Source organism: Phacochoerus africanus, chromosome 6 (assembly GCF_016906955.1).
Source record: "Phacochoerus africanus isolate WHEZ1 chromosome 6, ROS_Pafr_v1, whole genome shotgun sequence".
Taxonomy (NCBI): domain Eukaryota; kingdom Metazoa; phylum Chordata; class Mammalia; order Artiodactyla; family Suidae; genus Phacochoerus; species Phacochoerus africanus.
Window position 1 is genome coordinate 98919295 of NC_062549.1, and position 144179 is coordinate 99063473.

Genomic DNA, 144179 nt, shown 5'->3' on the forward strand with positions numbered 1-144179 from the left:
TTTTTTTCTTCCCCTTAGTAATGAAGATCTAGGATGGGGCCAAATTTTAACTTCGCTTTAGGATGCCACAAAGGGAAAGTTCAGCCAAATCTTCAGAATAAATCAAGAGGGGAAAACGTCCTACCAGGGGCATGGGGATAAACTGAACTTCGATAACAAAGCCTTTGGGTTACCTAGAAGATGTCCCTTTTCCGAGACATCTGTTGAGTCTGTAGAAGAGAGACAAGGAAACAGCTTCCTCCAACCCTACCTTTTAAATGACCCTGGTTTGTCAGGTCCAGACCAAAGGAAAAATATAAAGTCTCTGAAACACAAGAGCCAGGGCAGGGCAGGGATGTGTCAAATTTGACTGCTGAAGTCCAAAAAAAAAAAAAAAAAAAGCAAATAGCAAAGTACTCTGAAAGCAGTCCTGTATCTAGGACTATAGAAGGCTACATACAGCTATTTTCCACTACTCAATAACCAAGATTTGAGATGAATACCAATCTGTACTGCCCTTCACAATGATCGGCTTCCTAGAAAATATGGGAAGAATACTTTCTTCAATACCCCAAGAAAAATGTAGTAAGTTTCAAGTCTTATCTCCTTCTTTGCACAAATTATGCAGTACAGGACTTAATTCTTAACAAAAAGGGCATACAATGGGGAAGGGAAAGGAAGTAATTTTGCTGGAACTTCTAATTTGCAAGGAACCCCAAGAGATGGACTGGTTTAGCCCACACCTTTTTAAGTCAAACACAAAAAAACTACAGCCTGTATTTGTGTTCTTCCTGTTGAGACTGCTCACTAGCCCCTCCACCAACATCTGTGTTATCAATTTTTGACTCTTGCCACAGGACACGGGGAAAAAAAGGAACCATAAGGCAACTGTGGTTCTCAACGTTACCACCCTCTCCTCAACCTTGTAACCCTTGTAACTAAGCCTTGAAGGTTTCTCCTGTCCTCCTGCCAGCAGTTAACTCAGAAGTAACTTGATATTTAATTTTACATGTGCCTCCCTTTACTTCTACATGAGGGAAGGGAGAACAGGATGTTTACTTAAGAGCTGGTATCTCACTTACAGGTGTCCCTCTTGCAGCCTCAATGATTTAACTACTCAGCAATTGTGAATAGCAGCTGACTGGACCTGTCCACAGTTACTCATAAACAAGTATGAGAAACACCTCAATACCCTAAAACCCACTAAGATAGTGTTTGTTATTCTGTCTACACACATGAGGGACTAACTCGTCCCTCCTATACTAGACTGACTTAAATAAAAACAATTTCAGGGAAGTTAACATATTTTCAACATGCCCAGAAAGGCTGATGAGAAATTCCAAAAGCTATGGCTTCCTTGGGGGTGGAGACAGGTATCAGGTGGGCAAGTCAAGGTCTCAAGAAAGGAAGAAAGGGTGAGCCAGATTCCAGAAGCAGCCAGTACAGTGGTACACCCTACCTACTGGGTGTGTTCCTAGGCTGCTGCTATTTCTGAAGTGTCTGGTGACACGTGTAGCTTCGCATTCAAGGCTGCTATTTAGAGTGTTCTACCCTGCCAGTGACCCGGGCCTGGTCTAGATGCAGTGACTCTCTTTACCCTTTAAGCCAACATTCCATTCACTAAGCCTCACTGGGTCATGAAAAAGGGATGGGGCAAGAGAGGAGGGTTGAGTGTGGCTTCCGTATGATAGACTGTCAACATGCAAGAAGGGTAGATGTGGGCAAAGAATTGGCCAGAAGGATCCCTACCAACACCACCCCAAGTTGCTTCTTTGCTCATAACTATACGACTTTTTGAGGACATACACAAATTATCATCCACCAGTATACTCACTTCATTACCAACCACTCCCTGAACACCTCGATCTCACCCACCCATCGTCTCTTTCCAAAGCTGAATTACATAAAGGATCAAACAGAAAACCCACAAGGCCATGAAGATCTTAAGAGGCTCAGATTGCCTTCAGTGACTTTGAGGGTAGAAGTCAAAGGGGACAGCTGGACAAGATAAGTGAAAGGGGAAAAGTCAACCACACAACAAAGGAAACCATACTTTATTAAACAGGAAAACAAAAACATAATATTGGGGACAAAGAGATTTAAAAAAAAAAAAAAGGAATGGCTGGAAGAGAAGAAAGTGCAAGAGGTCACAAGGAAGGGACGAGATGGGTGGTCTGTTTGCCTCAGAACTGTGCAGGCACACACACCACCCCCTCTACCCCTCACGCACTCTCAGACCAAAAGCCAACACAACTGTTATCTTCAGAGGTATATCCAGGCTTTTCTTTCTGCTTTCTGTAGCTGGTTTCACCTTCAGCCCTGGACAGTCACGTAGGGTCTTTGCTGGAGAAAATTTAAGTTTTTCCAACCACAGGCCTGTTCCACAAAGCAGAAGTTTCAGCTCCTGGAGAAGTTCTCTCCTATTTGCACTCACCAGAGAAGCCAGGGGCCCTTGGTCAAAGCCCCAAATCTCAAAGAAAAATGTCAAACCTTTAGAACTAGTTATTTTATTAAATGATATTAATACACATTTCAAAAAAGATTTCATTGTTGTTGCCTCTAAAGCATGTACTCATTTTGTTTTCCACACTGAACACGTGAGAATATCAATCCAACATATCTAATTTTAATCTTAACAGGCACCCCAGCCCATTCAAAAAAAGGGGGCAGAGAGGAGGAGAAGGAAAAAAAAAGGGGAAAAGCAGTAATTTACAGCGGCTTCAAAACATTAACAGCTGAAGCTTAACTCTGCATGAACCAGTAACTTCAGGATTGATAGTGAATATCCTGCAATTAGGAAGTTTAGCATATTCACATTATCTAGATAGGTCTGCTGTACCATATATATCACAAACATTGTATTCCTGGGATCAGAAAGGATGAAAATTCTAGTCTCTGATCATTTTACCCTCCCCGGAAACAAACCAAATTCTATTTACTCTCAACTTTTGGGAGGGGAGCAGGGAGAGGTCTCATCTAAGCTGACTAAGAAGTAAACTCTTACAAAATACTTAAGTACTCAATTTCTCATACTGTATCACTGAGTTTTAAGTAGTACCCGTGTATTCATGACCCCCACCCACCAATTCTCTGTCTGTGATTTTACAGTGAGCACCAAGGACCTTAGTAACAACTTCACATATTCTGCTTTCATATGAATCACGTCCTTGCCAAAACACACTATGCTATGCTTTCTTTAAAAAAAAAAAATCTTGTTTATTTTTTAAAATTCAGGTTGAAATACAAAAGTCAGAGCATGGGCACGGAATTTTAAATCACAGACACAGAAAGAATAAAACCCCTTTGTTTCATGTTATGAATACCAGAATTGTCTTTTTTGTTTCACTATATCACATATATACATTGTCATCTTCATTTACTGCTGTTGACAGATTTCCTTAAAGTTAACAACTGACAGTCACAAATAAACCCTCACTCCCATCCTCAAAGAAATGCACTGAGGATTTTGTGGCGTTTAAAAAACAAAACACTCCACAGAAAACCACCCTTTAAAAGTCCGTCTTTTAAACTATACAACAAGATCTTCCTTTCATGTATTAGCCATCATGTTTTTGAGGACAACTGCCCTGCCCCAACTTTCAGGAAGCCACTTTCCTGACAACCCCGCATTTTCTGATAAAATCAAATGGTCAGAGAGCCTTTTCAAGTAAACACTACTTTTATCTTAAACGAGAGCAGCAGAAGGAATTCACATTCTTTTATTCTGGAGTGAAAAACATCCCACTTAATTTTTGGAAAAAAACAAAACAAAACAAAACAAAACCTATTTCAGTTCTGAGTCAAATAGAACTCTCCCTTCCCCACCCCACCCTCTCTTATCCTTTTTCTCTAAACAAATGTCTTAGGACTCAATATAACTTTACCGTTTCTTTGCTTTGCTACACTATATATACCCTATCCCACTTACAAGGTTATGTATCATGCAATTTTGTAGGAAGATCTATAGGGCAGAGAGGCTGGAGGTCAAAGAAAGAACAAACAGTTGGCTTAAGACCAGAAAACGCATTAGGAAGATGAATGACTTGCAGTATCCTAACCACAAAACAGACGGCGAACCCAAATAAATAACATGGATTACACAAAAACTCCCAAACTTTGATGCCCACCTGGTTTTAAAACGCTGCTCTTTATCTGGAAAGCAAGTTTATTCTGAGAGGAAGAATCAACTGTCACTACACTGTCTACTCTCTCCCATCTTTAATATTTTACTGGAAGAATCCAAAGCAATCTTTGTAATTCTTATACTTACTCCTATACTAACTTGAAAGAAAATATGAAAATTGCTAGGATTTTCTTTTACTCATATTCTTCCACTTATCTGGCTAGAGATTACCAGTGTGTACCTTGGGGTAAGATACTAAATAATAAAATACTTGTAAAGCAACATTTTCTTTTCAGTGTCCCTGGATACAAAGATAAAAACACTCAAAGTGCAGTGATTGTCTTTTTCCCATTACTAGTTGTAGAAATAGAAATAAGAAGCCTTTCAGTTCAGGGAAAAGAAACGTACTTCCTTCTCCTGTAAAATGACTAAGGGCAGAAACATTCTTCATTTCCTATTGAGAGTGGGAGGTGAGGATAGGGATTGGGCCTTGAAATGTGACAGGCTGCTATCTGTAGAGCAGGGTAATTTTGGACTTAATCAGGTCCTCCTGTTTCTCTGAAAAGATATGTATAATACCCACTTGTCACTAAGACAGGTCTGAAGAGGTAAAATATAAAGAATCATGCTACTGACCCTCTTCCTTTGACATACCAAGAACAGGGGAGAATACAGGACTAGGTCAAGGGGAAAAGAAAAAGACAAATATTTACCTTTCCCTTGTGGTTAACCTCTGTTGAAAACCACCAACAAATGTCACTTATGTTAGGGAGGCACCATGGTAAAAATGTCTACTTATTTAAAAACAAACACAGGGATAATATTTCAGTTGTACCTTTGTATCAATTGTCAACTGTAGTGATTTTCTTTCTGGCTAAAACAGAAGTGAAAACTGAGGGAGAAAGAGTCAAGAAAGAAAAGCAGGAAGCTAGAGCTTGGTGCAAGATGTGTGAAACTACCTCAGAAATGTTTCCTTGTTTATGACAGATAGGCAGGTCACAGCATACCATTAATGGGTTCCTTTCTCTATATTGTAGTTACTTCTTATTTTGACCTTGAAATAAAAAAAATCCTTTTTTACTAGGATATGATTTTTTACTAGGTTACAATCCTTCCTCAAAGTTACTGCCTAATAGCACTTAAGAAGCTGACTTTAAAAATAACAAAAACACTCTAGATTTTAGGAGAAACGTAAAGAACTCAACTTCAAAATGCCTTTAAAAAAAAAAACGAGAAACTTGAAAGGTCCAAGGTCTCCCACATTTCCTCCCCTGCAGCATCTCTTGACTGTCAGCTGGCATATGCTGAGCATAGAGGGAGGAGAGCCACACTGGTTATAGCAGTAACTGAACTGGAAAGAGAAAGGGACGGGGATCCTTCCATTGACTACTTGATAAGCCAAGTCCAAAATAACATCCCAACATTGCACATGTTATTAACTGTACTGATGGAAGTTTTATTTCAAATGTAATAATACTCTTCAATAGGTGGGATAAAGTAAGATTTGTTTTCCTCCCCACCCCTCAACCCCCCAGCCCAATGAAGTAGTTTTGCTTGTATTTCTTTGCCCCCCACCCTTAAAATACAAATAACTTGGAGAAGGTAGGTATAAGAGCAGTGAGAGGGAGAACTGGATGGAATAGTGAAATGTAAAGCATATATGACTTTTTAATTTGGAAGGGAGGCCCTTTGTCATAATAAAAAAAGAAAAAAAAATCAAAGGAGGAAAAACAAACAAGGAACAATAATAAACCAAACTCCTACTTCCAATGCTCTCTAGACTGTTCAAAATGCCTTTCCCTTAGTTTCCATCAGTACCTGGGAGGGAAGAATGGGCGTTTTGGTGCAAAGAACGGAGGGCCCCTAGCGAAAGGTGGCCTGGGTCTCTTTAAGCTGTGGAAAGGGTCTCTGCTGAGAAAAGGTTCCCTAGGCCGAAAGTCTGGCCGGGGACTCCGCAAGATCATCCCACTCCGGCTGATGGCGTCTCTGTGTGAGGGACCCAAGGGAGGCCCACTGCTGCTGTTGCTGCCTCCCCCACCTCCTCCTCCATGGGCTGGGCCCAAGTGCTCCAGAGAATGGGAAGGTAGGCTGAGGCTCTCGCGTACACGGCTAAGGCCAGGGCCGTTGAGGTCCCGCTGGGTAGGGCCCCCATGGTCCCTGGGTCCTGGGAGCACCCCAAAATGATCAGCCAAGGTCCCTTGAAGGAGGGAACTATGGTCCTTGGGAAATACTGCCACAGCCCCTGCCACTCCGTGCTCTGCCAGTGGTGGGGTTGGGAAGGGTACAACCCCAGAATGGTCAACGGTAGGTGGAGGAGGAGGTGGAGTAGAAAAAGGGACACCACTCCCAGCACTGCTGCTATGTTCCCCAGGGGGTGGAGGAGGGGGTGGGGTAGGGAAAGGAACTCCGCTGTGCTCTCCAGGAGGTGGGGCAGCATGGGCCAGTGCTGCCTCCTTTGTGAAGGGGTTCGAAAGATCCACAGAGGGTAGATGAGTGGGTGCATCTCGAGAGAAGATACCACCATGATCCTTAGAAGGGGCAGGTGGGGCAGATGATGGCCCCACTGGCTCTCTCTGGAAGGGTGTCCCATGTTCCAAGGGGGACGGGGGGAGATGATGCTCAAATGTTGAGTTGAAACTGTTGGAACGAAAGCTGCCGACACTTTCCTGAAATTGGGGTGCCCGTTCCTTGTACGGTGCTGTTTTAAAGCCAGTGAGGCCTCCGCTGCCCCCACCCCCAAGGGATGCCAACTCAGAGGCACTTGAGGGACCATTGTCAAACGAGCCGCCTGAGGTGCTCAAATCAAACCAACCCACCCTTGAAGCCTCACGCCCATGTCCTCTATTTCCCTTCCCAGGAACTCGGATGGACTCTACAGTCTGTATTGGCTCCCCTGACATCCTCCTATTGGATGCATTATGATAACCCAAGGTTTCTATAGGGGCCCCCTTCTCTTCGGTACTATCAGGCAAGTCTAAGCAGGAGGAGGAGACTCGGGTTTCTATACGGTAGTGCTCTTCTTGTTGCTGATCAGTGGCTGCCAAGCTGGGCTGGGTGAGGTTTGAGAGACTGACAGCATCACTTGCAGTGCCCTTGCTGGGGGCCTGGCCAAAATGCTTATCATCTGAGGGCTTTCGTGAGGCGTTTTTAAGCATATTCTTAAACTCAATCGTCGATGTGGTGGAAATGGTGGAGGCCAGGACTTTCTCCACACCTGACGTGGGTGGGTGGCCCGTGGGAGCGGCAAGGGTATTCTGCGGAGAGAAAAGGGAACGATGTGGGACTGGGTGAGGAGAGTCTGGGTACTGCTTCTGTGGCAAACTGAGATGCCCAGTGGTAGACTGAGACAAGCTATTGTGGTTGGAGTCGGGGGTGAAAAATGAATCATTCTTACTCGGTGAAGGTGACCGGTCAGACCCAGGTTCATTCCCTCTTATGCTGAAGGCACCAAATAGCCCAGGGGAAGATGACAGACGGTCACAGTTCTCACTAGAGTCCAGAAGGGCCCTTACAGATGGAGGGAAGGCAGATTTGACCCCAAATTCTTGGGCCCTGTGGCTGTAACTGGACAGGATTGGCTGGTACTCGGTGGTATCAGAAAGCTTGCTTGATTTCAGGATAGATTTGGCCGGTTTCTTCTCTAGGTTCATCATGGCAGAGGGTGGAGGCCCTGAATACTCAAAATCTCGGTAATCTTCATCTTCCTGGAAAGAAGTATCTGGATAGAATTTCTCCTGTGAAGAGTCCATCAGGGAAGATGGTCTCTCCATCCCATCAGACGGCTGCTTATAGGGTGATTCACTGCCCAAACCAAAGGGCCGATATGTAGATAGAGAATTGGAGAGCTCTCGAGGGTAGCTTTCCTCTCTCCCAGGGGGTGGTGATCTTGTACTGCTGGGCGTTGAGGAACCAGGGCTAATGATCTTGGAAAGCAGGGACATGGTATCTACACTGCTGGATGTGGGCTTGTCCATCATCTCATCTTGGGTGGGCGTCCCACTCCGTTCATCCCGCACAGGGGTTCCATCAATGTTGTCAATTGACGTGCTAGTAGGGCCACGCTGGAAGTCTGACGGATGGCTTTCAGTTGGGGCACTGGACCCCAAACTGCTCAGGATTGGGATGTTTAAGTTTAAGCCACTGAAACCAGGATTACCTTTTAAGAAGTTGTGAATCTTCATTTCCAGGCTTGGGGAGGTGGACTCGGACTCCAGCTTTGGCTTGGAGATCTCTGAAGATTGGCACATGGCAACTTCAGTAGGTGGGGCAGCAGGGCTAGTATTGTGGGTACTTGTAAACCCCAGAGTGTTGGATGGGAGCTTGAAAGTAGTGCTTGGGAGCCCTGGGCTTTGCCCAATCGAGGCCTTGCTGGCTGAAGTTGAAGAGACTTCAGAAGTTGATGAATTAGGAGAATAGCTGAAGCCTTTGGAAATAAAGGATTGGGTATTGGAGGGTAAATTTCTTCCTTTTATGTTAGAGACTGTGGTGTTGGCGGGGGACGCTGAAGTGCTCTGGGATGCAGCTTCGCTGGATGGAACTGGGTTCCCAGTAACACTCTGAAGTAAAGATGACAGGCCTATAGAAACAAAGATTAGAGGAATTAAAAAGAACAACTCTGTAGCTTACAATGAAAACAATGTAGATTAATTGGATATTCTCATTCATTCCAGTGGGAACCAGATAGACACTAAAATACTAGATCAAAGGGAATCCAGACCAAATAAGCAATGGCTAAATGTAATAGAAAACACTGGATCTATTTATTAATATAACGAGAGCAAATTACTGAAATGTTTCTAGTAGTCATGAAACAGGTCCAACATGACACAATAAAAGGCAACAGGAAGGGGGAGATTTTAGTGTCAGAATCATTCACAGTTGAAACAAGACAAAGCAGGAAAAGAAAGGGGGCAAAATTATTCTTAAAATAACACTTTAAGCCAATATTTCTAAAAGTCTGGTCTGTAGAACTGTTTCTCTAAATACAAATCTATTTATTCTGCCCTACGCTTCCTTTTCATCCTCCATAATTGTCTTTAATAAGTTAATGTATACTGCTATTCTCGGGAGAGAGACAGCAATATGCAAATTGTAGGAATTTATTTGAACAGGGATTTTTTTTTCAAGGAGCATCTCTTGCTAGACTGGTGTTACCTATGGGGAGACAAAGCTTTGGTTGTAAAATTTTTGGATGCAAAATGTAGCAATAATAAATATATAAACATACACCACAAAGACTTAGAAAGCTAGACCATGGGGACACTGATTTTTTCATAAGAAAACATACAATCCCATCATGTAGGTTGAAAACTTCCAAAGACAACTGGTCTACCTGGGTTGCCATTGATGAGATTCAACCCTACTCACTGATAGACAAAACCCTCTCAGAAGGACTGAGAAATACTTCTTTGGAGCAAAGGAAGGCTGAAATCCATTCAAGCAAATTACTCCTGTAGAAAATTTCTTATGAAAATAACTGAAATATTATTTTGTTATGAAAATAACAAAGAAATAACAGATCCTTTAAATCCAATCATATTTTAGAAAATACAATTTCTTTTTCTTTTTTTTGGTGTGTGTGTCTTTTTGCTATTTCTTGGGCCGCTCCCGCGGCATATGGAGGTTCCCAGGCTAGGGGTCGAATCGGAGCTGCAGCCACCAGCCTACGCCAGAACCACAGCAATGCTGGATCCGAGCCACGTCTGCAACCTACACCAGAGCTCACGGCAACGCCGGATCGTCAATCCACTGAGCAAGGGCAGGGACCGAACCCGCAACCTCATGGTTCCTAGTCGGATTTGTTAACCACTGCGCCACGATGGGAACTCCAAGAAAACACAATTTCTGATCACAAATGAAAACTTTTTATGTATATTTCACCTGAGTTTATGGCTTTCAGTCATATACTAAAACTTTCCCTTCATAATGATATGCTGAAAGAAAATATTTCATATACTTCAATAAATGTTTCTTCAAAACTTTAATTTTCATTCATAATCGCTAGGAGATTTAAGGACTAAAGAATTTTAAGGTCACACCATCCCTGAAACATTTTCAAATGCCATCAACTTCTAAATGATGCATGGTTTTTATAATTTCCAAAATTTGATAACATCCAAATAATCAAAATACTGTTGATTTTAGTTATTATCCTCCTGGAAAAAAAAAAAACAACCCATATTTCATTTCCAGAAAGTGCTATGGTTATTTAATCCTCCCCCCAATAGTTTAATTCTTAGTAGTCACTGCTTTTACCAAAACCAGATGTCTTCAAGTACCAAAAAGTGGTATGTGATAATACCATATGATTTTAAAAAAGATATTTTAGCAGCAACTGTGAAGCTGTGAAAAACCAGCCAGGGGACACTGGATCTCATTGTTCTCCCAGCTCTTTGACTCTCCCACAAAGCCCCTCAATAAAATAGACTGATGCCCCCTCCCTCAAAAGACATTTTAACGTATCTTTCAGATGTGAAATAAATTCCTCAAAAGACCATTTTATTATCGTAGATACTACTCAGATTTCTGGCAATAGGTGAAAGAGTCTCCTACCACTAAGAATTACTTTTCTTCAATCTTAAACCACACTATAGCTCTTTGCCCACTGAAGTCATTCTTTTGTGTTGAAAATCCATCAATAAGGGCTATGGGTGACACATGCAGAGCAAAGTTCTAAGTGATTTCCCTTACAGTGTTTGAAGAAAGGTAGCTATGTAAGTTGTTGGACACAACTCTTTTAAAAATCAAAGAGAATTCCACTTTCCATAAGGAACTGAAAGGTGATGAACTGCCCTGTTATTCCACAAAGCTTGCTTCCTGAAATTTCTACTTCTCATTTCATCACAACACACCTAGTTCGGTTCAAATTTTGTCTGATAAGAAGGTCCACTTGATACTGTCATTAACAATCTGCTGAAAGAAAAGCTTCTTCTTTAAAATTAATATTATATCTATATATGAAGGTAAAATACAAATGAGTTTAAGACTTTTACTGTAACTACAGGAAGGTGATAGAAGAGGAACTAAAGGGAGAAATCATAAACATGCCAATCTCTCAAACTAATTATCCCTGAAATAAATGGTAAAAGATGTACTGTAGTATTACCATTAATTCTTTACTGCTGACACCACTATGTAGGGATGTGGATTATTATTTAACAGCATTTAGCTATGTAACAAAATTCTCTTACATTGCAAGACAAAGCTCACTATGATACAGTGCTTGGTGAATCCAGTTACAGAACAGTTTAGGAAGTAAGAAAATTAAGATACCTGTACTGCTGCTCTCTATTCACATAAAGCAGGACTTTTCAACCTCAGCACCACTGACATTTTGGGCTGGATACTTCTTTGTTGTTGAGGCTGTCCTGTGCATCGTAGGATTAAATAGCTTTCCTGGCTTCTACCCATTAGATGTAGTAGCACCCCTAACCCCAGTTGTGACAAACAAAAACGTGTTCAGACAAGGCAAATATCCCCTGGTGGCTCCTAGCTGAGAACTACTGATACAGAGTAAATCACCATTGAAGCAGTTTGTAATTTATTGCATAATTATACCGAGGTTGCTATCTGGAGGGTCTGAGAACAGAGAACAAGGTAAGTCTTACGAAAAAAATGTTAGAAGCAGACAATTTTAGGCTCAAAACAGATAATTAGCAAAGCTGAATGGAGAGGTTCAAAAAAGGTAGAGATAATAGGTAGAAAGAAAACAAAAAAATTACGTTATCTATAGAGGCCTCTACAAAACATCAGGACATAGAAGAGATAACCATGGTTCATAAGAGTTCTGATAGTAGACCGATCTTTCTCACTGCCTTTTGTTTCAGTTAACATTAAAATATGTAAACCTCAATATAAACTAACCTGTACTAAGAGGCGAGGTTGGGGTAAATGGTCTAAGTGAAAGAATACTGGACTCCCGTAGGGAAACCTTTTAGTCTCAGCTCATCATTGAACAGACAGATGTATGACCCTCCCCCTTCCTTTTTTTTTTTTTTTGCTTTTTAGGGCTGCACATGTGGCATGCGGAAGTTCCCAGGTTAAGGGTCGATGGGAGCTGCTGCTGCCGGCCTACACCACAGCCACAGCAACATGGGATCCGAGTCTTGTCTGTGGCCTACACCACAGCTCACAGCAACGCCGGATCACTAACCCACTGAGCAAGGCCAGGGACTGAACCACATCCTCATGGATACTAGTTGAGTTCTTAACCTGAGCCACAATGGGCACTCCTAGATGTGTGACCTTAAGCAGGTCACATCACCTCTCTAAGCCTTAATTTGTTCACCTGAAAAGGAAAGGATAAGACTAGATAATATTCAAAGTCTCTTTCAGCTTTGACATTCCATAATTCTATAAATGCCAGCTCGTACATGGTAAAGAGAATAATGAATTAACTATAATACACATTTCATGGCTTTGGAGAACTCAGAAATGGAATCCAGGATTAAGCCAGAGACAAACATTCACAATTCAAGTCTCTCTGGCACGTGTCAGTTTACCTTGCAGTGCAGGGGCTGACTGTGTCTGGGTTTTGGAAAGAGCAGACAGAATGCTCTCTGGGGTGATCTCCACCTTCGAGAGGATATTTGCCAGAGGGTTGTGAGATGTTGTCGTGGCAGGTACAGGTGTTTTCAGGCCACTGGTGAGGTTGCTGGGACTTGTAGGAGTTCCTGGAGAAGGTCTTGATGCAGGACTGACACCTGGTGGCAGAAAGATTAACTCAAGAAAATGCAATTCAAAATGATCATTCATGACACTTCCCTGTCACTTAATCGGTCTGGTATGTTTGTTTAACAGAAATTTTATGACTGTTCCATCTTGTACAAATAAAAAAATCTGAAAATCAGATTAAGACATGCTCCCATCTAACTGGAACACCCTTAATTAAATATATTAATTTTTTTCATATGTATTCTTTTGTTTTCAGAGCCCCAATAAAGATTAAAGAACCTATTTTTTTCTCTATTAAATGGAAGATACATATCAGAGTTCTGTTGGTGTTCAACAAACACTGATGGCTAATTACGATCAGAGCCACTGTGCTGTATAACTTGGCCAATGTATACTTCTATGTAATAAATAAGTTATTTCCTTTTTTTTTTTTAAATCTTTTTTGTCTCTTTAGGGCCGCACGCATAGCATATGTAGGTTCCCAGGCTAGGGGGTCCAATCAGACCGTTGCTGCCGGCCTACGCCACAGCCACAGCCACATGGGATCCGAGCCATATGACTTCAACCTATACCACACCTTTCACCTACACCACAGCTCACAGCAACACCAGATCCTTAACCCATGGAGCAAGACCAGGAATAGAACCCGCCACCTCATGGTTCCTAGTCGGATTTGTGTCCACTTGCACCACGATGGGAACTCCAATTTATTTCCTTTTTTGGGAGGGGGGGGTTGTTCTGTTTTTTCTTTTTGTGTTTTAAGGCTACAGCCATGGCATATGGAGGTTCCCAGGCTAAGGGTCGAATCAGAGCTGTAGCTGCCGGCCTGTACCACAGCCACAGCCGCACAGGATCCGAGCCGTATCTGCGATCTATACCATAGCTCACAGCAACACTGGATCTTTAACCCACCAAGTGAGGCCAGGGATTGAACCTGCATCCTCCTGTATGCTGGTCAGATTTGTTAACCACTGAGCCACAATGGGAACTCCCAATTTATTTCTTTTTGAAATGGACTTTAAAATGGGGTTATATAGCAACCTTTACATTTTTACATTTTATTTTATTTTATTTTATTTTTTTGGTCTTTTTTTTTTCTAGGGCCGCACCCGCGGCATATGGAGGTTCCCAGGCCAGGGGTCAAATTGGAGCTATAGCCATTGGTCTACGCCAGAACAACAGCAACATGGAGTCCAAGCCATGTCTGTGACCTACACCACAGGTCACAGCAATGACGGATCCTTAACCCACTGAGCAAGGACAGGGGTCAAACCTTCAACCTCATGGTTCCTAGTTGGATTCGTTAACCACTGAGCCACAAGGGGAACTCTACATTTTCACATTTTAAAATACTGGGTAGGTTTTTGGGTTTTTTTGTCTTTTTGTCTTTTTAGGGGCACATCCTCGGCATATGGAGGTTCCTAGGCTAGGGGTCTAATCAGAGCTGTAGATGCCGGGCTATGCCACAGCCATAGCCATGCCAGATCTGAGCCTCATCTGCGACCTACACCACAACTCACGGCAATGCCAGACCCTTAACCCACTGAGCAAGGCCAGGGATCGAACCCGCAACCTTGTGGTTCCTAGTCAGATTCATTTCCATCGCACCATGATGGGAACTCCCAGGTAGGTTTTTAACATAGGAAAAAGGGTATATATCTAAAGATAAAATAATTTTTCATTTTTAATGATCAAAAATATAATCAGAATTTCACAAAGATAAAATAATTGATAAGCAAATAAAATAAATTTAACTGTGTCTTAATCAAAGGAATGCAGGTTAAAACAATTTTTTTAAGATTGAATTTGAAAAAGATTAAAATAAAATAGTGTTGAAGAGGTTGAGGCCCAATGGGAACTTTGGCAAATAAAATAGTACCTTTTTTGGAGATAATTTTAGTTATAATATGAAAAAACGTAAAAACCTACATGCTGCTTTTTTGTCTTCACCTTTTAGAAATAATTATTTATGAAAAAAATTAAATAATTACGATTTTCTTCAAAATAATCAAGATTGGTAAGTCACAGCAGAAACAAGATTGGCCATGTGTTTGTACTATTGAAAATCAGTGATGAGAATGAAAAGGGGCTCTACTTTTGCACACTTTCTTTTCTTTTTAGGTCTGCACCCTCGGCTTACAAAGTTTCCAGGCTAGGGGTCAAATCCAAGCTAAAGGTGCCAGCCTACACCACAGCAACACCAGATCTGAGTCACAGCTATAACCTACACCGCAGCTTGTAACACCAGATCCTTAACCCACTGAGCAAGGCCCAGGATCAAATCTGCATGCTCAGGGATATTAGTCAGGTTTGTTTCTGTTGAGCCACAAAAAGAACTCCAACTTTTATATATTTTCATTAAAATTTCCATTTAAAAACATTTTATACTTAATCCTTTTAAGAAGGGTTGTGCGTAAAATTCTAGCATCAAGGTTTTTCATTACAGTATTCTAACAGTGAAAAACTGGAAACACACTAGATGTTTAATGATAAAAGCTTGGATAAATTATTAAATGCTACATCATTAACTGCTGAATGCTATTAAATGATATAGATGAATATTTTTATTTAATGACTTATAAAAATATTCATGATATGTAGTTAAAAAATTTTAAGTAGCTGATTTCATTTTTTAAATTAATTAATTAATTAGTTTTTTGGCTATGCTCATGGTATGTGGAATCCTGAGCCAGGAACTGAACCCTTGCCACAGCAGTGACAACACTGGATCCTTAACCTGCTAGGCCACCAAGGAACTCCTAAATAGCTGATTTCAAATGTACAGTTGTCCCTCAGTACCCATAGGGGGTTGGTTTCAGGGCAGCCAAATATACCAAAATCTGTAGATGCTCAAGTCCTTTATAAAATGGTGTCATGTTTGCATATAACCTATGCATATTCTTCCATATATTTTAAATCATCTCTAGATTCCCTTGCATTAGGTATTTTAAGTAAAGTTATAAATACAATGTAAATGCTATATAAATAGTCGCCAGGGCATGGCAAATTCCAGTTTTGCTTTCTGGAACTTTCTGAAATTTTTTTTCCCTCAAATATTTTCAATCCATGTTTGGATGAATCCACAGATGTGGAATATGCAGATGCAGAACCTGTGAATATGGAAGACCAATTATATATGCAACATACTTTAATTTTTTTTTTTTTGGTCTTTTCTAGGGTCACACCCGAGGCATATGGAGGTTGCCAGGCTAGAGGTCTATCTGAGCTGTAGCCGCCGGCCTACACCACAGCCACAGCAATGCGGGATTCGAGCCGCGTCTGTGACCTACACAGCAGCTCATGGCAATGCCAGATCCTTAACCCACTAAGCAAGGCCAGGGATCGAACCCACAACCTCATGGTCATGCTTCCTAGTCAGATTCGTTAACCACTGAGCTATGACGGGAACTCCAACGCTTTAACTGTTGAAAGAAAAATTATTACAAACATTTAATCTCCCCAAACACATTAATATATGTATGGAACACAAGGTTAAACAAGAGGTTTCCTTTTGGGTGGCAGAATTATGGGTGTTTTATTCTTTTATTTTCTAACTTGTCTATAATGACCATGTACTAGTTTTATTTTTTAATTTAAAAAATTACTTTTAACTAAAGAACAAAAATAAAAATAAAACCCAGACTGATGGCCCAATTAAAAAGATGGAAATAAGTTTTTATCTTCTTGACTAGGCTTACTCACCAGTATTTTTCATGACTGATGTCAGGCTGCTAAGGATGGAACTGATTTTTGCCAGATCCACATTAGCCAGGTTTGGCAAAGCCAATGCAGGAGTAGGGGAGAGAAGAGAAGTATTCGCAGGCTTTGGAAGAGGTGGGGTTACTGTCATGGTCACAGGCACTGGAGTACATGAAGAGGCCTTTGAGATACTTTCTGTTGGCTTTGTAGGTATGGAAGTAGATACAGCTGACTTCTCCACAGGTTTTTCCTTCCTGTCTTCTACTGTTTAAAAAAAGAAAAGAGATGTTATTGCATCCTAATACTTTCCAGACTCTGCTTCCAATATAAAATAACATATCCCAATATTTCCTAATTTGGGGGTAAAAAAGTACTATGCTTTAGAGAAAAATCATTTACTTCATGATTTTTTAAAAAGCCATAGTCTTTATGATTTACGATTCTTTTTACCTTTATAATATCTGCTTAAAATGAATTTCCCAAATGTTTTTTGTTTTTTCTTTTCTTTTTAGGGCCGCACGGGTGGCATATGGTAGTTTCCAGGCTAGAGGTTACACTGGAGTTGCAGCTGCTGGCCTATTCCATAGCCATAGCAATGCCAGATCTGAGCCACATCCGCGATGTACACCACAGCTTGCGGCAACCAGCTTGCGGCAACGCCAGATCCTTCAACCCACTAAGCGAGGCCAAGGATCAAACCCACATTCTCATGGATACTAGTTGGGTTCTTAACCAGCCGAGCCACAATGAGAACTCCTGAATTTCCCAAATGTATCTTTTATCTTTCTTTTTTTTTCTGTTTAGAGCAACACCTGTGGCATATGGAAGTTCACAGGCTGGGGTCAAATGGGAGCTGCAGCTGCTGACCTACACCACAGCCACAGCAACACAGGATCCGAGCTATATCTTCGACCTACGCTACTGCTTGTGGCAACACTGGATCCTTAAGCCACTGAGCAAGGCCAGGGACCGAACCTGCATCCTCATGGATACAGGTTGGGTTCTTAACCCACTAAGCCACAACGAGAACTCCCGAACTATCTTTGTTTTTTGCCTTTTTAGGGCCACACCCATGGCATAGGGAGGTTCCCAGGTTAGGGGTCAAATCAGAGTTGTAGCAGCTGGTCTATACCACAGCCACAGCAACACAGGATTTGAGCCACATCTGCAATCTCTACTACAGCTCACGGCAACGCCCGACCCTTAGCCCACTAAGCGAGGTCAAGGATCGAACCTGCATCCTCATGGATGCTAGTCAGATTTGTTTCCACTGAACCACGATGGGAACTCCTGAACTATCTTTTAATACATTCCTGTGATAGATTCATTGGTAAGAAAGCAAAACAGATAAGAGCAAGTTGCCTACTAAATACACAGGACATACCAATGATTTTTGACCCATCATCTTCCACATCTGAAAGTTCCATGTCTTCCACATCACGATTATCTGTCGCAGGCTCAGGTGTGGCAGATTTCTCACTCTCCACAGTTGGTGACTGAGATTCCTCACCTCCCATTCCTTGAAAAGGAGACTCAGAACCAGTTGGGGAGGGAGCATCCATGCTTGGAGAAGGGACTGGTGATTCCTCAGGATCAGGAAGGGTTGACTTCAATTGATCCAGCTTTTTCTTTAAATTGTTCACTCGATTAGCAAAAGTTTTATATGCCTAAAGAGAAAAAGAAGAATTTACTCCTCTGAGAAGTATTCAAGAAAATACAATTTTGACTTTGATCGGATTTCCTCGTTATTAATTATATCACTGGTATAAAACAAGAAAATATTATCCATCAGGCATGGAGTAGTTTCCAATCTCTGCTTTTTTGGTCTTTCTGTCTTTTTAGGGCCACACCTGTGGTATAAAGAGGTTCCCAGGCTAGGGGTCCAATTAGAGCTGTAGCTGCCAGTCTATGACAGGGCCACAGCATCGCAGGATCCAAGCCGCATCTGCAGCCTACACCACAGCTCATGGCAACGCCAGATCCTTAACCTACTGAGTGAGGCCAGGGATCGAACATGCATCCTCATGGTTGCCAGTCAGGTCGCTAACTCCTGAGCCATGGACGGGAACTCCCAGTCTCTGCTTTTTATACTCCCTAAGTGAGTATCACCATCCACACAGTTGATAAAGTTAGAAACTTAGAGGTTATCTGTAATTCATCCTCCCTTGCTATCTTTTATCTCTTCAACCAACCAATATTTACCGAAAGCCTAAATGTGCTGGCCACTCTCTAGGTACCAGATACAGAAATGCCTAAGACATAAATCAAATCCATAAATAAAATATAGTTTGAGATCAACTACTATTGATTTTTTAAAAAATAAACTTTGGAGGTTTGTGGCGCACCAGAAATGCCATCCAACTAGGAACCACAAAGTTGTGGGTTCAATCCCTGGCCTCATTCAGTGGTTAAGGATCCTATGCTGCCGTGAGGTGTGGTGTAGGTTGTAGACATGGCTCGGATCTGGCATTGCTGTGGCTGTGGCGTAGGCTGGCAGCTACAGCTCTGATTAGATCTCTAGCCTGGGAACTTCCATATGCCGTGGATACAGCCCTAAAAAAGAAGAGAGAAAAAAAACAGATGAACGATTCAGCAAGGATTTGCCAGTGATAGAACAAAATTAATCCTTTGTGCCAGGGATTGGGGAAAAAAGTTATGTTGCTGTCTGGACAGAACCCATCTTCCTCATTAAGAACTCTGGCAACAGAATGGCTACCAGGACTGAGTTCTGTGATGTCCTCCCAGCTTGACCCCTAGCCTGGGAACTCCTATATGCCACAGGCACAGCCTTAAAACAGAAAAAAACAAAGAGAAAGTTCTGCAAACCCTAAACCAGATGAATATGAGGAAGACCACACCTAAGCAGATTATTGTATAGTTACTGAAAACCAAAGAAAAGAGAATATATTAACAGCAGCCAAAATCAGTGCAATAAAAATAATAAACACTAAATGGATACTGACTTTATAAAACTGTAGGATATGTGTGTGTGTATAATTAAAATATGTAACAATAAAAACATATTAATCCAGATGGTAGATATAGTTCCCCTGATGCTATCTCCAAGGAATCCAAAGTAACAGTAACTGTGAAGCTAAAGATCTGAGCAGAGAAGTTCCTGTCACAGTGCAGCAAAAACAAATCCAACTAGGAACCATGAGATTGTGGGTTGGATCCCTGGCCTCACTCAGTGGGCTGAGGATCCGGTGTTGCCATGGGCTGTGGTGTAGGTCGAAGATGCGGCTTGGATCCCGCATTGCTGTGGCTCTGGCACAGGCCAGCAGCTGAAGCTACAATTAGATCCCTAGCCTGGGAACCTCCATATGCTGCAGGTGTGGCCCTAAAAAGGCAAAAAGATATGAGCAGAGATTTCAGCAACTGCCCAGTACCAGGCAGAGAATTTAGAGTTTCCATACTGCCAAGTTTGAGGGGCTTAGTAGACACTTTCACTTTCTATTAAAACTCTATAAAGTCCATGGATAAGGAGTAAGGAACATGTCCCAGGACTAAGGGCTATGTCCAAACAAATTCACCCTAACAAAGCCTAAAACCAAGCCTTCACACGACAGCAATCCCCTGATAATTTAACTGAAGGCCAGAAAGAAAAACTCAATATTTTTTTTTCCTTTTTCAGTAGCACCCATGGCCTATGGAAGTTTCTGGGCCAGGGATCGTATCTGAGCTACATCTGCAATCTACGCCACAGCTGTGGCAATGCTGGATCCTTAAACCTCAGTCCTGGGACTGGAATCTAACCAGCAATGCCACAGTGACAAGTTAGATCGTTAACCCACTGTAGCACAGTGGGAACAAACTCCTAATACTCAACACTTTTTAAAGGAAAATGATACAATTCTGTTTCCACAGGTATCAGCCAAAATATCTCCTATAAAATAAATTCTTAGATATGCAAAGAGCCAGAATATTTATTTATATATATTTATTTTCTTTTCCTTTTTTTGGGCCAAGTCTGTGGCATGTTGAAATTCCTGGGCTAGGGATTCAACTTGCACCACAGTAGCACCTAAGCTGCTGCAGTGATGCCAGATCCTTAACTCACTGTGCCACAGGGGAACTATGAGGCAGAATATTTAGACATAATTAAAGTATATACATTCACACACAAATCATCAAAAAGACAGAAGTATACCAGAGTTCCCATCGTGGCTCAATGATTAACAAACATGACTAGCATCCATGAGGACTTGGGTTTGATCCCTGGCCTTGCTCAGTGGGTTAAGGATCCAGCATTGCGTGAGCTGTGGTGCAGGTCGCAGATATGGCTCAGATCCCACTTGCTGTGGCTGTGGTGTGTGCTAGTGGCTATAGCTCTGAACCTGGGAACCTCCAAATGCTGAAGGTGCAGCCTTAAAAAAGACAAAAAAAAAAAGAAGCATACCTAGAGATGACCCAAATACTGAAATTAACATATAAGGTCGTTAAAACAGTGATTACAAATGTTAAAGAATTTTCAGGAAATTATAAGAATGGATGAATAGATGGGAAATATCAACAGAAGAGAGGTGCCCTAAGAAAAAATCAAATGAAAATTCTAGGAGTTCCCATCTTGGTACAGTGAAAACGAACTCAACTAGGAACCATGGGGTTGCAAGTTTGATCCCTGACCTCGCTCAGTGGGTCGAGGATCCAGTGTTGCCATGAGCTGTGGTGTAGGTTGCAGACACGGCTTGGATGTGGTGTTGCTGAAGCTCTGGTGTAGGTTGGCAGCAACAGTTCCGATTAGACCCCTAGCCTGGGAACCTCCATGTGCCGTGGGTGAGGCCCTTAAAAAAAGACAAAAAAAAAAAATTCTAGAACTGAAAAATACAGATTGGGCTCACTAGAACAATGAATATTTGAATTTGAAGGCAGATAAATATAAAATAGCCCAAAATTAGGCCAGAGAGGAAAAAAAAAAAAAAAGAACAAAATAGCAGAAATCTAAGAACACATGGGACATACATCTGGAACCCCAGAAGAAAATAAAGAATGAAAGAGAAGAAATATTTTAAAAGATAATAGTTGAAAGAGTTCCAAAATTGATGAACAATATAAAACTGGAGATCCAAAAGGATCAGTGAACCCTAAGTAGGATAACTACAAAGAAGAAATCTAGGCACTGTTGACTTCTCATTACAGAAAGGAAAGACGGGTATAGAAGCATTCTTAGATAATGAAAGAAAAAAAAAATTCAGTTTTTCCACTTAATATCTTTAAAGTTTATTGACTGTTCAAAAATAAATAAAGATTATACTATATAAAATATACATAAGTGAAATAGTTAACAATAGCATAAAGACCTGGGGAAAGGGAATCCTATTACTGTTAAGGTTCTCACATTATATATAAGATAAAATGGAAGCTAAAAATTACTTAACTAATCAAAAGGGCGGGGCAGAAAAGGAGTAACAAAGAAACAAAGGACACAGGACAAACAGAAAACAAGTATCGAGATGGTAGACTTAGAAAGTTCCATGGTGGCCTAGCAATTAAGGACCTGCCGTTGTCACAGCTGTGGCTTGGGTCACTACTATGGCACAGGTTCGATCTGCGGCCTTGGAATTTTTGTATGCAGCAAGTATGGCCAAGAAAAAAAAAGCTAGACTTAAGGCATATCAATAAATGGAATAAACATTCCAATTAAAAGGTAAAGACTGGAGGTCCCAAATCCGACTAGTATCCATGAGCATGCCGGTTCAATCCCTGGCCTCACTCAGTAGATTAAGGATACAGCATTAACATAAGCTGTAGTGTAGGGAGCAGACGTGGCTTAGATCTGGCATTGCTATGGCCATGGCTAGGCCAGCAGCTGCAGCTTTGATTCAACCCCTAGCCTTGGAACTCCCATGGCCGTAGGTGTATCCCTAAAATAAAATAAGTTAATTAACTATGATTTAAAAAAAAGAAATTAGGTAAAAAAAAAATAACACAGAAGAATGAACATCTCCCAGTGTATTGCACGTAAGAGTAAGGTGTGTTTTGAAAATTTTTTGCTCTATGTGCACACACATGTGTATGTAGTTCTCAGTTTCCACATAAAATCTTTCTTTCATGTGGATTGTGGTCAAAATCTTTTTCTTTTGGCCTGGCCTGTGGCATGCAGAAGTTCCTGGGCCAGGGATTGACCCAAGTCACAGCAGTTACTGTGCTGTGACCCAAGCCACAGCATTGACAACACAGAATCCTTACCCTCCGAGCCACCAGGGAACTCCTGTGAACAGAATCTTTTTGAAAATATTGCTTAAAGATTTAAGTGTTTTCACATAAGTCAACCTGGATTATTTCAATAATCTCTTAGCTTACCTCCCTGCCTAATATTCTTCTATTCTCCATTCTGCTACCCCCTTTTATTTGGCCACACCTCTGGCATGTGTAAGTACTGAGGCCAGGGATCAAACCTGAGCCACAGCAGGGACAATGCCGGGTCCTTAACCTGCTGAGCCACCAGGGAACTCCCATTCTGCCATCTTGATTAGAAATGTAAACCTGATCACATCATTAGCAAAATTAAAATCCTACAACTGCTTCCCACTGTTTTCAGGGTAAAATTCAAAGACCTTAAATAAATACAGGCCTTTTAGGACCATATTCCTGACTCCATCACCAGTTTTTCTTGTTTTGTTTTGTTTTTTTGCCATTTCTTGGGCTGTTCCCTCGGCATATGGAGGTTCCCAGGCTAGGGGTCGAATCGGAGCTGTAACCACCAGCCTATGCCAGGGCCACAGCAACGTGGGATCCGAGCCACGTCTGCAACCTACACCACAGCTCACAGCAATGCCAGATCCTTAGCCCACTGAGCAAAGCCAGGGATCGAACCCGCAACCTTATGGTTCCTAGTCGGATTCGTTAACCACTGAGCCACGACGGGAACTCCCATCACCAGTTTTTATTCTTGTTTTTGTTGTCTGTTTTTGGCCACACCCAAGGCAGGCAGAAGTTCCTGGGCCAGGGATCAAACCCGAGCCATGGCTGCAGGCTGCACCACAGCTACAATGACTCCAGATCTTTAACCTGCTGTGCCACAAGGGAACTTCCACTCTCCCGTTTTATTTATTACTTCCTCATACATGCCCAGCTATAAGAAACTACTTTCAGGTCTACCAATTTTGCCATGCTCTCTCATGTCTGAATGCCTTTGAAAATGCTCTTCAAAGAACATGGACTTTCATTTAGCAAATTACTGCAACTTCAGAGTTTAGCTCCTTTGGGAAAAATTTTCTCCGTATTTTCCATCTCCACTCCTAAATTGACTAAAGCACTTATTCGATCTGTTCTCCTAGCACCCTAGAGTTCAGTGCAACTATGTGTCCTCAATAAATGCTTCCTGAACAAACTTCTCCCAGCCATTTGCCAAGCATCCTTCAAAGCAGACTAAATTATTTTACATAATTTCATAAATAATATAAGATGACTGATGGCTCACCACTCAAAAATTATAAAATGGTCTTTTGGGTCAAAATGACAAACTGACTACTCCTGTTCAGTGTCTTTCCCTCCTGAGCCTCCTATAAAATGAACAGTAAAGGAACACAAAGGTATAAACCAATAATAAGCATACTGGAGAAAAAAGTTTTTATAAAATTTTAGATGACAGAACATAGATGTAAGAGTAGAAGTGATGAGGCAAGGCAGAGAAAAACAAGGTTATGAATATGCACCAAGGGAGTTATACTCAGAAAAGGAATTGATCTGTCTTGCAGAATTCCTGAGAAGTTTTTTTTTTTTTTAACTATAATTGATTTACAATGTTGTGCCAATTTCTGCTATAAAGCAAAGTGACTCAGCTATACATGTATATTCCAGGAGACTAGATATAGTTTCCTGTGCTATACAGTAGGGCCTTGTTGTTTATGCATTCTAAACATAATAGTTTGCATCTATTAACCCCCAAATCCCAGTCATCCCACACACCCCCCCCCCGCCCCGGCAACCACAAGTCTGTTCTCTATGCCTGTGAGTCTGTTTCTGTTTTGTAGACAAGTTCATTTTAGACTCCACATATAAGTGACATCATTTGGTATTTGTCTTTCTCTTTCTGACTTACTTCACTTAGTACTGAGAATCTCTAGTTGTATTCATGTTGCTGCAAAACAACACTATTTCATTCTCTTTTATGGCTGAGTAATATTCCACTGCATATAGGTACCACATTTTCTTCATCCATTCATATGTCAATGGGTGCTGAGGTTGTTTCCATGTCTTAGCTATTGTGAATAGTGCTGTAATAGACACAGCGATGCATGTGACTTTTTGAATTGTACTTTTGTCCAGACATATGCCAAGGAGCGGAACTGCTGGATCATATGGTAATTGGTTTTTTTTTGGTCTTTTTAGGGCCCCACCGCAACATATAGAGATTCCTAGGCTAGGGGTCAAATCATAGAGCTGTAGCCGCTGGCCTATGCCACAGCCACAGCAACACCAGATTCGAGCTGAATCTGCGACCTACACCACAGCTCATGGCAACGCCAGATCCTTAACCCACAGAGCAAGGCCAGGGACCGAACCTGTGTCCTCATGGAGATGCTAGTCAGATTCGTTTCCGCTGAGCCACAATGGGAACTCCTGGTAATTCTATTTTTAGTTTTCTGAGGAACTGCCAGACTGTTTTCCACAGTGGTTCTAACAATTTACATTCCCACCAACAGTGTAGGAGGGTTCCCTTTTCTCTACATCCTCTTCAGTATTTGTTAACTTTGTAATGATGGCCATTTTGACAGGTGTGAGGTGGTACCTCATTATTTTTTGTTGTTGTTGTTGTCTTTTTTTTTTTTTTTGGTCTTTTTGTCTTTATAGGGCCACACCAGTGGCCTATAGAGGTTCCCAGGCTAGGGGTCTAATCAGAGCTGTTGCTGCTGGCCTACACCAGAGCCACAGCAACACAGGATCCGAGCCACATCTGCAACCTACACCTCAGCTCACTGCAATTCTGGATCCTCACCCCACTGAGCAAGGCCAGGGATTGAACCTGCAACCTCATGTTCCTAGTTGGATTCATTTCTGCTGCTCCACGACAGGAACACCTGCTGTTGCTTTTTAGGGCTGTACCCACAGCATATGGAAGTTCCCAGGCTATGAGTTGAATTGCAGCCACAGCAACACCAGATCCAAGCCGAGTCTGCAAACTATACCATTGTTCACGGCAATGCCGGATCCTTAACCCACTGAGCAAGGCCAGGAATTGAACCCACAACCTCATGGTCACTAGTCAGATTAGTTTTTGCTGTGCCACAATGGGAAATCCCTCATTGGAGTTTTGATTTGGGTCTAATTACTTAGCCATGCTAAGCATCTTACGTGCCTACTGGCTTTCTATATGTCTTTTCTTGAGGAAATGTCTAGGTCTTCTGCCCATTTTTCAATTGGATTGTTGGGTTTTTTTTTATTGGTGAACTGCACGAGTTGTTTATATATTTTGGAGATTAAGCCCAAATAGGTAATATCTTTTGCTAATATTTTCTATTCTGTAGGTTGTCTATGTTTTTAATGGTTTCCTTTGCTGTGCAAAAGCTTATACGTTTAATTATGTCCCATTTGTTTATTTTTGGTTTTGTTTTTGTTGGATTTCCCTCAGCATGTGGAAGTTCCTGGGCCAGGGATCGAACCTGTGTCAAAGCAGTAACTCAAGCCACTGCAGTGACAACGCTGGATCCTTAATCCACTGTGCCACAAGAGAACTCCCAGTTTATTTTTATTTTCATTTCTATTGCCTTGAGAGAATGACCTAAGAAAACATTTGTATGATTTATGTCAGAGAATGTTTTTGCCTATGTTCTCTTCTAGTTTTACAGTGTCATGTCTTATGTTTAAGTCTTTAAGGCATTTTGAGTTTATTTTTGTGCGTGGTGTGAAGGCGTCTTCTAATTTCACCGATTTACATGGAGCGGTCCAATTTTCCCAGCAGTACTTGCTGAAGAGACTGTTTTTTTCCCATTTTGTATTCTTGACTCCTAAGAAGTTTTGATGTAGGAAATGATAAGTATAAAAAATGAAGTGAGGAGTTCCCATGTGGAAAAGTGGAAATGAATCCGACTAGTATTCATGAGGATATGGGTATGATCCGTGGCCTTGCTCAGTGGGTCGGGGATCCGGCCTTGCTATGAGCTGTGGTGTAGGCTGTAGTCGTGGCTCGGATCTCACATGCTGTGGCTGTGGTGTAGGACGGCAGCTGTAGCTTTGATTTGACTCTTATTCTGGGAACTTCCATATGCCACTAGTGTCTCCCTAAAAAAAAAAGAAAAGAAAAAAGTGAAGTGGGGTTGAAATCAGAAATTAAAAGGGCAATACCAAACACTCAATATCATCTCCTCTGCAATCTTCACACCTGACTATGTCCCAGGCAAAAAAATATGAGTTATTCTCTAAAGAGTTATAACGTCTGGCAAAAAGACCTACAGATGGCCTTCTGACATCTAGGGTTCCTGCAGCCCCAATTTAACAACCAGCTCCTTACCTATATAGATTTTACTATTATCCATTCTTGGGTTAAACTCAAAGGTATATAATCCCTATCTATGTACAGAGAGCCACTTGATCCATTTTTTTCATAGCTCATTCTTAAATACGAACAGACAAAGAAATACTATCTGACTTTTGGTGGTTAAGGATCTGGCGTTGCTGTGAGCTGTGCTGTAGGTCACAGATGCAGCTTGGACCCTGCGTTGCTGTGGCTCTGGCGTAGGCCAGCAGCTGTAGCTCCACTGGACCTCAAGCCTGGGAACCTCCATGTTCGGCAGGTGAGACCCTAAAAAGACAAAAAGACAAAAACAAACAAACAAAAATTATTCCAGAATGAAAGACTATCAATCTTTAGACTGAAAAAGCCCTCCAGGTAAACCCATAATGAATGCAAAACACACGGCATATTCACATGTACCTACATCATTGTAAAAATTTCAGAATATCACATAAAATGTCTCTAAATGTTTCCAGATGGAAAAAAATAGTCACCTACAAAGATCGTGCAAAGACTTCATATTAACCTTACTAATGACAATGGAGTGATGCTTCTAAGCTGTAAGGGAAAATGACTTCCAACCAGCCATATAGCACAAATGTGAAAAAGGAACAAAGACACTTTAAAATATAAGGACTCGGAGCTCCTGTCTTGGCGCAGCGGAAACAAATCCGACTAGGAACCATGAGGTTGTGGATTTGATCCTTGGCCTCTCTCAGTGGGTTAAGGATCTGGCACTGCGTTGCTGTGGCTGTGGTGTAGGCCGGCGGCTACAGCTCCAATTCAACCCCTAGCCTGGGAACCTCCATATGCCACGAGAGCGGCCCTAGAAAAGGCAAAAAGACACACACAAAAAAGAATAGTCTTAGCATGAGATCTAGAAACCTAAAACTAGAGCAGGTAGAGGGGTCTCTGGAGGAAAAAGTGGATTCAGAATATCTGATGTGATAAAGAATCTAGAGATAGAACAAAAACAAAGGCTAGAAGGCTGTTTGCCTTGTTTTGTTGAAGCTGCCAGAAAGAAAACAAACCAAAAAAACCCCTCTAATATAACCACGGTTACGATAAGACCTTGCAGTGAACAACATTCACAAAGTTATAATGTAAGCTTTGCATATTACTTTTCAGCCTTTAGAGCAAGGAAGACAATTGCAGAATGGAATGTAAATATCAATCCTGACAATGTAAAATTATAGTTTACTAAAGTTGGGATATTGAAGAGACAGGTGAAAACTAATGGGAAATGCAAAGAGACTGGATCAAGTTTACATGATTGTGTTATACCCTTTTCACATCAAGGAACAGAGAACTGTTGACACGAAGGCCTCACCTGCCTCTCTCACCTGTCTGTCTGGCTGGCAGGGAAGGAAAAGAACTTTCATGTTGGTGAAGAAAGAAGCTGGATGGGAAGACAGTGAAATCTAGAGAGAAAGCAAGCTGGTCCAAGGTGTCCTGAGGGCTATAAAATGCAGTTTTAATCAGAGTGCCATTTTCTTTTAGTTAAAATGATTTTTTAAGTATGGAATGAACGATTTTTTTTTTATAGGGCCGCACCTGTAGTACAGGCGTCAAATCAAGAGCCACAGCTGCTAGTCTACACCACAGCTACAGCAATGAAAGATGCAAGCTGTGTCTGCGATCAATGCTGCAGCTCACAGCAACGCCAGATCCTTAATCCACTGAGTGGGACCAGGGATTGAACCTGTGTTCTAATGGATAATAGTCAGGTTCATTCCACTGAGCTACAACAGGAAATCCTAGAATGCACAATTTTTTAATATGCAAATGAAAAGTTTTAAAACCTAGAAAGAAAGAAAGAAAGAAAGAGAGAGAAAGAAAACAAAAGGAAAAGAATAAGGATGTTAATATTTTGATTTTACTAAGTAGGGCGTCCAGAGTTAGTGTTCAAAAAACAGTAAATTTACTACTCCAATTTACAAAGGTAATCAACAGATTTTAAAGTTATATATTGAAATTGGGAGAAGGGGAAGGCAGGTAAGCTAAATCCTCATCTGTCACACCAAGAAGTCAACAGATATTTCTTAAATAGAATAAATTTTAAAAGAATGAGAACATTATTCATAAATAAGAAGGCAAATGCCAAAAAAAAAAGCTAAATGAGAAGTGGGACTGACTGGTGGGATCTAAAACACTATATATACTTTTATAATCATATGTAGGAATCTGACTAGTATCCATGAGGATGCAGGTCCGATCCTTGGCCTGGCTCACTGGGTTAAGGATCTGGTGTTGCTGTGAGCTGTGATGTATGTAGGTTGCAGATGGGACTTGGATCCCTTGTTGCTGTGGTTGTAGCGTAGGCCAAGGGCTACAGTTTCAATTTGACCTCTAGCGTGGGAATCTCCATATGCCTCAGGTATGGCCCTAAAAAGACATAAATAAATAAATAAATAATAAAGGACAAAACAGTTTTTTTCAGAGGCCATGAGGCAAATGTCCAATTATCAATCCCTCTTCCACTGAAGGCAGGGAAAATCAGGGTTCTTAATTGAGATGATGAAATTTAGTAACAATGTTTCCATTCTAATTTTCTGGGTTTTTATAAAAAGTATACATATTGACCAATTTTATATCCTGTAGCTGTAACCTGGCACACTCCCTCTGAACTACTAAGACAAAAGGCTTTAGGAAAGCTTAATGGTCAGGGTATTCATGAGCTTTAGCATGAGAAAGCCCTAGGGCTTAATTTAATTTTTTTATTTTTTGGCTGAGCCCAAGGCATGTGGAAGTTTCTAGGTCAGGGATCGAGTTAGTGCCACAGCAGCAATGCAAGCTGCTGCAATGACAATGCTGGATCCTGAACTTGCTACACCACAAAGGAACTCCACCTAGGCCTTAATTTAGACGCCTCCACATGCTACTATATTATTATCTTGCACAAGTAACTTCAAACCTAACTTTTCTATCTGTGAGCCTGATAATAATGCTTATCCTTACAGAGTTAGATAACACAATCACAGATATGCAATAAGCAATTGATGTAAGACAGCTTTAATCACTACTTACATTGGCCACCACTTTTACTTCTTTGTACTGTGCTTCATAGAAAATTCCAGCATTTTCCAGTGCTTCTGTTAGTGAGGGCCCATTTTTAACCTGCTTATCTAGTCCATTCACAAACTCCTCCAGCTTGGCACTTGCCTCTTCAAATTCTTTGGAGAATTTCTTCCCACCTGTCTTATCTAAAATAAGAGGAAGTACTCATTTTAGGATAAAACAGAAAAAGTAAAAATTTAATCTTTTGAAGAAAACCCTTCTCTAGATAATCTTTTATCCCCCCTGCCGCCCCCCCATTTTTGGCCGTCCAGTGGCATATGGGGTTTCTGGGCCAGGAATCAGATCCAAGCCACAGTCTGGACCTAAGCCACAGCTGCCGCAACACTGGATCCTTTAACCCACTGTGCCAGGGAGACTGAACCACATCGCAGTGCTTTCAAGACACCGCCAATCCCATTGTTGCCACAGCGGGAACTCCTTTCTAGATAATCTATGAACCTGTTCTTGCTGCCTTAGTGCATAATATTCTTTTTTTTAAATTTCTTTATGTATGTAATTTTTTCTACTGCACAGCATGGTGACCCAGTTACACATACATGTATACATTCTTTTTTTTTCACATTACGTGTTCCATCATAATTGACTAGACAGAGTTCCCAGTGTACACAGCAGGATCCCATTGCTAATTCATGTGCATAATATTCTTAAGTCTCACAGTTTCACCCTAAAGAAGGTTCTCTTAATCACAAAAATCACAAGACAGATGGTTTAAATGATTCATTTCGTCCTGCAAGAGGGAAGCAAGAATGCATCATGAAGGCACCTGTAATTAAGGTAAAGAAAAGAAAATTCAACTAAATCAATGTTTCCTAATTGCTTTTATTCACAAATTTGATGCCACACTGCTACTTAAGAATAACTGAATGAGGCTCAAGCCTATATACTTATAACATTAACTTTTACACTCTAGAATGTAATAAGATCTATCTCTTAGATGAGAAAACAGAGGTGCAGAAAAAGTAAAGATAGAGTTATCTCTATGTCTATCACACTAAAAATTCTCTTTTCCTATCTGAAGATTTCTGGGAATTTGGTATTAGAAAAGTACCATGCATTATTTTTCAACAATAGTGACATTACAAACTCTTACTCTCCTAAGTACTTTTTTTCCAGTGATGTTGGATATATGGTCCCAGGTGTGAATACAAATTTAGGCTCTGCCTTTTTTTTCCCCTCAGCTGTACGTGCAACAGTATGGAAGTTCTTGGGCCAGGGATAAAATCCAAGCCGCATCTGCAACCAACACTACAGCTGCGGCAATGCTGGATCCTTAACTCACTGTGATGGGCCAGGGATTGTACCAACACCACCACAGACACAAGTCAGCTCATTAACCCACTGTGCCACAGTGGGAACTCCTAGGCTCTGCCTTTTACCAGCTGTATAACTTGGGCAAGTTTCTTATCTCCTTATGAAGCCCCAGATTTCTCATGTACAAAATGGATGTTTTTAATGTGCTTCTAAGTTTTATGAGGATTAGATAACATATGTTAAATTTAAAGCATGGTACAAGAACAAAATAGGTGCCAAAATAAATAGCTGGTAGCCATTTACTCATTATTTCAAAAATATTTATCAAATGCTTATTAAGTACCAGGTATGGTTCTAGGCACTAGGATACAGCAAGAACAAATAAGGATAATTTCTATCTTCATGAGCTTTACATTCTAATAAATTGATGATTATTACTTACAATTTACAATGTAAGAAAAAGAGAGCAAGTAGCTAGATTTTATGAGGCATTACTGTGACCTTATTAAAGAGCACACCCAAACCAGTTAATCGCACATATGAAATATCTCTATTTATAACCCAACATCAAAAACCCTTCATTAAAAAAAGGAATAGAAGCAGGAGAAGGGACAGAATTTACTTATTGAAAATTTTTTTTTTTTCACCAGCTTTCCTGAGGTATAACTGGCATGTAACATTGTTTAAGATGTACAATCTTAAGGACAGGAATTTATTTATGAAACTGACATTCATGAAATCAATAGCTGGGAAACAGAGGTGACACAACTGCTCTCTACAACCTAAGGTTCTCTTTATGGAACAAGTCAGTCTGATCACTTAATGACATATCGAGAAGGAAAATCTGAGTTATTCTATTTAAAAGGATGTAAGTATTACCTTTTAAGCATTTGAGAGTTTCTGTGCTGCACACATCCACCCTCATCGTTGACAGCTGTTTTTCTTTCAATTCTATCTGATCTTCTGAGCGCTTGTACAGCAACAGCTCTTCAATGAGGGCCTGAGACTGAACACAGACCAGGGTCATATTTCATTTACTTATTCCATCTTTTCCCACTAAAGTAAAACATGTCTAAAACTCAATAAAAACCACAAGAGGGAAAAAACCCTTCATATTTCCTCATAATCAGGGCTATAAATAACAAGTCTCATATCAAAACCATATTCAGTTATAGACTTAAAAAGATACTTTTCTTTAGTCATTTAAAGCTAATTTATGGATAGTTATTAAGACTAAAACAAAAGTCCACTTACAACGTCCTTAAATTTTTTTTCTTTTTTTTGGTCTTTTTTTTTTTGCCTTTTCTAGGGCCGCTTCCTGGCATATGGAGGTTCCTGGGCTAGGGGTCTAATCGGAGCTGTAGCCACTGGCCTACACCACAGACACAGCAATGCCAGATCCGAGCTGAGCCGTGTCTGCAACCTACACCACAGGTCACGGCAACACCAGATCCTTAACCCACTGAGCTAGGGCAGGGATCGAACCCGAAACCTCATGGTTCCTAGTCAGATTAGTTAACCACTGAGCCACAACGGGAACTCCCAAATTTTCTTTTTCTTTTAACGGTTGAACCTATGGCATATGGAAGTTCCTGGGCTAGGGGTCAAATCTGAACTGCAGCTTCAGGCTCACCCCACAGCCATGGCAATAGCAAATCTGAACTGCATCTGCAACCTTCACCCCAGGTTGCAGCCATGTCAGCTTCCTAACCCACTAAGTGAGGCCAGGGACGAACCCGCATCCTCATGGACAGTAATGTTGGGTCCTTTACTCCATGAGCCACATTAGGAACTCCTTCTTTCTTTATTTTTTGTTTTTTATTTTTTATTGTCTTTTTTTTCCACTGTACAGCATAGGGACCCAGTTACACATACATGTATACATAATTTTTTCTCCCATTGTCGTGCTGCAAAGTATCTAGACATAGTTCTCAGTGCTATACAGAAGGATCTCATTGTAAATCCATTTCAAGAGCAATAGTTTGCATCCGTTAACTCCAAGCTCCCAATCCCTCTCACTCCCTCCCCCTCCCCCAGAGCAACCACAAGTCTGTTCTCAAAGTCCATGATTTTCTTTTCTGTGGAAAAGTTCATTTGTGCTGTATACTACATACTAGATATGAGTGATATCATATGGTATTTGTCTTTCTCTTTCTGACTTATTTCACTCAGTATGAGTGTCTCTAGTTCCATCCATGTTGCTGCAAATGGCATCATGTCATTCTTTTTTATGGCTGAGTAGTATTAACTCCTTCTTTAAATTTTAATTAGATAAAGTCTTATTACTTTAACTCTAAGCAAATTTTAATAGTTTCATAGAAAGATGAATCCCTTGTTGCAGGGGTTCAATATAGAATTCAGCTGGTAATGGATATTTTATTTATTTATTTACTTGTTTATTTATCTTTCAGCTGCCCTGTGGCACATGAAGTTCCTGGGCCTGGGGTCGGATTCAAGCCACAAGTTGCAACCTGTACTGCAGCTGTGGCAACTCCAAATCCTTTAACCCTACTGTGCCAGGCCGGGGACTAGACCCGTGTCCTGGCACTGCAGAGATGCCACTGATCCCGTTGCACCACAGCAGGAACTCTGGTAATAGATATTTTAGAAGAAGGTTACTTTTTCCTTTGGGGAACAGATAAAACCTTTAAGTAATTTGATCCTAAGGTGGATCCATTTGGAGCATGGATCCATTCAAACATGTTAAAAATACAACTGATGATGGGAGTTCCTGTCGTGGTACAGTGGTTAACGAATCCGACTAGGAACCATGAGGTTGCGGGTTCAATCCCTGCCCTTGCTCAGTGGGTTAACGATCCGGCATTGCAGTGAGCTGTGGTGTAGGTTGCAGACGCAACTCGGATCCCGTGTTGCTGTGGCTCTGGTGCAGGCCGGCAGCTACAGCTCCGATTCGACCCCTAGCCTGGGAACCTCCATATGCCGAGGGAGCGGCCCAAGAAATGGCAAAAAGACAAAAAACAAAACAAAACAAACTGATGTACAATTGTATAAAACTAAATCTAACCAGACTATACAAAAAACTTTAACACAAAGGGGGTGGAAAATACTTTGGCATAAACACATTCTGTAACTTACTCGAAATTCAGCAACTATCTTAGACTTGAGAGCAGCTTTTGGATTTGTGGATGCTGTTGGAATTAAACAAAAGGTCATTTAAGAATATAGACAAAAAATGTTGACTAATATTTAGGAAAATTTCCAGCTTTATAGTTAAGAGTGTACTCTTTGAATATATGTCAAACATGCACATTTACATCATAATGTTCTTAAAATAAACAATGGAATACCAAATTTGAACACTCCCAAGCATGGTCAATATAAAAATATACTACTATTTAAAAAGGTCTAACCTACTTACCTCCAACATACTCCGTAAGTCTAGAGTCCTAGAATTATCGATTTGGAGATACTGAGATACATAAAGTACCTTTTTGCCTGGTCTGATTGAGAGTAAGAGGATCTTAACACCTCAAACTAAAAGTGTTCAGGAGCAGGGCATCCAATTAATCCTGAGCACTGGCTGAAGAATATTTACTTATAAACATCAACTCTATTCCTATGTAATTAGTCTTGGATTTCTTTTTCTGCTGACTCAATTCTCACCAAAAATAGGCAGAGAAAGTTCTAAGTACAATATCACTGTGGTTGAACTTTGGCTGAAATGATGACTCCTGTCGTTCCTAAGCATGCAAGTTATGATCAAATGATGTGAGAGGACTCCCTTAATCATGATGAATATCATATGCTTGCTGGAGCAAAACCATCCCAAGTGTCTTGTTTTACCTCCCAGTTCTCACTGTCTTTTACCTTGTTCCCTCCACACCTTCAAGTCTTTCTCAACATTCCTCAGTTTGGCCCACAGCAGTCTATCACATGCAGTATTCCACTCCCTTGGTCTCATGCTGAATAAATATGATAAACACAGCAGGAGCTCCTGTTAGAGAATGAACTTCTGGCCAGGATTTGAGGCCCATGTCTAATCTGGTAGATTATATCCCCAAATCTGAAGGATTTCATGGCTCCCTCAGAAATGCTTCTTAATGCCTAGTCTCTTCTTCAGCTTTGTTGTTTAATGCCAGCTGCCTCTAACTTCATATATCTTTGAACCTGAGAGTTACCCTATCAAATACCTTTTTCTTCTTTCAATCCCCCAACTACTCTTGAATCTTCACTCATTTAAACCCCTTTCCTTTGTTTAATTTTAATTTTTTTAAAGAAGTAACTCCATGATGGCTTGCTTAGTTTAAGTCACTGGGAACCTCCCAAGCCTAGAAAACACAGGCTTGCCCATGGTTTATGCCAGGTACGATGTCAAATGGTCTACATTTTCTTCTGCTCCAAAAAGAGGAGTTAATTTTATATTAGTTGAGATTTTGATTCCTTACTTTGTGATTTCTTCCACTGCTTATTCGGTTGTTTGTTCAGATTTTCTTTCAGCTGCTTCTGAGTTTTGAAAGTGGTACCTGGAAAACATTTCAGTTTTTGCAATCTGGCGTTATGGGAAGATGTTCTGTCTGTCCACTTCAGTGTCAAAGTTGTAGCATGAAAAAAGGCAATCCGAGACTGGGTGTTGTTTCTTTCTTTCCTTTTCTTTCATTTTTATAAAAAGATAAAAACACTCACCAGATCTAAGAAACTGTCAAACAAACATGTTTTCTACATGAATGAAATTACTAATTTTGAGAAAATCAGGGTAGGAAGCTTAAAAATACCAGATGACACATTCAAACAAATAATTTAACAGCTTCTTAGAAGATGCTGTTTTTATAGCAAATTTCTAGTCAAATTATGGTCATGGTATCGGATATCACCAACATCTACTCAGTGACTTAATTACATGCATATCTAGTACATAAGAAATAAGTAACACAAAAAACAAACAAAAAGTACACAATTAAAAATCTAAACCAAAACAGAAACTGAAGAATACCAACATGCTTAGGATCAATTAGCTTACTGCAAATTGAAACCCTGTCCAAAAATTCTCCCAAAACTAAGAGTACCGGGCAATAATTATTAAGCACAAAAGATGAACCATTTAAAGCACTCTAAGTAAAGCAAATGCAGGAAAATAAGTTAATGACCATCATCACTTAATATGCTTGACTTTCTTTAGTCAAAAAAAAAAAAATTTCAACCTTCCCCAAACTAACTCCACTTAAATTTTAATGCAAACAGATTTTTATAAGTATTTAACTTCAAACAAAGAAGGCCAGAGCCAAAATTTTATTTTTCACTCTTAAGCAAAAGGACCAGATCTATAAAACATATAATTTAAAGACTGAACAATGGACTCAATTTTTCTTTTAGGAAAGAAAAGACACTTACTCAAAGCTTCTCTTAATGCCATAATCATTTCTTCTGGGTATACATTTCTATCTTCCCAGATTTTAAAGATTCGTTCTATAGACTTAGAGACAGAAGGATCCCTGAGAAGAAAGAAAAAGTGAGATAGACATAAAATAATTTTCTAAATTAAATGTCTTCTGATTTTTTTTCTTGGCTGCACCCACAGCATGTGAAAGTTCCCGGGCCAGGGACTGAACCTGTGCCACGGCAGCAATCTGAGCCACTGCAGTAACAATGTGGACTCTTAACAGTCACTGCCAAAAGAGAACTTCTGATGTTTATTTTAAAACATTTTTTCTAGTGTCTACGACTAAAAGCTTAAAAATTCTTATTCAACGCTTTTTACTTTTTTTTTGTCTTTTTGCCTTTTCCTAGGGCCGTTCCCTTGGCACATGGAGTTCCCAGGCTAGGGGTCAAATCAGAGCTGTAGCCACCGGCCCACACCAAAGCCACAGATCCGAGCTCCGAGATCCGAGCAGCGTCTGCGAACCACACCACAGCTCACGGCAACACCGGATCCTTAACCCACTGAGCAAGGCCAGGGATCGAACCCGCAACCTCACAGTTCCTAGTCGGATTCGTTAACCACGTGCCATGACGGGAACTCCCGCTTTTTACTTTTTATCAATGACACAGATGAGGCTGTGGATGACATAACGAACTTTTTAAAAAATTTAGTGAGGTAACATTGGTTTATGATATTATATGTTTTGTGAGTACATTATTTTTCTACTTCTGTATTCATTACAGAATGCTCATGGACAAAATTTTAAGTTTTCATCCATCACCATACAGCTGATTACCTTTACCCACGTCACCCTTCCTCCAACATCCTCCCACTCTGGTAACCACTAGTCTGTTCTCTGTACACATGTATGTGTTTGGTTTGGTTTGTTCATTTTCTTAATCTTTTAAAGAAGTTTAGGGGCCAGGGATCAATACAAGCTACAGCAATGATGATGCTGGACCCTTAACCTCCTGAGCCACCAGGGAACTCCTGTTCAATTAATTTTATTTGTTTACTTATTTGTCTTTTTAGGCTATGGGTCAAATCAGAGCTGTAGCCACTGGCCTACACCACAGCCACAGCAGTACCAGATCCCAGCCACATCTGTGACCTACACCATAGCTCATGGCAACACCAGATCCTTAACCCACTGAGCAAGGCCAGGGGTCAAACCTGCAAACTCATGGATACTAGTCAGATTCGTTTCCACCTAGCCATGACAGGAACTCCCTGTTCATTTAAATTTTTTTTTTCTTTTTCTTGGCTGCATCCATAGCATGTGGAAGTCCCCCTGCCAAGGATCAAATCCGTGCCACAGCAGTGACCCAAGTTGCTGCAGACCAGATCCTTAACCTATTAAACCACAGGAGAACACCAATTTTTAATTTATTTTTATTTATTTGGTTTTTATGGCCACACCTGTGGCACACAGAAATTCCTGGGCTAGGGATTGAATCAGAGCTGCAGCTGCCAGCCTATGCCACAGCCACAGCAACTCGGGATCCAAGCTCATGGAAATGCCAGATGTTTAACTCACTGAGCAAGGCCAGGGATTGAACTGACATCCTCATGGAACCACATCCTCATAGATACTAGTCAGGTTCATAACCTGCTGAGCTACAACAGGAACTCCACAAACACCAACTTTAAATTTTAATTTAAAAAACATATTCCACATGAGTGAAATCATAAGATCTTTTGTTACCTGACTTATTTCACTTAGCATAGTACCCTAAAGGTCCATCCATATTGCTAAAAATAGCAAGATTTCATCTTTTTTTAATGGCTGGGTGGTATTCCATTGTGAGTGAGTGAGTGAGTGAGAGAGAGAGAGAGAGAGAGAGAGAGAGAGAGAGAGAAAACAGATCTTTGTGGAGTTCCTGTCGTGGCACAGCAGAAACGAATCTGACTAGGAACCATGAGGGTGTGGGTTCGATCTCTGGTTAAGGATCCAACACTGCTGTGAGCTGTGGTGTAGGTTGCAGATGTGGCTCAGATCCTGCGTTGCTGTGGCTGTGGTATAGGCTGGCAGCTGTTGCTCCAATTTGACCCTTAGCCTGGGAACCTCCACATGCCATGAGTATGGCTCTAAAAGTACAAAAAGTAAAAAGCAAACAAAAAAACCACCTTATGGGATATATCATTTGGAAATATCTTCGCACATTCCATAGGCTTTTTATTTTACTGACAGTTTTCTTTGCTGTGCAGAAACTTTTTAGTTTGATGTAGTCCCATTTGTTTATTTTTCCTTTGGTTTTCTTTGCCTGAGGAAACATACCCAGAAAGATATTGCTAAGACTGATGTCAAAGAGCATATATATAGAGAGCATATGTTTTCTTCTAGAAGTTTTTTGGTTCCAGGTCTTACATCAATCAAGTCTTGAATTCTTTTTTTTTGTCTTTTTTTGCCTTTTCTAGGGACGCTCCCACGGCATATGGAGGTTCCCAGGCTAGGGGTCAAATCGGAGCTGCAGCCACCGGCCTACGCCAGAGCCACAGCAACTCGGGATCCGAGTTGCGTCTGCAACCTACACCACAGCTCACGGCAACGCCAGATCCTTAACCCACTGAGCAAGGGCAGGGATCAAACCCGCAACCTCATGGTTCCTAGTCAGATTCGTTAACCACTGCACCACGACGGGAACTCCTTGAATTCACTTTGAGTTAATTTTTATGTATGGTATGAGATAGTAATCTAGTTTCTTTCCTTCTTTCTTTTTTTTTTTTCATATGTGGCTGTCTGGTTTTTTCCCACCACCATTTATTGAAGAAACCATTCTTTCTCCAATGCGTGTTCTTTATTCGTTATAATTGTCCATAAATGTGTGGCTTTATATCTGGGCTTTCAATTTTGTTCTACTGACCTATGTATCTTTTTTCTGCCAACATTATGCTGTTTGGATTACTATGGCTTTGTAATATCACTCAAAATCAGGATGTGTGATACCTACTGTTTGTTATTTTTTTCTCATGATTACTTTGGCTATTCAGGGCCTTTTGTGGTTCTATATAAATTTCAGAATTGATGTTCCATTTCTGTGAAGAATGACCTTTGGATTTTGATAGGGCTTGCACTGAATCTGTAGCTGCTTTAGGCAATATAGACATTTTGACAATGTTAATTCTTCCAATCCATGAGCACAGGATATATTTCAATTTATTTGTGTCTTCTTCAATTTCTTTCAACAATATCTTATAGTTTTCGGTGTACAGGTCTTTCATCTCCTTGTATAAATTTATTCCTAGGGTTTTTTTTTAATTGTAAATAGGATTGCGTTCTTAATTTCTCTTTCTGCTAGCTCACTGTTAGTATATGGAAACACAACTGATTTTTTGTATATTTATTTTGTAAAATGAAACTATACCAGAGAACACTGTCTTGTCCCTAGTCTTAAAAGGAATAGCTTTCATTTTTTTCAACACTGAGCATGATGCATGGGTTTATCATACATTGCCTTTATTATGTTGAGGTATGTCCCTTTGATAGCCACCTTATTGAAAGTTTTTATCATTAACTGGGTATTGAACCTTGTCAAATGCTTTTTCTGCATCTATCAAGAGGATCACATGTTGAACCACTCTTGCATCCTTGGAATAAATCACACTGGATCATGGTGTATGATAATCCTTTTATTATTTGGACTGCTATTGTTTTTTGTTTTTTTCAACTGAAGTATAGTTGATTTACAATATTATTTTAGTTTCTGATGAACAGCAAAGCAATTCAGTTATACACATGTATATATATTTTTCTTGATTCTTTTCCATTATAAGTTAGTACAATATTGTTTTCTGTACTGTATAGTAGGACCTTGTTGTTTATCTATTTTTTAAAATATTTAATTAATTAATTTTTTTGCTTTGGAGGGCCACATCCGCAGCATATGGAGGTTCCCAGGCTAGGGGTTGAATCGGAGCTACAGCTGCCAGCCTGTACCACAGCCACAGCAACACAGGATCCAAGCCCTGTCTGCAAACTACACCAAAGCTCACAGCAACGCCGGATCCTTAACCCACTGAACGAGGCCAGGGATCAAACCTGCAACCCCATGGTTTCTAGTTGGATTCGTTTCCACTGCACCATGACAGGAACTTCTGTTTATCTATTTTATATAGTGTGTATCTGTTAATCTCAAGCTCCTAATTTATCCTTCCCCCGTTCCCATAAGTTTGTTTTTTATGGCTGGGAGTCTGTTTTGTAAATAAGCTCATTTGTATCATTTTTTAAGATTCTACATATAAGTGATCTCATGATAATTGTGTTTCTCTTACTTCACTTGGTATGATAATCTCTACGTCTATCCATGTTGCTACAAATGGCATTATTTCATTTGTTTTCATGGCTGAGTAATACTCCACTGCATATACAGACCATAGCCAGATCCTTAACCTAACTGTGCCAGGGATCGAAACTGCATCCTCATGGATACCAGTCAGATTCATTACTGCTGAGCCACAATAGGAATTCCAAAAAGATATATTATTCTCTATTGCAAAGTATGAATGAGTTTATATTCAACACTCCCAAATAGAGTTTATTCATTAAGGTCTCATATATATCCTATTAAGGCTATTCTTAGATAATTTCATGTATTTTATTGCTAGCATGACTCCATCCTATAGATTCATACTAACTTCTCAGAGTAAAAGTGATTCAGAAGTTTGTTGATGGTTAATTATTCTCAGTCCTTGTTTCTCTGGAGCTATCTTTATATAGTGTATCTGTCTCTTGAAAATAGTTTTGTTTTGTATGCAAATTCATGTTGACAGGTATTTTCTATCAATGCCAGAAAAATAATTTTCATATATGCCTTCTGGGTTCCACTAGTGCAGTTGAGAAGTCTGTTGTCAGTCTAAATGCAGTCCTTGGATATGTGATCTGACTTTCTGCCTTTTTTGCTTTGTTGTCTACTTTTTAACTGTGGTAAAATAACATAAATTTGCCATTTTAATCATTTTTTGGAGTTCCCATCATGGCTCAGTGGTTAACAAACCCAACTAGTAACCATGAGGTTGCGGGTTCAATCCCTGGCCTTGCTCAGTGGGTTAAGGATCCAGTGTTGCCATGAGCTGTGGTGTAGGTTGCAGACGCAGCTGGGATCCTGAGTTTTTGTGGCTCTGGTGTAAGCCAGTGGCTGTAGCTCCAATTCGACCCCTAGCCTGGGAACCTCCATATGCCACGGGTGCAGCCCTAAAAGAGACCCCCCCCCCAAAAAAAAAAATTCAAATGTACAACTTAGTGGCACTAATTATATTCACAATGTTATACAACCACCACCTCCTACTATTTCCAAAATTTTTCCTTACCCTAAATTGAAACGCTGTACCCACTGAACAACTCCCTATTACTCCTTCCCCTCAGCTCCTAACAACTTCTAATCTACTTTCTGTCTCTATAGATTTGCCTGTTCTAGGTATTTTACATAAATAAAGTCAAACAATATTTGTCCTTTTGTGTCTAGCTTATGTCAGCATATTTTCAAGGTTCATCCATTTGTAACATGTACCAGAACTTCATTCCTATCTTAAAAATTGTGGTAAAATATATATAAAATTTACCATCTTAACCATTTTTCAGTGAACAGCTTAGTAATGTTATGTATAGTCACACTGTAGTGATATCAATCTCCAGAACTCTTCATTCTGCAACTGAAACTCTATATCCATTAAACAACATCCTATTCCCCCACAATTCCACCTTCTATTTTTACGAGTTTGATTACTGTTGTTATTTCATATAAGTGGAATCACACAACAATTATGCTTTTGTGATGGTTTATTTCACTTAGCATAATGTCTTTAAGGTTCATCGTGTTGTATCATGTGTCAGAATTCTTTTTTAAAGGGGTTGAATGATACTCCATTTTTTATATATGCCACATTGTTTTATCTGTTCATCTGAAAATTGGGCTGGTTCCTTCTTTTGACGATTGTAAATAATGGTGCTCTGAACATAGGTGTACAAACATCCGAGTTCCTGCTTTCATTTTTTTTAACATACATATCCAGGAATAGAACTGCTGGTTCATATATTAATTCTATGTTAAACTTTTTGCTCCCTTTTTTTGTGTGTCTTTTTGCCTTTTCTAGGGCCGCACTCGAAGGATAGGGATCTAATCAGAGCTGTAGCTGCCACCCTACACCACAGTCATAGCAACTCGGGATCCAAGCCGCATCTGCGACCTATACCACAGCTCATGGCAACACCAGATCCTTAACCCACTAGCGAGGCCAGGGATTGAACCCACAACCTCATGGTTCCTAGTCGGATTCATTAACCACTGAGCCATGATGGGAACTCCCTATATTTAACTTTTTGAAGAAGTATCAATCTGTTTTCCTTATCAGCCACATCATTTTATATTCCTATCAGAAATTTAGAAGTTTTTCCCCTTTCTAACCCCTGGTACTTTCCGGTTTTGTTTCTTTTTTTTTTTTTTTTTGTCTTTTTGCTATTTCTTGGGCCGCTCCCGCGGCATATGGAGATTCCCAGGCTAGGGGTCAGATCAGAGCTGTAGCCTCCAGCCTACGCCAGAGCTACAGCAACGTGAGATCCGAGCAATGTCTGCAACCTACACCACAGCTCACTGCAATGCCGGATCATCAACCCACTGAGCAAGGGCAGGGATTGAACCCGCAACCTCATGGTTCCTAGTCGGATTCGTTAACCACTGAGCCATGACGGGAACTCCTGTTTCGTTTTTAAAGTACAGTTATCCTAGTAGGTCTAAACTCTTTGGCTGCTTTTAAAATCTTTTTGTTTTTCATTTTCATTACAAATGACTAGATGTAAATTCCTTTTTCTACTTATCCTGCTTGCTATATTCTGTGCTTATGTTTCAAGATTCATAGTTTTGTTTAGAACACAAAAGCTCTCTCCTCCTGAATTCTAAATTGATGTCAATTAAGTCTCTCATTCTAATCTTCATTTTTCACCTCCTTCTATTGCTGCATTCTAATTTCTTCAGAACTATTTTCTAGCTTAATCTCTTTTTCCTTTCTAGAATTACTAGTGGTTCTTTCTCAAACCTGTCCAAATATATTTTCCATTGTTTATTTTATTCAACATAATCTTTAACTTTTTAAATAATTGTCTTATATACTCTACCTGATAATCTTAATATCTGAAACTCTTTGTGATCTAAATCTGTTGATTCGCCTTTGTGGTGATTTGTTTCCCAATACATTCAGTGACCTCTGATTGTAAGCACATATCCATATGATATGGGATTCCTGGTAGTCTAAGTAGGAAGTGTGTTCCTTGAGAGAAAAATCTATACTGGAAGCCAGGAGGCCTTAAGACTCAAGACCACATTATCCCCTCTCCATAGCCAGATCACATGGTACCACTGATACAGGTATACTGATTAATGTCAGCTATTCTAATACAACCATGGTTCCTGATTCAGTTTATTTTTGTCAAAAATGTAGTTGTTTTACAAAAAAGAAACCTTTGGAACCCATTCAGCCAGAAGGCAAGTCATGATAATGTGTAAATGTCTGTTTTTTTCAACTATACTACAGAGCTTCTTCCACAGCAGATTGTAACTTATTTGTTGTTGTTTCTTTGGCATCTACAAAGTATGCACTACATAGTAAATAAACAAATGAAAGAAAACTGGATTTTGCCATTTTGAAACCCAACTATTCATTATCAGGTCACAATATCTATTCACCAAAGTCCTCAAGTAAAATACGTGGAAAAATAAAATTGCTAAGAAGTCATATAAATAAGACTGGGGTATAATATAGTGAAAATAGCACTAGTTGGGGAAGTAGGGTTCCTCATTTGTAAAATGATTTTTACTAGGTAATTTGTTAGCTCTAAAATTCTTAGCTAGATTTGCTCTCTATTTACATCAACACAGAACTCTCAAACTTCTACAATCCAACCATCTCTTCTGTTTAAAAACCCAAACAAAATCTACAATAGCAGTTTTGCTTACCCTATAATTCTAGATCTCTTTTTTAGTGTACTGATCACAACCTTAATTTCTACAGCACATACAATTAGTACCACACACAACATAAAACAATTAATTATAAACTTTGCTATTTGACTTATAAGTACCAAAATGTTGGCTGACTTGGAGAATTGTTAGGATGTTCAATAGGTATTCTTTATATTAGCGACCGCCGCCCCCAGCCCACTTTTAAAACAGCAAGGTGTTAGCAAATTATTTCAAAGCATAAAGCGATGAAAAGCACAAGAAGAACTAAACAACATAATCCTGTACCTCACTTAAGGGGATATCTTTTCTTCAGCAATATCTTATTTCTGATACATCAGAATAATGTGCTACATCTTGCAAGTTTTTAGTAAATATTTGCCAACTGAATGAATGGAAGACCAAATTATGGGTCAACTCAAAGAGGAGCCAGTCAATACTCGGAGCTCAGAAACTGGATGGAGATAGATTTTTATCTCTAAAAATTTGCTATTCTGTATCTCCTAAAATAACACCCATTTATAAAACACATCTTTTTTACTCACTTAAAACAAATGTCTTTCCTGGTGTGTGCCTTGTCTTTAATTTTATGTCTTCTACAATGTAGAAGTTTAATTTTGAAGCAATAAAATTTATAAATACTTTTACTATCTTTTCTTGGTGTCTTAAGAGCTTTTTAGCCCTTGTAGTCATGAAAATATTCTTATTTTCTTCTAATATTTTAAAGTTTTGTTTTTATACATCAAGGTAATTCATTTGGAATTTATTTTTTGTCTATGGTGTTGGGAAACATTTAACATCTAATTTTATTTTTTCACATGGAAAGCCTATGTCCCAGAATCAAGAGTTCATCTTTTCCCCAGTGATTTCTAATTCAACTTCTATCATTTACAGAGGTCCCATATATGTATTGGTCTACTTGTGGGCTGTTTTGTTACTTAAATTTATTTATCTGTATACTAATATAATACTCTTTTAATTACTATGGCCAAATAATAATTCTTGATATTTCATAGGATAATTCCTACTGAATTTTTTTTTCTTTTTTGCTTTTTAGGGCTGCACCTAGGGCATATGGAGGTTCCCAGCCTAAGGGTCAAACCGAAGCTCTAGCTGCTGGCCTATGCCACAGCCACAGCAATGCAGGCTCCAAGCCACGTCTGTGACCTATACCACAGTTCACAGCAATGCTGGATCCTTAACCCACTGAGCAAGGCCAGGGATTGAACCTGTGTCCTCATGGATGCTAGTCAGATTTGTTAACTCCCCCTGGGCCACGACAGGAACTCCCCTACTTGCTTTTTTTAATAGTTTTGGTTACTCCTAAACACTGACTCTTCTATATGAATTTTAGAATCATGACAATTTTTCTTTTGCCTTTTTTTTTTTTTTTTTTTTTTTTTTTTTTAAGGCCGTACCTGCCACATATGGAGGTTGCCAGGCTAGGGGTCTAATCGGAGCTGTAGCCGCTGGCCCACACGACAGCCATAGCCACGCCAGATCCAAGCTGCATCTGAGACCTACACCACAGCTCACGGCAACACCAGATCCTCAACCCACTGAGCAAAGCCAGGGATCAAACCTGCAACCTCATGGTTCCTAGCGGATTCATTTCCGCTGTGCCACAATGGGAACTCCAATCATAACAAATTTCTTAAAATGTCCTTTTGGGATCTTGATTAAAGTATAATGTATTTATTTACATGCTGATTTTATGTCTTTTTGTTATAGTTTATAATTTTCCCCATAAAGTTTTCAACACACTTTTACTCTAGGTACCTACAGCTTTTGTTGTCACTATTACAGTAGGTTTTTTTTGTTATTGTTGTTACTATTAATAACACTCTTTTTTCTATTGTCTGTCTGTCTGTCTGTCTGTCTGTCTGTCTATCTATCTATCTATCTTTTGGCCGCACCCATGGCATGTGGAAGTTCCCAGGCCAGGGACTGAATCCGAGCCACAGCTTGAACTTATGCTGTAGTTATAGCAACACTAGATCCTTTAACCCACTGTACCAGGCCAGGGATACAACCCACGTCTCAGCAGCAAAGTGAGCTGCTGTAGTCGGATTCTTAACCCTCTGCACAACAGCGGCAACAACTATTATATTTTTAATTAGTTATTTCTGATATACAGAAATGCTACTGATTTCTATATGTTGAGTTGTATCCAGCAACCTTGTTAAACCCATTTTAATCTGTAAATTTTCTTGGATTTCCTATGAAAATGATCACAAAGTCTCTATATATCTTTTTACCCTATATGATTCCACTACTTACATTTTATAGTTCAACAACTATAAATCAGAATTTGTAATTAAAAATGAAGCAAATATCATTCATATTAACATTAAAGTGATAAATGATATTTGTTGAAACCAAGTACAAATTGCAATACAAACATGATCCTGAATATATACACTGAATATACACATTGTTTTTAATATATCAAGCCTATAATACCATTATCATTCAATTATTTCACCATTTTCCTCCATGTGAACTACTATAAACTTTTTTTAGTATATGGTGAAATCACTAGTGCCTTCAACTCATATAATTCTTTTATTTATTTATTTTTTTTGTCTTTTTAGGGCTGCACCCGCGGCATGTGGAGGTTCCCAGGCTAGGGGTCTAATCGGAGCTGTAGCCGCTGGCCTACACCACAGCCACAGCAATGCAGGATCCGAGCCGCGTCTGCAACCTACACCACAGCTCATGGCAACGCCAGATCCTTCACCCACTGAGCGAGGCCAGGGATCAAACCCACAACCTCATGGCTCTTAGTTGGATTTGTTTCCACTGCGCCACTATGGGAACTCCTGATATAATTTCTTATATATTAAAGCTATCTTTAATCTTTCCTCATTAGCCTTTGATAAAATATTGTCTTATCCCAAAATGTAATCACAACCACATAACACAGCCACAGAATGATGTGAAGAACTGTTAGTAAGGTAATCATAGATGATACCGAAATACGCCTGGACAATCCACAGACCCTTTAAACTACATCCATGGACCCACTGAGGAATAACGTGGCCTGTACTTAAGAAACACAGCTTTACAGCACTTCAAGTTATTTTTCCACCCATGCACCAAGGTAATCACCTATGAAGTGACAGGCACTATGCTGGGAGCAGAAGCTCAAAGTCTGGGAGACAGACTGATGACAAAAGCACGTTTATCAGTTACAAGGTAGTGCGTTAGGTGCTGTGACAGAAGAAGAGACAAGTATAATGACAGCAAAGAGTTGTTTAATCCAGACTGGGAAGCAGAAGTCAAGAAGGAAAAAATTTCTTGAGGATACTAAATCTTTAAGGAAGGTGAAAAGATGGTGTGAACAAAACTCTACAGAGCTTATCCTAACTGGGAACAGTGTACTGCTACATGGTTTATTATACAATTTGTTCTACTAGGCAGCCAATTCAATTTTCAAAAGGAACTAACTTCTCATTTAACTTAATACTATAATTTGAAAATTAAGTTTAGTCCAAATAAGTCTTACATGACAGAAAAGTTGCCAATGATATATAATTACATATAATATAAACAAATAATTAAAGAGTGAATACCCATGCAATCACAACCCAGGTCAAGAAATAAAACACTGCTAGCTCCCCAGAGGATCTGAGCAGATCCCTTCAAGATCACAATCCCTTCCATCTCCCTGAGATGGTAGACTTCTGTGAAATCGTTTCCTTATCTTACTTTGTTTTAACATCTAAGTAGGCATAGACAATAGTTTATTTTTTGCCAAATTTAAATGGATTCATACTATACATACATAAATACTACTTTCTACTTTCAATATTTAATGAGATTTATCTATGTTGTCGCATGTAACTGAAATTCATCAATTTTCGGTCAGGTATTCGAATATGCCACAATTCATTCATTTTACTGTAGAGCAATATGTTTCTAAATTTTTATTACCACAAACAACATTGCTATAAAAATTCCCTTCCACTGATCTTGCTGCACACATAGAAAAGTTTCTCAGGAGTAAAACCTTAGGGGTGGAATCATAAGATCATAGGGTATATATAACAAAATTTTAAAACTGAGGTTATTTTATACCAATTAACTGTCTTTTTTTTTTCCTTTTTAGGGCCAAACCTGTGGCATACAGAAGTTCTCAGGCTAGGAGTCTAATCGGAGCTGCAGCTGCCAGTCAACACCACAGCCACACCATATCCAAGCCTTGTCTAAGATCTACACCACAGCTCATGGCAATTCCAGATCCTTTAACCTGGGGATCAAACTGGCATCCTCATGGATACTAGTCAGATTCTCAACTCGCTAAGCCACGATGGGAACTTCCCAATCAACTTTTAAACCAACAGTATATGAGAGCTTCCACTGTGCCATTATCTTGCTAATGTTGGTATGGTGGACTTTAAGATCTATGACTTATCTGGTAGGTATGTGTGCCAATTTTTAATTTACTGTCTCTTAGATCTAAATATGTCCTTTCCTATACGGGAGCCAGACTCTGCAAACTCCATTTCTCCTTGGCTCACTGTTAAACTCGGCTAATAGAGGGCCCTACAGTGACACTGAGAGTCTGGAAAAGGTAGTTAGGATTCTTTTTTTTAGGGCACCTGCAGCATATTGAAGTTCCCAGGCTAGGGGATGAATCGGAGCTACAGCTGCCAGCCCACACCACAGCCACAGCAACGCTGGATCCTTAACGCACTGAGAGGGGCCAGGGATCGAACCAGCACCCTCATGGATACTAGTCTGGTTCCTTACCACTGAGCCACAACGGGAACTTCTTTCGGTGTCTGTTTTCAAGTGTAGCAGCATAGGAACATCCTGGTAGGGTCTTAGCATAGCTCTAGCAGTTCAGTGGTAAGTGCTCTCCAGGCTGTTTCTTAGCTGCCACAACGACAGGTAGCATGTTTGGTAGCAATCCACTCAGGTCTGAATTTCGGCTGAATCTCAGCCGGTGGGAAGTGGGGGAGGCAGGGGTTCTTACTTTTCACTCAGGTTTCATAGATACTATCACCTCTCAAGAGTTATTTCACTATTTCTAGCAGTTAGCTACCTTTTACCTACTTAACGATTCTTTATATTAATTTTCTGTTTAAATTACTGGCACGTGGTTTCTCTTTCCTGACTGGAACTTAACTTATAAGATATGTAATGAATGATGTATCTCAACAGTTCCAGGGCTATATGACATGTGATATCACTACAGACTAAATGCAAAAATGGGTAAGAAAATTTAGCTGTCTGCTATTAAGCCAGATATTAAAGAGATTTGTGAAACTGCAAATCACCACTCTTCTCACTAAAATTTAAATAGTTTCTTTCTTTTTTTTTCTGGCCACACCTGTGACATGTGTAAGTTCCCAGGCCAGGGATCAAACGTGCACCACAGTAGCAACCAGAGCTGCTGCAGTTGACAATGCCAGATCCTTTTAACGCACTGCACTACAAGGTAACTCCTATCTTTTTCTTATTATTTGGCAAATCTTTGTATGTTTGGGGTATAAACCCTTCATTGACTACATTGAAAATACTTTTTCTCTCACTCTGTGGCTTGTGTTTTCACACTTTACGGTGTTTTTTAATTAAATGGAAGGTCTTGGAGTTCCCGTCTTGGTGCAGTGGTTAACGAATCCGACTAGGAACCATGAGGTTGTGGGTTCGGTCCCTGCCCTTGCTCAGTGGGTTAACGATCTGGCGTTGCCGTGAGCTGTGGTATAGGTTGCAGACACGGCTCGGGTCCTGAGTTGCTGTGGCTCTGGCATAGGCTGGCAGCTACAGCTCCGATTCAACCCCTAGCCTGGGAACCTCCATATGCCGCGGGAGTGGCCCAAGAAATAGCAAAAAGACCAAAAAAAAAAAAAAAAAAGGAAGGTCTTCATTTTAATGCAGCTGAATTTATCAATCTTATGAGGTAAGGTCATGAGATAGTCTCCCACACTGTCTTCAAAAGATCTGCAGTTCTTTCATTTTAGGTCTTTAATGTGCAATTAAGTTTTGTATATGATGTGAGTAGGACCTAATTTTTTCTGTATTAAGTAGCCAATTGTCCCGGCAATATTTATGAGAAATTCTTCTTTTACCCTTACCTAAGAGTTTCATACAGAGACCAAGTATACATATACTTGTTTCTAGACTCTGTATCATGTTCTACTGGTTTCTTTGGCTATCTCTGGGCAAATTTCATACTGCTTTATTTACCATAGCTTTATAATAAGTCTTGAAACCAGTAGAGCCAGTCTTCCCATCTTTTTTTTTTTTTTTTATTTTACTTTTTAGGACCTCAGGTGTGGCATATGGAAGTTCCCAAGATAGGGGTCAAATCGAAGCTACAGCTGCTGGCCTATGCCACAGCCACAGCAATGTGGGATCTGAGCCATGTGTGCGACCTACATACACCACAGCTCATGGCAATGCCAGATCCCCCACACACTGAGCAAGGCCAGGGATCAAACCCTCGTCCTCATGGATACCAGTCAGATTCATTTCTACTGCGCCACAAAGGGAACTCCCTTCCCACCTTATTATTCTTCAAGAGTTTCTTGGCTTTCTCTTTCTGGGGGAAGGGGAGGAGGGAACTCGGCACTTTCACATAAAATTCAGAATCAGTTTGTAAAATTGAGGGGGAAACACTACTGAGATCTTAAGATTGCACTGGATTTATAAATCAATTTGGGAAGAACTGAAATCATTAAATAATGAGTTTTCCCTACCCACAAATTATTTATTTACATTTTCTTTACTGTTTCTCAATTATGTTTTATAAGGTCCACAGAGACCTTACACATCTTTTATTAATTTTTTTTTTTTTTTTTGGCTGCAGCCATAGCATATGCAAGTTCCCAGGCCAGGGATCAAACCCACACCAAAGCAATAACCAGAGCCACAGCAGCGACTATGCCAGACCCTTAACCCATTGAGCAACAAGGGAATTCCAAGACTTATTTTTATATACAGTTGATCCTCACTCACTGCAAATTCAGGATTTGCAAATTCACCCTCTTGCTAAAATTTATTTTTTAGCTCCAAAATTTAGTCATCAGATGTGCTCTGTTTGGCTAGCAACAAATTTTTTAGAATGTGAGTTAGGGAGTTTCCTGAAGGTCCAGTGGTTAGGACTTGGAGCTTACGTGTATGCATCCCAGGTTTAGTCCCTAGTCTGGGAACTGAGATTCTCACATCAAGCCACTGCATTCCATGAACAGAAGGAAAAAAAAAAAAAAAAAAAAGAGTGATCTAGCCTCATTTAAAAATTGGGAGACTTCACCTAAGAATCCAGTTTTTGACCTAACTTAAGAAACGAGAAAGTCTTTGGAAGGTCTGACAGCATATGTTATCACCGAACTCCGTATTTCCTTATGGCCATCGGCCAGGGCTAAGTGGCTGCTGCCCCTCTTAGACCGGTTTTCCTTACATTAAGCCCACTTTACTCACCTATGTTACCTGTCTGGAACTTCTAGACATTTGCCACTCCTGAATTAAAGGGATTAAAATAATAGCCTTAAATTAGGAGAAATGAATTCACAAAAGGGTACAAATGAGTCTACAGTATATACAGAAATTTATAAGGTGGAAGTGTTGGTTGGGATGGGGCTAATTATGGAATACTAAAGTTTGTATCTTAATATTCTCTCATTTATCATATACTTTATTATTAATTTCTTCATAAGCAAGAATAATTCTGTTTCAATGACAGAGTCTTCTACTTCTGATTCTATTATTGTTTTAAGTTAAAATATAGATAGACAGACAGACAGATGGATCACTGACAGGGGAACTCTAACCTAAATGTCCTTTTGTTTTTATTTCTTTTTTGGTCATGCCTCCAGCATGTGAAAGTTCCCAGGCCAGGGATTAAATCCTGTGCCACAGTAGTGACCCAAGCTGCTGCAGTGACAACAATGGATCTTTAACCCGCTATGCCACAAGAGAACTCCCCCAAAGTAATTGTTTTTATCTTTTTTTTTTCTTCTTTTTCTTTTTTGACAGCCCCATGGCATATGGAGTCCCCAGCCAAGGATCAGATTCAAGCCACTATTACAACCTAAGCTGCAGCTGCAGTAACCCCAGATCCTTAATCCACTGTGTGAGGGCAGGGTTCAAATCCACATCCCAGCACTCCCAAGACACTGCCAATCCCACTAAAGTAGTTGTTTTTGAAAATATCTTTACAGGAGTTCCCGTCATGGCGCAGTGGTTAACAGGTCTGACTAGGAACCATGAGATTGTGGGTGTGATCCCTGCCCTTGCTCAGTGGGTTGAGGACCCGGCGTTGCCGTGAGCTGTGGTATAGGTTGCAGACACGGCTCGGATCCTGCATTGCTGTGGCTCTGGCATAGGCTGGCAGCTACAGCTCCGATTTGACCCGTAGCCTGGGAACCTCCATATGCCGCGGGAGCGGCCCAAGAAATGGCAAAAAGAGAGAAAAAAAAAAAAGAAAGAAAATATCTTTACATAGAAGTTCCCTTGTGGCTCAAGTTCCCTTGTGCTGTGGTTCTGGTTACAGTAGGGCCACACGTTCGATTTCTGGCCCAGGAACTTCAGCATAACACAGACACAGTGTGAAAAAATCTTTACACAGTAAAATAAAAGTTGGCAATCCTATATTAAACCATGAATTAAGTCATGAAATCGAAGACCAGGAAACACTAGGTTAAGTTTTTAAGATGATAATGACATTGACACTAGAAACTCTGGAGACCATCCAGCACACTGCTTTTCTTGCTGAAAATTATGCTGGATTTATATATGCAAAGAGGCAGCATAGACTAGTGTGTAGGTGGCAAAGAACATAAGCTTTGGGGCTCTAGACAAGCTTGGGTAGGAATTCTGCCAAATGCTATCACCTCCCCCTCCCTACCAGCCCCCATATCTGTGAGAGTTTAGGCAAACTACTTAGTCTATCTAAACCAGTTTCCTCCTCCTTAAAATAAGGACAATAGTAGTAGCCACTTTAAGTATTGTTCTCAGGATTAAATGACCTGAAGCACACAAAGCACTTTGTATAACATCTGGTCAATTACAAGTGTTCAATAAATGTAGGTGCTATTATTGCTATTATTTTATATGCTTCTGACATGTATGTAAATCATTACTTAGTACATGCAAGTAGGACATTTTAATCTTTTGTAGTACCAAAGCAGACATCTCAAGTTAACAATCCAAAGGAAGAAACTAAGATCATTCTGTTCTAACTGGGTTGATACTAACAAGTGGGTCAATAATACAGAATAGTTGTACAAATACCTATTACACTAATAAGTACATAGTTTGAGGAAATATTTAGCTATTCTGACCTTTTTTTTTTTTTCACAGCCATACCTGCAGCACACAGAAATTCCTGGGTTAGGGTCGAATTGGAGATGCAGCTGCTGGCCTATACCACAGCCACGGCAACACCTGATACAAGCCTCATCTGCAACCTACACTGCAGCTTGCAGCAATGGTGGATCCTTAACCCACTGAGTGAGGTCAGGGATTGAATCCACATCCCCAAGGACACCATGTCAGGTTCTTAAAACAATGAGCCACAACGGGAACTCCTAGCTATTGATTTTTCCATATAATTGTTTATCTTCTAACTGTGTGTACGTACATGTTTTCTTGCACCAAATAACTTACGAATATGATGAAACATGAGGAAAACACTGTTAATACAGGGCAAAAATAAAATCAAACACAAGTGTTCTAACACTTTGGGAAATGCTGTATACAATTTTGCTAAGAATGGAGTAAATCAATATGGAGTTAAGAATAAGTATTTTCATTTCTCCATAATTACACACATTCCATGGAGGAGGCAAGATTTCAGAAAGATAATGAAAGAGTGGGAAAGTGTAGGAGTTTCTTGGTGGCCTAGTGGTTAGGGATTCAGTGTTGTCATAGCTATGGCTCAGGTTCAATCCCTGGCCCAGGAACTTCTGTATGCCGCAGACACAGCCCCCCAAAAGAATGGAAATGTGTAAAAAAACACAGAAACAGAATGAAACACAGCCAAAGGGTATAACCAGGAGAAATACTCTCCATGCCAACTTAGGAGGGAAGAGGCAGAGTGAAAATAAAAGACAAGTTTTAAAAAAGGGAAGAAAGTTTTTAAAAGAAAAACGTATTACCAGGAAAATTACAATGAACAATTTGGACAAAATATCTTTGGCTATTCAAGCATGTGCAACTGTAACAGTTCTTTCTTTTCTTTCTTTCTTTCTTTTTTTTTTTTTTTTTTTTTTTGGTGCACCTGTGGGGTGTGGAAGTTCCTGGGCCAGGGATCAACCCATGCCACAGCAGCGACAGGAGCCACAGCAGCAATAATGCCAGATCCCTAACCCACCAGGCCACCAAGGAACTCCTACAGTTCTTACTAATAGGTAAAAAGATAAACTAAAATTCCAAATTTCTTAAGCTTAGATCCCAAAGAGCAACAAGAATTTACTTACTTCACTAGAGCAGCTGCTTCAGGAAGTACATCAGCAAATGATTCACGGAATATAATTGCATTTTTTCTTTTACAGTTCTGTATGACATCATTGGCAAGGTAAAAGAGATTCAAACGGTGAGGATAGGCAGCTGGAGACAACAAAAGACAATAAATAAAAACAAATAAGTGAATTTATACTTAGCGCAACTCATTCCAAATACAGTGTTCTCAAACTGTGTAACTGCTATTACATGGATGGATGATGAATAAATAGACAAATGAACTAATGGATCAATTATTGCACCTAATGCCTAAAAACCTTGACTGCTGCAGGTTAAGTTTCTGTTCAAGGTATTCCTTGAGTAGATTTCTACTCACCTTGTATGTGTTTGGCACATTAACTGAAAAGAATGGATGTGTGTACACGTATAACTGAATCACTCTGTGCTAAAGCAGAAGTCATCACAATGCTGTAAATCAACTACACTTCAATAGAACTTCTAAAAATGAAAAGAAACGATGGTAACACCAAATGAAAAAGTGGGGGGGGGACTAACTCTGGAGAAGCAAAAATAAAACTGTTCTCCCAAACACATGGGAAGATAAAAAATTGAGTTGAAGCAGTTCAATTTGCTGCAAAAACACCAGAGTTAGTGAAAGAAATATGGGCTTTAGAATCCAACCAGAATGTGACTTCAGGCAAGCAAATTGCTTAACCTCTTCTACATTACTATAGACAGACTCTACATCAACCGGTCCAGATACCACTCAGACACACCACGTCCTCCCATGTACTGGAAGAGAGGCTCTGCTGCTACTTTCATCACCAGATGAATGTCCTGGGAAATAAGTAATTTGATCCCATAAATCCACCTACCTCATCCTTTTTCAAAGGTTTGGGAAAAGGCCCAATCAATTCACTATCTGGAACCTTGAGCAAAGCCACTCCAATTTTATTATCTTGGGCAACTTTAATGTCCATACGGAAGACTAACACACTTTCTAGTCTCAATTTCTTAACCTCAAATTCAGTGATCTCCAAGAACCACTTCTTTCTGTTTTAAAATCACCCTTCTGACCACAACCTCCCACCCCCACTACTTGTCCTTCAATATCAAGATCTGTTTTTATTTTCTCAAATTCACATAACAGCCTCTTCCAGTACTCAATTCTTTCACTACCAATTCCAGATGCATTATTTAAAACATTATTTAAACCACTCTTGCATCAAAACCATCACTTGCTTTTCATCCTCCCCACCATTCAGCCCTTCTATCACAGGCATAGACAAAATCCTCAAACTGGATCAATCTAACTGAATGCTTTTTTTGCACCTTTACGTCTGCCCCCAGGTTCAGCTGAAGAAAAATCATACCACCAAGTGGACTGAAACAATATTAATCAGGTCTCCTCCTTCAGTGAGCCCTTGTTTACTACAGTTCTTGCACATGTCCTTAATCAGCAGCCTCTTTCATTTGCTTTTAAGAGGTTTTTCAAACTTTAACCACTTTTGTCAAGCTTTCTTACTCTCAGGAGATAAGCTTAATATGGTATTTCACATAGAAAGCAGAAATCATTAGATCAGAATTATGTTCTCTCAAAAAAATGTACTCATATTTAAACCCATCACACTTTTATTTGCTAGGCACTCTTCTAAAGATGATACAAATGTTAACCGATATTCTTGTAACAACCTTATGAGGTTGGTACTGTTATGTTCATTTAAGAGATGAAATGAAGTAAACTATCCAAACTCACAGCTGGTAAGTGGTAAAGCTGGGGTTTAAATACAGACAGCTTGGCTCCAGAGTATATGTTCTTTTTTTTTTTGCCATTTCTTAGACCGCTTCCACCGCATATGGAGGTTTCCAGGCTAGGGGCCAAATCGGAGCTGTAGCCGCCGGCCTACACCAGAGCCACAGCAACGCGGGATCCAAGCCACGTCTGCAACCTATACCACAGCTCACGGCAACACTGGATCCTTAATCCACTGAGCAAGGCCAGGCATCGAACCTGCAACCTCATGGTTCCTAGTCGGATTCGTTAACCACTGAGCCACAACGGGAACTCCCAGAATATATGTTCTTAAATACTACTCACTTCTATTTCTATTTGACCAGGAAGGTTTGAGAGGACGAACAGAGGGAGAAGAGGCAAAGATGACAAATTCTAGTGATACTTATTAAATAATGAGCTAAAAGGAGTTCCCTGGTGGTCTAGTAGTTAAGACTCGACACATTCATTCCTGTAGCCAGGGTTCAATTGCTGGTCTGGGAACTGAGATCCCACATCAAGCGACTGCATGTTATGGCCAAAAAATTAGTGAGGACATAATAATTACAATAAGGAGCTAAAAAGTTTTAGTCTTTATTTTGTGGCTAATAAGAAGCCATGAAAAGCATCTGTGGAGTTCCCATCGTGGCTCAGTAGTTAATGAATCCAACCAGGAACCATGAGGTTGCAGGTTCGATCTCTGGCCTTGCTCAGTGGGTTAAGGATCTGGTGTTGCAGTGAGCTGTGGTGTAGGTCGCAGACATGGATCGGATCCCGCGTTGCTGTGGCTGTGGTACAGGCCGGCGGCTACAGCTCCGATTAGACCCCTAGCCTGGGAACCTCCATATGCTGTGGGAGTGGCTCAAGAAATGACAAAAAAAGACAAAGAAAAGAAAAGCATTTATATAGGAGGTGTTAGAAAAAGCAGCAAATAATTTATTGCTAGAAATAATAAAGAGCTAATAAATTGCAAGGAACAACCAAACAAATCAAGGTAAGGTATTCTGCAGAACAACTGGCCTAAGTCTCATCAACAAATCAATGGCATAGGAGTTCCCATCGTGGTGCAGCGGAAATGAATCCAACTAGGAACCATGGGGTTGCGGGTCTGATCCCTGGCCTCGCTCAGTGGGTTAAGGATCCAGTGTTGCCATGAGCTGTGGTGTAGGCCAGCAGCTGCAACTTCGATTGGACCCCTAGCCTGGGAACCTCCATATGCCGCAAGTGTGGCCCTGAAAAAGACAAAAAAAAAAATCAGTGGCATAAAATGTACTAGAGATTAAGAGAGCCAAGAGACAGAGTAATCTAATTAATCTGTGTTCCTGAAATGGATATGATTGGACTAACCAGCTATAAACGACTTTTTTTTTAATTTTATGGCCACACCCATAGCATATGGAAGTTTCCAGGCCACCCAAGCCTCCACTGTGGCAGCCAGATCCTTTAACCCACTGCCCCAGGCCAGGGATGGAACCCATACCTTTGCAGCAACCTGAGCAACTGCAGTCAGATTCTTTTTAGGGCCACACCACCTGCGGCATATGGAGGCTCTCAGGCTAAGGGTCAAATTAGAGCTGTAGCCGTTGATCTACACCACAGCTCATAGCAATGCCAGATCCTTCACCCACTGAGCGAGTCCAAGGATTGGACCTGCATCCTCGTGGATATTAGTCAGATTCGTTTCCACTGAGCCACAATGGGAACTCCTGCAGTCAGATTCTTAACCTACTGCATCATAGTGGAAACTCCCATAAATGACATTTTTGAATCAACTGAAGAAATGTGAATGTGGTCTGGGATTCGATAAGATGAAAATTTACTGAAATGGAAATAAAGAAATTAGTAACTGGAAAAAAAACTAATTATAGAATGATCTCACGTTAGAAAAAAAAATCTGTTAAAGGAATAAGAAATGATATGGGGGAGTTCCCACTGTGGTTCAGTGGTAATGAACCTGACTGGTATTCCCTGAGGATGCACGTTTGATTTCTGGCTTTGCTTAGTGGGTTAAGGATCCAGTATTGCCATGAGCTGCAGTGTAGGTCAAGGATGCTGCTTGGATCTGGCATTGCTGTGGCTGTGGTGTGGGCCAGCAAGTATAGCTCTAATTTGACCCTAGGCTAGGAACTTCCATATGCTGCAGATGCAGCCCTAAAATGACCTCCCCCAAAAAAGAAGTGATATGGAATTAAGTTTTAACAGTTCTGATCTCCTATTTTTTTCCTTTTGTTTTTCTGTATTCTAATTTTCTGATACGTATTTGCTGCTTCTGTAATAACAGGTTATTAAAGAAATTTAATCATTTTTGTACAAGCAGCTGTCTTGAAGTAATTTGTTTTTCAGCCTGTTCTTTGAACTGCAGACTCAAATACCCAACTGCCTACCCACCATCTCTCTTGGAAGTCTAATACACAGCTCAGATCCAACATATGACATTCAGATCACTTCTCCTTTTTTCTTTTTTTGTCTTTTGTACTTTCTTGGGCAGCACCTGCGGCATATGGTGGTTCCCAGGCTAGGGGTCTAAACGGAGCTGCTGCTGCCAGCCTATGCCACAGCCACAGCAACGCCAGATCCGAGCCACGTCTGCGACCTACACCACAGCTCATCGCAATGCCGGATCCTTAACCCACTGAGCAAAGCCAGGAATCAAACCCGCAACCTCGTGGTACCCAGTTGGATTTGCTTCCACTATGCCATGATGGAAACTCCCAGATCTGTTCTTAATTGACTCCTCCATCTCAATAAATGGCATTCCTTCTGATGGCTTTTTTCAGCCAAATATCTTGAGTCATCCTTGACTATCCTATCTTTCCCACTCTATACCCAAACTCACAATGCAGATCTCATTAATGCTACCTTTGAAATATACAGATATAGGAAGTTACAAATGTGCAAAGGAAGAAGGTTAGAATAAACCCTGTAGTGTTGGACTGTAACTGGAAGTCTTGGTATGAATTCATAGTTACATACAGGAAACATATAGTGAATAAATGTGTGTACATAACATCTCTTTCCTAAATCTCTCCATTGAAAAGGCCTAGAAGTACTAATATCCCAGACATCTAAGACCTTTTTTTTTTTTTTTTTAAAAGGGTCACACCTGTGGCAAACGGAAGTTCCCAGGCTGGGGGTCAGGGGTGAGGGTGGAATCGAAGCTGCAGCTGCTGGCCTGTGCCACAGCAATGTGGGATCCGAGTTGCATTTGTGACCTACACTGCAGCTTGCACCATTCGCTGGATCTTAACCCACTGAAAGAGGCCAGGGATTGAACCTGCATCCTCATGGATAATAGACAGATTTTTAAACCACTGAGCCACAATGGGAACTCCTAGACTTTGTTTCTAAGAGGAACCAGGGCTTCTTGGAGAAACGGCTGATTCCAGACCAGGAAAGAAAGTAGAAGAGCTTAGGAGTTCCTGTCGTGATTCAGTGGTTAACAAATCCCACTAGGAATCATGAGGTTGCGGGTTCGATCCCCGGCCTTGCTCAGTGGGTTAAGGATCCAGCGTTGCCGTGAGCTGTGGTATAGATTGCAAATTTATAGATATTTTTTACAAGTTACTGGTCTACATTCTTCAAAAATTTCAAGGTCATGAATGATAAAGAAAGACTAAAGAACTGTTTCAGACCAAGGAAAAACAAAAGTACATGACAACTAACTAACACATGACCCTGGACCTTTAAAGACCATTATCGAGATAACTGGCAAAATTCAACCAGGATCTGTGAATTTGAGAGCAGTATTGTATCAATGCTCACTTCCTGATTTGGTAGTTGTACAAATGTTACTCAACAACTGTTGCAATGTATAGAATTGTATCTCCCACAAATTCATAAGTTGAAGCCCTAATCTCCAATACGGCTGTTTCTGGAGATAAGGTCTATAAGGAGATAGTTAAGGTTAAAAGAGAAAAAGGTGACAACCTGATAAGATGACATGAATATCCTTATTAAGAGACATGAGAGAACTCACCCTTCCCCTACACCTTCCTCCACCACATGAGGACACAGTAAGATGGTGGCCATCTACAAGCCAGGAGGAGAACTTTCACCAGAAACTAAACCCTATCAGACCTTGATCTTGGTCTTTCCATCCTCCAGAACTGTAAGAAAATAAATTTCTACTGTTTAAGCCACACAGTTGATATTTTGTTATGGAAGCTCAAGCTTATTAATACAACTATATAAAGAAAATAACTATTTTTAGGAAATGGACAGTGAAGTATTAATAGGGCATCATGGGAGTTCCCTTTGTGGCTCAGCAGTAACAAACCCGACTAGTATTCATGAGGATACAGGTTCGATCCCTGGCCTCACTCAGTTGGGTTAAGGATCCAGCATCGCCATGAGCTGCAATGTGTAAGTTACAGATGCAGCTCGGATCTGGCGTCGCTGTGGCTGTGGCATAGGCCGGCAGCTATAGCTCCAATTCAACACCTAGCCTGGGAACTTCTATATGCCACAGGTGCAGCCCTAAAAAGACACAAATTAAATCTTTTTTAAAAAATTTGTGTGTGTGTGACTTTTAGTCTTTTCTAGGGCTGCACTCACGGCATATGGAGGTTCCCAGGCTGAGGTTCTAATCGGAGCTGTAGCCGCTGGCCCACACCACAGCCACAGCAACTTGGGATCTGCTGGATCCTCAACTCACTGAGCGAGGCCAGGGATCGAACCTGCAACCTCATGGTTCCTAGTCGGACTCATTAACCACTGCACCACGACGGGAACTCCAAAAATTTTTTATATTTTTAAAATTTAAAAAGAAAACAGAACATTGTAAATCAACTATAATAGAAAAAATAAAAATCTTAAAAAAAAGAAAGAAAACACCCCTGTGCTACTACATTTTATACTCTTCCTCAATACTGCTGAAACACCTATACTTTTCACTTGGATTTAAAATATCCACTGATAAATATCTCCCCACCAGACATCCCTTGAGCACAGTGGCTTGGAACCTCAATGCCAACCATTATGGCAGGTAAACAAGTAAGATCTTCTACTGGATAAATGAATACTAACCAAAGCCTCCCTTCTAAAATCATCTTCATCCAGGCCTCATCCTCCCCCTGCTCCAAATTATCTGTTTCTCTCTCTCATCAATTATCCCCAAATGTTTTGGGGACCCCTAGATGACACTAAGCAATAATTTAGGATGTGAAGGAGAATAAACCTTTTACTCCTGTCCCTTATTAATCAAATCCATCTTCTATAAACCTGTAATACAGTCTTAAACATTTAACGACCCACCACCATTGCTCTTTCATAACATTTACTCATTCAAGTTAGCCCTAATTTCACTAAAATGAAAATGCTGGTGAAAAAAGGAACATCAGGAGTTCCTGCTGTGGCTCAGTGGGTTAAGGACCCAACACTGTCTCTGTGAGAATGTGGGTTTGATCCTGGCCTTACTCAGCAGGTTAAAGATCTGGTGTTGCCACAGCTGCAGCACAGGTTTCAGCTGCGGATCATATTCAACCCCTGGCCTGAGAACTTCCATGTGCATTGGGTGTGGCCATTAAAAAAAAAAAAAAGAAAGAAAGATTATTCTTTTATACATTCAAAGAGGAAGAGCACAACTACTTTTTTGTCTTTTTGCCATTTCTTGGGCCGCTCCTCGGCATATGGAGGTTCCCAAGCTAGGGGTCGAATTGGAGCTGCAGCCACCGGCCTGCACCACAGCCACAGCAACTCGGGATCCGAGCTGCATCTGTGACCTACACCATAGCTCATGGCAACGCTGGATCCTTAACCCACTGAGCAAGGCCAGGGATTGAATCCGCAACCTCATGGTTCTTAGTCGGATTCCTTATCCACTGAGCCATGACAGGAACTCCCACAACTACTTATTACTTACATTAATGAAAGGAAATACTATTGTGACTGATCCAAACAAATTAATTCCCAAAACATTTCCACTGTGTATTTAGAGTATATCTTATCAATTCTTTTAACAAATTTACCTTGTTAATTATGTACTTAGGTTTATAACACAATAATCTTTCTAACTCTCCACACCTTATAGTTCTCGAACAGGTATGAAAGCGATGCTGCAAAGATTGGGAAAGGGTAACTTGTGAGAAAACAATGTATTAATCAGAATGTCAGTTGATATTTCCACATCAAGGCCACCACCACCAACAAAGCGTATGTAAAACCAGGAATTGTAAAAGTACATATTTACCGAAAATTTAGAAGAACTAATTTCCATTAAACTTTCATAAAATAGGAGTTCCCGTTGTGGCGCAGCAGAAAGGAATCCAACTAGGAACCATAAGGTTGTGGGTTCGATCCCTGGCCTCACTTAGTGGGTTAAGAATCTGGCGTTGCCGTGAGCTGTGGTGTGGGTTGCAGATGTGGCTCGGATCCTGCGTTGCTGTGGCTATGGTGCAGCTGTGGCTCCGATTTGACCCCTAGCCTGGGAATCTCCATGGGCTGTGAGTGCAACCCTAAAAAACAAAAACAAAAAAACTTGTATCCACTGGAAGTGGATATTATTAGCAAACAACAATTTCCTTATTAAAAAGGCATCACATAACCTGATAAAGAAGTCTTAAATGCAAAGAGTGAGGTACCATAGGAGGAAGACTATCGTACACATCAGGTCAGTTCTTTCACACTGATCACTAGGGTTCGATACAATTCCAGTCAAAATCCTAATAAAATATATTAAGGAATTTGACAGGCTGATTTCATTTGATATGGAAGTGCAAAGGCCTAAGAATAAAAATGAAACAATGCAGCCTCCCAGATATCAGGACATCATACAACAGACTATGGAATTCATGCAGGTATAGCCAAATTGGTCATTAGACCCAAACGGAGAGGCCACAAACAGATCTGTGTGTTAACTGACATTTATGACATTGCAGATCACTGGGAAAAAGGAAAAGCTATTCATTAAACTAGACAAGGACAACCGTATTTTTGTATAGGAGAAAAATGAAAATGAACTCTATCATGTCATATATAAAAATCAATTCTGAATGGAATAAAGACAAATACAATAGGCTAATAAAAGGCTTTAGCAAAAAATACAGGAGAACACTTTTATGGCCACAAAGTAGGGAAAGAATTATTAAACCAGATATGGTGTGCTAACCACAATAAAGTGTGTAAACACAATACATATATATATTTATTATTAAAATTAACTTCACCCAAATTACTGTTCCCTCCTACATGTTTCCACAAAACACAGTGGATATATCTCTGAAGCCCTTGAAAGTGAAGTTGTATGTCGCTAAACATTGTGTTTGGAGGATTGGCAGTGACTGCGCAATAAATGTTAAGCTTAAACCTTAAAAAAAAAAATTAAGACCACCCCTTCATCAAAAAAACACCATAAAGAGAGTACAAAGACACATCTCAAAAGTGCCCCTGTGGCGTAGTGGGTTAAGGATCTGAAGTTGTCACTGCAGTAACTTGGCTTGGGTAGCTGCTGAGGCCAGGGTTTGCTCCCTGGCCCAGGAATTTCTACATGCCGCAGAAGCAGCCAGAAAAAAAATTGTAGTAAAATATATAACATATAACATTTCTTTTTACTGTAAAATAGTGTTCCATTTCAGGGATTTCCAGAGTTTATTTGTTGAAAGGTATTTGGGATTTCTTTGGTTTTGGTAATTATGAATAAAGCCATTATAAACATCTTTTAATAGCATCTTTAAAATAGCAAAACATCATAATTTTGATGAAGTCCAGCTTACAAAAAATACTTTAATGTATTGTGATGTTAGGGTCCTATCTAAGAAATCTTTGCCTATCTCAAGGTCATAAAGACTTTCTCATACATAAAAGTGAAAGACTTGGAGTTCCTGTCGTGGCTCAGTGGTTAATGAATCAGACTAGGAACCATGAGGTTGTGGGTTCAATCCCTGGCCTTGCTCACTGGGTTAAGGGTCTGGCGTTGCCGTGAGCGGTGGTGTAGGTCACAGATGCGGCTCAGATCCCGAATTGCTGTGGCTCTGGTGTAGGCCAGCAGCTACAGCTCCAATTAGACCCCTAGCCTGGGAACTTCCATATGCCACAGGTGCGGCCCTGGAGAAAGACAAAAAGACAAAAAAAAAGTGAAAGACTTAAAACTGTCATCCTAAGGACAGGAAGAATAAGGATGTTTTACTCTCACCCTTCTACAACTAGGCATTCTAGCTAGTGCAAAAAGGCAAGAGAAAGAAATAAAAGGCATAAAAATTGGAAAGGAAGCAATTAAACTGTCCTCAGTTGCAGACAACATAATTTGTGAGTGAGTTTAGCAGATTGCAGGATACATAATAGCTAGAAAAAAATTTTTTTAAGCAGTACCACTTATAAGAGCATGAAAAACTTAGGTAGAATTTAGCAAAATACGTGCAAGATCTGCATGCAGGGAAAAAAATATAAAAAATGATAAAAGAATCAAAGAAAACCTAAATAAGTGGGGAAATAGATCATACTTATGGAATGGAAGACTCAATATTGTTAAGATGTTAATTCTCCCCCAAATTAATGTATAGATTCACCATAGTCCTAATCAAAACCCTAGAATGATTTTTGGAAAAACTCAGCAAGCTGATTCTAAAATTTAAATGGAAAGACAAAAGACCTAGAATAGGCAAAACAATGTGAAAATTCTGTTGCAGGATTCACACTACCTGATTTCAAAATAAGATACAGAAATCAAGGCAATGAGGTATTAGCAAAAGGACAGACAATAGGACAAAACAGAGTTGAGATACAGACTCACATGGTTAACTGATTTTTGACAAAAATAGACAATTCAATGAAGAAAAGACAATCGTTTTTTCTTTTTTTTTTTTTTTTCCAGACCATACCCTCAGCAAATGGAAGTTCCCAGGCCAGGGATCTAACCCAAGTCACAGTTGTGGCAACACTGGATCCATAACCCACTGGGCCAGGCTGAGGATTGTGCCACCACAAAGACAATGCTGGATTCTTAACCTGCTGCACCACAGTGAGAACTCCAGAAGCACAATCTTTTCAACATATGGTGCTGAACCAGTTGGACATTCATTAAAAAAAAACAACAAAACAAAACAAAACAAAAAAACTGGATCTCACCTCATACCATTTGTAAGAGTTAGGTCAAGATGCATCATAGGGGTTCCTATTGTGGCGCAGCAGAAATGAACCTGACTAGTGTTCATGAGGATTCAGGTTTGATCCCTGGCCTCACTCAGTGGGTCAAAGATCCAGCATTGCCATGAGCTGCGGTGTAGGTCACAGACGCAGCTCGGATCCCATGTTGCTGTGGCTCTGGCATAGCTCCAATTTGACTGGAGTCTGGGAACTTCCATATGGTGCAGTTGTGGCCCTAAAAGAGAAAAAAGAAAAAGGCATTTTAGACCTAAATGTAAAACCTAACTACAAAACTTCTAGAATTTCAATGTCTACAGGATCTGTATTGCTGTCCTTTTTAATTCCTGCTATTAGTAATTGCATCTGCTTTTTTGTCCCCTTAGTCTGGCTAAAGAGCTGTCAGTTTTATTGATTATAACAAAGTCCTTTTTTTTTTTTTGTCTTTTTAGGGCCGTACCAGCAGCATGTGAAGGTCCCAGGCTAGGGGTCAAATCAGAACTGTAGCTGCCAGCCTACACCACAGCCACAGCAATGCCAGATCCAAGCCGTGTCTTTGATCGACCCCACAGCCCACAGCAACACCAGATCCTTAACCCACTGAGCAAGGCCAGGGATCAAACCCACAAGCTCATGGCTTCCAGTCGGATTCATAACCACTGAGCCACAACGGGAACTCCAAGAACTCCTATTTCAAAGTACTTCTGATGGAGTTTTAAATAGGAAACAAATCAGCAGCACATACTGTGAAGTCATGCAGCTGCATCCCTTCAATCCAGCAATTCCTCTCTTACACATCTGCTGTAGGATATAGGTCCAAAACTATTCAAGGCAACATTATGCATCACAGAAAAATAACTATAATACAGGCTGAATCCTGAATAGTTAGGATCTCTCGAATGTAAATCAGAGATTATTTTTTAATATACTGAGATCTAATGCAGCCTGGCAAAGACACTTGGATATGAAAAACAGCCTTGCCTAAAATTTTAAAGATAAAAAACTATTGAACTAATAATCACAAAACACACGTTAATAAAAGCCAACACACTATTCAAGGCAACATTATGCATCACAGAAAAATAACGATAATACAGGCTGAATCCTGAATAGTTAGGATCTCTCGAATGTAAATCAGAGATTATTTTTTAATATATTGAGATCTAATGCAGCCTGGCAAAGACACTTGGATATGAAAAACAGCCTTGCCTAAAATTTTAAAGATAAAAAACTATTGAACTAATAATCACAAAACACAGGTTAATAAAAGCCAACACACAGAAGTTCCCTGACTGCCAAGCACTTAAGGACTCCCTGAAGGCCTGGAACTTAAGGTATTGCTGTGGCTCAATCCATAGGCTGGGGGAACTTCCACATGCTGCAAGTGTAGCCAAAAAAAAAGGGCAAACACACATACATGGTCACACATGCATGGCTGCTAAACCAGCTTGGGTCTGAGGCCTTTTCGGGTTTCCTAGTTCTTACGCCAATAAGGGTTAATATTTCAATAGATATTTTCTCCATTTCCTTTAGGCTTTAAAACTATTAATGTAAAGTTGAATATGTATTTGTAACTTTTAAAAATCTCTTTATAGTTCGTCCTCTTTTAAGAACAAACTGGGTAAGGAGAATGTGATATACATATACATATAAACTCATACACACAATGGAATATTATTCAGTCTTTAAAAGGACAGAAACTCTTGACACATGCCATAATATACATAAAACTTGAAGAGACATTACGCTAAGTAAAATAAGCCAGTCACAAAAGGACAAATAGTATATAATTTCTCTTATATGAAGTACCTAGAGTAGACAAATTCATAGAAACAGAAAGCAGAATGGTGGTTGCTAGGGGCTGAGGGATGGGGAGTTATTGTTTAATGAGTAGTTTCAGTTTGGGAAAATGAAGTTATGGAAATGGATGGTGGGATGGTTGCACAACAATGTTAATGTATTTAAGAAATAATTAAGGGAATTCCTGTTGTGCCACAGCGGAAATGAATCCAACTAGTATCCATGAGGATGTAGTTTCTATCCCTGGCCTCATTCAGTGGTTCAAGGATCCAGCTTTGCCATGGTACAGGCTGGCAGCTGTAGCTCCAATCTGACCCCTAGCTTAGGAACTTCCACATGCCACACCTGCAGCCCTAAAAAAAAAAAAAAGGAAAGAAAGAAAAAAGAATTTGTTAATAATGGAACTGGACATATAGAGGAATGTAAAGAATGGATAACTCATTTTTCATTTTATAACACATGCATAGTTTGAATTTTATTTACCATGGACTTTTTCTTTTTCTTGGCCAGCTTGAGGTATGTGGAAGTTTCCCGGCCAGGGACTGAACCCAAGCCACAGTTATGGCCTGTGCCACACCTGCAGCAACGCCAGATCCTTCACCAGCTGCACTGCAAAGGAACTTCCTTTACCATGTACTTTTATAATATAGTAGTTTAAAAAACAAACTAGTTGGAATTTCCATCATGGCTCAGTGGTTAATGAACCCAACTAGCATCCATGAGAATAAGGGTTTGATCCCTGGCCTTGCTCAGTGGGTTAAGGATCCAGTGTTGCCGTGAACTGTGGTGTAGGTCGGGGAGACAGCACAGATCGAGCATTGCTGTGGCTGTGGTATAGACTGGCAGCTACAGGTCCAACTTGACCCCTAACCTGGGAACCTCCATGTGTGGCTGGTGCAGCCCCTAAAAAGACCAAAAAACGCAAAAAAAAAAAAAAAACCTAGTTAATGGCTACCTCAATATAGTGAAATGACTCATTTAAAAATACCCTTCCTGGAGTTCCCATCGTGGCTCAGTGGTTAACGAATCCAACCAGGAACCATGAGGTTGAGGGTTCAATCTCTGGCCTCGCTCAGTGGGTTAAGGATCCGGTGTTTTTATGAGCCATGGTGTAGGTCGCAGACGCGGCTTGGACCTGGCGTTGCTGTGGCTGTGGCGTAGGCCGAAGACTACATTTCCAATTAGACCCCTAGCCTGGGAACCTCCGTATACCACGGAAGCGGCCTTAGAAAAGACAAAAAGACAAAAAAATAAAATTAAATAAATAGATTAAAATACTCTTCCCTCAACTGCATAATCCATCATAGCTACTGTCTCACCTTCCTTCCTCATTCAAATATTTGGAACTGTCTACTACAATGGCCAGATGTCTCTCCATGTCCTCAACTATGATTATTTATTTTAAGAAAAGACATGTAAGTTATTTAATATTAAACAAATTTTTTAAAATATACAACTTATTAGCTAACAATCTTCTACAGTTTTTTTATTTTTTGTTTTTATTTACTCCTCCCTTATTCTCACTTTTCTTTCAATGAATATAACTATGGACACAGGGATTTTTTTTTCTTTTTTTGCTTTTTAGCGTTGCACCCACAGCAAATGGAGGTTCCCAGGCTAGGGGTTGAATCAGAATTGTAGCTGCCAGTCTACACTACAGCCAAAGCAACCTGGGATCCGAGCTGCATATGCAACCTACACCACAGCTCTTGGCAATGCCAGATCCTTAATCCACTGAGCAAGGCCAGGGATGGAATCTGTGTCCTCATGGATGCTAGTCAGGTTCATTTCTGCTGAACCACGACGGGAACTCCAGCCTGAGAACTTCTATATGCCCCAAGTGCAGCCCTAAAATGCTTAAAAAAAAAAAAGAAAAAGATGCTTAGCTTATTAATTTTCAACCTCTTGCATTTTAGGTTATAAATTTTCCTTAGTATAGACTACATCCAAGCACAGACCCCCTTCCCTTAACTCAGAATCTGTACACCTACTGGTCTAAAGACATCTCCATTGAAGTATCTAAAAGACACCTTAAATTCAACATGTTCAAAATTAAACTCTTGATTTCTCCCAAATTTTGTTCACTCAAAGCTTTCATCACTTAATAACTCTATCCTTCCATCACTCAGGACACAAACCCTGGAATTTCTTTAATTCCTCTCTTTTCCTCATACTGTCAGCAATTTGTTCTATCTTCAAAACGTATCCAGGAGTTCCCATCTTGGCTGAGTGGTTAACGAATCCGACTAGGAACCATGAAGTTGCGGGTTCGATCCTGGCCTCACTCAGTGGGTTAAGGATCCAGAGTTGCTGTGAGCTGTGGTGTAGGTCGCAGACGCGGCTCAGATCCCAAGTTGCTGTGACTCTGGCGTAGGCCGGCGGTTACAGCTCTAATTTGAGCCCTAGCCTGGGAACCTCCATATGCTGCAGGAGCAGCCATAGAAAAGGCAAAAAGACAAAAAGACACACACACACACACACACACACACACACACACACAAAAGGCATCCAGAAATCATTTACTTCTTTTTTTCTTCTTTTTAGGGCCACCGAAACTGCAGCATATGGAAATTCCTGGCTAGGGGTCAAATCAGAGCCACAGCCACAGCAATGCCAGATCTGAGCTGAGTCTGCGACCTACACCACAGCTCACAGCAACGCCAGATCCTTAACCCACAGAACAGGGCCAGGGATTAAACCTGCATCCTCATGGATACTAGTCAGGTTTATGTCTGCTGAACCCCCATAGGTACTCCAGAAATCATTTACTTCTTATCGTCTTTATCCTTGTCACTGCAGTCTATACCATCATCATCTCTCACCTGGACTATATTACTCTTACAATAGATCTCTCTGCTCTGTCCACTCCTCCTTATAGTCTATTCTTACCATGGCAGTGGAGGATTCTTTTAAAAGATAAGTCAGAGTATGTATTCTTTGCTCAATACCATCCAATGGTTACCCCTTCCACTATGAGTAAAAGCCAAAGACTTTGCCCTTGGTGATCTGCAATCCCCCTTATCTCTGTGACCTTATCTACTTTCACTCAGCCATAGTGTTCTGGAACACTGTTCCTTGAACAAACCAGATATACTCATACTTTAAGGTCTTACTTCTATTCCCTTTACCTGAAATCCTCTTCCTCCAGATATCCACCTGGCTAACTCAGTGTCTTCAGGCCTTTATTCAATTTTCACTCTCTCAAGCCTATTTTAAGTGCTTCCTTTAATACTGCAATCTGTCCCCCAATCTCCAGCATTAATTCCAAAGCCGTTTACCTTGTCCTATTTTTACTTGTTTCCCATAAGACTATCATTTTCTATCATACTAATTTACTTTTTCATATTTTATGCTCTACAAGGTCAGAAATCTTTATTTATTCACCAATGGATTCCAAATAAACACATAGTAAGCACTAAAAATGAGCCAAAGAGTCATTAGTTTTGATGTAAGTTTTTTTTTTTTTCCTGGCTGCTCCTGCAGCAGATGAAAATTCCCAGGCCAGGGATGGAACCCTCACCACAGCAGTGACAACACCAGACCCTCAAACCCAATAGGCTAACAAGGAACTTCTGATGTAGTATTATTACTGTTCGTTGACCTGTATTTTTAAATTTCCACTATGATTTATTCTTTGATCAATGAATTATTCAGAAATGCACTTTTTAATTTCCAAACAAAGGGGAGATTTTTGTTCTGGTTATTAACTTCTATGTTAATAGTACTATATGGCTAAAGAACATGAATCTGTGATAGAGAGCACATGGAATTATATCAACCTTGCATTAGGGGCCAGCACACATCATTAATTGTTTTAAACGTTCCTTATTTGTTCAAAAATAATGCGTTATTTTCTAATTTTAGAGGCCAGGATTCTCTACATGTGAGTCAATAAAATCAGATACAGTGTAGCATCAATTCTCTACATTTTTGCAAATTTTTTGTCTGCTAAAACTACCAATAATTAAATGCTACATTCATTCATTCATTCATTCTTTTTATGGCTGCACCTGCAGCATAGGCAAGTTCCCAGGCTAGGGTTTGACTCAGAGCTGCGGCTGCAGGCTATACCACAACTACAGCAACACCAGATCCAAGCCAAATCAGCGACCTATCACAGCTTGCAGCAATGCCAGGTCCTTAACCCACTGAGTGAGGACAGGGATCCTCATGGTTACTAGCCGGGTTTGTTACCACTGAGCCACAACAGCAACTCCTATGTTTGGTAATTCTTTTTTGTTAAATTTTATCTGTAGGAATTCAGAGGGCCTAATCAGAAAAAGTTTTCTCTCAAAGTGTATTTGCAACTGCTCTGGCAGAATCAGGGGTAGTACTGACCTTGGTCCAATTTTGCATCTTTCTCAGAGGGTTCTTCCACTTTACTGCAGGCCAAAGGCTTAGTTTCTCATTAGTGTTAATATAGGCATTTGCCCTTAGAGCAACCTTGGGTTTTCTGTTTGTTCACAACCCATTGCCCCTGTTTCAGCTGACTCTTCAACTTTTTTTCTTTCTTTTTTTTTTATGGGCACACCTGTGGCATATGAAAGTTCCTGGGCTAGGGACTGAATCCAAACTATAGCTGTGACCTATGCCAAAACTGTGGCAATGCTAGATCCTTTAATCCACTGCACCAAACAAACCAGTGTTCAAACCTGTGCCTTCACAGCAATCTGAGCTGCTGCACCACAGCAGAACTCCTGACTCTTCACTTTTATGAGAACAGACCCTTAGAGAACTTCTTTACTTTTTTTTAACATACCAGTAATGCATTAAAAATTATGCTTATAAGGAGTTCCCTTGTGGTACAGCAAGTTAAGGACCCGGCATTAAGGATCTGCAGCAGCTCAGGTCACTGCTATGGCTCAGGTCTGATCCCTGGCCTGAGAAATTTCGCATGGTGTAGACATGGCCAAAAAAAAAAAAAAAAAAAGTTATGCTTGTAACCTCCCATACAAAAGAATTCCAAGTAATTTACAGAGATACTGCACCCTTAAGCAGGCGGTACATAAATTCTGCATGCCTTAAGTGTGAGTTCTTTCCAAAGCTTAGCTGATGGGGGGAGGGGGCTAACTTTACAATGAAGAAATCTACAAATACTGTCTTAAACTCAATCCCTGGGTGAGAATGTCCATATGGCACAAGTATGGCCATAAAAATCTTAAAAAAAAAAGATGGGAGTTCCCGTCGTGGCGCAGTGGTTAACGAATCCGACTAGGAACCATGAGGTTTCGGGTTTGGTCCCTGCCCTTGCTCAGTGGGTTAACGATCCGGCGTTGCCGTGAGCTGTGGTGTGGGTTGCAGACACGGCTCGGATCCCGTGTTGCTGTGGCTCTGGCGTAGGCCGGTGGCTACAGCTCTGATTCGACCCCTAGCCTGGGAACCTCCATATGCCGCAGGAGTGGCCCAAGAAATAGCAAAAAAGACAAAAAAAAAAAAGAGACATGGTGACTAGATGTAACATACAATTCTGGATGGGATCTTGGGACAGAAAAAGACATTAGGCAAAAATTAAGAAAACCTATCCAGTCACTTATGATGGAACACGATAATGTGAGAAAAAAAGAATGTTTACATGTATGTGTAACTGGGTCACCATGCTGCACAGTTGAAAAAAAAAATAAAAGGTAAAAAAAAAATTAAGAAAACCCGCAAATAAAATACGGACTCTAGTTAATAATTACATATCAATATTGGTGCATTAGCTGTATCAAAAGTAACATATACTAATATAAGATGTTAACAAGAGGAAAACTATACTACCTTTGCAATATTTCTGTAAACCTAAAACTATTCCAGACTAAAGTTTATTTATTCACTTTTTTTTTGGGGGGGGGTCCTTTTTGGGGCCGCACTGGCAGCATATAGAAGTTCTCAGGCTTGGGGTCTAATTGGAGCTACAGCTGCTGGCCTACACCACAGCCACACAGGATCCAAGCTGCATCTGTGACCTACACCACAGCTCAAGAAAAAACCGGATCCTTAACCCACCAAGAGAGGTCAGGGATCAAATCCACAACCTCATGGTTACTAGTCAAATTCATTTCTGCTGCACCACAACATGAACTCCTATTTATTCACTTGTTTTTTGACCTTTCCCACAGCATGGGAAAGTTCCTAGGCTGGGGGTGGAACCCACGCCACAGCTATAACCAGAGCCACAGCAGTGACAATGCCAGATCCTTAACCCACTGAGCCACAAGGGAACTCCTAGACTGTGCTTTATTTTTATATTTTTTTAGGGTCGCACCTGTGGCATATGGAAGATCCCAGGCTAGGGGTCAAATCAGAGTTATAGCTTCCAGCCTATGCCACAGTCACAGCAACGCCAGAACCAAGCCAAGTCTGCAACATAGACCACAGCTCATGGAAACACTGGATCCTTAACCCACTGAGTGAGGCCAGGGATCAAACCCACATCCTCATGGATCCTAGCTGGATTTGTTTTCACTGCACCACAATGGGAATTCCCTAAAGTTTATTTTTAAGTCATGTTTGTGGCAACTTCTGAAGGATTTAGTTATGTTTTTAGTAGAAGCATCCTGTAAAATATCTAGTCTGTCCTATCATTAGGAACAGAAAATGTCCTATTCACCCTTCTCAGAAACTGCTCTGGTAAACTTTCTCTTCCCTAATTTCTGAGAAATTACTTTGCTCTGATCCTTTCCTCTACCTAGGACCCCTTTTCTTCTGCTAACCCCTGAAACTCTGGTGTTTCCCAGGTTCTTTCATTGGTCATATTCTCTTCTCAAAAAGAATGCTGCGTCCCTTGAAGTGCTCATTCATTAACTACTACCAGTATGCTAATAATTCCCAAGTCTACATCTCTATTCCAAAGCTCCCTAATATAGTGGTTATGAACTTATTCCTTAAATCATTCAGCCTTAGTTTCAAAGCCCAGCCCCTATTTTCAACTTCATGAGCCTTTCAAACCGCTTCTGTCATTTATACAATGAGATAAAAATAGTACCTACCTTTTCAAAGGTTTTTCTCAAGATTACATGACATAATACGCTCAAATTCCTAGAAAAGCATCTGGAGTTGCAGCTGTGGAACAGTAGGTTAGGGATCTGGCATTGTCTCTGGGTGGCATGGGTTTGATCTCCGGCCTGGCACAGTGGGATAAGGATCCAGCATTGCTGCAGCTGTGGCTTAAGTCGCAACTGCAGCTCGGATTTGATCCCTGGCTCAGGAACGTCCATATGCCCCAGTGTGGCCAAAAAGGAAAATAATAAAAAATAAAAAATTCCTAGGACAGGAGTTCCTGCTGTGAAGCAACGGGATAGGCGGCATCTTGGGAGTGCTGGGACGCAGGTTCACTCCCTAGCCCAGCACAGTGGGTAAAGGATCTGGTGTAGTTGCAGGTGCAACTTAGGTTGAAACCGTGACTTGGATCTGATCCCTGGCCTGGAAACTCCATGTGCCACTGGGTGGCCAAAAATGGAAAAAAAGAGAAAAACCCTAGGATAGCATCAAGTACATTAACTGTCAATAAATATTAGCCAATATTAGGACTATAAGCACTATCTAAATGGCTAATAATCTATTAAACAACTTTTCTCAGATGGCCTCCAGAGACTCCAACTCCATGTGTTCAAAGCGTAATTCCTCCCAAATTTTCTGTCACCCAAGACAGACTCCACCTTCTAAGCTTTTCCTCTAACTTATTCCCCAACATTCAACTGGTCAGCAAGTTCTGTCAAATTCTACTTTCTAAATACCTCTTAGGTCATATCTGTCCTCTCTACTACCGTTATACTAATTCAAATCTTTGTCATTTGGTTAGATTATTATAATGGCTTCTAAACATTTCCCCAAACACATCATTCATTTTTAGAAACTGTAATTGGTATTTTAGAGACCAAAATACAATATTTCTGTTGGCATAATACAAAAGCAGTTCATTCATCATTCTTGGTTATCTTTAACTCTTTCCCACCTACTCATCCACCCCCATTCTCCTCTCACTTTCATCACAAACCCTATTTACTACTATTTACTATGGAGCTCAGGAAACTCCCTTGACCACCCCCCACTACCCTTGTCACAGCCCACTTATAGGGTGAGTCTGCACCTGAAGGAAAGAACCCTCCTAATAAAGGAGCTCTCCTAGGGAAAAGAAAGAACTTAGATTCCATTAGGGCAATCTTTCCCAAGTTGGCCAAGAAAAATGTCAAAACTTCACCAATTCTGAACTACTGAATACAGACAGAAGGTTCTGAAAGTACTATACAGGACAGTTAAATATGGCAAGAAGATACTTAAGTCCAACCCAACCAGCTATATCACACTGAGCAATTATAAAGGTGCCTCAGCCAAAAGAAAAATGTCAAAGAAAGCAGCAAAGCCAGAAGCAGGTAATGATTTATATTACAATGATAACCTATGTTTAATATTTGTTTTTATAAATTTACATTTTTACTTGACATCTTCAAATATAAAATTTATTATTTATTTTATTTTATTTTGCCTTTTCTGGGCCTGCTCCCTCGGGCACATGGAAGTTCCCAGACCAGGAGTCCAGTTGGAGCTGTAGCTGCCGGCCTATACTACAGCCACAGCAACGCCAGATCTGAGCCAAGTCTTTGACCTACACCACAGCTCATAGCAATGCAAGATCCTTAACCCACTGAGCAAGGCCAGGGATCGAACCCGCAACCCCATGGTTCCTAGTCAGATTCATTAATCACTGAGCCACGACAGCAACTCCAAAATATAAAATTTAAAATATGAAATATACTAAAATTTGGGCTCACTGATTTAACTTCAATTTTTGAATTCTAAAAGTTCTGAATAAATCCCCAAATTTATACTAATACCAGTATTACAAAAAAAATAATTTTGATCCAGAAGTTCCCATTGTGGCTCAACAGGTTAAGAACATGACAGTGTCCTTGAGGATGTGGGTTCAATCCCTGGCCTCACTCAGCAGGTTAAGGATCCAGCACTGCCAAAAGATTCAGTGTAGGTGGCAGATGTAGCTCGTATCTGGCATGGCTGCAGCCGTAACACAGGCCAGCAGCTGCAGCTCCAATGTGACCACTAGCCCAGGAACTTCCACATGCTGCAAGTGCAGGTGAAAAAAAAATAATAATAATAATTTGGGTCCCATGTTACAATCACTATCTACTGCAGCTTTTGTGCATGCACATAGTTACTTTGTTTTCAACATCCGTTCCCTTTGTACCCTCCCACTTACATCTTAAAAATCATGGCTTTTATTGCTTCTCTTTGTCTTTTCCATCCTTACTTGTCTATGTGTACCTCTGGCTGTTACTCCCTGCTTCTGATTCTTTCACACCTTTGTTTATATTTGGGATGTCTTCTTTCAGCTTCACATCTTTTTTTGAACAACTGTTACCTCCATCAAGTCTTTCTTGCTAACACAAATATAAGTTGGTTCTCTCTGCTCTTTAATTGGGTGTTTCCTAGAAAAACTTCCCAAAGTGTGTTCCATGAAACACTAATCACATGAGATGGCTAGAAAAGAAAGGAATTCCATGGTCAAATAAGCTTGGAAAATACTGAATATCCTATCCTCCACCCCTCCTGGAAACTCAAGCATTTTATTAAAGGTACTAAAGTATAACAGCATGAAACACAGTTTAATTTTAATTTCGTAGTTTCTAAGCTTTGACAGTGACATGCACTTGCTAGGAAATGCTGCTGTACAAAGTCGAATTCACCCTATAACTTTTGTTCACTGCTATGTTTTATTTTCTCTGTACCTTATCCACATTTATAAGTTTATACATATGTACTACACATGGCAATCAAGTATAAGAATGAGAGGTTAGAAATGAATTCTTAACCTAGTTTATAATAAACACAGTATATATGTATACAGATGGCCTATAAATGGATTTCAAAAGCTCTTCACTTTTCTATTATCAGGTTTTTAAACTTTTAAAACAAAATGAAATTTACCTTCCAAAGTGTTAAAATGTGTCTTGACAGGAAATTTTCTTTTTTTGTTGTTTTTTACCACTGCACAGGCAGCATATGAAAGTTCATGGGCTAGGGGTCAAATCGGAGCTGCAGCTGCCAGCCTACACCACAGCCACAGCAACATGGATCCATGCCACATCTGCAGCATTCGCCAGAGCTTGCAGCAACGCTGGATCCTTAACCCACTGAGCAAGGCCAGGGATTGAACTTGCATCCTCAAGGAGATGTCAGGTCTTTAATCCACTGGGCTACAAAGAAAACTCCCTGAACTTGTCTTTTTTAAAAGAATCATTAATTTAAGATTTAAAAATTTAGGGAGTTCCCTGCTGGGTCAGTGGGTTAAGGATCCAGTTTTGTCACTGCTGTGATTCTGGATACTGCTGTGGCATGCATTCAATTCCTGGCCTGGGAACTTTTGCATGCTGCTGGTGTGGCCAAAGATATATTTTTAAATAATAATAATAATTTTAATGAAAATACGATCAATATTTGGTCTTTATTATTCCAACTTCTATTTTCAGAAACCCCTTGTTTTCTATAAGTTATTTCTAAATATCAAGCAATGTTAAAGACACATTGCTGTCCCTGTGAAATCCCTTTGATATGCATTTTTATATTAGCACAACAGCTATAAAAGCATATGAATGATTTTTTTTTTTTTTTTTTTTGCTTTTTAGGGCTGAACCTGTGGTATATGGAGGTTCCAGGCTAGGGGTCCAATTGGAGCTACAGCTGCTGGCCTACACCACAGCCACAGCAACACCAGATCCGAGCGGAGTCTGTGACCTACGCCACAGCTCACAGCAACGCCGGATCCTTAACCCACTGAGCAAGGCCAAGGATCAAACCCACAACCTCATGGTTCCTAGTTGGATTCGTTTCCACTGTGCCAAGACAGGAACTCCTGAAAGTTTCTTAAATTCTTGAATTTCTAGAACTGAAAGATGATGTTATATGAATGGGTACTTGAAATACCCAAAACAGGTAAACAGTTTCTTTTTTTTTTTTTTGTCTTTTTGCCTTTACTTGAGCCACTCCCGCGGCATATGGAGGTTCCCAGGCTAGGGGTCCAATTGGAGCTGTAGCTGCCAGCCTACGCCAGAGCCACAGCAACTCTGAATCTGAGCCACGTCTGCAATCTACACCACAGCTCACGGCAACGCCAGATAGTTAACCCGCTGAGCAAGGGCAGGGACCGAACCCGCCACCTCATGGTTCCTAGTCGGATTCGTTAACCACTGCGCCACAACAGGAACTCCAACAGTTTCTAAACAGTGTGTTCTTTGGGCATTCACTAGCATTAATAAAAAGGACTTTAAAAAAAAATCCATGTTCATTCCTTTGGATTATTATTCTTTTTTTTATCTTTTTAAGGCCACACCCACGGCATATGGAGGGTCACAAGCTAGGAGTCGAATCAGAGCTGTAGCCATTGGCCTACGCCACAGCAACTCAGGATCGGAGCCATTTCTGTAATCTACACCACAGCTCACGGCAACGCCAGATCCCCAACCCACTATGTGGGGTCAGGGATTGAACCCACATCCTCACGGATACTAGTTGGGTTCATTAACTGCTGAGCCATGACGGGAACTCCTCCTTTGCATTGTTAACCTTAAATTTTCACCTATGGTATGTAGAATTAACTGGAAGAATTTAAAACTTAAGCAGACAGGTCTGCATGATACATGGTATAATAAAATGTATACATACCACAATTGCATTTAAAAATGACACTAGGAAAAAAAAAAAAAGACACTAGAGGGAGTTCCCATCGTGGTGCAGTGGTTAACGAATCCAACTAGGAACCATGAGGTTGCGGGTTCGGTCCCTGCCCTTGCTCAGTGGGTTAACGATCCGGCATTGCCATGAGCTGTGGTGTAGGTTGCAGACACGGCTCGGATCCCGCGTTGCTGTGGCTCTGGCGTAGGCGGGTGGCTACAGCTCTGATTAGACCCCTAGCCTGGGAACCTCCATATGCCGCGGGAGTGGCTCAAGTAAAGGCAAAAAGACAAAAAAAAAAAAAAACACTAGGTACCAATTGCTGAAATTTTAAATGTCAAGTAGTTTGCAAAGCACTTAATATGTATTACCTTTTTCTTTTGGCTGTGTCCATAGTATCTCAAAGTTCCTGGGCCAGGTATCAAAACCACGCCACAGCAGAGACCTGAGCTAGTGAAGTGACGATGCCAGATCCCTAACCCCCTGTGCTACAGAAGCTCCTGAATTATCTTCTTTAATACCACCATTAATCACATAAGGTGAGTTGTATTATTATTATCCCTATTTTTAGGCTTTAAGAGGTTAAATAACAACTACAATCCCTACTGAAGTCCAAAGCCTGTGTTCCTCACCAATTAACTGCTATACAGTATTGTACATCCCCCTGCATATATAAATCTACGTAAACAAAAGCATGTAAAACCTCTATAGCAACAATTCTCAGTGTGATCTGAGGTCAGATATAAGAAAGTCATTAATTAACAAGCACTTTCTACATTCTACACCCTCTTCAACGTGCTGAGAATATAGTGATGGACAAAACAAATTCCCTGCTGTCATAAGTTTATATTCTAATTAGGGGTGAGAGGGGACATGCATCTCAGTAAACAAGCAAATAAATAAGGTAGTACCTAATAATGAGAAAAGGTATAAAAAAAACTACAGTGATAAAATAAGAAAATGATAGGCAGGAGCAAAAAGGGATAGACTCTGGCTAGGATGACAGGAGTCAACCTCTAAGGAGGTGACATTTGAGCTAAAACCTGAAAGATAGGATATTAAGGCAAATTTTTCACATTAAGTGGTAATTTATAAAATGGTAATGATATACAAATAATAGTGTATTTTATGTCCTTATTTGGCAAAATAAAAAGTTAGCAACTTATAATCTCACAAATTAGGAGTTCTTGCTGTGGCACAGTAGGTTGAGAATCTGGCGTTGGCTCTGGGGCAACGTGGGTTTAATCCACAGCCCAGTGCACTGGGTTAAGGATCCTGTGTTGCCACAGCTGTGGCGTAAATTGCAGCTGTGGCTCAGACTTGATCCCCGGCCTGGAACGTCCATGTGCCAAGCATGCGGCCAAAACAGAAAAAAAAAAAAAAAAAAATTAAATGGTTGATAACATCTGGAAAGCCATGGCAATACACAACATTAAGATGAGTGACAATGGATATGTACGCTGTAAAAACTTGATAAAGGTCATTCTATAAAATAAATCGGTGGATTCGCCAACCTTTTAGTTTCAGGATCCCTTTACATTCAAAAATTATTGAAGACCCCAAAGAGCTTGCGTTTATTTGGGTAATATGCTATTTACTACACTAGAAATTAAAACTAAGAATTTCAAAATAGCTATTAGTTCATCAAAAACAATAATAAAACTAGTCAGTTAATAAATTATATACTTTTATTACAAATCTAATGTTTTGCTTAATATAAAATAGCCATTTCTGCTTTTATATTAAATTTACTGCTATATATGAATTAATGAACTTTTTTTCCAACTTGGCAGCTCAGTGAAATCATCTAAACAGACAGGCACTCATAGAAAAAGAGTAGAATGATGGTTGCCAGAGGCTGGCAAGTGGGAGAGTGGGGAAATGCTGGTCAAAAGATACAAACTCTCAGTTATAAGATGAGTAAGTTCTGGGGATCTAATGTACAACCTAACACACTGACTGTAGTTAACAATGTGGTACCATGTGTTTGAAAGCTGCTAACAGAGTACATCTTAAATGTTCTCAGGACCCAAAAAAAAATTTTTTTTGAAAGAGTGATGGGAGTTCCTGTTGTGGTTCAGTGGAAATAAACTCCACTAGTATGTATGAGGATGCGGGTTCAATCCCTGGCCTCCCTCAAGTGGGTTAAGGATCCAGTGTTGTCACAAGCTGCAGTGTTGGTCGCACATGTGGCTCTGATCTGGGGTTGCTACAGCTGTGATATAGGCTGGCAGCTGCAACCCTGATTCCACCAACAGCCTGAGAACTTCCATATGCTGCAGGTGCAGCCCTAAAGAGAAAATAAATCAGTGGATTACTTATTTATTATCTTATTAAAGAATGAAAAAAAGAAAAAATTAAGCTTATGCTTAGCCACTCTGAAACCAAGAAATTTCTCTTTCCTAGGCTATAAATGTTCTGACAATTTCCTCAAAATAAGTCACTTCCCTGAGCCTCAGTCTGTTTGTTTGTTTGTTTTCCTTTTTTGACCACCTTATGGCATATGGAGTTCCCAGGCCAGGGATCAAATCAGTTTTGACCTACGCTGCAGCTATGGCAACGCCTGATCCTTTAACCCACTGTGCTGGGCTGGGGATTAAACCTGCGTCCCAGCACTGCAGAGATGCCACTGATCCTGTTGCACCACAGTGAAAGCTCCAAGCCTCAGTTTATAAGATTTTTAAGTGGGGGGAGTTCCCGTCATGGCGCAGTGGTTAACGAATCCGACTAGGAACCATGAGGTTGCAGGTTCAATCCCTGCCCTTGCTCAGTGGGTTAACGATCCGGTGTTGCCATGAGCTGTGGTGTAGGTCGCAGACGTGGCTCGGATCCCTTGTTGCTGTGGCTCCGGTGTAGGCCGGTGGCTACAGCTCCGACTGGACCCCCAGCCTGGGAACCTCCATATGCCGTGAGAGCAGCCCAAGAAATAGCAAGGAAAAAAAAAAAAAAAAAACTCATATCATACCTCTCAGAACCAATTACTTTTGTTCAGTTCTTATCTTAGTCACTAAATATAAGTTCCTTATAATCTCATCTCTTTCAGCAACCTAACAAAATTTTACATAGAGTAAGCACCCAGTATTTCTTTCTTTTTTTTTTAGGGCCATAAGTGCGGCATATGGAGGTTCCCTGGTAAGGGGTCAAATTGGAGCTACAGCTGCCAGCCTACACCACAGTGAAACAAGCTGCGTCTGTGACCTACACCATAGGATCCATAACCCGATGAGTGAGGCCAGGGATTGAACCCTCATCCTCACAGATACTAGTTGGGCTCATTACCACTGAGCCACAATGGAACTTTGTATCCAGTATTTTTTTTTTCTTTTTTTCCTTTTTAGGGCTGCTCCTGCAGCATATGGAGGTTCCCAGGCTAGGGGTCAAAACAGAGCTGTAGCCGCAGGCCTATGCCACAGCAACAGCAACTCGGGATCTGAGCAGTATCTTTGACCTACACCACAGCTCGTGGCAATGCCAGATCCTTAACCCACTGAGCAAGGACAGGGATCAAGCCTGCATCCTCATGGATACTAGTCAGATTCATTTCCACTGAGCCACGACAGGAACTCCCCCGCACCCAATATTTCTAAATTCACTTTCTGGTTAAGGATCCAGTATTGCCAAGAGCTGTGGTATAGGTCACAGAGGCAGCTCGGAACCTGCGTTGCTGTGGCTGTGGTGTAGGCTGGCAGCTGTAGCTCTGATTCGACCCCTAGCCTGGGAATCTCCATATGTCGTGGGTGCAGCCCTAAAAAGACAAAAAAAAAAAAGGTAAATTATAATGCCTAACATTAAAACATGTTTTCCCCTCTAACAGTGAAAGTTTTACTAAAAGGTAATAAATAATCAATTTCTCTCCCTCCCTCCCTCCGTCTCTCTCCCTCTCTCCTCCTCCTTCTGATGGGTACCAAAGAACCAGAGGGTGAAAGCAAGTGAAACTAATCACTCGAGTGTGAAGTGAAGGGAGAGAGATGAGGGAAAAATAAAGGATCCAACCAAAATTTACCAGCATACTAAACATTTCTTTAACTGAACAGCCTCTATTTCAATGTTTCTATGAGAATAAGAAAAACAATGAGGTATTTTTTAAAACTATCTTTATCTTAGCCAGGAAGACTTTAATATTCTAAAGCACAGATGGAATTGTTGCCTTTTTCCAAAAAGGAGTAACAAAGTTCTACTTTCTCCACAAAACATGCATTTCTCCAGTGTCCTATAATTAAAATCTGTCAGTGCTGTGGAATCTGAAAGCAACACTAGGCACTAACTCCTTTTTGTTTCCCTGACAAACAGATGAGAAATTCATGTCAAGGTGGCTTGTGCAAGAGTGTTAAATTTTTGAGTAATTTTCACTAGGGTCTCTGAGCTCCTCCTGCACCTTAAAAAACCTCATGTAACCTCAGATAGTTGAAAATTTAAAACAACTAACTCACTGATCTAGCGTTGCTGTGGCTATCGCTGACAGCTCAGTTCTGATTCGACCCCTAGGCTGGGAACCTCCATATGCCACAGGTGCGGCCCTAAAAAGATAAATAGAGAGACAGACGACAGACATACGAAACAACTAATCCAAAATATCTGCTTTGGGGAGTTCTTGTCATGGCTCAGCAGAAACGAATCTGACTAGTATCCAAGAAGACGCAGGTTTAATCCCTGGCCTCGATCAGTGGGTTAAGGATCTGGCGTTGCTGTGGTTGTGGCAGAGGCTGGTGGCTACAGCTATGATTCAACCCATAGCCTGGAAACCTCCATATGCTGCCAGTGCAGCCCTAAAAAGACCAAAAAAAAAAAAAAAATTGCCTTTGGACGTCTTATTATTATTTATTTAGTCTTTTTGTCTTTTCTAGGGCCACATACATGGAGGTTCCCAGGCTACGGGTCAAATCGGAGCTGTAGCTGCTGGCCTACACCAGAGCCACAGCATCTCGGGATCCAAGCTGCATCTTCGACCTACACCACAGATCATGGCAACACCGGATCCTTAACCCACTGAGCAAGGCCAGGGATCAAACCCACAACCTCATGGTTCCCAGTCAGATTCGTTAACCACTGAGCCGCAACGGGAACTCCCGCTTTTGGACTTTTTAAAGTACTATTCTATGAAACTCTAAACACTTGGGAAAGTTAAAAAAAAGAGAGAGAGAGAGAATGACAAAAGCCGAGGAGAAAACAAGTTTAGATGCATCGATTATTTAATAAATAAATAATGAAATTATGAAAGGCAAGAAGCCAAATCACTAAGAAAAAAAAAAATCAGTAAGCCTCCACTCCCTAAGAAATTACACACATACCTACACTCACCCCTTCTCAACCAACAAACCTGTAATTTTGGGTTGGCCTGTTTAAGAAAATTTTAATATCAGTAGTTTTCCATTGTCAATGGAATTTTCCTTTCAAGATATTTCCATACCATAAAATCATCTGAAGTTTTTCAATACTGTTTCACACTTTGAGTTATGGGAATGTTTATTTACTACCTAATTTAACATTTAAGTTACTATGGGATGTATAGCGAAATTATGTTTTACATATTGCTTCAGGAGTTTCCTCGTGGCACAGTGTGTTAAGGATCTGGCATTGTCACTGCAGCGGCTCAGGTCACTGCAGTGGTGTGGGTTGGATCCCTGGCCAGGAACTTCCACATGCTGTGGGCAAGGTCCCAAAAAAGAGAAAAAAATATATTGCTTCAAATCCACCTAGAGCCATGCATACAACACTACCCTTTTGTACTTGAGAGACAAAGCAGCTAAATGAAGAATATAACTGCTTGTAAAAAAGCTGATACATGTAAAAAGGCTCATTTAGTATATACCATTACAATAATCTTGTTCTAGTTAAGACAGTTCATGGTTTGAAACACTGTCCGGAAGTAAGGAAATTAACTACATCTCTATGAACCTAGGGCAATGGAAGAAGAGGTGACCTAGGCATCCAAACCAAATGCCTAACTAATCCAGAGTGCCATTAAACCTAAACCAAGACTAGAGACACGCAAGAGAGCAAAACAGATTTATTACTTCTTTGGGGAGCTGAAATAAAGTTTACCTTAAACCTGGAAAAGTACCTAAACCAGTAACACATTATCAAGTAGAGAGAGGAATCTAAAATACTGAAATGCCCCAGAGCCTTCTCTCTGGACACTCTTCTCTATGTACACTTAATATATCCTACTACACTTACTATTCTACCTACATTTACTTCCTAGTATATTATCTCTTTCAATCTGGTTGCTCTAAATACAATTTACACACTAAATAAGACCCCATTTGGGACTGATGCACAACTCTATGAAGATGCTAAAACAAGTGAACTGTATACTTTACATGAGTGAAGTCTGTATTTCTGAATTATGTTTTTTTAATGTTATGACAACCCAATCCAACCTAACATATTCAAAACTAAATTTCTGATCTTTCTCCCCAAACCTCCTCCATTTCCAGCCTTCCCAATTTCAACAAATGTCAACTCTTTCTAGTCACTCAGGCAAAAAGACATTCCCATTTTTCCTTTTTGTTTTTTCCTCTTCTTTTTTTTTTTTTGTGTGGCTGCCCCAGAACATACGGAGTACCCCTCGACCTATGCCACAGCTGCTGGCAACAGAGGATTCTTTTAACTCGCTGTGTTGAGCCAGGGATGGAACCTGCGTCCCAGTGCTCTAAAGACACGGCTGATACCCTTCCACCACAGTGGGAACTCTCATTCTTAATTACTCTCCTCTCTTAACCTACATTTAATCCATCTAAAATTCCACCTGGGGGAGTTCCCGTTGTGGTGCAGTGGAAATGAATCCAACTAGGAACTATGAAGCTGCAGGTTCAATCCCTGGCCTCCAACTGTGGGTTAAGGATCCGGCGTTGCTGTGGTGTAGGTCACAGATGCGGCTTGGATCCTGTGTTGCTGTGGCTGTGGCATAGGGCAGTAGCTATAGCTCTGATTCTATCCCTAGCATGGGAATCTCCATATGCTGCGGGTTTGGCCCTAAAAAGTACAAAAGAAATAAAATAAAATAAAATTCCATTTGGATCTACCCTCAAAACAGATCCAGAATCAAATTATCATTTCCACAACCTGGTCCTAACTACCAATATTTTATCCTAAGAATACTAACAGCTACCTACTGGCATACCTATTTCTGCAGCAACTAAGAATGATCCTTCGGAGTTCCCCGTCATGGCTCAGTGGTAACAAACCCCACTAGGATTCAAGAGGATGTGGGTTCAATCCCTGGTCTTGCTCAGTGGGTTAAGGATCCTGTGTTGCCATGAGCTGCTGCATAGGTCACAGACGTGGCTCGGATCTGGTGTTGCTGCGGCGAGCAGCTGCAGCTCCAATTCAACCTCTAGCCTGGGAACTTCCATATGCCAAGGGTGCAGCCCTAAAAAGACCAAAAAAAAAAAAAAAAGCTAATAGTTAGCTATAGATTGAAGATTATTGTCTATGGAAATAATAAAAGTAATTTAAAGCAAAAAAAAGTTAGCTATAAAACTATCACCATCTTCATGGTCCACCCAAGGACCCTAAGACCCAAACTGAGAAACCATTGTCATTCATCAAAAATGGTAAATACATTTTGCAAATTCTCTACAACAAATTAATCCTGTATAACAGATTTTTTTTTTTTTTGCTAGTCCATGTTTATATAACAACAGTTTCTCTTGTGGAAAAAAATACCAGATTTTCTGAGATTTGCTTCAAATGAAGGGGAGGAGGGAAAGTAAACGGGATAAAAGAAAAAAGATTGGCTCTTAAAAAGGTAACTACTGAAGTGACGTGGTCAGTAGAAGGGGCAGGGTGTCATTACTTTTCTAATCTTATACATATTTAAAGTTTGAACCAAAGATAGCTGAAGGGAAATCTTAACAGAGTTTCTGCTTTACAAATGACTCTACTTTTCTATATCCCTCTTTTCTTCAAAAACTCACAAATTCTCATATCACCTTCAACCAACCCATTCAATAATTACAAACAATATAGAGATGTCATAAACACAATATTTTCCCTCAGAGAACTTGCTAGTTCACTAAAGAAGGCTGGTCCAAATCATCTGCCCCTGACTGGGCATGTAATTTCCAGCACTGTTCCCAAAACAAAGTAATTATTTTGAATACTCAGGACCTTAAGACTATCTACATCATCACTGTCATCACAGTAACTAAACTGAACATTTCTATATGCTAGGACCTATACTAAAATACAATGTTATCTCTTTAAATCCTATGAGAGATAATTATCTCTACTTACAGATCAGAAATGAGATTCACAATTTATATTGTGCATAGAATTACCCAGGCATTAAAGACACGGAATTAATATTTGAACCTAGGTCTAATTCTTTTGTGTGTATGTCTTTTTTTTTTTGCCATTTCTTAGGCTGCTCCCGCGGCATATGAAGGTTCCCAGGCTAGGGGTCCAATTGGAGCTGTAGCTGCCGGCCTATGCCGCGTCTTCGACCTACACCACAGCTCATGGCAACACCAGATCCTTAACCCACTGAGCAAGGCCAGGGATCGAACCCACAACCTCATGATTCCTAGTCAGATTCGTTAACCACTGCGCCACGACGGGAACACCAACCTAGGTCTGATTCTAAAGTCTGTATTTTTCTACTTTAATACATTGATTTCCATTTTATATTAAAAATGGAACAAAATACAGAAATGACAATCTAGTCAAATTACACATCAAGTCTACATAAAAGCCATGTTTTGCAACTGCCAACGACCCATACCTATAATTTCTTTCAATTATAAATGTTGCCTTCTGATAAACAGAAATTAAAACAATTCAAGTTCTTGATTAACTATTTCACAAAATTATATTTTAAAAATATTTATCAATTGCTTATTGTGTGCCAAACACTGTTCTAGTTGCTTGGGGACACAGCAGCAAAGACACAGCCCTGTCATCTGGTGCAAGAAGATAAATAACAAACAAATAAATAAGATAATTTCATACACTGAAAATAAAATGATATGATAGAAAGTAACTGAAGGAAACACTTGAAATAAGATCATTAGGGAAGGCCTTTCTGAGAAGGTAATACTTGAGTTTGGATCTAAATGATAAGAAGATAGGACTGGGAGAAGTCTGAGAGATAGTAGGTAGGGCAGATGGTGTAAGAGCTTGTAGTCCTTTTACCTGCAGTAAAAGTTTAGCTCTTAAGCCTGTTGCAATGGAATATCACTGGATGATTTTAAAGCACTGAAATGATATCTGCTTATGCTACAGAAAGATCACTTTAAAAAATGATAGCACTGGAAGTATCAGGCAAATTAAAACAAGCCTGAATACTGGAGTTCCCGTTGTGGCACAGTGGTTAACGAATCTGACTAGGAACCATGAGGTTTCGGGTTCGATCCCTGGCCTTGCTCAGTGGGTTAAGGATCCGGCGTTGCTGTGAGCTGTGGTGTGTCGCAGATGCAGCTCGGATCCCGCATTGCTGTGGCTGTGGTCGTTGTATAGGCCAGCAGCTGTAGCTCCAATTGGACCCCTAGCCTGGGAACCTCCATATGCCACGGGAGCAGCCCTAGAAAAGGCAAAAAGACAAAAAAGACCAAACAAAAACAAAAACAAAAACAAGCCTGAATAAAATCAGTAGAACCCACCAAGGAATGTCTTCAGGAAGTTTACTTGCCTTCTCTAAATTATTTCCTTTACAGTGAACAAAAAGTTTCTCAAATAAAGGGTAAAATGAAAATGTCTCAGGAAGTTACATAGTTACTTAAATTCATACTGAGGTCTAAATATAGATTCCTAAATAACCCATACCAAATTAAAAAAAAAAGAGAGAGAGAAGCAAAAGTGGCATCAGGAAAATAGACAGAAAGGCTTGAATGCCAAAGACACCTATTTCACAAATTTACCTAAAGCTGACTTAGAAACCAAACTCAAACTAAAAAAATTCTACCACTCTCCTGAATATTTCTCTCAAAAGGCTTTATTTACAATAAAATAGATGATACTCATTCAATGTAAACACAAAACAACTACAAATTACCCTTAGAAAGGTAAGTTCCATTCCACCAGGAAAAAAAAAAAAAGAGGTTTATAGAAAGTCAAAAGCATTTTAACCACACAAACTATATATAATTCACTTCAAATGAAGTACAGTCTTCCTAGAGCATTTTTCCGCTCTTAAAATATCAACAAGGGAAATAAGCTCAGACACAATATCAAAAGTAGAGGCAGAAAAATTCTAGCTCCAGTATACATTATTATCCCTGACTAGAAAAAATACATTGTAATTGTCATTTGTAATCCCACAGGCAGGGATGGGAACCAACTTATCCTTGCAAATTATGTAACCATATAGTTAAAGCACTAGAGCCCAAAGGTAGGAAAAATAAAAATGTTTTAAAATAGGAAGAAAAATATGTTTAAGGAGACTGTGTCCTCTGGCTTATTTGAGCACTGCTTGCTACCACAGGCATACCAATTCCATTAATGAATAATCATGAAAACATTACAAAGTTAAATGTGGCCTGACCATTGTCATCTGATATGGTGGAGTCAAATAACTTAAGCAACTTAACATTTCTGAGCCTTAGTTTCCCCATCTGTAAATCAAGGATTAAAAAAATCTACTTCTAAGGGTTATCTTAAGGTATAATGAGATACTAGATATATTATAAATGGCAAATGGCTGGGCACATAGTAGATACTTATTATGTGCATCCTTGAGAATGACTATTATTATATCTGATATTGTATGGTCTAATTTTACTGCTTGGAAAGAAAGAAACTCTGATCTGCTATTGGTAAATACAGGTAATCCTGCCTTGCTTATACAATCCTTTCTTTATATATTATTCAAAGAGCCACAAAACATCTCTCCCAACAATAACTTTATATACAAATGGTTTGAAGCTTGGGGCCTATGATTTTACAAGTTTTACCCATATGCTCCCTAAAAGGTAAACACAAATTAAAACACTATAGTGGCAGCAATAGCAAAAGTGGAAAAGAAGAATAACTGGATAATGACTCTCACTGGTGACATGTCATAGACAGGACACAACAGACCTAAAATTCAAATAGATATATACGGATTTAGGGTCAACCCCTTCTTCTCACCAGGAGACAACAATGACTTCTCCAAACATTTCTTCCTAAAAGATTTGAAATCTTCTGCAAACAATCTGTTTCCTGACAGTTAAATAGACTTCTTTTCTGCAGTAAAGCAGTAAGTGAAAAAAAAAAAAAAAAATTCCACTAAGAAGACCAAAAAAGCAATAACTGGGGGGTGGGGGGAGATAGTATATATTCAGAAAACACACTTCTTGATTCCTTGTTTTGATTACCTATGAAATCAATCCCTATTTTTAAAAGGTATTTGAACTGATTAAAAAGTAGCCAGATATATTTTACAATTTAAAGTATTAGTGGCGATACTGACTACGGTTGTTTCTGGTATCAAGAACTCTGTCTGGATTTTATTGCAGCGAATACACAGGTACAGGGAAACCTCCCAGGTGGTCGCCTCAGCTCTACGTGGAGCTCACGTTACTTCTTAACATTCACCCAAGTGAGGCCTTTCTTACTACACATCACAAGTTATAGGTCAGCAGAAAAGAGAATGGTCCAACATATTCCGGTGAAGTAGGTGCATTTACTACTACTGCTTAAACCATTGCCTGTCTATCACCAAGAAACCAAGAAATCATTAATACGTCAAGGCCTATAAGAAATAAACGGACGCGACAATTTCCTTGAAGGTTCAGTGAAAACACCACCACCTTACAAGGCTCTGAAATGAAATAATGTATGGATCTATACAGACTTGGGCCCAACGGCCCAAGGTCACACCAGTGGCAATAAAACCCATGAAATAATGAGTTTCCTGCAGTTCAGGACAATCCTGACTAGGAATGGAGTCTGGATATGGGAACACTCGAGTCGAAGCTTTAAGGTGAACAACCCTAACCGAATGCAGCGGCTCCACCGGGAAGCCCGAAGCGTTTTGGGCAGTATTTCTTTCCATTCCCCAGTCTTCCCTTCCCTAGTCACCCCCAACACTCACATCTCCGGAGCCACTTCATCCAATGGTAGACGATGGTAGTGTGGTGTTTCTTGTTCTCTATACACCAAGACGACAAGCCTTGAATAGATTCCATGGTGTTAGTTACCGACTGGAATTTTCGATCCAACGAGGACTCCAGAGCCCCTGCTGAAGAGGCCGACGAGGAGGAGGCCTTACTGCTGCCTCCGCCGCCGCCGGCCGCCATCTTCCCAGTTTGCACAAGCGCTGCTGCTCCTCTGGCGGCCGCGGCGGCAGCGGCGGCGGCGGCGGCGGGAGCCGGCAAAACAATCACTGCGAGTGCGTGAAAGCCGCAGGTGGGGAGGGAGGCCAGGGGGTGGAGGTGGTGCACGCGCTAGGCTCTTCTGGAGGTAGGACGGGAGGACCAGCTGCTGGGCACGCTGGTGGCTCCTACACGTTGCAAGGAGGGGCTGCGGGTTTCGAAGGTTTATCAAAATTGTTCAAAGGATTGTGTTTAAACCAGTCAGTAATCTCGGAAGAAACGCAGAAAACACGTCCTGCAAAGCCTTTTCTAAACGCCTGGCCCAGAAATTAATGGTTTTATACTCTTCGGCTCTCAATGCTTAAGCCCCTTCCCCACACTCCTCTAAGAACGGGCGTTAATATCTTACAGTTAATACTACCCGACTGCCCCTTCAGCTGCAGAAATCTCTCTCCCCTTAGGTCCTCTAACACAGGAAAGGCCCAAGGCTACCTAGTCAGGATTTTTTTTGCAACGCAATAGCAGCAAAGGGACAGCAACAGTATCGCGCACGCGCTGCTTGGCTCCGCCCCCCCGCTTCCTTCTCAACCTAGAAAGCGGAGGGAGGCGTGATGGCGGGGCAACCTGGCCAATCAAGGGAGAGGAACGAGAAGCGCGCGCAGAAGCCCACAAGCCCCAAGGGCTAAGGAGACACTCCGATTATTTGTGCGCCTGCGCAATAAGCCAGCGTGTAGCGGGTTGGGAGGAGAAACCTGGAGGGGAGGGTGAGGGAGTTGGTCAAACTAAAGAGAGGTTGGGGGAGGGGCTTCACCGCTCCACCCGGCGTTTTGCTTCCTAGCGAGGTCTCTCTCGGGGCAGTCCAGCTCACACAACAGGGCCGAGAAACTCCCTCCGCTTAGCAGCCACTGTTGCGTTCTGGCACCTGCAGCTACCGCCGCCGCCGCTGCTGGCAACTCCTTGGGGCATGGAACGCGACAAAGTACCCGGCAGCCATTTTGCCGTGTCTCAGACGATGCGCATGCGCCAGCTCCAGTGCGCCATTCACTACGCAGACTCCCAGACCGAGCAATATTTTACACTCTACTTGGACAATACCATTTACAGCCACTTGACGTTGGATTATAGGGAAAGGAAGTAAATGAAGTGAAACGGAAAATTTCCCTATAGAATTTGAGACGAGGAAAGAATAAAAGGCGAAGTAATCGCACCTTCACCAATTATGGTACAGTTTCATAACTGCATGAAACATAGTTTCCAAAAGGCTTAGATATCTATTGTATTGATTAGCACAACCTAGATTAACTATGCCATCCCATTTTCCTATGTAAATCATCTGGACAGATTTGGAGGCTCCTGTGTTCCACTAAACATGTGTAATTATTGTATTTTAACTCTTTCACTCTCCCTAGTAGACTCAGGTTTCTTGAGGCGAGGAACCTGTTTTGTCAAGCTCAAATCTAGTATTTGTTAATTCCACAAAAAGTTGTCGAACGTCTTATGTCAAGTACAGTTTTAGACGTGGGGGAATAACAGCAAAATGACAAAGTCCCTTCCCTCCGGGGCTTAGTGGCAGGAGACCATAAAAAAATACATATATCAGGAAGTAATAATTTCTCTCAAAAAGCATAAAGCAGGGTAAGGGAGAGGAAGGGCACTGTACATATAACACTGTAAGAGAATGGGAATGAGAGTTTGGTGATCAAGGATGGCTTCTGGGAGTTCCCGTCGTGGCGCAGTGGTTAACGAATCCGACTAGGAACCATGAGGTTGCGGGTTCGGTCCCTGCCCTTGCTCAGTGGGTTAATGATCCGGCGTTGCCGTGAGCTGTGGTGTAGGTTGCAGACGCGGCTCGGATCCCGCGTTGCTGTGGCTCTGGCGTAGGCCGGTGGCTACAGCTCCGATTCAACCCCTAGCCTGGGAACCTCCATATGCCGCGAGAGCGGCCCAAGAAATAGCAACAACAACAACAACAAAAAGACAAAAGACAAAAAAAAAAAGGATGGCTTCTGGTAGTAAGTGATACTTGATATGAATGTTGAGAACAAGGCAACCAAGCAATAATGAGAAAGGGGAAAGAAAACATGGTGGCAGACAGAACAGCAAGTGTAAAGGACCTAATACAAGAATGTTTTGATACCTTAGAGGGAAAACAAGGAGGCCACTGTGGCTAGAGAAGAGTAAGAGAGGCGTCAAGTGGTAGAATATGAGATCTCAGAGGTGAAGGGAAAGAGTTCACATAGACCCTGGAAGGACTTTGGCTTTTAACCTTGAGTTGGGGAGCAATTTTAAGCAGAGTGTTTTTAAGAAGAAAAGTTACATCGCATTCTTTTTAAAAGATCATGTTGGTTGTTGTGTGGAAAATAGATTTTGGGGAGTTCCCCGGAGCAGCAAAATGAATCTGACTAGGAACCACGAGGTTGTGTTCCTTCCCTGGCCTGGCTTAGTGGGTTAAGAATCTGGCTTTAGGAGTTCCCATCGTGGCTCAATGGTTAGTGAATCCGACTAGGAACCATGAGGTTGTGGGTTCGATCCCTGGCCTTGCTCAGTGGGTTAAGGATCCAGCGTTGCCATGAGCTGTGGTGTAGGTTGCAGACTCGGCTCAGATCCCACGTTGCTGTAGCCACTGCTACAGCTCTGATTAGACCCCTAGCCTGGGAACCTCCATATGCCACGGAAGTGGCCCAAGAAATGACAAAAAGATAAAATAAAATAAGTAAAAATAAAAGAATCTGGCTTTGCCATGAGCTGTGGTGTATGTGGCAGTCGTGTTCTGGTGTTGCTGTGGCTGTGGTATAGGCCAGCAACTGTAGCTCTTATTAGACCCCCAGCCTGGGAACCTCCATATGCCTCGGGTGTGGCCCTGAAAATAAAAAAGGAAATAGACTTTGGGGAGTTCCCGTCCTGGCACAGTGGTTAACGAATCTGACTAGGAGCCGTGAGGCTGCGGGTTCGGTCCCTGGCCTTGCCCAGTGGGTTAAGGATCCAGCATTGCCATGAGCTGTGGTGTAGGTTGCAGTCGAGGCTCGGATCCTGCATTGCTGTGGCTCTGGTGTAGGCCGGTAGCTACAGCTCTGATTGGACCCCTAGCCTAGGAACCTCCATGTACTGCGGGAAGCAGCCCTAGAAAAAAGGCAAAAAGACAAAAAAAGAAAATAGACTTTGGAAGTTCCTGTTGTTGGTCAGTGGTAAGGAACCTGACTAGTATTTGTGAGGCTGCAGGTCTGATCCCTGCCCTTACTCAGGGAGTTAAGGACCGGGCATTCCATGAGCCGTGGTGTATATCACAGACCCAGCTGGAATCTGGCATTGCTGTGGCTGTGGTGTAGGCCAGTAGCTACAGCTCCGATTCAACCCCTGCCTGGGAACTTCTATATGCCAGGGGTGTGGCCCTAAAAAAAAGAAAAGAAAAAACAATTTTTAGTATATAGATGACCTTAAAGCCATGAAATGGATGAGGGTGCCCAGGAAGTGAGTGAGCTCATATAGAACAGAGGTCCAAGGACTGAGCCATAAGGAGTAACTTTCAAAGGAGATTGAGAAGGAATGACCAGTGAAGGAAAACCCAGGAAGTAATGTTCTGAAAGCCATATAATGAAAATTTGTCAAGAAGGAGAGAGTGGAGTTCCCGCCATGGCTTAGCAGAAACAAATCTGACTAGCATCCATGCAATTTTGATCCCTGACCTCGATTAGTGGGTTAATTATCCGGCATTGCCATGAGCTATGGTGTAGGTCAAAGATGCAGCTTGGATCTGGAGTTGCTGTGGCTGTGGCATAGGCCAGCGGCTACAGCTCCAATTCTGCCTCTAGCTTGGGAACCTCCATGACCTATGAGTGCAGCCCTAAAAAGACAAAAAAGGAGGGAGTAATTGTGTCAGGTGTTGCTGTGTAGATTGGATAAAATGAGGACTGAGATAACCACTGGATCTGGCAAACATAGTAGTCATTAGTGATCTTGACAAGGGCTGTTTCCAGGAAGTTAAGTGATTGGAGAGGGTTCTAGAAAGAATGGGAGATATGGAATTATCATGTATAGATCACTCAAGAAATCAAGAAACAAAATGGGGAGTTCCCTTGTGGTACAGCAGGTAAAGATCTGGCATTGTCATTGTACACCTCAGGTCACTGCCGTGGTTTGGATTTGATCACTGGCCACTAGCCAGGGAACTTCCACATGCCATGGATGTGGCTAAAAAAAAAGGAGAGGAGAAATGGAGCTGAAGCTGAAGAGAAATGTGGGATAAAAGGGTCATTTCTTTTTTCCATGGTGGGAAATAATGTAGCTGATGCTAAAACTGATACAGGATAGAAAAGGGACAATTGCTGAATTGATTTCCTTGAATAGTTGAGAGAGGCTAGGATCAAGTAATAGGTCCACAGACAGTTCTTTTCTTGGAGCAAGAAGGTAGAGAATCTAGATAGTGATCCAGGTAGGTTGATAGATTTGTTGGTGAGAATGTGCAGAAATTCACTTCAATTGCTTCTCTTTTCTCATTGAAATAGCTTGGCACTGCAGTAGGTGCTAAGGAAGCACACTCAAAAAAAAGAAAAAGAAAAAGAAAAAAAACACCAATGGTGAGCTCCCACTGGGGCTCAGCAGGTTACAAACCTGACTAGTATCCATGAGGATGTGAGTTCCATCCCTGGCTTCACTCAGTGGGTTAAGGATCTGGCATCACAGTGAGCTGTGGTGTAGATCGCAGACCAAGTTTGGGTCCTGAGTTGTTGTGGCTGTGGCATAGTCTGGCAGCTGCAGCTCCAGTTTGACCCCTGGCCCAGGAACTTCTGTATGCCACAGGCACAGCCCTAAAAAGAAAAAAAAAAAAACGCAGCTCAGATCTTGTGTTGCCATAGCTGTGGAATAGGCTGCAGCTATAGCTCTGATTCAATCCCTGACCTGGGAACTTCTATATGCCATAGGTGCAACCCTAAAAAGAATAATACTTAATCAGATCCTACTAAATTAATGGCTTGTTTCTTTGCCCATTGCTAGTTTTCTTACCTCCTTGTGTTAGCCAAATTTCCATTTTTAGCCCGTCTCTCATCTTTCTGCTTTTTTTTTTTTTGTCTTTTTGCCATTTCTTGGGCCGCTCCCACGGCATATGGAGGTTCCCAGGCTAGGGGTCCGATCGGAGCTGTAGCTGCCAGCCTACATCAGAGCCACAGCAACACGGGATCCGAGCCGCGTCTGCAACCTACACCACAGCTCACGGCAACGCCGGATCCTTAACCCACTGAGCAAAGCCAGGGATCGAACCCACAACCTCATGGTTCCTAGTTGGATTCCTTAACCACTGAGCCACGTCGGGAACTCCTTTTTTCTGCTCATTATTGCCCAAAGATTAAATTTATCACCTGCATCTAGATTTACTCAAGTTGGATATCCTGGTTATCTTTGATTCTACCCCTTCCATCTAGTTATAAAATTCTGTAGACTTCTACCTAGAAATTTCTTGCATGAATTCCCTTCCTTCCATTCCCCTTGCCCTCTCTTAAAGGTTATCATCACCATTTTAATAAATTATGTATCAACAGCATCACAGTCAGCTTCTTGGTCTGTCTTCTCAGCTTATATACATAATCAGACTAATCTTCTAGTAATCCTCTGCTCAAAAAACAAAATAAGGAGTTCCTGTCGTGGCGCAGTGGTTAACGAATCCGACTAGGAACCATGAGGTTGTGGGTTCAATCCCTGGCCTCGCTCAGTGGGTTAAGGATCCGGCATTGCCATGAGCTGTGGTGTAGGTTGCAGACATGGCTCGGATCCCGCGTCGCTGTGGCTCTGGCGTAGGCTGGCAGCTACAGCTCCAATTGTACCCCTAGCCTGGGAACCTCCATATGCTGCGGGAGCGGCCCAAGAAATAGCAAAAAAAGACTAAATAAATAAATAAATAAAACCAAAAAACTTGTTCCTTGTTATCAACAAAGTAAAAGCACTACCTTTTAAGACCCTCCACAATGGTTCCAATCTAACTTTCCATTATTTTTCTTTACTTTTTTTTTTTTGGTCTTTTTGCCTTTCCTAGGGCCACTCCCGTGGCATCTGGAGGTTCCCAGGCTAGGAATCTATCGGAGCTGTAGCCACTGGCCTATGCCACAGCCACAGCAATGCCAGATCCAAGCTGCATCTGTGACCTACACCACAGCTCACAGCAACGCTGGATCCTTAACCCAATGAGCAAAGCAAGGCCAGGGATCGAACCTGCAACTCATGGTTCCTAGTCAGATTCTTTAACCACTGCGCCATGATGGAAACTCCTAACTTTCCATTATTATCTCCAGTGCCTTTCCTCCATTGGTCCATGGTCTCTAAACTGTTATTTTTCCTTAAATACATTTTGTAATTTTCTATTTGTAGTTAATTTTGCCTAAAATGTCTTCTCTTACCAAAATTCTACCCATCTTTCAGAGCTGTCTTAAATTGCCTCTTGCATACAAATTTCCCTGATCATTTCAACTGGATGAAATTTCTCTTTTGTACAGTAGAATTTTCTGCCCTGAATAAAATTATTTGTATTATCTAATCTACTAGTATTGTGATGAATAACATGCAAAATCACCCTGATTGCAAAACAGTGTTAACTATAATTGTTGTAACCAAAAATAATTATTTGGTGCCTATGATCCAATGATACTGCCATCATTTCCTGAAATTTATCAAGTTAAGACACATATAGGGAGGAAAAATCAGTCCAATTACTTTTTTTTTTTTTTGGTCTTTTTGAGGGCTGTACCAGCAGCATATGGAGGTTCCCAGGCTAGGGGCCTAATTGGAGCTGTAGCCGCCAGCCTACGCCACAGCCACAGCAACACCAGATCAGAGTTGCGTTTGCGACCTACACCACAGCTCACGGCCACACCAGATCCTTAACCCACTGAGTGAGGCCAGGGAACAAACATACAACCTCATGGTTCCTAGTCAGATTCGTTTCCACTGTGCCACTACGGGAACTCCTCCAATTACTTTATATTCACATTTTTCTTTTCTTTTTTCTTTTTGAGCCTGCATCTGCATTTAAGTTCCTGGGCCAGGAATTGAATCAGAGCTGCAGATATGGGCTATGCCACAGCTTTTGGCAATGCCGAATCCTTGGATCCTCAACCCACTGTGGCCTGGGAATGAACCTGCATCCTCATGGATGCTAATTGGGTTCTTAACCCACTGGGCCACAATGGGAAACTCCTATATTCACATTTTTCAACAAATAAAGCTATTCTCTACCTTGATCATCTCACTTTATTCCCTATCACAAATTCCAAGTGACTTTTAAAATTCCAGAACACTATAGAGGATAAATAACTGCCATTAACTAAATATATACATAACTTGAAACAGATTATGGAAGAAATTACTAAAGTTCACAAGATATTTTAAGTGATAACAGCATCCCAAGATAGGAACTATTCTTTTTTTATTTTGCAGTTTTTTTTTTTCCCACTGTACAGCAAGGGGGTCAGGTTATCCTTACATGTATACATTACAATTATATTTTTTCCCCCACCCTTGATAGGAACTATTCTGAGACCAACCGTCATTTGAAAGAACACACTTTTCCCTACCACCTATTTCACAAATGAAGCAGCATATGTTTCAAGTAAGTTTGGGCTCCAGTCAAACAAAGCTGAGTTAAAATTAAACCCTACCACTTACTAGCTACAACCTTGGGGCAAATTACTTACTCTAAGCCTCATATTCCTCATTTCTAAAGTCTACTTTCCTACAGTTCCCGTTGTGGCGCAGAGGTTAATGAATCCGACTAGGAACCATGAGGTTTCGGGGTTGATCCCTGGCCTTGCTCAATGGGTTAAGGATCCAGTGTTCCTGTGAGCTGTGGTGTAGGTTGAAGACGCTACTCGGATCCCGAGTTGCTGTGGCTCTGGTGTAGGCTGGTGGCTACAGCTCCGATTGGACCCCTAGCCTGGGAACCTCCATGTTCCACGGGAGCAGCCCTAGAAAAGGCAAAAAGACAAAATAAATAAATAAATAAATAAATAAATAAATAAATAAAATAAAATCCACTTATAAACTTGTTCTGATAAAGGAGGCAATGCTTATTGAACATGATGGTCAATACTGTATAGGATCAGGAAAATTTAAGTTACCCTAGGAGGTGGATCAAGAAAGATATTGCTGGAGTTCCTATTGGAGCTCATTGGTAATGAATCTGACTAGCATCCATGAAGGTGCAGGTTCCACCCCTAGCCTTGTTCAGTAGGCTGAAGATCCGGTGTTGCCATGAGCTGTGGTGTAGACCACAGACAGTTCGGATTCTTGTTGCTGTGGCTGTGACATGGGCAGGCAGTTGCAGCTCTGATTCAACTCCTAGCCTGGGAACTGTCATATGTCACAGGTGAGGCCCTAGAAAGACAGAAAAAAAAATATTGCTGCAATTTATGTCAAAGAATATTCTGCCCCTATGTTTTCCTCTAAGGGTTTTATAGTATCCAGTTTTATGTTTAGGTCTTTAATCCATTTTGATTTATTCTTGTGCATGGTATTAGTGTTCTAATTTTATTCTTTTACATGTAGAGGTCCAGTTTTCCCAGCACCATTTTTTGAAGAGGCTGTCTTGTCTTCATTGTATATTCTTACCTCCTTTGTCACAGATTTACCATAGGTGGGCGGGTTTTCTGGGCTTTCTATGCCGTTCCACTGATCTTTATTTCTGTTTTTGTGCCAGTACCATACTTTTTTGGTGACTGTAGCTTTATAGTAAAGTCCTAAGTCAGGAAGCCTGTTTCCTCCAGCTCTGTTTTTCTTTCTCAATATTGCTTTGGCCATTTGAGGTCTTTTGTGCTACCACACAAAATCAGGATTTTTTTTTTTTTTTAAGGCAGCACCCTTGGCATATGGAGGTTCTCAGACTAGGGTTCAAATCAGAGCTAGAGCCCTGGCCTACACCACAACCACAGCAACTCTGGATCCAAGCAGAGTTTGTGACCTACACCCCAGCTCATGGCAACACCAATTATTTAACCCACTGAGTGAGGCCAGGGATCGAAACTTCGTCCTCATGGATGCTAGTCAGATTTGTTTCTGCTGAGCCACAATGGGAACTTCAAATGCCACAGGTGTGGCCAAAAACAAAAGGCTTATTAATAAATAAAAAACTTGGGGAGTGGGGGAATGCGCTGGGGGTTTGGGATGGAGATGCTATAAAATTGGATTGTTATGATTGTTGTACAACTATAAATGTAATAAAATTCATAGAGTAATTAAAAAAAAGTTACCCAGTCAAAACAAAAACAAAAACAGGAGTTCCCGTCGTGGCTAAGTGGTTAACGAATCCGACTAGGAACCGTGAGGTTGCGGGTTCCATCCCCAGCTTGCTCAGTGGGTTAAGGATCTGGCATTGCCGTGAGCTGTGGTGTAGGTTGCAGACGAGGCTCTGATCCTGCATTGCTGTGGCTCTGGCATAGGCTGGTGGCTATAGCTCCGATTAGACCCCTAGCCTGGGAACCTCTATATGCTGCAGGAGTGGCCCTAGAAAAGGCAAAAAGACAAAAAACCAAAATAACAACAAAAACAAACAAAAAAACTTAAGATAACAAGGATTAAGTCTCATTATGAGTACTTTTTTTTTTGTCTTTTTTCTTTTAGGGCAGCACCCCTTGGCATGTGGAGGTTCCCAGGCTAGGGGACAAGTCAGAGCTGTAACTGCCAGCCTATGCCACAGCCACAGTGACGGGCAATTTGGGATCTGAGCCATGTCTGCAACCAGATCATGGCAACGCTGGATCTTTAAGCCAAAGAGCTAGGCCAGGGATCAAACCCACGTCCTCATGAATACTAGTCAAGTTCATTAACTATTGAGCCATGATGGAAACTCCTCATTATGAGTACCTTATAGTGAACAATAATATATATATATATATATACTCCTTTTAGGTCTTATTCAAACAATACATTTTTGAAGTTGTGTATAAATTATTTATACACGTTTGTAATAAATCCTTTCGTATAAGCAAAAACACTTTTTTTCTGTCTTTTTAGGGCCACACCCACGAAACGTGGAAGTTCCCAGGCAAGGGGTCAAATTAGAGCTGCAGCTGCCAGCCTACACCACAGCTGCAGAAACACCAGATTTGAACTGTGTCTGCAAACTACATGGCTCACAGCAATGCTGAATCCTTAACCTACTGAGTGAGCCCAGGGATTGATCTCTCATCCTCATGGATACTCGTCAGGTTCATTACAGCCGAGCCAAAACAGGAACTCCCAAAAGCACTTATTTCTGACAATGAAGTTTTTTCCTACATTTGTTTAATCAAGAGAATGAGTTCAGGGACTTCCTCCCCTGGCTCAGTGGTAGCAAAACCGACTAGCGTCCATGAGAAGGCATGTTTGATCTCTGGCCTTGGTCAGTGGGTTAAGGATCCAGTGTTGCCATGAGCTTTGGTGTAGCTCAAAGACACAGCTTGGATCTGGTGTGGCTGTAGTACAGGCCAGCAGCTACAGCTCCGATTCACCCGCTGGCCTGGGAAATTCCATATGCTGCAAGTGCAGCCCTAAAAAGACAGGAAAAAAAAAAAAAAAAAGTTCAGGAAGTTCCTGTTGTGGCTCAGTGGTAATAAGCACGACTGATATCCATGAGGACGAAGGTTCAATCCCTGGCCCTGGTCAGCGGGTTAAGGATCCAGCGTTGCCATGAGCTGCAGTGTAGGTTGCAGACTCACCTTGGATCCCCAGTTGCTATGGCTGTGGTGTATGTAGGCTGGCAGCTGTAGTTCCAATGGTTCCCTAGCTTGGGAACTTCCACATGCCACAGGTATTGCCCTATAATGCAACAGCAGAAAAAGGAAAATGAGTTCAGTTTTCTGCTTCCAAGTTTCAGAGATAAAAGCTTTCTAAAGATTTCTTTCTGCTCTAGGAACTGGCAATGTCATCTGTCTGGGTTATAGTTTGCTTATCTGTAAAAAAGGGAGTTTTTAGGTTTTTTTTTTTTTTTACTAGTTTTTCCTTAAGGCCTTTTGTAGTCTGTCTCTTTTCACCTTTTTTTTATCCTAGTACTCCCTAATACTGCGTTAAAATTAGAACTTTAACTAGGACCTGAAACAACTTTTTAAAAAGGGCTTTTTTTTTGTCTTTTCTAGGGCCGCTTCCACGGCATATGGAGGTTCCCAGGCTAGGGGTCGAATCAGAGCTGTAGCTGCCAGCCTACACCAGAGCCACAGCAACGAGGCATCCGAGCCGTGTCTGCGACCTACACCACAGGTCACGACAACACCGGATTCTTAACCCACTGAGCAAGGCCAGGGACGGAACCCGCAACCTCATGGTTCCTAGTTGGATTGAGCCACAACGAGAACGCCACCCAGAATGTTTTAACTTCTGGTCAAGTATTCACGTCAACATTACTTCCTGGTAAGCTTCAGTTAGCAGGAAGAGTTCTAATGGTTCCTGTGTTCGATATGTCTTCAACAGACAACATGAAATGAAAGGACATTCATGGTAGGAATTTTGGAACTCAATGGACACTTATTCTGACCCAAACATTCCTAAAACCAAACTGGAAACATTAAAAGATTTAAGTAAATACTTAAATAGAACTGCAAATTGTCAGATTCTTGGGGTGGGGGAGCTACACATTGTTTTTTTTTGCTTTTTAGGGCCACACCTGTGGTGTATGGAGATTCCCAGGCTAGGGGTCTAATCGGAGCTACAGCTGCTTGCCTATACCACAGCCCCAGCAACTGGGATCTGAGCCACATCTGCGACTCACACCACAGCCACGGCAACGCTGGATCTTCAACCCACTGGGCAAAGCCAGGAATCGAACCCGTGTCCTCATGGTTCCTAGTTGGATTCTTTTCCGCTGAGTCATGACAGGAACTTCTACCCATTGTCTTAGCGACTTTTTTTTTTTAATTAGAAAAGAGAAGAAATAGGTGAAATTCCTAAATCCTATTCCACCTTACAAAATGACGCATACCATCCTCCTTGGATTCTCCGTGTCCATTTCACTCAAAACATACATCTCATATTTATGCGCCCATCTGAGGAATTGACTTCCTGTTAAGACTGCTTAGTTAGGTTAAGAGATGGGACATTGGTTTGTTCTTCCTTCCCCTATCCGCTTAACACCTCTTCCTGCTTCATTCTGCTCCAGGAAGATGGTACGTATCACTCTTGCTCTAGGATGAGGTCAGGAATTTCTATTACCCAATCATCCATCCATTCATTAGTTCATCCATTTGCATATACATAAATAGCAAGGACAAAATTTTCTTTTTGCATTGCAAAAGTCTGGATAAAAGATCACCTGAAGACCCAAACTTCAATACCTAAGATTGTGTGAAAAATATCATACAGACTTTAAAAATAACTCTTTAATCATATTCACATAAGGGGAATAATGGGCAGCACCAGGCTGACTAGGGAAGGAAGCAAGGTGTTCTCCCTCAGTTCCAATGTCAGCTTGGCACAGTTCTGAGATCACATACAAGTGGGGCCGGGCTAGGAAGGAGAATAAGGAAGAGGACTGAAGAGACAAAGGCAAGAGGGGAGAGGCAAGGGCTTGCAGTAGTCTCAGTCGGTGGACTCCAACACAGATTCACTCAGTGCAAGGTCCCAGTAGTGCTCAGCCCCATGCTTTTTGAAATGCTCCCGAGCCATGTTCTCTGTAGGGCACTGTTTGAACTTCATCTCTCCAAAGCTCCGGTCTTTGGCTGTACCCTGGGAAAGAGACAAAATCTGTAATAAAAACACTACAATTTCTAAGTTACATCAGATATAATATTTCTCTACAAAAACTAGTAACATTTATGTAGCAACGTGCTTATTAACTAAATGTGATTTGTGGTAAAAACAATTCTAACCTCCATCCCCCTGGATATTTACTGAGTTTTTATGAATTTATATGGGTTTCAGTTTTTTGTGACTAAATGGCAGATGAGGAGTCCTGTGCTCTAATAGTGCCTGGGTGGAAGAGCAAGTCAGCAAGGACTATGGAGGGTAAAATAGGATGAACTTGTCTCCCACCAGGCCTCCAGGATTAGATTTGGGCATTTAAGGAGAAAGGAGTTAGAGGCTAAAAGGACTCTTTTCCTAAGATTTAGTGAGACCCTTTATACAAGCAGAAGGCTTTGGGGCCCAGTGACAAAGAACAATACAGGGGTGAGGAGGAGAGGGGAATGGAAGCCAGTGGGGCTACCTGCAGAGAACTACACCAGAAAGATATAGTACTAGGTGGAACTACATTCTCACCAAAGGTACCAGCAGCAATAGCAGTCACAAAGACTACCTCAGAAATGGCAAAAAGACCAAAAAAAAAAAAAAACCCCAAAAAACCACCAAAACCCAAAGTACTGCCTCAAGAAGTTTTCAGGGATCAGATTCCCAAAAGAAGGCTAGAGTAAAACCTGGCCTGTTTCTGACCCTGAGAAATAATTCCTGAGGATTCTCAGAGATAAATGGAAGAGAATTTTAAAGAGATGAAGGGGCTGGAATACTAAACATGCAGGTGGGGACTTGTGAGACATAGAAACAGTTATTATGGTTATTATTACCTACTTAGTATGCATAAATTGGAGGAATCTGTGATAAGAGTTACATGAAAAACAGTAACAATTACCTATAAAGAGTGGTCTTAAAGAATCAGAGAATTGCAAGGGAATATCTGAGTAAGTGCTCTTCTGTGTTGTTAAAATTTATTTTAATGACCACTCACTATTTCTGTAGGAAAACACTACTATTTATTTATTTATTTTAGTCTTTTTGCCATTTCTTGGGCCGCTCCCTCGGCATATGGAGGTTCCCAGGCTAGGGGTCTAATCGGAGCTGTAAATGCCTGCCTAAGCCAGAGCCACAGCAACGCGGGATCCGAGCCCCGTCTGCGACCTACACCACAGCTCACGGCAACGCCAGATCGTTAACCCACTGAGCAAGGGCAGGGACCGAACCCGCAACCTCATGGTTCCTAGTCGGATTCGTTAACCACTGCGCCATGACAGGAACTCTATTTATTTATTTTTATTTTTAGGGCTGCACCTGTGGCATATGGAAGTTTCCAGGCTAGGGGTCCAATTTGGGCTGCAGCTGCTGGCCTATGCCACAGCCACAACAATGCTCTGGGATCCCAGGTGCATCTGTGAACTATACCACAGCACATGATCTTACATGACAGGGTATGGCGAAGCCAGGTTAAACCACCGAGCGAGGCCAGGGATCAAACCTACATCCTCATGGATACTAGTCGGGTTTGTTACTACTAAGCCATGACAGGAACTCCAAAATACTACTTTTACAATAAAGAACTTATGACTAAACATGAGCACATTTGGTGGGGTGAGGGCTGAGCCCATGGCACATGAAAATTCCCAGACCAGAGATCGAACCCGTGTCACAGCAGCAACCTGAGCTGCTGCAGTGATGATGCCAAGTCCTTAACCTGCTATGCCACAGAGAACTCCTGAGCACATTTAAAAATTTTTCTTTCTTCTTTTTAGAGCCACATCTACAGCATATCGAAGTTCACAGGCTAGGGGTCGAACTGGAGCTGCAGCTGCCAGCTTGGGCCATACCCACAGCAACACCAGACTGAGCTGCATCTGTGACCTATAATGCAGCTTGCGGCAATGCCAGATCCTTATCTCACTGAGGTCAGGGATTGAATCTGCATTCTCACAGATACAATGTCAGGTTCTTAACCAGCTGAACCACAATGGGAACTGTCTCCCCGCCCCCTCTCCTGCCTTTTTATGGCCTCACAAGAAACACATAGAAGTTCCTGGGGCAGGGATCGAATCTAAGGCGCAGCTACAACTTACGGCACAGCTGTGGCAATGCTGGATCCTTTATTATTTTATTTTATTTTTTGTTGTTGTTGTTGTTGTTGCTATTTCTTGGGCCGCTCTCGCGGCATATGGAGGTTCCCAGGCTAGGGGTTGAATCGGAGCTGTAGCCACCGGCCTACGCCAGAGCCACAGCAACGCGGGATCCGAGCCGCGTCTGCAACCTACACCACAGCTCACGGCAACGCCGGATCATTAACCCACTGAGCAAGGGCAGGGACCGAACCCGCAACCTCATGGTTCCTAGTCGGATTCGTTAACCACTGCGCCACGACGGGAACTCCTGGATCCTTTAATCCACTGTGCAGAGCCAGGGATCAAACCCAGGCCTCTACAGAGACACAAGCTGCTGGCAGGTTTAAGGCTACACCAGATCCTTAGGCCAATAAACGAGGCCAGAGATCAAACCTACATCCCCATGGATACTAGTCAGGTTCTTAACCCACTGAGCCACAACAAGAACTTTCAAAACTTTTTTTTTTTGGCCATGCCCATGGCATTTGGAAGTTCCCAAGCCAGGGAACAAACCTGCACCACAGCAGTGACAATGCTGCCTCCTTAACCCACTGAGCCACCAGGGAGCACATTTTTAAAATAGAAGATATACATGTACTCAACATAACAGAATAAAATGAAAACATTAAAGAGTTCCCGTCGTGGCGCGGTGGTTAACAAATCCGACTAAGAACCATGAGGTTGCGGGTTCGATCCCTGCCCTTGCTCAGTGGGTTAACGATCCAGCGTTGCCGTGAGCTGTGGTGTGGGTTGCAGATGCGGCGCAGATCCCGCGTTGCTGTGGCTGTAGAGTAGGCCAGCAGCTACACCTCCGATTCAACCCCTAGCCTGGGAACTTCCATATGCCACAAGTGCAGCCCTGAAAAGCAAAAAAAGCAAAAAAAAAAAAAAAAGTTCCATTTAAAGAGTGATTTTAGTCACATTCAACAAAGCCCATTACATAATAATCTAATTAGGTTCTCAAAAAAGACAGAAAATGGTGGGGGAATAATATCTACATTTTAAAGACAAAGCAATAGTATTTCATAGTGTCTTGCCTAGTTACATAGTTAATAAGTGATACTGCCCAGACTTCCAACTTTATGTTCTTAAGTCTAGTAGTTCTTTCACTGTATCCAAAGAAAATCCCATAACTCATTTTCCTCTTTTCAAGTCTCATATCCATGACTATGAAATAAATAATTTGAGAATCTGTACTTCTTTTTTCTTTTTAAGGCTGCACCTGTGGCATGTGTAAGTTCCCAGGCTAGATGCTGAATCAGAATCAGAGCTGCAGCTGCTGGGCTATAGCGCAGCCACAGCAATGCCCAGATCCTAGCCACAGTTTGTGGCAATGCTGGATTCTTAACCCACTGGGTGAGGCAAGGGATCAAACCCACCTCCTCACAGACACTATGATGGGTTCTTAATCAGCTGAGCCACAGCAAGAACTTAAGAATTTATATCCTTGCAACTAGTTTTCCATCCTTTTCCCCAGTTGTCACACACTATATAGCCATCAATTTAACTAAAATATAATCAGGAAGGATTTGCTGCCAAACATTCAACAATGAATTCCAAAAAAAATACAAATTACTTAAAGGATTAGTCATTGTTCGATTTTACCTTTCCACTGCTCCACTTGAATAGTATAAACAATCAAGAATTAGCTTCTGCCTCAGTGTTTAACAAAAGAACACCTACCTCCCAGACAAGTACACATTTGTTGGTTTTCTTCACAGCTTCCTCATCAGATTCCTCATCATCTGGAAAAGACAATATAGCTAAATCTTGCTCTAGATTTAGACTAGACATTAAGATTTAGGTTCCAAACCAATAGTATTCAAGTCTACCAAATTCGTTTAAATATCATCACCCTTTCTTACATATTGGGAGCAAATGTTATTCCTTATTTCGCCCAAACTAGACTGGAATCTCCAAATAGACAGGGACGTTAATTATTATTATTGTTATTTTGTTCCTTTTTAAGGCCACACTTGCAGCATATGGAGGTTCCCAAGCTAGGGCTCCAATCGGAGCTACAGCTGTCAGCCTATGCCACAGCCACAGCAACACAGGATCTGAGCCACATCTGCAACCTACAACATAGCTCACGGCAATGCCAGACCCTTAACCCGCTGAGCAAGGCCAGGGATTGAACCTGCAACCTCATGGTTCCTAGTCAGGGATCAAACCTGCAACCTCATGGTTTCCACTCTGCCACAATGGAAACTCTGGGACATTAATTATTTTAACAAGCATGTATTCAGCACCATGTGTCAAGAGCCCTGCCAGGTACTGGGAATAAGGAGGTTTGCCAAACAAAATATAGGTCAATTGCAGTAAAAAGTGTACTTTAAGTAAGGTACAAAAATATATCAAGTATACAAAAAGTACACAAGGACCAAAGTCATGTAACATTAAGAAAAGTAAGGTTCTCTGCACACATTAATGCTAATCTTTCTTTTTAAAGAAAGTAAGAATGAATACTGAGGGAAGAATGATGGCCAAGAGGATATCAAATATATATATATAAGATAAAGTTGGGCAAAAGAATGAAAAATATATTTTCTTAAATGAAGCAGAGAGCTTTTTTTATCTAAAAAAAATTGGTTTTGTCTTCAATCTTTAAAAGCCTTTTTATCAAAAAGTTCTATCAGGGAGTTCCTGTTGTGATGCAGCAGAAACAAATCCGACTAGTATCCATGAGGATACGGGTTCAATCCTTGGCCCTGCTCAGTGGGTTAAGGATTAGGCAGTTACTGCGAGCTGTGAGGTAGGTTGCAGAGGTGGCTTGGATACTGCGTTGCTGTGGCTGTGGAGTAGGCTGGAAGCTACAGCTCAGATTTGACCCCTAGCCTGGGAACTTCACATGCATCAGGTGCAGCCTTCCAAAAAGAAAGAAAGAAAGAAAAAGTTACATCATATAAATGCACATTTGAGTGCAGAGCCTGCTGAACTATCACACACTAAATGCACTCAAGTAGCCAGTATCCAGATTCCAGGCTGACAGGGAAACCAGCTGGTAGAAAGGCCTTAAGGGACAGGCAGAAGAATAACTTATACTCATGCATTTGATCATATAATAAACAATGTATGAATGTCCTGCATGCTTAAAGTCTAAATGGGTCTTTCTGAAATTCTTAAACATTATCTAGTATTTGCAAGAGTGTCAAAGGAAGCAAACAAATAAAGGGACAGAGTACCATCCCACCTCCCACATACTCCCCTCTAACCCCCATTCACCATCTCCCTTTGTGTTAGATGTCTGTTCATCCCACTTTATCCGATGCAGCATAAGACGCTTAAATTTCTTCTGGGCCTTGGGGCCTATAAACAGAGAAGGAGAATTTTGCGAGAGTTGCAGAAGACCATGGGGTAGAAAGAACCTCCGAGCTCATTCAATGCTCAGACATTAAGTGCTAGAGCAGTCCCAGGAACCACATCTTAGGTCCTTCTACTCCAATAAACAGAAACAAAGGCCCAAGATATTACACCCAGGTACGGCTCTAAAATGACTATCTTTTTTTCTTTTCTTCCCACCATGCTAATCACTTCAAGGTCTAGGGTTGCCTGGGGACGTTCTCCCTCAATTTTTTTTAGACTCACCCCCTTCCACTACTACCACGTTGACATCCTTGTGCAGTACCACCACCCCTGTCAGGTACAGTTGCCCAGCATTGGCCTCAATCTTGAACTTCTTGGCTGGGTTGCTCAAATTTCGAACTCTGGAGAAGGGAGAGTTTAGTTATGGCTTTCATTTTAGCATCAGTAGCTGCCTGCATGGAATGGCAAATAAAGATGGATCCAAAATAGTTTTCTCTCTAAAAACGAAGGCATGTGGAGTAAGCAAATATACAAATGCTTAAAATGTAGAACTGATGAGTCTAGAATTCTTTTTTTTTTTTTTTGTCTTCTTTGTCTTTTCTAGGGCTGCTTCCCACGGCATATGGAGATTCCCAGGCTAGAGGTCTAATCGGAGCTGTAGCCACCGGCCTACACCAGAGCCACAGCAATGTGGATGTGAGCCGCGTCTGCGACCTACACCACAGCTCACGGCAACGCCGGATCCCCAATCCACTGAGCAAGGCCAGGGATCAAACCCGCAACCCCATGGTTCCTAGTCGGGTTCGTTAACCACTGAGCCATGGCAGGAACTCCTAGAATTATTTCTACTGTTGTAAGCTTCTTCAGAGTTTGCAGTGTATACCCTAAAACAAATAGCAATTTCTCTGATCAAACTTTACTCTAAGAATGAAGAAAAGATATTTACCATCATCCAAAAATATTTATATGGCAGTTGTTCTTGAGAGTACAAAGAGCAACAAATTCTTTGCCCTTCAGATGCTTATAATGTAGTGACAATACTATGCATGAAAAATTTCTAGGACACATGAAAAACTGTAAGTGGCAATTACCTAGAGTGAGTGGTCCTAAGAGATCAGAGAATAGGAAAGGGACTTTTTCAGTAAGTGTCCTTCTGTGTTGTTCAAATGTTCATTATCTTAGTAAGGATTCACTACCTTTTTTTTTTTTTTTCCTAGCTGCAACTGTGGCTCGTGGAAATTCCCAGGCCAGGGATGAAACCCACACCGCAGTTGCAGCAACACCAGATACTTAACCTGCTATGCCACATGGGAATTTCCATAATGTGCCATTTTTATAATAAAGAACTATTTACTAAACATGAACTCAAATAAAAGATACACATGTACTTGACATAAAAGAATAAAATGAAAACAACACAAAAGGAAGAAAATATTTACAGTGTATAAAGCCTATTTTGGAGTGGGAATAAAAGGTTTACTATAACACATTAGAATAAGGATATAATTAACTGAGGAAAAAACTTTTAATGCTTCCTAGAGAAATAATATGCTTCATAGAAGATAAATGATACTTAGTTTACATCTTAGCCTGAACAAGCATATTCATTCACTCATTCTTCAGAACCAGTACTAGTTCACTAACTACTAGGTCACTAAGACCTCAGAGAACTAAATTCATGAGAGAACCACTAATATTCAAGAGCGAACTACTATTCTGAGTAGGTTTTTTAACCCTTGCCATTGTAAAAGATTTACTAGCTCTTGATTTACACTAGGTCATTACAAGAGAGTCGAGGCTGATGTTAGGTATGCTTTAGACCACAGTGATTCTGCCTTAAGCACTTGGAAAACATTTTGATATTTCTAAGGGAAAGGCTGGCCCAGTTTGGACACCTACCTATATACAGATATGTGTACCCCCTGTGAAATGTCTTCTTTAAGCTTTTTAATTTTCTTGACCTTTCTCTGTTCTGCTGTAAGTTTTCGGGCAGCGTTGGCCTCTTCATGCGCTCTGTCGTGACAGGAAGGACATCCACAAGTGAGAAAGGCATTGAAGATCAGAGGCAGGGCTGAGGGAAAGAGAGAGCAACGGAGGACTCTCCCCTCCCTCCAAATATGGATTCCCCCAGAAGAGTTTGGGAAAGGTACTTGCCCTGGGTTTCCACCCAATCCCATGGCACTTACTTCTGTCTTTTTGCCATCTGAGCTCTGACATGGGCTTCTACCTTCGTGGGGTCTTGAACAGCTTCTGTTCCTAATACTCGCATCAAATTTGAAATTCTCACTGTAGTGAAGAGAGGACAGACATCAATCTCCTAAGTTACTACTCTAACTAGGATAACCCATCAATCTCTTCTCTACCAATTCATATTGTTCGCCTATTTCAAATCTCTGCTCAAAACTCACTTGCTCCAGATACTCCTACCCTGAAAGACCATCCAATTAACTTAGCATTTGTGGAACATCTATTAGTCTAAATAGCTGGTATGCATTTATTCACATTGCTTGAAAATTTACAAAAGACAGAGAATTTAATTCTTTGGCATTTTTCACTCTGATCACAGCATTTAGTGAAAGGTCCTATACATAAACTCAAAGTATTACTAAATGATAACGGAGACTATAGGAGTGAGGTTTAACTAGATTTTCATTTTTCGAACATTAGAATTATGAACATAACTACTCTATGCAGATACTCCAACTACTATCTTGATGAATTTCAAAGCTATTATTCTTCCAGAGTGTTACATGGTCAATATTACTTTTTAAAAAAGCCTTAAATGACCTCTACAATGACTATGTTGACCTGTCTTAATAAGACAGTAGAAAATTTAGGAAAGGAAAAAAAGAATCAATGAATGATTCTGAGAAACAAAAAACAAAAAAATGTAGGGAGATGCTCAAGTTCTTCTAGAGTGACAGAGATAAACTTGCCACCCTTTCTTTCCTGCCTCTACGATATGTACCTTTGGGTTCTGGAGGAGGCATCAGGCCCAGCCTGACTTTCTCTTGTAGTTCCTTCTGTGCTTCCCTCCTTGTTTGCCTTCGAAGTTTCTTCTGTTCCTTCTTGGTCAGATATACCCCAAGAGTAACTGGTGTGTCATTGTCAACTGTCAGGCAGGAAAATGAATGTACAAAAACAAAAAGCATATTAGAGAGATATAGGTAAATATCAATCACATTAAAAGGACTTTTGGTTTTTTTTTTTTTATAATAATAATAATAATAATCCATGCTATTTTGGATATGTCTTTAAAAAGCATTCTTATATTTCAGGAGTTGTGTTCTACTTGTTTTTCTTTTAACCTTTTAACCAACTGAAACGTGGCTAATGGAAAATATAATATTACAGCTGCTCTGGCTGCCCTGTGTGAGGATTTGGGTTAGGTAGAAGATATGCAGAATCTCATTTGGATCCTACCTATTGAACCTCAATGTGTCTATGGAATACGACTTGAAAACCACTGGCCAAGATGATGAAATTTATAATTTGAGAATTACTGGAATTGGAAAAAATCTTCTGGACTCCTAAAGAAGGTTTACTCGACTTGATAAAACATATAAAACCCTCTGCATTCTTTTGATGATTCATACTAATGACAGTTAAGTAGATTCTGATTAAGTACAACTCAACAATTATACTTCGCATTATTTCAAACTCTCAATCTATTTTCCTGAACTTATTGGAGATACTGGTAAGCAAATTTTTTATTTTCTGATTTTTATTTTTGCCATTATAGTTGATTTACAGTGTTTTGACAATTTCTACTGTACAGCAAAGTGACCCAGTCACACATCGCAGTGACTGGATATAATTCCCTGTGATGGTGAGCAGATTTACTGATTGAGTAAACTTGGTAAATGAGTAAAAAACTAACTTCCTTTGTTTATTCCAAATCTGATCAAAGTGTTAAAATCTTTTATGATCGCTTGAAGAAGGAATATAACTTAATATTATTCCTACATATGAGGAAATTCTGTATTCTAAGTGATTTACACAAGGGATTCAGCTAGTTAAAAAACACAGCCACGATTAAAACCCATCTTTTTCAACTGAGTCAATATACTTTTGCTACAAAAATGATAGAAAGGCTGAAGACAAAGACTGAAAAAGGCCAGGACTTTAGTGGTGGTGTCTAAGACTAGAGTTGGGAGTCAACACTACAACAAAAGGCCAATTTGTAATATACATCAGTGAAGCCATTTCTAGATTAGGCCTCAGTGCTCTACAGCTGCACTGTCCAATACTGTAGCCACTAACCACATGTACTACTTAAATTTAAAATTAAAATTGAATAAAATTAAAAATTCAGTCCCTGAGTTATATATTATTACAACTCAGGTTTTAAGTTCTTTGCTGTGTGTGTGTGTGTGTGTTTGTGTGTGTATGTGTGTGTCTTGCTAGGGCCACACCATATGGACGTTCCCAGGCTAGGGGCTGAATTGGAGGTGTAGCTGCTGGCCTAGGTCACAGCCACAGCAACATCAGATCTGCAACCTACACCACACCTCACAGCAATGCCAGATCCTTAACCCACTGAGTGAGGCCAGGGATCAAACCTGAGTCCCCATGCATACTAGTCAGGTTTGTTACTGCTGAGCCACAAGGGGAACTCCAGTTTTTAAGTTCTTAATAGTCATATGTGGATAGCGGCTACTGTACAGACAGCTCACATAGAGAACACGTCCATTATCACATAAATTTCTATTGTATAATAGTTCTCTAGAGCTTTGATTGAGTAATCTATTACCTGGAGGGTTAAGCTGGGCTGGATGTTCAACAAGATTTGTGATTCCAAAATAATCTTCTCTCTTGGGATTTTCCTCTGTACTAAAATTGGAGGAAGAAGGGAAAACAGGATATGTGGGTAGAGATGATTCCAAGAGAGGGAGTCTCAGAAACAATGAAAAAATCCACTCTCCATAATGAATTTTAGCACTTTTATAAGTATTTGCATATCTATAATATGTAATTATATTACACATAATTTTCAAGATGAGAAAATGGTTCCATTTGGATGCACTCTTTATACCATTCTCAACCTTTTTTCTACCTGAACACCTTTGATGGATACCATAGACTCTCATTAGTAACAATAACTCCCCGGGGCAGTGGTTGGCCAAGGAAGGGTAAGGAAAGGCTGAGACAGTCTCCTAAAGCCATGTATCAAAATGATGAAGAAGATATGATAAAAGCTCTCCAAATGTTTCTTATATGCTTTATTTATTATTCTCTCCCTCATCAACTAAGAATCCTTGCTCTACTCTAGGTCTGGATCTTTAAGAAATATAAACACCTATTAAAAGGAGCAAAATAATGTATTTCATTTTCTGCTGGAAATTCCCAGGCCAGGGATCAAATCCAAGGAGCAGATGCCACCCATGCTATAGCTTTGGCAACACTGGATCCTTAACCAACTGTGCCACAGCAGGAACTACAAGAATGTAATTAAGAAAATATTCTGGAGTTCCCCTCATGGCTCCGTGAAAACGAATTAGACTAGCATCCATGAGAACGCAGGTTCAAATCTGACCTCACTCAGTGGGTTAAAGATCCAGCATTGCCATGACGTGTGGTATAGGTGGCAGATGCAGCTCGGATCCAGCGTCACTGTGGCTGTGGTGTTGGCTGGCAGCTGCCATTCCAATTCAACCCCTAGCCTGGGAACCTCCATATGCTGCAGGTGCAGTGTCAAAAAAAAAAAAAAAAAGAAAGAAAACAAATATTCTGAAGTTCTTGTTGTGGCTCAGCAGGTTAAGACCTCGACTAGTATCCATAAGGATACAGGTTCAATCCCTGGCCTCGTTCAGTGGGTTGCTGCAAGCTGCAGTTTAGGTCACAGATGCAGCTAGGATTTTGCGTGGCTGCGGCTCAGATTCGACCCCTAACCAGGGAACTTTCATATACTGTGGGTATGGCCATAAAAAGAAAAGAGAAGAAAACAAATATTCTGGAGTTCCTATGTGGCACAGTGGGTTACGTATCCAGCACTGTCACTACAATGGCTCAGGTCACTGCTGTGGCGTGGGATTCCTGGCCCAGGAACTTTTGCACACCAGGGGTGTGGCCAAAAAAAAAAAAAAAAAAGCAAATAGAAAATTTATAATTATTTGCATATTTATTTATTTGTTTGCTTGTTTGTTTAGGGCCGCACCTGTAGCATATGGAGGTTCCCAGGCTAGGGGTCCAATTGGAGCTACAGCTGCCGGCCTATGCCACAGCCACAGCAACATAGTATTTGAGCCACATCTGCAATCTACACCACAGCTCACGGCAACGCTGAGTCCCTGAACCATTGAGCAAGGTCAGAGATCAAACCCACAACGTCATAGCTGCTAGTTAGATTTCTGCTGCGCCACAACGAGAACTCCTCCACAAGTTATTTAGACTATTTGTGACCAATCCTCCTCCAATAACCCCAAAAAACCTAAAAATAACCCATACAACATACTCTTAACAAATATATGAGCTTGTGTGTGGTTACCTATTCTCCTTAGATCCAATTTAAAGCACAAGTATTGTCCTGCCCATTAAAACTCTAGCCTTACTAAAAGGTATTAACTAACAAACTCACAGGTCAAAGCCATTGGGGATGATGTAAGAGTCCCACCACTCAATTTCAGGGATATCTCCTTCCTTCAACTCCTTTTTAGGAGCAATTAGGGCCAGCCTAGTCGAAGTATGAATGCCTGTTTTTCGAGCTGCCTGTGAGATCTCTGCCTGTAGCTTCTCCAGTTGGGCCTAAAGATAAAAAAAAAAAAAAAAGAAGAAGAAGATGATAAATTGGAGTCAAAGAAAACAGGGAAGTAGTAGAATCCCATTTTTTTTTTTTTTGGCTGCACTCAGGAAATATGGAAGTTCCCAAGCTAGGGGCTGCATCAGAGCTGCAGCTGCCGGCCTACTCCACGGCCACAGCAATGCCAGATCTGAGCCGCACGTTGTGACCTACACTGCAGTATGCGGCAATGCCAGATCCTTAACCCACTGAGTGAGGGCGGGGATCAAACCCACATCCCATGGATACTAGCTGGATTTGTAACCTGCTGAGCCACAATGTGAACTCTCTTTTTTTTTTTTTTGGCCATACCCAAGGCATGTGGAAGTTCCTAGGCTATGGATCAGACAGACCTGAGACACAGCATGAAAACACCAAATCCTTAACCACTAGGCCACCAGAGAACTCCAGAATCCCAAATCTTAAAATACTCCCTTCTTGAACTCTTTATACTCAATCCAAAAAATTCATTTTTTCCCTGAAAGTTTAGAAAAAAGAGCAGCTCTGCTTTACTTTATCCCTTACTTTGCTGATTTATATACATTTCACCCTCATTACTATCCCTTCCCCCCCCCCCAGTGTGTGCCCACAGCAAATATGCAGAAATGGAGTTTTATGGAAAACCTCCTTCTGAATGGATGAAACAAGAATGTAAAAGTCATTGAATATACAGTCAATTAAACTATCCAAGTGTGTAGATTTTCTGCAGTAAATTTTTCTCAGTTGCCCTGAGGGTCCTGAATTGTTTCCCTCCACTGTCTACTGTATATGGAAAGTTTTCAAACTCAATTTTATTTCCATCTAAAGGAGAATATAAATAGTTGAGAAGAAAAGTCAGTATTTCAGGAATAAAAATTAAGTATTCCAGGAATAAAAATAGTATTTTAAAAATTACTCATTGCTTTACTACTTTTTTGGGGGGTCTTTTGTCTATTTAGGGCTACACCCTCAGTATATGGAGGGTCCCATGCTAGGGGTCAAATAGGAGCTACAGGTGCCGGCCTACACGACAGCTCATGGCAATGCCGGATCCTTAACCCACTGAGTGAGGCCAGGAATTGAACTTCATGGATACTAGTTGACCACTGAGCCATGACAGGAACTCCACTACTTGTTTATCTAATTGCCAAATCAGAGAATTGAGTTAACAGTATTTTAGGACTGTATTCAATTTTCTTTGTCACCTTCCTAACATCTTAAAAATTCTAGATTACATTTTAAGTTGGATACCTTTGTCCGTAATCGTTGGGCAATCTTTTCAAATTTGCCCTTGTCATGGAATTTAAAAGTACGTCTCTGGCGCTGGGAAGGGGCAATTGAGACTCTGGGGTCAAAAAAGGTATTAGACTCCATGTCTTCTGATGGCTTTTCTTTTAACTGTTGCTTGAATTGTTCCCTCTTCACAGCCCGAATATTGGCCTTCAGAGTAGGCATACGGTGTGTCAGCTCAATTTCTTTGCCTGTTGCATCTACAGTTCGACCTTGTTCATCAAGAATCAGTGGTGTAGGTTTAGTTTGATCTTTTAGCTCCACCTTCCTGAAAAACAGCCCACAAAGGAATAAATTCCATATGGAACAATAAGGCAAACAAAAAAACAAACAGAAAATAAAATCAAAACCTGACAAAGACCACTAGGTTACACAATTCCAGGGGGAAAAAACCCATTAGTGAATAACAACACTACTTTAAAATATCAAACTGAATAGTTGAGTATAGCACATAATCAGATGAAATGAACTTAGAAGCTGAAACCTTATCTTTCTTTTTTTTTCTTTTTCTTTTTTTTTTTTTTTTGCCATTTCTTGGGCCGCTCCCGCGGCATATGGAGATTCCCAGGCTAGGGGTCTAATCGGAGCTGTAGCCGCCAGCCTACGCCAGAGCCACAGCAAGCGGGATCCAAGCCGCGTCTGCAACCTACACCACAGCTCACGGCAATGCCGGATCCTTAACCCACTGAGCAAGGGCAGGGATTGAATCCGCAACCTCATGGTTCCTAGTCGGATTCGTTAACCACTGCGCCATGATGGGAACTCCCCACCTTATCTTTCTTTACACCTGAATTCTTGAGCCAGACCAGGGATACAAAACCAATTTTAAGTAGTAAAAATAATGCCTATCATCTTTATTATTTTTTTTTAGGGGGTTCCTAGGCTAGGGGGTGAATCAGAGGTGTAGCTGGCAGCTGGAACCACAGCCACAGCAATTCAGGATCCGAGCCCTGTCTTCGATCTACACCACAGCTCATGGCAACGCTGGATCCTCAACCCACTGAGTGAGGCCAGGGATTGAACCTGCAATCTCAGGGTTTCTAGTTGGACTGGTTTCCGCTGCGCTGCAATAGGAACTCCTAATGCCTATATCATCTTTACCCAGTCGTAGATAGAGAACTCTCAGATCTGGTCTCATTCAATGTGATTTAACGGTTATAGCTCTGAGTTAGCAACCAGGATACCTGGTTCTATTCCCAGCTCCTGTACTAGAGGAATAATCTTAACTTCAGTTCTACCAATTGTAAAAAAGAAGATAATTCTGCAACAAGGAAGTTAAGAGAATAAATACAATTGGTATTTATTGAGTGTGTGTGTATACACATATATGTATAAATAAAATGTGAAACCGTGTAAGAAATAATTTAGATTCTTGGGAAAAGAGGATCAATAATGTTTAAAGACATTTATTGCTTCTCAAGCTTCAGAAGCAATGAGTTCCATGAAACAGATACTCACGGCGGAGCAATGCCCATGGCATGGAGATTGGCCAGGCCCACCATGTTGGCATTGCCAATGAGTCCTGGCTTCAGTGCCAGCTGGGCTTGGATGCGGGCTTGTAGTTCGGCTGCTTTCCTTGCCTTCTCAATGGCATCATTCATGAAAGTGGCAGCCTGGGAGGGCTGAATAGTGTTACCAATTGGAAGTCGCTCTGGTTGGGAGGAAGAAGGAGTCTTTGGCTGTGAGAGAGTGTACAAGAAATCAGAATCACAAAGATTAGACCAGCAGACAGATCTCTTTCACACACACACACACACACACACACACACAAACACACACACAGTGGCAGACAGTGGTAGAGTGGGGATGGAACATGCAGTCATCTTCTGTACCCTCAGTTGATTGGACGACAAGAAATTCCATGTTAAAGATTCTTCTTTTCAGAGTAATCTGAGCATAATACCTGAGGTGTAGGGGGGCTAATGAAGCTCAGTTGTTTTTTCCTTTCTTCGATTTGCCGTGTTGCTGCCTCCATCATCTGTTTGATCTGTTCTCGGTGTGGGAAAAATTTTAAAAAAATGTTAACTTATCTTTTTCTTTCTCTCATATAGAGAAAAGAATATAGGTTACTAAACCCAAAGGGCTTTCAGGTCTAGAGAATTAAAAATTTTGAATGACCCTATCATATTCTGCCTTTACCATGGGCTAGAAAATTTAGTAAAAATAAGCCCACACAGTTGAACACTGTAATTTTTCAACCTACCTTCAACCTAAGTTTGAATGTTAACTCTGCCATTTAATGCCTGTGTGACCTTGAACATGGTATTTAATCTCTAAACCTCCAAGTGTCTAAATGGGGTAAAAATAGTACCTACATCACAAGCAATTGTGAACATTTAAATAATGCATGCAAATCCAACAGAATCCATAAACATTATCATATATTTATATTTTAAAAAGTCATGCCATTGGTCCCTGAGTTTCTAGTTTGGATAACCGGAGCCAACAATACAAAGACTTGTGTCCTCGTCTCTGTAAACCCCTTCTTCAGTCCTAAAGAAGTTTAGAATAATAAGCTTCGAAAACATGATCAAATAATTCTTGAATTTTCCAAAGGATTCCTGCTATCAAGGTGCTTCAACATATTTTTTTTCCTTTTTAATTATTTAATTAATTAATTTTTCTTTTTAAGGACGCACTTGCAGCATACGGAAATTACCATGCTAGGAGTTGAATTGGAGCTGCAGCTGCCGGTCTGGGCCATAGCCACGGCAATGGCAATGCCAGAACCAAGCAGAATCTGCGACCTATGCCACAGCTTGTGGCAATGCCAGATCCTTAACCCACTGACTGAGGCCAGGGATCAAACCTGCATCCTCATGGATACTATGTCAGGTTCTTAATCTGCTGAGGCACAATGGGAACTCCTCAAGATATTATGTATATATTTTTTTTTTGGCGGGGGGCAGGGGGAGGAGAAAAAATAGTTTTATTGCTTTGCTAGGCAAAGAGGGATCACACCAGGCTAATGCCTCAAAGACTGTACCCACTTAGGAGAGACTGGGAGGTGGTTTTATAGTTTTGTGAGTGAAAAATAGTATAGAAGATAAGGATCAGGGTAGAGGCAAGCTTGCATTGTTTTCAAAGCTGATGTTCAGTGGCCTGGTGGTCTTCTTTCTGGAATTAAGACGTAGCTTTAAAATTTATTTTTAACATTTTTTTTTTGAGTAGGTGATACATTTACATAGTTCAAAATGCACAAAAGCACAAAAGGGTATATTGTGAACTCTTCCACCCCATTTTCCATAAAAAAAAACACCATCAGCTTCTTTCCTTTCAGAAATATCATATTTAATACACAGATCCATACACCCATCCATCCATATATATGTATATATTCTATTTACCCCTAACAAATTTTACCAGTTATAAGAAGTATTTATTGCTTATATAGTATCAAATTCTCTTGGGAGTTACTGTCGAGGCTCAGTGGTAATGAACCTGACTAGTATCCATAAGGACACGGGTCCAATCCTCGTTCACTGGGTTAAGAATCTTGTGTTGCCATGAGCTGCAGTGTAGGTCGCAGATGTGGCTCAGATCCTGCGTTGCTGTGGCTCTGGTGTATGCTGGTAGCTGTAGCTCCAATTAGACACCTAGTCTGGGAACTTCCATATGCTGAGAATGCAGCCCTAAAACAAACAAACAAACAAACAAATGAAAAAAAACCCACAGATTTTTGTAACAATGCCCTTTTTAAAAAATTTTTTTAAAAGGTTTTTTTTGCTTTTTAGAGCCACACCTGCAGCAAATGGAAGTTCCCAAGCTAGGAATCAAATCAGAGCTATAGCTGCTGGCCTACACCACAGCTCATGGTAACGCCAGATTGCTGACCCACTGAGCGAGGCTAGGGATTGAACCTGCATCCTCATGGATACTAGTCGGATTTGTTTCTGCTAGGCTACAACAGAAACTCCATTGTAAATACACAGATAATTCCTACTAAAAAAAAAAAAAAAAAGGCATGAGTTCCCTTATTGCTCAGGGGGTTAGGGATCCAGTGTGGTCACTACAGCAGCTTGGGTTGCTGCTATGGTGCAGGTTTGATCCCTGGCCTGGGAACTTCCACAAGCCATAGGTGCAGCCAAAAATAGGACAAAAAAAGTCAACTCAAAATTACTTAAGTGAAGGAGTTCTCCTGTGGCACAGCAGGTTGGGAATCCAGTGTTGTCACTGCAGTGACTCAGGCTGCTGATGGGGTGCAAGTTTGATCCCTGGCTTGGGAGGTTTCACATGCCGTAGTAGCAGCTCCCCCAACCCTCAAAGAAAAAAAATTTACTCAAGTGAATTTTATCTTTTCTGCATTATAGGTTTTGGAAATTCTCCTCTGCCATCAGGCTGAGTCCTAATTATGTCACCACAGCAGTCACCCAAGCCACAGCAGTGATAATGCTGAGTCCTAAACGACAAGGCCACCAGGGAACTCCCAATAATTTTTTTGGGGGGGTTATCTTTTTAGGGCTGCACCTGAGGCATATGAAAGTTCCCAGGCTAGGGGTTGAATCATAACTGCAGCTGCTGGCCCACACCACAGCCATAGCAACTCCAGATCTGCATCTGTGACCTATGCCAAAGCTCAGGGCAATGCTGGATTCTTAATCCACTGAGAGAGGCCAGGGATCAAACTTGTGTCCTCATAGCTACGAGTTGGGTTTGTTACTGCTGAGCCACAACAGGAACTCCCCAATAATTTTCTTAATGACAGTGAATTTGATATTTGGGCAAGTGATATATGTAACACACCCTCCTCACCAAGTAATAAGTGCTCAGTAAATGCTATTTCAATAAACTTCAACTGGAATACTCCTAGTTAAACCAAGAAATGATGAAACATAAAGCAGGGAATAAAATTTCCGCAATGCTAAACATTAGTTCAAATCAAGTCCATAATAAATCTGGAAACATGCATCTCTTGTTCTTCAACTCACAAAACTACTGCTTCCAGTTCTTAATTACTAACCTGGAGCTTAGTCAGCATGCCAGGACTCTCTGAGGGAGGCCCTGGAATCACTTCTGGCTCCTCTTCCACTTCCTCAAAACGGGGTATCCGTCGCTTCTTTACTCCTGATGATTCCTTGGAGATCTCAGAGTCATCACCAAACACTTCCTAAGGGAACCCAAGATGAAAGAGGAGTTGTATCCCTGCCCATGGGAGAAGAGAAGAATAATCCTACTCCCTGTCAGCATTTTGTGACTTTTCCCAGAGTCTTCTAGACCCTCCACCAAATGGACCATCTCACCCAACTTCATTATTCTCCTACATCAGTCAAGCAAATCTCACCCCCATGTTCTTACAAATGTTCCTATCTCAAGGTCTTTGCAAATCCTACTGCCCACATTTGCAATGGCCTCCCTCAACTTTCCCCCCAGTCCAAATCCTGCCTAAAACTCACCTCCTCCAGGAAGTTTTCCTCATTAATAATCTCATCCCACTCTGATCAAACTGTTGTTTCACATCCTTTTGGCACTTAACAGCTTGGTTCACACTACCTAAAATTACATTGCTGATATTCTGACTTGCTAAGTGTTAAATCTTTCAATGTTAGTAAGACCTTTCTCCCAACTAGACTCTAAGCTCTTCCAGGACAGGGGTTTTCTCTCTTCTTCTGTATTCCCCAATAACACTTTGTTCTCATCACACAATGGGAACTCAAATATGCTGACTAATTTGCAAGGTGAATTTAACAGGACCAAGAGTGGCCAACTGGAAGGGACAATGGGAAAAAGCAAATGTACACACCGGTGGTAGGCTTTGGGTGACATCCCCTCTTCACTAGGAGGGCTCGTGTTTTGCAAGGACATATCCTCGGCCAGGGGCGAGCGCTTCCTGGAACTCCTACAGTTCAAGAAAAAGGACTCTCCCATAATATATTGTGTGGGGTGGGGATCTGAATGGACCAAAATGGGACCCGAATCCCAAGGCTATCTAGATACCTCCTTTAAGAAACCATATTTATTAATCCCACCCAATGTAGTAACTTTATTCAAAGCAGGCCCTCAGCATGTATAAAGTAGCATGCCCTATCATAACATAATCTTTATAAATCTGTGTATACTCTAGATTAGGCATTCCCACTTAAACATAACAGAATTCAACGTAAGTCTGAAATTCTATAGTCAACCCTAAAATTTACATGAAATTGCTACTCAGATTTTCTAATTTGTGACCGTATTTTATTGTACCCTCCTGTCCCCCAACCTTTAAGCTGTAAACTTCTTTAAGGCAAGAACTATCTTTCATTTCTCTGATCACTCTACAGCACCCTAAACAGAAAGGGCACACGAAACTTTATTTCTCTTGGTTCCACAGCCTGGCCAGGGACCAAGCCGTCATTGCTTATGCATTCCTGTGCTCCAGGCAAAGCAATAGGATAGCCGAGGTATCAAAAGCACTTCAGAATGTTTGACAGGAGTCACAGAAAAGGTTTTTTTTAAAAGAGAGAACAAGAGATGGAGATAGATCAGCTACTTAATACTGCTAATACTGAAAGAGGCCATGACCAGTCAGCAACTGCAGGATAAAGTGAAGTAGGCAAGAGAGTAATGATGGTTCCTTTAAGTATTCCACTCATGGAGCCAGATGACTGGCAATATGCTATATAGTGAACAATACAGTCTCAAGACATATAGCAAATAATAACTGTTTTTAGTTGTCCCATCTATAAGTCCATTGCAGAGAGATATCTGTAAAGGAGCAACAATGAGCTCAGGTAAAAGTTAAGTCAGATTCTGAATCTATTAGGTCTCATGTAAAGCATAAGATGTTAGAGCAATCTATATACTAAAAAAAAAAGACATAGAGAAACATAAGAAACAAAACTCCTAACTGTATATGAAAAAGGACAAAGCTCCCAACTGTTTCCTTGGAATGTTTCAACTCATGAACTTGGGCAGTTCACCATAAGATGAGTGAGTTTACCCCCTCTACTTCAAGGTCTAAGAACTTTTCTAAAATATTAGGTATTCTAATGACAGACATTAAACCAGGTAAGCTCAGCAACTCTGTTACCATTCAAAGACTCCAAGCTCATCAGATAGTTAACTGTAACCTACCTTTAGCTCTCGTTTTCTGCTCCTGTCACTGCTGGACTTGGAATGCCTAGAGCTTCGGCCTTCCTCCACAGCCTCAAATAGTTTGTCCACAAATCGGAGAGTGGAATCATCAAGAAAAGGTTTCAGATGGTCTGACAGGAAAATAAGAGGTGGTAGGATTGAAAAGGGAAGAGTACTTAGTGCAATACTAGGCATACAATAGATACTAACACTGGAATTTTATTCCTAGATGGTAGGGAAATGCTTTCTTAGTTTCTTTTTAGGAGTCTCATAAATTCTTTTATATTGAATGACTTTGCCCCATGAGACAAAAATAGTTAAAATTTTTTGGCATTCCCTTGTGACATAGTGGGTTAAGAATCCAGCACTATCACTGCAGCAGCTTGGGTCACTGCTGTGGTGTGGGTTTGATTCCTGGCTTGGGAACTCCCACAGGCCACAGGTGCAGTCAAAAAAAAAGTTGGGAGTTCCCGTCATGGCGCAGTGGTTAACGAATCCGACTAGGAACCATGAGGTTGCGGGTTCGGTCCCTGCCCTTGCTCAGTGGGTTAATGATCCGGTGTTGCCGTGACCTGTGGTGTAGGTTGCAGAAGCGGCTGGGATCCAGCGTTGCTGTAGCTCTGGTGGAGGCTGGTGGCTACAGCTCCAATTCGACCCCTAGCCTGGGAATCTCCATATGCCGAGGGAGCGGCCCAAGAAATAGCAAAAAGACAAAAAACAAAAAACAAAAACAAAAACAAACAAACAAAAAAAAAGTTGGGAGTTCCCGTTGTGGCTCAGCAGAAACAAATCTGACTACTATCCATGAGGATGCAGGTCCAATCCCAGGCCTTGCTCAGTGGTTTAGGGATCCAGCGTTGCCATGAGCTGTGGTGTAGGTCACAGACACCTTGGATCTGGCGTTGCTGTGGCTGTGATGTAGCCGGGTGCCACAGCTCTGATTTGACCCCTGGCCTGGGAACCTCCATATGCCATGGGTGTGGCACTAAAAAGCAAAATAAAATAAAATAAAATAAAAAATTAAAAATTAAAAAATTTGAAGTAGGAAGTAGCATAGCTAAAGCACCCTGTTTAGGGTGAGCATCAAACTTTAGGATAAATAATGAAAGTTCCAGTCCTGGCTCAGTAGAAACGAAACCAACTAGTATCCACGAGGATGCAGGTTTGATCCTTGGCCTCACTCAGTGGGTTAAGGATCTGGTGTTGCCATGAGCTGTGGTGTAGGTTGCAGACCAGCTCAGATCCTAAGCTGCTGTGGCCGTGGTACAGGTCAGCAGCTGCAGCTCTGATTCAACCCCTAATCTGGGAACTTGCATGTGCCAAGGGTATGGCCCTAAAAAAGCAAAAACAAATAAATAAATTAAATAAAATAAAGTTTAGGATGAACAATCACCCTAACTTTCCAAACAGCAAGTTGTAGGAGACTACCATTAACAAAATCTACTTCCTTCAACTTTTTTCATTTATTTTATAGAGATTTTATATGTTTAGATGTCAATCTGAATATACCCATTTGACTTTAGCATATTTCTAAGTAAAAATAATTTAGGTAACTCAGAGCAATGGTCAAAGGAAGTCAGTATGAGATTCAAAATATGTCACAAATAGGAATTCCCACTGTGGAGCGGTGGGTTAAGAATCCAGCATTGTCACAACTGTGATATAAGCTGCACCTGCAGCTCAGATTCAGTCCCTGGCCTGAAAACTTCCATATGCCATAGGTGTGGCTGAAACAAAAAGCAAAACAAAAATGTCATGAATAGAGAAAAAATAAGAGAAAAAGCAAAATTAGTTTATTTAGGCTATTTCCATAACAAGAGAGAAAATAAAATATGTCCTAACCTTTTCTATTTTTATTTTATTATTACTATTTTTAATTAAAGTACAGTTGATTGGTCTGGTCTTTATTATATTTATTTTTCCTGGTCACTCCTACATCATGTGAAAGTTCCAGGGCAAGGGATGAACCTGCACCACAGCAGCAACCTTAGTCACACCAATGACAACACTTGATTCTTAACTGGCAGAGCCATCAGGGAACTCTGACCTGACCTTTTTTAGATGCTCCCAACAGAGGATTTTGGCGAAATTCAAAGCAATGTTTGGGGTCATCCTATATGTTAAGCCAAAAGATTCAGAAAGGTACATACCAGCTGCCTTCTTCTTGTCCATGCCCTTCCCCACACAGTTCAGTGCTGCTGTGACCACTGTGGGTTCTGAGAAACCCAGCACCCTCTTCACTGTCTTCTCTATCCATGGTTTCAGTTCATCCAGCTCCCTCTTAGACAGTGCCATTCTTCAGGAAAAGGAGGTTGGCTCAAAAAGGATTCAATACTGGACCTAAAAAGAAACCAGTAAAGAGTTAAGTTAGAGGATAGGAAAAGACCAAAATGATTCCAGGCAATGGTGAGCACATCAGGAATGCTTTCCCCAGCCCTATTCTTAATCCTTAGGTAAATTCTTCTACTTCATTTCAAGCCAAGTACTCTTCCTACAACCCATACTTCAAAACAGAAAGAACACATTCCATTTGTTTTTTTTTAACAACCGCACATGCAGCATATGGAAGTTCCCAGGTTAGGGGCTGAACTGGAGCTGCAGCCACAGGCCTAGGCCATAGCCATGGCATCATGGATCTGCAATGCATCTGTGACCTGTGCTGCAGCTTGTGGCACCACGGGATCCTTAACCCACTGAGTGAGACCAGTGGTCAAACGCACATCCTCAGAGATGTCAGGTCCTTAACCTACTGAGCCACAACAGGAATTCCCGTTCTGTTTGATTTTTAAACCTAACTCAGAAAGTATCAGTGGATCAATGAAATCTGTGGAATAAAAAAAACCCTGAGTTTAACCTAGTATAAGAAATGAGTTCCAGCTTCTTTTTTGATTCTGTCATATTCAAGGATTGCAAATATTTATATAAAGTCCACTTAGAGGCCAGCTTTTCTATTCTTATTTCCAGGCAGGTATTCCTCAACTCAACCCAGCCCTTCTTTTTTTTTTTTTTTTTTGGCAGCACCCATGGCATATGAAGTTCCCAGGCCAGGGAACGAAGCCGAGCCAAAGCTGTGGCATGGCCAGATCCTTAACCCATTGCACCACATTGTGAACTCCAACCCAGGCCTTCTTTAAGGCATGCAAATAAGGGAGGCTTTATCCACAGCAGTCATCCTATACTAAAGCTCATAATCCTTAAGGCTGTTTTTGTCAATTTTTTTTTTTTTGTCTTTTTAGGGCTACATCTTCAGAAGTTCTCAGGCTAGGGGTCCAATCGGAGCTGTGGCTGCCGGCCAAGCCACAGCCACAGAGGATCTGAGCCTTGTCCATGAGCTATATCACAACTCACAGCAACGCCAGATCCTTTAACCCACTGAGGGGACCAAGGATCAAACCCGAATCCTCATGGTGACTAGTCAGGTTTGTTACCACTGAACCACAACAGGAACTCCCTCTCACAATTCTCTGTAGTCACATTCATCCTAGTGGGAATTCTGTACTCAGATATTTTCCTCTCATGTTCTACAGGGCCTCTGTCATAAATATTCTCTCAGTTCAGAAAAGATTACTTTCATTTTGGATGTACTCTTTCTTTTCACTTCTATTTTTCTCCTGTTTAGCTTAACAGAGAAAACACCATCATAAAAGACTCTCTAGAACAATCTTTAAATGCAAATTAATACGATTCTTCTTCTTCCTTTTTTTTTTTTTTTTTTTTTTTTTTTGCTACTGTACGTTCTGGGGCCAGGGATGGAACGTGGACGACACAGTAGCATCTCAAGCTGCTGCAGTGACAACACCGGATTCTTAACCCACTGAGCTACAAAAGAATGCTTCAAGATGTTTTAAGATGGAGTTCTTGTCATGGCGCAGTGGTTAACGAATCCGACTAGGAACCACGAGGTTGTGGGTTCGATCCCTGGCCTTGCTCAGTGGGTTGAGGATCTGGCGTTGCTGTGAGCTGTGGTGCAGGTCACAGACGTGGCTCGGATCCCACGTTGCTGTGGCTCTGGTGTAGGCTGGCAGCTACAGCTCCAATTAGACCCCTAGCCTGGGAACCTCTATATGCCATAGGAGCAGCCCAAGAAATGGCAAAAAGACAGAAGCAAAAAAAAATTACACTGTACCTTTTAGGAGAAAAGATATCTTAAAACTTTTTTTCCCCCCTTGGGCCGCTCCCAGGCTAGGGGTCCAATGGAGGTTCCCAGGCTAGGAGTCCAATCGGAGCTGTACCCTCCGGCCTACGCCAGAGCCACAGCAACAAGGGATCCGAGCCACGTCTGCAACCTACACCACAGCTCACGGCAACGCCGGATCCCCGCTGAGCAAGGCCAGGGATTGAACCCACAACCTCATGGTTCCTAGTCGGATTCGTTAACCACTGAGCCACGACAAGAACTCCGGTACAGTCTAATTAACTTCTGCATTCTTGGCAGGTTTATCCTCTATAAGACCTGTTGCTAAACAGTGTATTTAATTTTGGTATAACCATATGAAGCTAGTGAAGTCATGAAACTAGGAGTAAAAGATTTTGTGTCTTACTGACATGTTATATAATAAATCTATGATGGCTCTATTTACCCATCATGAGACAGCACTATAGCTTATCAATTTCAACATGTTAACTGTTCAATGCTCAAAAGAAGGGTATTCAGACAACATAGGGAGTGAAGAAAGAGCTCTTCCATTTACTAACCTTCTGTCAAGTAATTCCTCTGAGCCTCAGTTCATTCATCTTACAAAAGGAGGACAACTGCCATACCTATCTGGTACTTAATTCATTCAGTAAGTATTTACTGCACAACTAAGTGTCAATGTAGTGGGATACTGCCAAGGATACATACAACAGTGAACAAAAGAGACAAGAATCCTCACCTTAGAGGGCTTATATTCCACTAGAACTGAATCATAGATTAGAAAGTTTAAGCCGTTTGAAAATCCAAAGCAATAAACGAGGTACCACTCTATAAATGAACCGTATGCCCAAGCACTATACTTATGTACTCAATTTCAACCCATTCCCTCCATAATATAACGTGCAAACTAAACAGTCAGTGGGCAAAAATCAAACTTCCAAATAGTAACTAGCTTTGTCACTAATCAGACGTTCAACAATAACTGCGTGGGGCGGGGTGGGGGTGGTTATGGTGTGGAGGGAGAGAGAGGAAGGCAGAATGATCTCAATGAGCAGGTAGCACAATCTAATCTTCTGAAGGAATTCCTTACTTCGTGCTCTTCTTTGCTACAAGTCGAATTTCCTCCCTTAAACCCTTATCCTTTGCTTTTTGCTCTCTCCGTCTCTCTGACCGGACCCTTTCCCCACCTTGTTCTACCCAAACTCATCTCAGAGGTAGTCTCCTCACCCTGTCCCTTTCCCGCCCCCGCCCTTTTCCTCTCAACAATCTCATTCCAACCCGTTCTCGCACATAACCTGGTTCTTTCCTCAGCCTCCTTTCTGTTGAACCTCCCGCCTCGGTCCTCCCTTTGGACTGAAACTTAGCCCCAGCCGCTAGGACCCGAGCATACCCTCTCTGGGCCCGGGGCCACTACTCACCTCACAAACTTCAGCCCCTGAGACGGAGCCCGAACGTTACACCGGAACCGGAAACCCTCCGACCGCCCTCCGTCGCTACCGCCACGGCTGCCGCCTCGCCACGGTCCCACAACTTGTGACGAAAGAGGGCGGGGCTCCGGTTCGCGCAGCCGTAGTAGCTACTTTTCCGCGGCGGAGCGCATGCGTGGCGGAGCCGTAACGATTTCCCCCGGCAAGCTACTTGGCTCCTTCGGCAAAATTAATGTTACCTGAAGCATAAATTGAGCTGCTTGTAGTATTCCCGTGGAGAATAAGTGCGCTAAGGCTATGGCTAGAACTAAAAGCAGAGCTTCTGCGTTTGGGCTAAACCTGGACTTTCTGGTAGGAAGTAAACTTCAGAGTAGTGATCGCTAGTATTAACCACTCTCTCCTTAGCCTTTGTCCTTAACAGTGGTGCCAAGAGACCCAGAGAACCGACTAGTGTGGGAGGACTCTGAAGATAGTACCCTCTCACACACCTTTGTTTCTTTCTTCCATTCATTCTCAAAACAAATAATTACTGGCAGTCTAGTACTTTTTAGGGCCCCACCTGCAGCATATGTAAATTCGGGTTAGGGGTTGAATCAGAGCTGCAGCTTCTGGCCTATGCCACAGCCACGCAGAATCAGAGCTAGGACTGTGACCTACACCACAGCTCAGGGCAGCACTGGCTCCTTAACCCACTGGGCGAGGCCAGGGATGGAACCTGTGTTCTCATGGATACTAGTGGGGTTCATTACTCGCTGAGCCAGGACAGGAATTCCTAATCAACCATTTTGGACCTCAACTAATCCTTACCTAACAAGCACCTTTACTTCTTGCCAGCTCCAATTATAATTCTTTTTTTTTTCCTTCCTTTTTATGGCCTAACTTGCAGAATGCAGAAGTTGCTGGGCTAGAGGTTGAATCGGAGCTGCACCTGCTGGTCTGTGCCACAGCCACAGCCACACTGGATCTGAGCCGCACCTGTGTTCTACACTGCAGCTTGCGGCAACACTGGATCCTTAACCCACTGAGCAAGGCCAGTTTGATGTGGGATCAAACCCACATCCTCGTGGTTACTAGTTCTTAGCCCCAATTATAATTCCTCCAATTATAATTCTTAATAAACAACTTATTTAACTACTTGTAAGCTTGTAAGCCTCCCCAATTTTGTAGTCCAGCAGAACACGATTCAAGTGCTTCTTAAACCTGTGTCTCCCTCAGTAAAGAACTTATATAAAGCTAAACTCATGAAGTTCCCACTGTGGCCCAACAGGATCACAGCATCTCTGCAGTGTTGGGATGCAAGTTTGATCCCTGGCCTGGCACAGTGGGTTAAGGATCTGGTGTTAGGCTGCAGTTGGCCCAGGAACTCCATGGCTTTCCATATTACTTAGAGAAAAATGCCCTACACTCCATTACTTCTGTGATCTCACTAGTTTTTTGTTGTTGTTGTTGTACCCAAGGCATGTAGAAGTTCCTGGATCAGGGATTGAACTCACAGCACAGCAGTGACAATACCGGATCCTTAACCACTAGGCCACCAGGGAACTCCTGTAATCTCATCTACTACTCTTTCCTTTACTCATTCAGCTCCACAGCTACAGAATCCTGACCCCTTGTTGTTCCTTGAACATGCCAAGTATAATTTCACGTCAAGGCCTTTGTACTTGTTGCTTTCTGCCTGAATTACTTATCATTCAAATAGCTGCATGGTTGGCTCCCTCACTCCTTTGTATTTTTATTCAAAATTTTAGAGAAGTCTTTCCCAACCTCTCTACTTAATTTTGAAGGCTGCTTGTCATAGTTAGACCAATTTTTTCCCTTTTTTTCTTTTTCTATAATACTTATCACAGTATTAGTCCTAGATAATTTACTTATTATATTTATTGCTTATCATCTGACTCCCTCTATTAGAATGTCAGCTCCATAAAGGCAGGAATTACTGTTCACTGATAGATCTTAAATGTCTGCAGTAGCACCTAGCACAGTTAAATATTTGTTGAATTAAAGACCACATCTTTGGAGTTCCAGTGGTGGCTCAGTGGTAATGAACCCAACTACTGAGGATGCTGTTTCAACCCCTGGCCTCACTCAGTGGGTTAAGAATCTGGCACTGCCATGAGCTGTGTAGGTCACAGACACAGCTTAGATCTGGCATTGCTGTGGCTGTAGCATAGGCCGGCAGCTACAGCTCTGATTCAACCCCTTGCTGCATCTGCTGCTGCTGGCCTACATCACAGCCACAGAAACACCAGATCTGAGCTGCATCTGCAAACTGCAGGTTTGATCCCTGGCCTCACTCAGTGGGCCAAGGATCTGGTGTTGCCATGAGCTGTGGTGTGGATCACAGATGTGGCTCAGATCTGGCATTGCTGTGGCTGTGGTATAGACCAGCAGCTGCAGTTCCAATTCAGCCCCTAGCCTGGGAACTTAATATGCCAAAGGTGCAGCCCTAAAAAGACAAAAAAAAACAAAAAAAAAAAGCCCAGAGAATAACTATTGGCAAGGATATGGAGAAACTGGAACTCTGTGCACTGTTAGCGGGAATGTAAAATAGTACAACCACTGTAGAAAAGAGCATGGTGGTGTATCAAACAATTAAAAATAGAATGACTCTATGGCCCAGCAATTCTCCTCTCAGTATATACCTCCAAAACCAAAGCAGAGTCTCAAAGATTTGTACACCCATGTTCATAGCAGCATTATTCACAGTAGTGAAAAGATTGAAGCAACCTATGTGTTCACTGACGGATGAATAAACAAAATGCAGTATACACATACAATGGAATATTATTCATTCATAAAAAAGGAATAAATTTCTGATACATGGTACACGGATAAACCTTAAAAATATGCTAGGTTTGGAGTTCTTATTGTGGCTCAGGGGTTAACAAACCCAACTAGTATCCGTGAGGACTGGGGTTCGATCAATGGCCTTGCTCAGTGGGGTAAGGATCCGGCGTTGCTGTAAGTTGTGGTGTAGGTCTCGGACGTGGCTTGGATTTGGCATTGTTTTGGCTGTGGTATAAGCCGGCAGCTACAGTTCCAATTCTACCCCTAGCCTGGGATCTTCCACACACCATGGGTGTGGCCCTAAAAAGACCAAAAAAAAAAAAAAAAAAAAGCTGGGTTAAGTAAGCCAGACACAAAAAGGCAAATATTGTATGATTCCATTTATATGAGGTATCTAAAATAGACAAATAGAAAGTAGAATAGACAAAAAAAGTCCCAACCTCCAGGTAATTAAAAATCTAATGGAGGGAGAAAGACACAATAGTAATAAATCACAATTTACAGAGAAATAAACTACTATGGAATCCTGCTGTGGCACAGTGGATTAAGAATCCAACTGCGGCAGCTTGGATCGCTGTGAAGGTGTAGGTTTGATCCTGGGCCCAGCACAGTGGGTTAAAGGATCCAGTGTTGCGGAGTTCCCATCGTGGCGCAGTGGTTAACGAACCTGACTAGGAACCATGAGGTTTCAGGTTTGGTCCCTGCCCTTGCTCAGTGGGTTAACGATCCGGCGTTGCCATGAGCTGTGGTGTAGGTCGCAGACGGGGCTCGGATCCCGCGTTGCTGTGGCTCTGGCGTAGGCCAGCGGCTACAGCTCCGATTCGACCCCTAGCCTGGGAACCTCCACATGCCGCGGAAGCAGCCCAAGAAATAGCAAAAAAAAAAAAAAAAAAAGGATCCAGTGTTGCCACAGCTACAGCTCGGATTCGATCCCTGGCTCGAGAACTTCCACTATGCCAAGGGTACAGCCATTAAATTAAAAAAGAAAAAAAGAAACTACTATTGTGAAAGTTAACTTAGAAAGTTAAACTCGAGAAGAAAAAGAGAATACGAGAAAGGAAGAGTTCCCTCTTGCAAAAGGAGTCAGAGAAGGAATCTTGGAGAACATCCAAACCGAGAGCCTGGTGTACAGCTGAGGAGAGGAGAAAACAGCATGTTCTGTGATCCTGAAGTACATCTGAAGAGACAAGTAGCTAGAGAGAAAAGCAAGGTTCAGTCAGGAATGGCCTTAAATGCCATGTTAAGTGGTTTAGACTTTATCTTGAAAGTAGTGGGAACTAATCACTAACTTAAGCAGCAAAGTGAAAAGGGATCAAAGTTGCATTTTAGAACAATCACTCAGGCTGAGGTGTGAAGGCCAGTCAACAGGGATGCAAGGAGATTGTTCTATGGCTATTGTAGTAACCCAGAAGAGTTATAATGATATCTGGGACTAGAGTTGTGGCATTTAGTCATCGAGACAACCAGAAGGGATTAAATGGATTGTGACAACTGAGTGAGCAGGAGGTAACAATGATCAGGTTTCTGGCACAAATGGGGGATTATTAACTGCTAACATTTATTAAGTTCTATGTGCCAAACACTGTGCTAAGTATTTGAGGTGTTTATCTCATTTAATCCTTACCACAAACCTGTAAAGTAGGTACAATTATCCTCATTTTACAGGGAAGAATAGAATTTATGTTATATAAACTTGCCAAGATGATGAGTGAATCTAGATCTTTCTGACTATAGAGTTCCCTGGTGGCTCAGCAGGTTAAGGACCTGGCATTGTCACTGCTATGGTTCTGGTTACTGTTGTGATGTGGGTTTTATCCTTGGCTCAGGAACTTCCACATGCCTTGGGCAGAGCAAAAACAAACAAAAAATAAATAAAATAAATAAATAACTATGTATGTAAGGTAGCTGGCACAGACTAGAAGCTCCAATATTTGCCTTTCCCTTCAATTACCTACATTCCATTATTACTTTACCTTGTTAGTATACAGTGAGTTATTATTCCTTAGTATTTCCAATTAACATAAAGACAAACTCTTTCTTTGCACTTAGCACACTTCTGAAAATTTTAAAGTACAATGCCACAGTTACTCAAGAGTCCCACTTTTAAAGGGGTACCTCTTTACAGAGTACTAAACATTATGAAATCATTAAATTATGATTGGGGAGTTCCCACTGTGGCTCAGTGGTAATGAACCTGACTAGTATCCATGAGGATTTGGTTTCCACCCCTGGCCTCAAAAATGGGTTAAGGATTTGGCGTTGCCGTGAGCTGTGCTGTAGGTCGCAGACATGGTTTGCTTCTGGCATTGCTGTGGTGGTGTAGGCCTGAAGCTACAGCTCCAATTCGAACCCCAGCCTGGGAATTTCCATATGCTGCAGATGTGGCCCTAAAAAGACCAAAAAAAAAAAAATATATATGATTGGAATAGGCTGCCAGAGGTAATCTAGTGGACATCTAAAAGATGTCATAGGAGCCTAAGATCAAGGTAGGAGATAGTATATCTATTACTTTGTAACTGTAAGTACTAAAACACCACCCTCCTAAACCCAATGCAGGAAGATTAGGGCAATCCCAACTCATGAAATGACCATAGGAAATCTTCTAGCTTCCCAGAGAAGAGCAGAAGTTCTCTCTCCCTTTCATGACAGTACAAGCTGGCTGTGACTTCAGCCAGCCAAGCTACCCTCTTCTCAGCTGGCTACCTGCCACAACCCATCACTCTTCACTGCTCCAAGGAACACAATGGTCAGGACTAGAGATTAGGACAGGAAGGGGATCATCTTAGATACAAATCCCAGAACTTTGCCACCCCTTTGGAGGGAGGTCAGAAGCAACTAGACTCAAGAGAAAAGTTGTCAAGTAACGGAAAAATGTTGCTAAGTAACAGGTTTAGTTTTGCTATCACAAACATAACCTACCATTTTGGCAGAAGCCATGACTTTATTCTTTAACAAAAGCAATTGGCAGGGGGTGATTCCATGCCATGGCGCAAAATCATTCAAAAATGATGTACTGAAAACCAAATTCAGAGATTGAAGGGTGATTCAGAAGTATCAGGGTCTAAGTTGTTAACTTGTTAAAATGAAGTTGTACAAAAGTAACCAAGCTGAAGACAGTATACAGAACTTCTCCAACCCTAAGATAAGTTTCTAGAGGGCAAAAACCAGAACTTCCCACCATGGCTCAGTGGTAATGAACCCAACTAGGGTCCATGAGGACCTGGGTTCGATGCCTGGCCTTGCTCAGTGGGTTAAGGATCTGGTTTTGCTGTGAGCTGTGGTGTAGGCCAGCAGCTACAGCTCCGATTCGACCCCTAGCCTGGGAATCTCCATATGAAGAGGGTGCGGCCCTGAAGAAAAAAAAATAGGGGGCAAGAACCAGATCTTCTATTTTTAAGCTATTTCTATTCAGTGCCCAACAAAATGCTTTATTCACCATGCGCCTTATTCCTGATGAGTGGAAGAAATATCAAGCCCTGAGAAACAATCCATTATATCTTCTGTTTAATCAATTAAGTATGATTATTGTGAAAGGGAGGAAAGATACTGAAAACAGAATTAAGGCCAGAAGAAATCTGAAGCTACATCACTATACCACAAGGGGGCAATATGTGAACACTTGTAATCTGGACAGATAGGTTTGGCAGTCTGCTGATTACCTTTTTAATGCAAATTTTATTTATAACACAGTATAATGTAGCTTAAATCAGACATACTTTTTTTCTTTTTGCTTTTTTTTGGGAGGCGCACCTGCAGCATATGGAAGTTCCCAGGCCAGGGGTTGGACTGGAGCTGCAGCCATGGGCTACATTACAGCCAGAGGAACTTGGGATATGAGCTGTCTGCAATCTACACCACAGCTCACAGCAATGCTGGATCCTTAACCCACTGAGGGAGGCCACGGATTGAACCCACATCCTCATGGATACTAGTCAGGTTCGTAATCCCCTGAGCCACAAAGGGAACTCCCAAATCAGACATACTTTTGTTTTCTTACATCCAGAAGTTCCTGGAGTTCCCATCGTGGCTCAGCAGTTATTGAACCCAACTAGCATCCATGAGGATGCGTGTTTGATCCCTGGCCTCACTCAGTGGGTTAAGGATCTGGCATTGGTGTGAGCTGTGGTGTAGGTCACAGAAGCAGCTTGGATCTGGCGTTGCTATGGCTGTGGTGTAGGATTGGTCCAGCTCTGATTGGACCCCTAGCCTCAGAACCTCCATATGCCCCAAGTATGGCCCTAAAAAAAAAAAAAAAGAAGTTCCCAGGCCAGGGATGGAACCCAAGCCACAGCACTGACAAAGCCAAACCTTAACCACTAGGCCACCAGGACCTACTGCTTTGACACTGTTTGAGAGGGCTGCAGTCAGGGTATGGACAGGTAGGGTAGCTACTTCACCTTCTCCCACAGGGGTTGGCACCAACTCTTCTTATACTAGCAGTAAGGCCATCAGGAGACCAAGGCCAGAGGAAACATAGCAGAAGAGGAAGCAGAGCAGCTGGTCTTCCCACAGTGCCCCGGCTGTCAAGAGTCACATGCTCAGGAGTGCCTGCTGAGGAGAGGTAGGGGTGGTAGTGGGGACCTCCACCTGGAATCTCTTTTGAGTACTATAGGGCAATGGTTCTCAAATTTTAGCAGCAGTGCTTGTTAAACCAGATTACTGGGCTCCAGCCCTATAATAGGATTCTAAAATTTGCACTTCAAGAAATTTCTCAGGTGATGTTGATGCTGCTGATCTAAAGAGCACACTTTGTGAACCACTGTTATAAGTATTTCTGGCTCTGTGCCCTTCTGCCTTTTTTGGGGGACATGCCCATGGCAATGGATCAAAACTTTGCCACTGCAGTGACAACAACCTTAACCCTCTGAGCCACCAGGTAAGTTTTTTTTTTTTTTTTTTAACTGCAGGCAGTATGTTTTTATTTATTTACTTTTGCTTTTTAGGGCCGCACCTGTGGCACATGGAGGTCCCCAGGTTAGGGGTCCAATTGGAGCTATAGCTGCCGGCTTACACCACAGCCACGACATGAGACCCGAGCCACATCTGCGACCTATACCACAGTTCATGGCAACGCCGGATCCTTAACCCACTGAGCGAGGCCAGGGATTGAACCTGCAACCTCATGGTTCCTAGTTGGATTCATTTCCACTGTACCACAATGGGCACTCCCTCTTTTTTTTTTTACTTTGTTCTTGTTACCATTCCCCCATTCCCTCTTTCCTACCATCTGTCTATTGCTTTCTTCTCCAACTTTCCATTAGCCTCCTTTAGGAAAACCATAGGAAAGACAAAACAGGGGTGAATTTTAGACTGTCTTAAGGATTACTCTAAGCAAGGGTTTCAGCTCTCTACTCTGGTTGGTGTGTGTTTCAGAAGTAGAATTTACTCCAAATACATATATTCTTCCTCTCCTTCCTTTCATCTAATAGTTGGAAGGCAGTTCAGTAAAGAGCAATAGATGCTTTTTCCAATAATAAGATCTTGCTTTGGGTTTCATAAAGATTGGTTGGGAAATGGCAGATACACACCACTACATTTTAGAAAAATTGCCCACCTCTCTTAGACTACTTTTAAAAAGCTACAGGAAAATATGCAAAACAGAGAATTTACCATTTAAATCATTTAAATGTACAGTTCAGTGGCATTAAGTAACTCACATTGTTGTGCAACTATCACTATCATCTACCTTCAGAACCTTTTCATCTTCCCAAATTGAAACTCAATATTCATTAAACAATAATTTCCCATTCCCCTACTCCCAACACTAGCTTTTTTGGCAACCATCATTATACTCTTTTTGACTCAGTTCCTCTTTGATTTAATAAAAGAGAGGGTCCACTCCTGACTAGTGGTATTGGTCCTACATATGCAGGCGTTCTTGTATATACATGATTGGGTTTAATGTAATAAAGGTGAGAGAAAATGGGGTTGTAGAAAGGAAAGAGGTGGAGACAAATGAATAAGGGTTTTTATATTGGGCCTCCTCATCACAGGCCTCAGCAGCCCTGCCATGGATCTGCCCGATTCTTTCGCATCAAGAAATTGATCTTGCGAGCCATTTCCATGTTGTAGATTCGCCGGCAGGTTTCATAGCTTTCCCTCTGTCGCCGACGGCAAGGCTTCTCATAGTACCGCCGCCGTTTTATGTCCTCAATCAGCCCATCCATGGTGAGGATTCTGTACAAAGACAGGCAATGAAGTTAGAGGTGTGGGCTCATTATGCTTTTCCAGTTTCATACCGGTCAGAAGGCACCTGACCAAACAATTGGTGTCTGTAAAAATTAGGGTGTGAAATGGTGACAATACAGCATTACCTGCCAGAGGCTGGTCCCCAAATACTAATGTACAGGGCAATAAAAAAGGCAATTACCAGGTTCTCTTATGGTGCAGCAGGTTAATGATCTAGCATTGTCACTACAGTGGCTTGGGCCACTGCTGTGGCATGAGCTCAGTCTTTCACCTGGGAACTTCCACATGCCACGGCACCAAAAAACAAAACCAAAAAGCAATTAGTTATTCAGTCCTTGCTCCTGGGAAGTTTAGAGTCCTGGTCATATTCTCAACCATTTTTCCTACCACAAAACACCTGAGGGATAGGACATGGTTCCAAAAGAACAGTGGCTCCCTATGGCAGTGAGTCTCAACCAAGGGGACATTTCAGAATCTTCAAATGGGTAAGTCATTTGCAGTAGGAAAAAATAATTATGGGTGATTCCTACTTGGTCTCAAGTGGAGATTGCAGTTTCATTCCCACTGCGTTTAAGACGCAGCTGAAATCTATAAGCCTGAGAAATCTCTGGCTTGCTTAATACAGGGAAAAAAAGAAGCCCTTATATTATCACACCAGTGACAAATGTGACCATTAAAATAACAGCCTCAACCATGTTTTTCCCATGTACCACACACTCCAACCATACTACTTTACTGAGTACTCCCTGAACACATGTTAATACCAGGTCTTTACTCACACTGTTTCCACAGCCTAGAATGACACTCTCTACTTGCCAACCTTCTGAGATTTTCCTCATCTTTTTTTTTGGCTTTTTAGGGCCACACCCTCGGTATATGGAGGTTCCTAGGCTGGGGGTAGAACTGGAGCTACAGCTGCCAGCCTACACCAGAGCCACAGCAACATGGGATCCAAGCCCCATCTGCAACCCACCGGATCCTTAACCCACTGAGTGAGGCCAGGGATCGAACCTGCAACCTCATGGTTCCTAGTTGGATTCATTTATGCTGTGCCACGACAGGAACTCCTTCCTTATCTTTTTGATACCAAACTCAGATGCTACTCTCCATAAAGTTTTTTCAGCTTCTTAGAGAAAACAGTTTTTGATCTATACCTATTTAGAAATTATTTCATTTTGCCATGTCATTAGTTATTTATAAAAATGTCTCCCCTATTAGACTGAAAATCCCTGAAGGCAGAAACCAAATTTTATTAATTTTAAAGTGTCCATAAAACTGCACTCAATTATTTTTTTTCCTGCCTACCCAATCCAGTGTAATGCAGCTTCTCTTGTTGAATCCATAAATGCTTAACTCAAACTCACCTTTTTGTTCTCACTAAGCCAAGAAGATGGAGGGCTTATTCTATAACCTTAAGCTCCTGACAGCTCTGGCTCCAATCTGCAACTTGTTTCTCTCTCTTAACCCATCATCAATTGGTCCTGAGGTGGTCCAGAGGCACCAGCTGGAGCTACCCTCTATCCTGGCATTGTTTCCAAGATCCCATTCCTGCCGACCATGTCCTCTCATTACATGTACAAAGTAAGTCAAAAATACAACTGGAGACAGGGAAGTTGAGACATGCTATTATCGCTGGAAGGGGGACAGAAGAAGAAAGAAATAAAAATAAGAGCAACTACCAGCTACTTCAGCTCAGTAGGAAACTCCTATTTATCGATGCTATTTTATATTAAAAGCCCAAGATAACAATAATAGTTTGAATATGAACTTGAAAAGATTTGAGCTTTAGGTATATTACAAGCGTGAACAGACACAGGAACCACTGCCCTCTGGGGTTCTCTACTAGGCTCCTGCTGATTAATAAGATCAGTTTGTCTAGGTTTTGGTGGTAGGGAGATGGGAGGCAAGGGAACTGCTACAAACTCCCACAAGTGGGAGGAATAGACAATTGGGGTTCTGTTGAAAACACAGTCATGCCCAGAAGTCATGCGGACCCTGTTGTAACACTAGAGTCTCTTACAATAGGAAAGTAGGGCACCAAAGACCAAAGATTCACTATCCTGGCCCACAAAGGATCTCCACTGCTGGCTTTCTTCGTCAGTTTACCTTTAAATGTTGGTAACCGCCCAGATTTTTATTTTATTGTAAACCTCCTTTTTGGTTCTATATGATTCCCTTAACCTTTACCTGTGGGCTCCAACCCTGATATACAACGGAATCATCTCTTACAGCACTCCCCTGCCACCCCATTTTGGCATATGGAGTTCCCTGGCCAGGGATCAGATGGAAGCTGAAGTCGTGACCTATGCCACAGCTGTGGCAATGCTGGATCCTTAACCCACTGTGTCCGGCTGGGGATTGAACCTGTGTCCCAGCGCTCCCAAGATGCCACAGCAGGAACTCCTTAAAGAGTTTTTTGTTTTTTGGGGTTTTTTTTTGTCTTTTGTCCTTTTTAGGGCTGCATCCACGGCATATGGAGGTTCCCAGGCTAGGGATCTAATTGGAGCTGTAGCCACTGACCTACTCCAGAGCCACAGCAACGCCAGATCCTTAACCCACTGAGCGAGGCCAGGGATCGAATCCGAAACCTCATGGTTCCTAGTTGGATTCATTTCTGCTGTGCCATGATGGGAACTCCTCCTTAAGGAGCTTTTAAAAAGTACTCATTATAAAAAAAAAAAAAAAAAAAGTTCTCATTATGGCTCAGTGGAAACAAATCTGACCAGCATCCACAACAATGCAGGTTTGATCCCTGGCCTTGCTCAGTGGGTTACGGATCCTGTGAGCTGTGGTGTAGGCTGCAGATGTGGCTGGGATCCCATATTGCTGTGGCTGTGGCGTAGGCCAGCAATGTAGCCTGGGAACCTCCATATGCTGCGGGTACAGCCCTAAAAAGACAAAAACAAAAACAAAAAAACATCAAAAAACAAAAAACATTCCAAACCCTAGGCCATACTTTAGACCAATTAAATCACAAGTAGGGGGAGTACCCACCATGGCACAGTGTAAAAGAATCCAACTAGTGTTCATGTGGATGCTGGTTCGATCCCTGGCTTTGCTCAATGGGTCAAGGATCCGGCATTGCGGTGAGCTGTGGTTTAGGTCAAAGACATGACTTGGATCCTCTGTGGCTGTGGCTGTGGTGTAGGCCAGCAGCTACAGCTCTGATTCAGCGCCTAGCTTGGAAACCTCCATATGCCATGGGTGTAGCCCCGAAAAGCCAAAAAAAAAAAAAAAAATCACAAGTAGGGAGGGACATGGGCAGGGTCTGTTAAGTTCCTGGCATAATTATCGTGCAGATAAACTTGGGAACCACTAGACTAAGTTCAAATTCCTAAACAATTGAGTTTCACCCCCCCATTTATCTTTAATAACTTGCCCTAAAAAGCCTATGTCTAGTCACACTGAACTAGGTGCAGTTCTCCAAACATACTACATATCTTATTTTTTACCTTTGCTCATGATGTTCTCTTAGAACACGGTTTCTTTTTCTTTTTTATGAAATCCTATTTATTCTTCAAAGGTCTAAATCAGTAGTTACCATGTTTATCAACTAGTCCAGGAGAAATTAATCACTCCTTCCCCTCTTTTCCCCAAAGCACAGTGGTTCTCAAACTTTAGCATGCAACAGTCACCTGGAAAACTTGCTAAAACACAGATGGCTTGCCACCTCCAGTTTCTGATTCCACAGGTCTAGGGTGGGGCCCAAGAATCTCTATTTCTTTTCTTTCTTTTTTTTTTTTTTTGTCTTTTTGCTGTTTCTTTGGGCCACTCCCGCAGCATATGGAGGTTCCCAGGCTAGGGGTCCAATCGGAGCTGTAGCCCCCGGCCTACGCCAGAACCACAGCAACGCGGGATCTGAGCCGCATCTGCGACCTCCACCACAGCTCACGGCAACGCCGGATCATTAACCCGCTGAGCAAGGGCAGGGACCAAACCCGCAACCTCATGGTTCCTAGTCGGATTCATTAACCACTGCGCCATGACGGGAACTCCAAGAATCTCTATTTCTAACAAGTTCCCAAGTGACTTGGCTGCTGATGATCCAGGGAGAACCAACGGCACAGCACAGTTAAAGACTCTTTCAAAGCACCTATCAGACATTACTATATTTAGCCATGTTTTGTTTTTCAATTTTTTAAATCCCCCTTACTGGGTTGTATGCTTTCTAAGGTTAGAAATTAGGTCTTTCATTTTTGCACTTAATACTGGGCAAAGAGCAAATTATCAGTAAATGAATATCAAAAATGAATCTTCTAAGTGACTGAAAAATGTCCATAGCTCAACGGATTAAGTTATAATAGACACAATCCTTGGAAATATTAGCTCAGAAAGCCTCAGAATTACTTTTACTAAAATGGCACATTTTCACATCCATGATCCTAATCATAATCCTATAAAACTGATTAAGCAGGTAATGTCATCTTTTTGCAGATCAGAAAACTGAAGTTCAAAGAGGTTGACCTCCCAAGATCACAATATGGAGCTAGAAGTAGAATTCAGGTCTTTAGTGCTGTGCTCTATAACAGCACTCTGCTTTTCAAATAAAACCACACACACACAAAGACAAATTATTGTAGTGCCCACAGGCAAAGAGACAATGAAGAAAGAAAGAGCTTGGCCAGGCTCCCTAATTAGCGTAAAAAGATGCAAGCCAAAAAGACATGGCACGCCAAAGGAAAGGAACTGATCCAAATATCTAAGCCTTTATTTCTGTCTAGACTTTGTTTACTCCTATTTAATGAAGGCCACTTTTTGAACTAGAGACTAGTATGTTAGAGAAAAAGACAGAAAAAAACCCAAAAAGGGCCTGGGAGGAAAAGATTGGATATATAATATAAAAAGGGCAAGGAGAGTAGATTTGAGGAGAGATCATGAAGGGAA

General features: G+C 41.3%; 3 protein-coding genes across 12 annotated transcripts in view; all 3 read right to left on the reverse strand.

Annotated features, from left to right (window-relative positions):
* Positions 1-2470: 2470 nt before the first annotated feature.
* On the reverse strand, positions 2471-92526 carry RPRD2 (regulation of nuclear pre-mRNA domain containing 2). Of its 6 annotated transcripts, XM_047784747.1 has the most exons (12): positions 91325-92526; positions 55013-55142; positions 36609-36709; positions 35666-35743; positions 34356-34408; positions 32139-32265; positions 29958-30133; positions 17859-18141; positions 16478-16738; positions 12604-12804; positions 7497-8678; positions 7133-7356 (listed from the first exon to the last, which is right to left on the reverse strand). In XM_047784747.1, the coding sequence occupies exons 1-12, from the start codon at positions 91527-91529 to the stop codon at positions 7268-7270; spliced, it is 2886 nt and encodes a 961-aa protein (XP_047640703.1). In that variant the 5' UTR covers positions 91530-92526; the 3' UTR covers positions 7133-7267. The 6 variants fall into 6 exon arrangements, with proteins under 6 accessions (XP_047640704.1, XP_047640700.1, XP_047640699.1 ...); XM_047784748.1 differs by lacking the exon at positions 35666-35743 and having other exon boundaries at positions 2471-7356; XM_047784744.1 differs by having other exon boundaries at positions 2471-8678; positions 16478-16735; positions 91325-92518.
* An 11332-nt stretch (positions 92527-103858) lies between these two features.
* PRPF3 (pre-mRNA processing factor 3) lies at positions 103859-130409 on the reverse strand. Of its 2 annotated transcripts, XM_047784758.1 has the most exons (16): positions 130311-130409; positions 126908-127097; positions 124758-124888; positions 122665-122811; positions 119608-119691; positions 119163-119383; positions 117666-117972; positions 116235-116401; positions 114411-114490; positions 112626-112769; positions 111844-111943; positions 111557-111670; positions 109940-110058; positions 109577-109660; positions 108035-108096; positions 103859-104219 (listed from the first exon to the last, which is right to left on the reverse strand). In XM_047784758.1, exons 2-16 carry the CDS (start codon positions 127050-127052, stop codon positions 104073-104075), a joined length of 2052 nt encoding a protein of 683 aa, XP_047640714.1. In that variant the 5' UTR covers positions 127053-127097; positions 130311-130409; the 3' UTR covers positions 103859-104072. The 2 variants fall into 2 exon arrangements, with proteins under 2 accessions (XP_047640714.1, XP_047640715.1); XM_047784759.1 differs by lacking the exons at positions 126908-127097; positions 130311-130409 and adding an exon at positions 123445-123540 and having other exon boundaries at positions 124758-124891.
* Positions 130410-139056: 8647 nt separating this feature from the next.
* The window catches only part of MRPS21 (mitochondrial ribosomal protein S21), a 14160-nt gene continuing 9037 nt past the window's right edge, over positions 139057-144179 (reverse strand). For all 4 annotated transcript variants that reach the window (XM_047784768.1, XM_047784767.1, XM_047784765.1 and 1 more), the window contains exon 3: positions 139057-139283. In XM_047784768.1, coding sequence (XP_047640724.1) covers positions 139103-139283 — 181 coding nt within the window. In that variant the 3' untranslated portion in view covers positions 139057-139102. The remainder of the gene's footprint in view (positions 139284-144179) is intronic.

Excerpts from the sequence above, each read along its gene's own strand:
- PRPF3 (XM_047784758.1), bottom strand. The coding sequence starts at position 127,052 with ATGGCACTGTCTAAGAGGGAGCTGGATGAACTGAAACCATGGATAGAG. Across the intron at positions 119,692-122,664 it reads GCATGCTGACTAAGCTCCAG|ATCAAACAGATGATGGAGGC; the intron begins GTTAGTAATTAA and ends CACCGAGAACAG. Across the intron at positions 116,402-117,665 it reads CCCAACGATTACGGACAAAG|GCCCAACTGGAGAAGCTACA; the intron begins GTATCCAACTTA and ends TTTTATCTTTAG.
- RPRD2 (XM_047784743.1), bottom strand. The coding sequence starts at position 91,529 with ATGGCGGCCGGCGGCGGCGGAGGCAGCAGTAAGGCCTCCTCCTCGTCG. Across the intron at positions 35,744-36,608 it reads GGCATTAAGAGAAGCTTTGA|GTACCACTTTCAAAACTCAG; the intron begins GTAAGTGTCTTT and ends AATGTTTTCCAG. Across the intron at positions 32,266-34,355 it reads AGATAGTTGCTGAATTTCGA|TCTCAGGCCCTCATTGAAGA; the intron begins GTAAGTTACAGA and ends GTCTGTGTTCAG.